We start from the raw sequence: 144179 nt of genomic DNA, 5'->3' as shown, positions 1-144179 counted from the left end.
TCTATATATCTATTGTAAATTATTATCTACATTTTCTTAACCGCATTTAAACAATCTTTAGGATCTGTAGACGTTTGTCTACGAACGCACGAACAATATTTTTTGTTTAACTGGCACAGCTGAAAACCATACAACGAACAATTCAACTGTATTACAAACTGTCATTAAATTTCAAATCAAGTCAAATCAAATCAAAAACAATATTCAAATAGGCCCCATGAGCACTTTCGAATCGTCAAATCTAAAAATGAATAAATTTTACTATTGCAAAGGCATATCGAAGTACTAAATTTCAATTTGTATTAGTATCTCTAATTGCATAACAGCATAACATAATGTGAATATATTGCCGTAGCAATAACGCAATAAAGTTTTACGAAATAATTCATTGAAATAGCCTCTATTGATCCAGCTATTCTTTTTTATTATTACTAGTGGTCACCCAGTGGTCGAAATTCGACCATAATTAATTTAAACAATAAGTTTGAATAATATTAAGGTTATGTTGTCAAAGACATACTTGTGTGATAATAAACAAAAGAGGTATAACGTTTTTTTTTAATTGATTTAATGTAATTTTATGCATAATTAAAAAAATAATATTAGCATTCTGCACTCCTTCTCTATATAAACTATAAGTGTGTCATCTGCCACTAAATTTAAATAAAACTAATAAGTTTTCGGCGGGTAGACACGAAAGTATAAAGACGTATTTTTTGGTGCTCCTATTTATTTTTAATTATATTTTACTATATAGATATATGTGCAAAAGTTAAGTTACTACAGTGTAAGTTGACTCTCTCCACACTCTTTCACACTAATTTGAAAACAAAGTGCCACAATGAACTCCTCAATCGAACATCTTCAGAAGAATATGGAGGAACTGTCTTCAATGGTTACCTGCAGGATGGAAGATTTTGAAAAGAATCTTTCACTATCCACTACAGCAACCCCAACTGTTAAATCACTGGCGGCAGACTACAATACCTTCAAAACCCTGGTATGGAAAACTCTGTCCTTGCTTAAGTCCCAAATTGAACTGTTGGCTCAAGGCATGGATCGAATTGAGACACAATCCCGCAAGAAACTTCTTCTCTTTCATGGTATAAAAGAAGACAAGGATGAAGATGTGCAGAAAAGAGTCCTCGCAGTGTTATCTAACCAAATGAAGATACCTGACATAAAAGTAGAACATCTTAGTTCTTGCCACAGACTTGGCACTAAAAAGGACTCTGCACGGCCCATACTTGTTCGTTTTTCAAACATGCAGCTTCGCTCTAAAGCGTGGAAAGCTAAAACCAGTTTAAAAGGTACTAAGGTCACAATTACCGAGTTTTTAACTAAGACCCGTCAAGACATATTTGTGGCAGCTCGCAATTATTTTGGCATGAAAAAATGCTGGACGGCTGATGGAGCTATTGTGATTTTATTCCCAGACAAGTCCCGAAAGAAAGTTACTACGATGTCGGAGCTGCAACAAATAAAATCGCAACATCAAAAAAATGAGCAGTCTTCTGACAATTAGTGATTACCTTGTTTGTGTATTTCATTCAGTTCATTACTAACAGTTCAACCTTTATTAATTTGAATGCTGGGTAATCATAACTTTTGTTTTTTCTGATTATCTTTCTTTGTTGTTTTATTATGTTTCATTATTATTTAGATTCACCGTATACATTTGGCAAACTTTATATTGTTTACTGTCGTGTCGTGTGTCATCTGTCAGTTGTCACTACAGATTAGTTAACGTCTTTCAAATTGCGTTTTGTTACTACTTAAACTTAAGTTATTTTTGTTCATTTATTTATTTCTTTTTAAGTTTTTCGTTTAGTGTGAAAATTGGACATATTTTATATTTAAGTGGTTAGTCAGCTTATGCATGAGAAAAAGTGCTTTTTAGTTGTTATTATTATTTTATATTTTTTGTTTTTAATTTTTTTTTTTTGACACTTTTTTTATTATTATTATTTAATTTACAATACTTTATTTTTTATTTTTTTATTTTGTGCATTAGTTTTTTTATTTGTATATAGTATATTTATACATATTTAATTTAGTGTTTATGTTTAATATATATTATGTTTTGTGATGATGATGATTACATTACCTGCTCCTCAGACGATTACGCAAGCGCCGAAAACAGTTTTGATTCTTCTAGTTCTGTTTCGGACTTACTAGAAGAGAAATTATCAAAAGCATTTCCTGATAACCTTAACTCCCTCTACTTTGTGCATATCAACGCGCAGAGCATTATGTCTCATTACTCAGACCTTCTCACATCCTTTAGCACTGGCAAAATCGACGGTATCCTCGTATCTGAAACCTGGCTTAAGCCCTCAATCCCATCCACTTTCTGCTCTCTACCCGGCTTCCAGTTGTATCGGAATGATCGCGCTGATCGGGGTGGTGGAGGTGTTGGCATTTACCTACGCAGCCACATTCCCGCCAGTGTTGTTTGCCACTCTAGCCCTCAGAGTCCTCTTGAATATCTGTTCTTGCAACTGGTAGTCCGTCACAAAAAAATATTGCTTGGTGTCCTATACTGCCCAAATGACAAAATAAATTATTTTGACGAGCTCGAAGATGTTTTAGAGAGACTTGTACCCACTTTCGACCACGTGGTTTGCATGGGTGATCTTAACACATGCCTACTTAAACATGATTCGAGGGCTCATACTTTAGATTCCATCTTATCATCATTCAACCTGCATACCCTTCCTTTCTCCGCACCAACGCACTACTTTCCCAACTGTAGACCTTCACTTATTGACCTAATATTTGTCTCTAACCCTAACCTTGCTGTATCTCATGGGCAAATGACAGCTCCATTTTCGCATCATGACCTTATTTTTCTTGCCTACAAAGTTCGACCACCTAGAGTTAGGGCTAAAGTTCTCTTTCAGCGTGACTTTAAGCATATGGACGTGGAACGCTTGAGAGAGGATATTAGGAACACAGACTGGTCAAGTGTTCTCGCGGCAGACAACGTCGATGATATGGTCGTCTCATTTACTGCTGAATTGATTAAAATTTATGATATACACGCGCCTGTAAAACCTGTGCGAATCAAACATGCCCCTGCTCCCTGGCTAACACCCCTAATCAAAAGAACGATGGCAAAACGCGACGCAGCTAAAACGAAAAACAAACTAAACCCAACTCAAGAACACTTGAACAGATATAAAAAGCTACGTAACATCTGCAACAGAATGTGTAGGGACGCTAAGCGCCATTACATTCACTCATCAATTCAGGGTCTCTGCCAATCCCAAGTTTGGAGATTCCTTAGGTCGTTAGGGGTGGGCAAATCCACGGTAACCTGTCAAAGTTCCGTAGATCTAAATTATTTAAACACACATTTCATTACTCCACCTGTAGCTGTGGATTTCAATACTAAGGCTGCAACGCTTTCATTTTTATCTACTCATGTCTCACCAGACCTACCCAGCTTTTCATTTGAAACAGTCTCGCAGGAGGATATTAAGAGGCATGTCCGGTCTATATCAACTAAAGCAATTGGTAGTGACAACCTCAGCCTCGACATGATTCTTCCGGTGCTGGAGGACATTGCACCTGTAATAACTCACATAATTAATTTCTCACTTACATGCAATGTCTTTCCATCACTATGGAAGAAAGCCCTTGTCATACCCTTACCTAAAACCTCTAATCCTACAATCCCTTCTCAATTTCGGCCTATATCCATTCTTCCCTTACTGTCCAAAGTTCTAGAATCCGTTGTTCATAGTCAAATTTACACTCATCTCTCTTCTTACAACCTTTTATGTCCTTATCAATCCGGTTTCCGTCCTTCTCACAGCACAGTTGGAGCGCTGCTGAATGTGACGGAGGATGTGCGGTGTGCAATGGATCAAACCAAGCTCACTGCCATGATCTTGCTTGATTTTAGCAGCGCTTTTAACTCAGTTGATTACGACATTCTTCTTAGTACCCTGCGCGCGGTTAACATTTCAACCGCTGTCCTTGACTGGTTTCACTCCTATCTTTCTGGACGTCAGCAGTGCGTTACTTTCAACGGCACCACATCAGATTGGATGGAACTTACTGCTGGTGTTCCACAAGGTGGCGTCTTATCTCCTTTGCTATTTTCTGTATTCATCAATAATGTTTCTCGTGTTATCACTTCTCCCTTCCATTTGTATGCAGATGACTTACAAATATACAGACACTTCAAGTTGACTGAGCTGCATGAGGCTGTTGAAACTTTAAATAGCGACCTAGCTGCAGTTCAGGTCTGGGCTAAATCTTTTGGGTTGTTGGTCAATCCTGCTAAATCACAAGCTATTATTATTGGAAGTAGTCGATTGAGAAGCGGGCTTGACTGGGGATTGGTTCCTAAAATCTCATACTCTGGGGTTCCGATTCCTTACTGTGATAAAGTTAGGAATTTAGGGCTCATTATGGACTGCAATTTATCTTGGGCAGCTCATGTCAGCGAAGTCAGCAGAAGAATACACTTCACATTCCACTCTCTCAAGCGTCTCCAATATTTTCTTCCATTTCACACCAAAATTATGCTTGCACAAACCCTTCTACTACCTATCCTTGATTATGCTGATGTATGCTATCTGGATGTGACTGAGGAGCTACTTAGAAAGTTAGAGCGTCTCCAAAATCTTGCCATAAGATTCATTTTTGGCCTGCGAAAATTTGATCGCATCTCTCACTTTCGTGCTCAGTTAAAATGGCTCCCCATTCGTCTTCGGCGTGATATGCACATCCTGTCCACCCTCTTCAATATCCTTCATGATCCTAATGCTCCCTTGTATCTTCAATCCCGATTTCACCTCCTGCCCTCTCCTACTCGTTCCAGGCGCCCTGGCAGAGAGGCTATGTTAGATATACCGAAATGTAACACAAAATTTAAGTTAAATTCATTTACGGTACGCGCCTCCGTACTATGGAACAATCTCCCAAGTGACATCAGAACTAGTCCTTCCCTTGTTTCCTTTAAATATAAATTAAAGAAACACTTGCTTTCACTAGCAAATGTGTAATCATCTATAGAATATGTATGTATTTACGTATGTATTGTAGTGAGTTTGTATATGTTTATGTATGTGAGTGTGTATTTTTGTATTTTGGTATGTATCTATACATGTATTTGTTAGTATGTAGTATATTATATATATATATATGTGTGTATATGTTTATATGTATGTATGTATGTATGTGTATATGTATGTGTATGTGTGTACGTATATGTATATATATATATTTGATTATATATGTATAGATTTTTAAAATTTATTATCTTTTCTTTTTTTTTACGTTTTTTTTTTTTTTTTTCTTGTTCTTAGTAAATCTTCTTGCACTGTTTGCCTCGCTATATTAAACACTTACTCATGACCATGGGTTGACTGGAAGAAATCTCTTTCAGAGATAAGTCCACCTTTGCCATAAATATTATTCCTATGTTGTTTTTACATGTATTTTTTGAGTGCAATAAAGTATATAATAATAATAATAAATTTTACACGGTCGTAACAGACATCATGGACAGAGACCGGTGGAGGCAAATCATCCGCTTCAGATGCAACCCTGATACTGACCACAATCCTCAAACATGAGGGACCGACAAGAGAGCGAATTCCTACCAGTATAGTAACTGCTGGTATACTATCACACCTATATCTTAATACAGCTAAACGCACTGCGTCACTACTGTTTCGTTTTTTAAATCGAATTCACTCCCCACAAATTTTACACACCGCCCTCATAAAGAGTAAGTAAACTTAATAAACTATATAACTTTAATGCAAGGCTTTAGAATTTAAATACTATGCAGAGACTTATAAGATCAGAGCAGGAACCTTAACGCAACAGAAGCCGTCCTTACTTATTCATATATATTAATCCGTTGAATTCGGAGATTGAAGGGTCGTCTGCGGTTGTTAGCTAACGAAACAAAGGCATTCAAATATATCGCGCCAGACATAGAATGCCAATTAAATAGTATTTTAAATTCAGATCGAATCTTATTTTTAATTTCATATTCGACTAGGTTTTGGCTGCGGTTTCGTAAGCAAACTTCTAATATTTTTAAAACCAATGTTTGCAATAGTCTTAAAAACGATATTCTCTTTTTGAAAATAAGATATATTCATATTATTTTATCGATAATGGAATAAAAAATACATGCATAGTTATTTGTACTAGTAATTCTAAGTAAATGAAAACAAGCGATAACACTTAGAAATCTCGAGACGGTCAATGAAGCTAAGTGTCAAATTAAGTTAAAGACTTGATTACACGCTTCAGACTGTACCAACTACATGGAAAAAGGCCTCTTTCCCCATGTAGGAGAAGGATAAGAGCTTAATCCACCACGCTGCTCCAATGCGGGTTGGCGGATATATTCCTTACTGTGAGTAACGATCGCTATCAGGTGTACATGATAACAACCGGGACCGACGACTTAACATGCTCTCCGAGCCACGGTGTGGAGACCCACAAGAACTGCACAAACACCCAGACCACGGCAAACACCTGTATGGCCAATACAAATGTTTGTCATGTGCGGGGATCGAAATGTTATAGCTAGCACATGCACCCCTTTGCGCTGTGGTGCAAGCCTTAGATGCTGCATCAGCATTTTGTCTCCAAAGAAGCAGTAGGGACGGGACCTCGCAGTCAGTCTGCTCGGATCCCTCATATCGGTCACACATCTTTTTCCATACCAGTTCTCGTGTAATTTATTTTATTATTTTAAAAGAAATATTATTCAAACCAAATAAATAAATTCTGTAATTTCTAAAGATCTTTTTTTTTAAAAACTGTTTATTCGGAACCCGTGTAACAGAACGCGCAACCTGATTCAAAGACCTGGTTTCAATTTATAATTTTTCGAGATAGATAAAAAGATGACTTATAAATCTATACAAAGAAAGAAAATTGGAGTGTCTGTTTGTAATATTAAAATAACCGCTTTTAACTTAATTCATATGGTACATATACCAAAATATCATTTTTGCAAAAAGCAATTTTTGTCTGTTTGTTTGTCTGTCTGTTTGTTCCGGCTAATCTTTGAAACGGCTGGACCGATTTTGACACTTTTACTGGCAGCTGATATAGTAAGGAGTAGTTTAGGCTACTTTTATTTTTAAAATGAATTTATTTTATAACTCTGCTGACTGAACAATATCTTTTTTGTTTAATTCCACGCGGTCAAAGTCGCGGGTATAACTAGTTAAAAAATAAAACTCTATGTTTTTCTAAATACTAGGCTATGTGTCTAATTGACATCTATAAGTATATAGATATATATACGTAAATACTATCTATCTATATCTAATTAGTAACATTTTATTTTATTTTTCTTTCCTGTATAGGAATCGTCCTAGCAGCTACTGCTGTAATTATCGTGTTCTATGTCCATAGGCTTTTGTACACATTCCATCGGAAACTTCTGTATTTGTTTATATTTAATATATTTGGGTTTTCTATTAATAAGCAATTAAACTAAATTTTACTATTTATTTATTTCTTGGTTAATTTACTTAATAGTGACATTTAGTTATCGACCTAATCCTATGTGTATATATATCCTATGTGTGTATATATTCGTATGTATAAAACGAGTTGAATCTGTTGAAGCAAATTTTGCTTTAGCCAGAAGCGATTTAGTTATTTGAATCTGTCCCGTGTTGACAGATTGTTCATTTGAACGCAGAATCACAAACGGTAAGCAATAACATATAGCAATGTTCCGAATACGAAATAGTACACGAAAAATAAGTGTAATGTGTGTAAAAAAAAAGTATGTGAAAAAAATATATATTATATATCATTGTAATAAGCTTTAGTTATTTATTTCACGATTGAAATAAATCAAAAGATTCTTTTGCTTTACATGAGCTGGGAACCTACTAATCTTTTTGAAAAAACATAAACAATAGTGTCAAATTTACATAATATACCTATATTAATCAGACGTAATGTCGACAAGTTCTAAATTAGGACATATTTGTGAGTCTCATTGGCCTTAGTCCGTCTATTGCAGATGATTTAGACAGTGTCAGAAAGACACTGTGTCGCCTAGGTCACTCTTCAGAAAAACGCAGAGTTACCTAAGCTCTGCGCCACCCTCTCGACCTCAGTAGCTAGGCCCACAGGAACAACGACTCGATAGGTGTGGAGCCAGTTCGGCTGCAGGAGTATTTCGCATTTTAGAGCTAAGCCACGAATGCTTGACGGAGACCCCATTCCGGGTTTCAAATGAAGTTTTCCTTCTCCAGGACCCTGATGATTTTGGGCCAGGTTTATCCTTCGGTCGCCTTTTACGACCCCCATCGGGAAGAAAGGGGATGGTGCTATTCTACTCGGCCGACACCACACGGCATACACCACACGGGCTTGTGAGTAGGATCTCGGTAATTGGTAAAATTTTCTTCTGTGTTCGAATTGTTTAGGTTACATCTACAATTTAATCTTGGTTAATGGATACACACGGGTAGCTAAATATATTATAATTCCACTTTAGTAGTGTAATGACTGAAGCAAAGTTGAAGTTCTTACTTGATCACTGTGAATAGTTCTCAGAAAGTTTCATTATGTGATTCCTGTACCTCAAGTTTTAAGAATTTACATAAAGTACCTAACAGTTAGTCCCCTGTAAGCTTTAATGAAACAGAATATAGAACAATAGAACAACTACACATAGACAACAATAAAAAATTTCTTTGTGAATAATTATGTTACGATACATTGCTCCTGGACTGGGGATTGGGTCGGCAACGCGCTTTCGATGCTTTTGGTATTGTAGGCGTCTATAAGCTACGGTAATCGCTTACCATCAGGTGAGTCGTACGCTTGTTTGCCGACCTAGTGATATAAAAAAAAACATTATAATTTTTTGTATCATAATATTTATTTTAATCTAACTCGGAAAACTTTGTACTGCCATGTTTTTGTGAATATTATTTAAATAATAAAGAATGAGAGAATGAGAAGAATGAGAGAAAAATAGGAGAATGAGAGAAATTTTTATGCTGAAGTATATTTATTTTTCATAAAAGTAATAATAAGTCAAACATTAACGTAACATTAACGAACTTTATTAATAAAGGCTTCAACACAATTCTGACAACTCATATACTTACATATAAGTATTGTAACTTTATAGTTATGACAAACTAATCTTAGGTGTTTCGTTCGCATAAAATTAACAATTCTATTTCAAATTTTAATTCCAAAGTCAAGCTGAAGTCTATAAAGCCATGCCTCGGTTAAGAACACAAAATTGAGATGATAATTCCCTTGATATTAGTCCTTTGTTTTGTTTTAAAATTAACATTGAATGATAAACATTGTATTATATTAAAAGTTACACATTAAAATTAGCTTTTATTTCGATTTTAATAAATATTTGCTTGTAAGGTTACCATCCCAAGGCACTTAGTCAATATGTCCTTAAATAGCTAGTTTCAAAGTAAACAACCAGAGCTCCCTGCCCTCAAAATCACGCCCGCGGCTAGACATGACGACCCTTCAACTAATATTATGTACTATTGTTTTGCTCTCCCGATACCTTCCAACTATTATCCCTAACTTGATCCCTTTGTCCCTTTAAGGAGATATTTAAAACGTGTAAATAAAATATCAGATTGCTTATTTATGCGAATACCATATCAGTTCTTTTATGACGATATTGTTAATTTAGTGTACAATAGATTAAATTATTAAATTCAAAAGTAAAATAGCCAAAAAATCGAGTCAGTTTTATAAACAAATAGATAATTAGTCCTGTTAACCACTATCTAATTTGACATATATTTTGAGGTACAGTATATTTAAGGTTAATTTGGATAACTTAATAGTTTTTGTTGTTTTTTCGTCGCTAATGCGTTAGCAGCATTATCTTCAGAGTAATTAATCCATTAAGGTACCAATATCGAAGTTCGTCTCTAAACTCTATCAGCATTTATTATATCGGAGTAGAATTTGAGAAAATGATTAGTACACTAGCGTGCCAATACTAAAATTCAAGCACTGAACTCTTTTCGCAGTCTAAACAGAGAAAGAAGAGAAACTCCTAATAGACCATTCTAATCGTTATGATCATCCGTGATGTACAAGTACAGATGGATGGCGAGGTCGTCTTCATCGAGACAAAGACTGAGAGGCTTTGACAACACCTGTGTTTCTGTTTGTGTAAGAATATAAAATGAAGAGAAATGACGCAATAAACCTATCTATTACATTGTCTTTCTTACTCTGGGGCAGTGGCGTAGCGTGGTTGTCGGCCGCCTGGGGCGGAAGAAAATTTTGCCGCCCTCTTATTTAGGTATTTCAATTTAATGTATAATATACATTATATACATTAATAAAGAGAACTTTTTGGTCATATAGTCATCATGAGTGTCTGTTTGTAATATTCAAATAACCGCTTTTCACTAAATGCATATGCATGGATACAATACACGGTACATATACCAAAAAACATCTGTCTGTTTGTTCCGGCTAATATCGGAACCGGCTGGACCGATTTTGACAGACTTTCACTGGCAGATAGCTGTAATAAGGAGTAACTTAAGCTACTTTTATTTTAAACATTTATTTGATATTGTAACTGCGAAATGTACACAAACTTTTTTGTTCAATTCCACGCGGATGAAATCGCGGGCACAGCTAGTTTTAAATAAAAAAAATCTACTCGGACGCATAGACCAATCGACTGGAAGAGAAATAGATGCGGCGCAAGCGTACAATGAGCGTAACGCTAAACTGAGTCATCCTTTTTCGTGTGTACTGCCGGCGTTCATCGATTTATTAGACGTTGTCACGTCAAAAAATATTTTAAGTGATATACCGGCTTTTCAGACGGCGCGCCTACGCCGTAACGACCTCGCGGAGCACTATTTTTAAAATAAAAAAATATATATAAATAATAGAAATAGAGTTTCGAGAGCGAAATTTTCTTATTGAAAATTTCCTCCTATTTCATGATCTTTTTAAAATTCCTTAAACATCATTATTTTAGAAATTATTAACGAAAAATTAAACACTTTTTTTGTCTTATTTTGTTAATAACAACCACAATTTTTTATGTGCTAGTAAACCCTTAAAAATATTTTTCTAGACGTCATTCCGAATCGAATGAGCTATGACACATATTTTTAGGAGCTTTATTTCTATGTAAAAGGTTTTTGAACTTGTTGACTAGACTATTTGTACGAAACCGTGAGTATGCGAGTGTAAAACTCGCATATCGGCGGTATTTTTTTTAATAAATTAAACTTTGAACAACACATCAGACAGGCCAATATACAATTACATAAATATAATATTTAAAACTCACACAGTTGAAAAATTCCATTTTTCACAAAGTTGTTAAATTATTTCACATCCAATACACGTACCTACTTATTTGCACAAAAATCACAGTTTGGAAACCGTAACATAATTAAGATACGAGACGATGTGAAATGAACAACTGACGATCAATCAATAAAATTTTCTTTGAATTGTCAAACTTTTTCAAAGAATCGCGTACTTCCCTGTACGTGAAATAAACTATATTCAACTTAATATGTATACAGGGTGTAAGCGATTCCCAAACTTCGCCACAAAATATGTAATTAAAAATTCCGTGCTGCTTTCAATCGGTCCGAATTTGTAGTTGCGATAAAAATAATATAACATGGGTCAAAGATTTACAAAATATTTTTATTATTTAAGTATTTTAAAATTTTGCCGCCCCCCTAAAAAAGTGCCGCCCGGGGCGGGCCGCCCCTGCCGCCCCAACTACGCTACGCCACTGCTCTGGGGCCTAAGTAAAATAGAAGATAGCTAAACATGTTTGAACAGATACGACAAACACTACATATCAAATGAATATAGATAGTAAATGTGGTCTTTGTGATTAGTATAATTTTGTAAAGGTTAAAAAATTTCTACTTGATATCGATAAATGCCTCTTCTTATCACCTATTTTTAACCGATTTCAAAAAAAGGTGGAGGTTACTCAATTCGACCATATATATATATATATATATTTTTTTTATGTATGTTCGGGGATAACTCCATCGTTTATGAACTGATTTTGATAATACTTTTTTTGTTGGAAAGGAGATGTCCCTAGTTTGGTACCATGATAAGGAAACCAGGATCTGATGATGGGATCCCAAAGAAATCGAGAGAAACTCTCGAAAATCTGCATTACTTTTTACTGGGTGTACCGATTTTAAAGATTTTTAATTTAATCGAAAGCCGGTGTTTATTATATGGTCACATTTAAATTTCATCGAGACCTGATTACAACTTTTGGAGTAATCTTTGATAACGCGTATTTACTTGACTATTTTTTCGTCTACCTACGTTGTATTACTTGTCGATATAATTGAAATCGGTTTTTCTTCGTTTGTCTGCAAACACAATTATAGTTAATACGACTCATTCCTAAATGGCCTTCAACTTGAAACACACGTTTTTTTCTACAAATTTATTTTTAAGCAAGTAAGATTGACGTTATCAGACTAGAACATACAATATCTCCGGTTTCATTATATTATATGACATTTACGTGGGGTGGAAACAAGAAAGAGACATTAAATTAAACCACATAAACCATTTCTGGTGTAATGGTGCGTGTAGCGTGTCGGCGGTGCCTAAACACCAGATTCCCGCTTGGAGTGGATATTTGTGTATACAAAAATATTTATTTCCGGTCTGGTTGTCTGTCCTTGTGGGTACCGTGCCTCGAACGAGCACGTTAAGCTGTCGACCCGGTTGTTATCATGTACACCTGACAGCGTTTGTTATTCATAGTAGGGAATATATCTGCCGACCTGCCGTGGAACAGCGCGGTTGATTAAGCTCTGATCCTTCTCCTTCGTGAAGAAAGACGCTTATGCCCAGCAGTAGAATTTTAACCGTGAATACAATTTGTAAACTGTATCCAAATCAAATAAATTTATATAAATAACTACCCAGTACTTATTCGATAAGACAATCTCTAAAATAAACGGCGGACCCACTTAAGTTGAACGTAAAAAATGAAGAGTACATAGATTATTCCCATTACTAACAAACTGGGGTGAGTGAGCCTTTGTTAATACTAAATAAGATCTGATATTCCGCTCCACGTTTACGAAATCACGCTTATTCAAAACAAACTAGGGACGACCTCGAAAACTTTGAGTCGATTATTAACAATTCATCATTTTCCTTTATTTATAATACGAAGGATTTATCTTGAACCATCTATATATGCTATTTTTGATGCCAAATACGAAATCTAAGATTTAAATCAACTATTTTGTATATTTTTTCTAGACAATATTTTACATAAATCATTGCATTTTTTTTAATTTAACTTTTAGTATTTTCCTAGCGAAGATTTTCATTACAATAAATGTTCTGTATAAAAGGAAAAAAGTCTATGCTAGAGCATTCTTAGTAAAATTTACACTTAATAATTGAATTAATTTAAATACAAAATCTGGGAATGTTACTTTAATGCTACTATACAGTTATTACAGACCACTCTTTATATGAAATAAAAAAAGACACAATTACAATTATTTGTTATGATTTATTTCTTTGCCTTTTTATAAAGCCAATAGAATAACAATATATTGTAAGCTGAAAAACAATTAATTACATTGATTTTATTTTGTTTAAAGCAAGTCATGATAATGCTGTCTTACGTTGTCCTGCTAAACGTTAAAATCTAAATAAGACATATTAGTTCCCAAAGGTTTACAGTAGGTTCTCAAAGCTACTTCCAAATCTCTGCTGAGAGCAACAATCAGTTTAAGTAGTTAAATCCTTGTGATGGCCCACGCCTTATTTAAAGATTTAAATGTGCCCAGGCCTCTTTTCCAAAGAGGCGATCTTTAGAAGATTTCCCTTGCATAAACAAAAAAGGCTAATCCTAATTTGTTATTCCACTTTATTCTGTAATTACAATCTCTCATTGACTTTCGTACTGGAATACCAAATATGGCCCTGAACAAAAAAATAAATATAACATTAGTTTGGTATAAAAGTAATTAAATTAAGAATGCTAATTAATTAATGATCATACGAAGAAGACGAAAGTTTTTAGGAGAACAAATAGGTATGAATGACGTTAGAAGATAAGATTGAAACCATCAAAATAAAGTGAATATCTTTTTATTCTTTCTAAACACTTGAGTCGAAACTTTTTAAATTTCCGTTTGGAATTAATTCTCAATCTATATTTTAAAATAGAGTTCATAAAGTAATTAATCTAAAAACTGGCAAGCTACAAAGTGGTGACATGGATTCGACAACGCCAGAGGCAAATAAAAAAAATATCTAACAAAATTATGTAAGTTTGCTCACAGTTAACAATTTTACATCTTGTGTCAGGTAGACCATAAGCCACTACGTTTCAGCCTATAATATCAGACTGCTCAGCATAGGCCTCTTTCCCCATGTAGGAGAAGAGTCAGAGCTTATTCAACCACGCTGCTCCAATGCAGGTTGGCAAGCTACTAATATTCAATATAATACAGTAACAAGTGTCTAATATAAAATCATAGTACACAAGTATACTACACAGTTTGGATGTATCTCAAGAAGCTAAAATAAAAATAAAAATTCGTGACTCGACGCTGCGAGACAAGTAGTCTATTGAGCTGAATATAATATACCAAATACAGTGCTCTGTTTCTGAATACGTTTCTTATTTTAAAGTCACTTTTAAATTTGCATTATTTTTTAGCTATGATTTCTAACATTGTATATAAAGAATGAACTTTTTAAAACTCTAAATAGGATAAGAGGGAGGAATTAAATACTTCTGAAAAATATCTCACGTAGGTTTTCCTTCGCGTATATAATCTATACGAATTTTACAAAGCTGAAGAGTCTTTTTGAAAATTTATTTTTGCATTGGATAGTCCATTCATAGGCTATGCAATAGGTTATTATTGTATACACTTTTTAAGAATAAAATCGTAGTAAAATCGCAGGGCACAGCTAGTCTTCTATATAGATAAAAATGAATCTCTGAATGTGTTGTTAAGCGCTAAACTCGAGAAAGGTTGGACTAATTCTAACCGATGTAGCAAAGTTCCACGCTGTTAACTGTGGGCTGGTACTGAAATTATCAATATTTCGTATACATATATATTGGACTGCACTATGCTGAACTGACTGACTGACTGTGTTGAAGATTGAAATTATTTCAAAGATGCTGTAATTAAATTTAGTATCAATTTTACTCAAAACTTCAAAAATACCGCAATAAACGCTTGCATATTCATATAAACGTAACACAAAGTTAACTCGCTTTAAACTGTAAAATTTATGTAAAAACTTACGTTACATTAACTTGTACAGTGCTATCTATATTAAGCAGAATAACTTTGGTTTCACAGATTATGTCATAATTATGTAGTGTGTGGCGATGTGTGGGTATGCCTATATGTGTGGGTGTGTATGGTATGAATGTATACTAGAATTGAATAAGCTTGAGTCATATCCCTTATGTCCAACAAGCCTGAAAGCTGGATTTACAGTACAAGTACAAAAGACAGTAATTTAATATTTATTTTAATTTTGTTCTTGTTATTGCTACATCGATATCATGTGTACAATTAATTTTATCGAGGCATAATAATTATATGCCCAAAATTTTGTTATTTGGATAGTTACGCCCTTTGGGATTTAAGGTATCGATGTACGTTTGAACTTCTAAGTATTACTGTCAACTTTAATCAATTTCTCAAGCAAACTCGCTTAGGACTATTATTCGACAGGACCTGGGTGACCGAGCTTAGCTCGGTATTCTTAGTAAATCGTGTTTTTTGAAAATCATATTTAAATACGAATTACATATTGATAAAATATGAATAATATTTTTCGATTTTATTTTTTTTAGAAAAAAAAAGAAAAAAAACGATAATCGATCTGGAATACGTGAGGATTCGAACCATGATCTTTTCGGCCGAGCGCGATCGGCCGATTTCCCCTGAGCTATTACAACTTTATTGACAGATGCGAAATTTACCTTCTTATTCTAACGATATTGTAGCCATTTTTTCATTGCCTAAAAACAGGGATAAAAAGACATTTTCTAAAAATGAATCCTAGCTAGATTTATTTATCTCCCCCGTAATCCCCTGTATACTAAATTTCATGAAAATCGTTGGAGCCGTTTCCGAGATTCAGATTATATATATATATACAAGAATATTGTGAACCTTTTTGGTAACTTCTATGTATTACCGTCAATTTTGATCATTTTCTCAAGCAAATCGCATAAGAAATATTATTTGACACAATGTGAACCTTTTTGTGAAATTCAAAGAGTAATTCGATACCTGTATCACTTTCACCTTAATAGGGGAGGATGCCTTTAGGGTTATGTTTGTTGGCTGTTACTTTTACGAAAATAACATTTTAGTAACACATATAACAACTTGCGCTTCGCAGGCTTTACAATCAGTGGGATGAGAATTCTGTGTTAGGACTCCTTAAACATACAAACAAGCACAAAGGTTCAGTTACTTAACCATGGTGATAACGCGGTAAAATAAATTGTTTTATACATATCAAATTACATTACATGCCAATTAACATTATAAATTAGGCTAAGGCAAAGCAAACTCTCTCTAAGGAGTTCCATATTAGTTAGTTCACTGTATTTAGTACTGCCTGAGAAATGAAGATAGGGAACAGCCTCAGTTCCTGTTGGTGAATAAGGAGACCAGAGCTGCTGGGGAAAATCGGAGGTAGGATCGGCAGCACGCTTGCAATGATTCTGGTGTTGCAGGCGTCTATACGCTACGATAATCGCTTACTTAATCACTAGAAGAATTAAGAAATCAAGAACGCTTAAAAGTATTTGCATCTTCTTACAAACTAAATAAAAGAAATTTAATAAATTTATAAACTGTAATAAGTTATTTCAAATTTAAATCTACTTTATATTTTAGCATTCTTTAGTCGCTGTTTGATCAAAGTGCTCAATTTAAGTGACACATTATCTGTGAGCGGTCTGAAACTGTCTCTAAAACTTTATTGTCTAGAAGCTAGACTGAATAAAAGTCAATGGTTGATAAGACTATATAAGTTACATTGGGTTTATAGCACCCAATCCACTTTATATCATTCTTAATATCCTCCCTTTGAGGTTCTTATCATAATGAATCCCGTATTCATGCGCCAGTGAGGTCAGCATTCTGATTTAACGACGAGATTTTATAATGATAGACTGGCGCACAAATATTTAAATTTTTTTATGTGTCGTTTACATAGATAAAATTTGTAAGTACGGCTCAAAAAACGCTATGATTATTACTTCAGAAATAATTGTTTAATTTTCTCAGAAATTATAATTTAATCATTAAAAATAATTTAATAATGAAAAACAAAGACGTTTGAACATTGAATGTTTCATTTAAGCTTTTTAATCTTCTCGAGGAACAATACAACTGGCGGGAGCGGTCTCATTACTCTACAGCGATGCCTTTTAGCTATACATAAGTAAATTAGACGAACTTATTAAAAAAAAAAACATATGTATTGACTTAAAAAGCATATAAATTTAATAAAATTTTACACAGATATGTAACTTTGTCCAACTTTAATATTGGTTTTATTTTATTTTGATATAATTAATACATTCACGAAAAAAACTATGGCGGTATGAAGTTCGCAAGGTCAGTTAGTGTAATTATAAAATGTTTCTAATCTTGACACGCTCTGGGCATAATGTTTGTTGACTAAGATTACATTGTGCTCTCTCGTGTGATGCTCTGGTCCACAGATGGCTAACCATTATTTTGATATCGTCCATCCATCTCATTTTCTGTGTGTTCTTGCTCTTACTACGGTTAAATTTTGATCGAGTTTTGACAAATACTTATTGAACTTGACTGTTTTACCGACTACCTACGTCGTTATACTTGTCGATGTAATTGATATCGATTATTTTTTTTCGTTTGCTAGCAATTATCGATGATGAACCTTTAATGATAATGAAGTGTAACCTTACGAAGTAGAAGCTCGTCCCTAATTATTACTAGTTCTAATTTGAGTGATTCAGGCTACAGTTTACCATGCCTAACGTTCGCCAAGAAACGTACAAATAATTAGTGCCGTCGAAAGAGCATTTAGCGTTTATTTCATCCAAGCAGTTTCCTCGACAGAGAAATTATGTCAACAATTACAGAGCTCCATAAAAAAAAGTAATTTACTTTTTCTGCTTGGAGTGACTGAAAGTAGCTTTTATTTATGGACATTATTCCGGTCGTGACTAAATTTGTGATAAGGATTTTCTTTTGATAGACATCGTGCTTCTGTTTCTGTAAAATACAATATAAACAGAAAATTCATTAAAAGTTCAATTTCGAATTGAATAGAAAGTTTTAATTCTCTTTACGTTTGACGTCGTGCAAACATTAAAACTTGTAATTGGCAGTCAAAGATTAAATCGTTACAAAGCGAATGAAAATCGAATAACCTTATTGAACACTGTTGTTTGCCAGAGCAATCCTATAAATATAGTCTTTGATTTACGAGGTACGTAAATTAGATAAGATTTTGTATAAATCCGATCTAAAGTAAATGAATATTATATTGAAGTTTTGAACTCTATTATTAAATTATTTGATTTCTGGCTTCGAAAAGTGCCAAGACATATGTAAGTGACTTTGCTAAATGTCACGTAAAAACACTATGGGCGCGTTCCACCTAAGGCTGAATTTTATAAGTGGAACGCATATTTTGACGTTGTCAGATGTCAGTTGTGTGTTCGCAATATGGCTGCATGGTGAAAACATGCAGCTGTGGGGGTTATAAGTGAATATTTCGCGAGGATTGTAGTAAAACTTAACTCAAAATGGATTCCCGGGAATTAACCGTTGCGTTTTTGCAGAATCGAATGAGAGATAACATTCACAATTTGACATTGACAGTTGTTTTTTTAAATTCCCGCCACATTTTGATGAAATCCTACTTTGACCCATCTATCAGACAGCCCGAGCAGCAGAGCAGCCCGACTGGGGTAGTACCTCGACCTTACAGAAGATCACACCAAAATAATACTGTTTTCAAGCATTATTGTGTTCCTGTTGGTGAGTAAGGTGACCAGAGCTCCGGGGGGATTGGGGATTGGGTCGGCAACGCGCTTGCGATGCTTCAGGTGTTGCAGGCGTCTATAAGCTATGGTAATCTCTTACCATCAGTGATATAAAAAAAAAATAAAAAAAAATCAGCCTGTAACATCCAACTACTAGATATAGGCATCTTTCTCCATGTAGTAGAAGTATTGCAGCTAATTCCACCACGTTGCTCCAATACGGGTTGGCGGATATATTCCCCTACTACGAGTGAAAATCGCTATCAGGTGTATATGATAACGACCTTGACCTCAGTTGACAGTTTAACGTGCTCTCCGAGGTACGGTGGAGAGACCCACAAAGATAGACATCCAAGCCGGTGATACATATTCGTACATTTGTACGAATATGATGGATATCTGAGCGGGAATCACACCCACAAACCGTCACACGCACCACTACACCAGACCGGTTGTTATAAGCGGCGGTATAATCAAGTTGAAATATATGCAAGCTCTCATGTTAACACGATAAGTTAAACTGATTTCCTTTTGATAAAGATGGGCTTTTGAACCCCACAAACCAAGTATTTCCGCTTCTAACGATATTAGTATGAGTAATAATGTCGGAAAATCGAAGCAGGTAAAATATGTATTCGGTTAAATAGCACAGAATATAACCAAAAAATAGTATGATTAAATGTTGAGTAAAAATTTTATAAAGAACACTATGTTTAATTAACCTTCCTATACTCGCGCATTGGTCTGTGAGACCGACGAAACACATATTCGTAATTATTTTTATGCACAAATGTCCTAAGAAGTCGAGTTCCTTGCTAGCTGCCGGATTTGTTCCTAGCTTTATTTTAGTGCACGCCACGCGTTCGTGCAAAGTTCACATGTTGTAGCATTTGGCGCCAATTGGTCCGAGAGACCGACGCGAGTATAGGTGCAATTTTTTGTGTAAGTATTAATGTAATATATTTAGTGCATTTATATATTTTTTTACAAACTTTGAATATTTCATGACGTATATATACTAAAATATATGTATGTTTTTTGCTCTGTATTATAATTTGACCATTTTTTATTCTTTTTAGATTATAATTTATATCAAAATGGACGTTGATCGAATCAGATTGCTGCTGGATGAATTGAGTTCTGATTAAAACCAAACTTCACAAGAGAGAGGCTGTACCAATAGAGACAACATTGAAATGGAAGCTTTTTTAGACATTTTAGTTACTGTTTGCTGGAGTAAAAAAAAAACGGTCGTCTAAATGGTAGTCTTTTTTAAAACAGATGTGTCGTATAGATGGCCAATGGTGGTATTTTTTAGTTTAATGAATGTAGCGGGTATAATTACGTTTACAACATACCTAAATAACAACCCTACCAAGAAAATTAGCCGTAGGATCTTTCTTGACGGCTTAGCATACAATCTGATCAATCCGAAACTTAGACGTCGAGCTCTCACTACATCCTTGCCGAGAACCATAAGGTCCAGGCTCGCCGTAATATGTAAATTAGGTGGACCTGAGTCTTCAGCAACATCTAACAATAATAAAATTGGTAGTTGTGGATACTGCTCATCCAAAACAAAACGCAAGACACGATACAACTACGCCTCTTGCAAAAAATACTTTTGTTTGGAACATGCTCTAACCGTATGCCAAGACTGTTATGGTGAGGGTCAAAACTAAGTCAAACAAAGATAAACATGTCCTCTGATATGTTGTTTACTACTATTTAGATGTTTATTTTGTTTTTAAAAAGAAGTACAGATTTTATTTTTGTTTTCCTAGTACTTAAGAAAAATATCTCAAATTCGAAGACTGATTTATGATAGACTGAAAGTCAGTAAAATAATGAATAAATTAAGTATTATTTATACTATTTTGTTTCATTATATCCTTAACTTTGAAATATTAATAGTCCTTTATTTAGCTCCATAATAAAAAAAATATGTTGTAGGCGTAGAACTATCGGTCTGTGACACCGTGCGCGAGTATAGGTATTACAAAAATTGGCGCGAGTATAGGAAGGTTAATACAAGAATTATTAGTCTCAATTTTTTAAATCAAAGAAAAGTATTTAAATAGTAAGGCAGAGCGAAATTTAATACTTAATAGCATATATAAGCTTAATTGGCGGAATTCCAGTGGGTGTGTTTTGTAACACTTTACTTAACTACGACCAAATGTGACTTTACTAGGAGCTCGTTAGTCATACCCTAATGTGTTTCTCCAACAATAAGTTAAGATGTGGGATGGGTTGATTAGATTGGATTTAATTAAATAATCTATACATCCGCTTCTAATGAAAAATTATTTTGTTTTATATATTTTGTACATTTACATTACAATTTTTTTATCACGATTCACCCCACTGCTGGGAATATTATGGGCCCCTTCATCCATCAGAAGGATTGGAAATTTTAATTCTCCACGCTGCTCGACATCGGGTTGGCAAAACTTTTACAGTTAAATGATTTTTCAATAATTATGATATAAATCGTGTATGATGAAATTTTTTATTTTTCTTATTAATTTTGAAAATTTTAGTTACAGAAAAATTTCCATTCAGTTAACATTTAAAAATTGCGAACGAAAGTTAAAAGAGCGAGAAAGAAGTAAATGTTTGTTTATTGCTGAAACGTAACATGTTTTAATTTTGTATTTATTTATTTATTTATTTGATATTTGGGAAACAAACAGATATACATAATGAAATATATTAACACAAATTAATTTTACAAAATCCAGCAAAGTTTCCACCAATTACTATTTCATAAAAGCACTCTACAGCATATAAACTAAAGTATAGTAACCGTATAAATGTTTATATGATTAAAAGTTACAATTACAAACAAGCCTTTTACATCTACATAATATTGAGGCCTATTTTATTTTAATATCAATGTAAAAAAATATTAAATTAATTAAACATATAAATTTTTCATTTACAGCTAAAATTATAAAAATATTACAATATTATAGTAAGATTTAATATTTCGGTTTTTATAATTTAGGTATGCAAACAAAAACAATACCTAATTTCCATATGATAGAGAGGATATCTAAAGAGAATATCGACATATTCAAATTTCCTGTATAAAGGTCGATATTGTTTTTACAGAGGGTATATGTGAATATCAATATTTATTTTGACGGAGGCCGTCGACGCGTGGAGGCTACGCATGATTGATCTGTACTAGTGCGTACAGTTCAGTACATGCGAGATTTTATTTTGGCATCATGCAAATATAACTACACTGGGGTGATTGATGATTGAGTTGTACACAGTTTGTAGATTGAAAATGTATTTTTTCATATTTTTTGTTTTGTTGTTACTATGTAAAAAATGTAAACCAGAACAAGCATAAGTACATACAAATAGATATATTAGTTAGGACAAGTATAAGTATATACAAATAGATATATTAGTTTCTAATTAAAAACTTATGTATCAATACTTATTGTTAGCATTTAAATTTGTAATTCTAACAATTATTAAAATATTGCATTTTGAATTTATATTAGTCTTATTGTTTATTCGTTTAATACCGGAACAGTACAAAGATGGTGACGCCATCTATCGAATGGTTTATACTTATTAATTTAAATGTGAGCTGCTAATAATTTTATAAGACTAGCAACCCGCCCCGGCTTCGCACGGTTGCAAAAGCTACCAGTATTCCTCTACTATATTATGCATGTATTATACATATAAGCCTTCTTCTTCAATCACACTATCTAGTAAAAAAAAAACGCATCAAAATCCGTTGCGTGGTTTTAAAGATTTAAGCATACATAAGGACAGAGAAAGCGACTTAGTTTTACACTATGTAGTGATTGCACCGTTCTTATTCTGATTATTATTTGTTGAAGTACCGGAAGAGCATAAAGACGGAGACACCATCTTCCGAATAGTTAATACAAATTTTTTGATTGGTCAGTTGCCATCTATATCATGTATTGACGGGATTGTTGTCTTATACTCGTAAATATGATAATTCGTAAGTTGTAAAGAAGCAGTTATTGTTTAATTACTGTGTGAGTAGCGTTGCTGCTCGATAAGTGGCGTACAAGTGATTAGTGGGATAGCGTATTCAATGTAGTTGAAAGTGTGTATTGTGAATAAATATCTATAGACTAGCGGATCCGGCAAACGTTGTCCTGCCCGGAAAACAGCTACCAAATGGTAATATATGGGTATACCAATATCGGTATGTAAGCTATCAAGCTTACATACCGATAGCAGCGCCACCTAACGGGTCCAATTAAGATAAAAACTACCCTATCTCCCAAGTTGGACCAAATTACAAATGCTTAAAAAATTTGATAAAAATTGGTTTAGTAGTTTCGGAGTTACATACATTTAAATTTTTCATTGTTAACGCCCGGCCCCGTAATCCTTATTGGGCATGAGGTATCCTAAAATCCGCTCATCGATCATTTCTACATCACATATAGGAGATTCGTACCAAATTTGGAGTCGATAGTTTAAAAACGGAAATTTTACATTGTTAACGCCCCCGCAATAATATTATAGGTAATGTGAAATAGCTAGTTAATATCATTTTTACTGTATGTAAATTAAATTAAAATGCGGTCTACGAATAAGATCAATTTAATCATTAATAACTTACGTAAAATGCGCCCTATTTAACATGAACTTTGTTGAATAGCAATAAAGTTCAAAATGACTCTACATTTTTATTTAGAAAACGTTTCTATGGGAAAAAAGGGCTGTTTTAAGGTTTTCCCGGCAATTATTCGAATTTTCCTCACTTTTTAAACCTTCCCTAGACCTCCACGAATATTTCAAGACCAAGATAAGATAAATCCGTTCAGCCATTCTCGAGTTTTAGCAAAACTAACGAACAGCAATTGATTTTTATAAGTATATATAGATTTGAAATGAAAAATAATTGTTTACTTCAGTGTTTTCAGTGTGTCTTACTTTATGTATTAGCTAAGATTATTATATTTATTTTTATTATTATATTATTTTAATAACGAACTTAGAAAATAAATAATAATGAAACACAATTTGGTAATTTAGCTGTTGTATTAAAATTTCCAAATTGTCCACTTTTGATGGTGATTTTAATATTGAAATAACATTTGATTATTTATAAATTTTTTAGTTAAATATTTGTCCGATTATTAAAAAAAAACTTAATATACACACACTCAATATAATCACTGTCAAAACAAGATTTTACAAAGTCAGGATTTACGCTGCCATGTAGATTAGTTAAAATATAAACCTCAAAGTTTCCTGAACTTCTCTTACAACAACTTCATCTTGACGTTATGTAGGTACATTAAATAAATTAGGGCCGAAAAATGACGATTCGAAATACAAACTTTCCCAGTGAGAACATTTATTAAGAAAATTACATAACACATCATAAACACGTTTCTCTCACTACCTACACTCATTTTATATACAACAAGATCGGCAAACAAGCGTACGGATCACCCGGTGGTGCTTACCATCGGGGGATCTCTACGCTCGAACGATACGATCGAAAATGTATTTTTGAATAGAACTTTCGACACAACCATACAACAATAACCATCGGACGTTGTAAATTAAAGTCATGCAAAAAATCCTAATCTTTCACAATTCGTAACTGTGTGTACCTACAACCTGCGTTCCAAAGGTTTCAGTAAATAAACTGTATTATGTTGACAGCTTGGGTTCCGCTAATGTTTGACTTTTATGACCTTTGAGATTTTAACCGTAAATTTTAGTCAATTCATCTTTTTTTACTTAAATATACAGCTTAAACTGTAATAATTCAAATACCAACCAGATCTTTATTAAACAACTAGATACCTACTTGTACTTATATTTCATCACTCATCATCATCATCACTTCAGCCTGATACAGTCCACAGCTGGACATAGACCTCCACATGTTCGCGTCAAAAATGGCGTGAACTCATGTGTTTTGCCCATAGTCACCACGCTGGGCAGGTGGGTTGGTGACCGCAGGGCTGGCTTTGTCGCACCAAAGACGACTTATATTTAGAAATAAAAGTAATGAGATCCACAACTAACGTAATAAAGAGGTTTTCAAAGCTAAATTATGTGACAACACGTCAGATTGAAATAATCGTTACTTTTTAACCGACTTCAAAAAAAGAGGAAGTTCTCGATTTGAGTGTAATTTTTTATGTGTGTTATCAGCAAGTAAAAAACATGAGACAACAAAACGTAGGTAGAAAAAAAAGATAAAAAATACAGACGAATTAGAAACTTCTCCTATTTTGTAGTAGGTTAAAAAAATTTGCCCAAATTTTCCAGCTTTTCTTGATCTAAACGCAAGCAATACATTTGGTGATATATTTTTTTTAAAGATCCCAACGGTCCCCAAATTTACCGGGTGAGAGTAGGTCAGTTAAAAAAAAAGAAAAGAACCTTTGTTCTACATTTTTCCGTTTTCTAGATAAGATTTATTTCATCCTAATTTTTTATTTTATTTATTTATTTTTTGCTTATATTTTTTACTTTTAAATATTTTGATCTACTTTAGCACGAGCTCTTGTGAATTTTACGAATACGATATACGTAAATTTTTTTTTTGTCAAAATACACAAACTATAAAAATGCATAAAAATATAAACGTCGAATTTTACATTTGTTATAGATGGCTTCAGAAGGCCGTTCACGAGTTCAACAGAACGATCTGCTCTTACACGAAGCAGTGATCAAGAACGAACCAGAAGCAGTTCGAGAGGCTTTAAGAAGACCAACAGATGTCAATTGCAGGAATAATGTAAAGTACCTAAAATAAACAAGATTGTCCAATGGCTAAAACGCGTGAATCGTACCCTAGTTATTGTTCAATCGTATGACGGCTGGCGCTACATATTATTCACACGCAAAATTTAATAATAAAACATCTCACAAATAATGTTACTCCGTAAAATTTACCACTGTGTCGCATTTCCAGAAATACATAGGTACAGCACAAACACGAATGAATAGGCAACGACAAGTACAGCACAGTACCTACTACATGTTGCATACAGGGTTCGAACCCACGACAGCTAGTGCAACAGCCGGTTACTGTGCATAAGTTACACAGTGCACTGTTAAACTATTACACAGTGCACTGTTAAACTATTTATTGTTTTTGCTGCACTGTTTATCACATAAATTGTATCTTTTTTTCTTCTGTAAATAAATAAATAAATAAATAATAAACTTAACCCTACTTTAAAAGAAAATTCAACTTCTCAAGATTCAAGATTCTTTAGTGCCTTAAGAACACCAAAATGTTTTCTACATAGAGTACTACATATTAGGTCTATTTTTATTATATAATATTAAATTGTATTATACCTGTCATGATTTTTTAATCAGAAAGCATCGAATGAACTTAAGAAATATTAAAATAAAAGTTATTGTTTCATAAAGTAATGTTTTATTCACAGTACGGCCGAGCTCCGATCCATTGGGCGGCGAGTCGAGGAAACGTCGAAATAATTAATTTACTGATAGAAGCAAAATGCGACATTGAGGCGGTAGACAAGGTAACACTTAAACAAGCTCACACAACAAAGTGTGCCTGCCCAGTGATTATAGGAACAATAACTACACGTTTTATCTTATATCACGAATCTAAAAAAGAAAAAAGTTTAATAGCGCTGAAATGACATTGACTGGACTCCGACACAAAAATAATGTACATCAAGCCGTAAATAGAAACTTTACGCTTATTTTATGAGTATTTTGTGTACTCAATCTACTTTTAAAATGTCAATAACAATTTTACTATAAATAGTAATAGTGTTGTAGCACATAACCTTCGATGAGTTAATATTGTCACTTATAAACGAGATAACAATGTAATATTTCTTATTTATTAATTTAACAATTTATTATACGTACAAAACTATACACATAATATATTTGTCATTGAGACTAACGAATATTGGATAATATAATGTATTTTAACTTTATCATATCTTTTTTTATTAAATAAAGAAACTTACATTTTGTTTACAAAAATTCGTCTATATTCGATGTTCTAATAAAATTTTATAACATCAGAATCGCGTCGCCCTAAGTGGCACTAAAAAATTTTCTACGGGATCAAATCTTAAGTAAACTGCGGCCAAATGTCGCTGAGAACAGTTTTCATGAACATGGAACAAAATTGTATATAAAAGATTTTTGAAGAGGGCAGTTAATGAACTCTATCAAAAACAACATATAATATTTAATAACTTAAAATTCATCTCTCGTCATGTCTCGTCATGTCATGTATTAATTCTAGATCTCCAGCTATCTACGTATCAATTAAAACCGGGTCCCGTGGTGAGTATGGGCAACACATATGAGTTCCCGCCATTATTGGCGCGACCTTGTGTAGGCCTATGACCAACAGTGGACTGCGATAGGCTGAAATGATGATGATGATAATAAAAAAATAGTGAAATGAAAGTTTGAGAAACGTTGAGTTCTTTCAATCAATAATATTTTTTTATATTCATTTGAGCTTGAGATAAAATGTATATAATATGAATAGATTATAGAACTACCAGACTACTCAGAGAGCTTGCTCTCGACCACTCTATAATTTTCATTGTTAACGCTCACCCCCGCAATCCTTATTAGGGATGAGTTATCATAAAATCCGCTCATTGATCATTTCTACATCACATAGGAGATTCCTACCAAATTTGGAGTCGATAGGAGCTATAAAGTCGGAAAATTTCCATCGTTAACGCCCCCGCAACCTTATTCTTGTGGGTGGAATTTCTTAAAATCCGTTCTTAGGTGACCTCTACTCGGCAAAAGGAATATTACTACCAAATTTCAAGTCTCTACGCCATGTATATAGCTGGAAATATATATATATATACAACATACATACACACATACATATATATATATATACATGTTAATATATATATATATAATATATATATATATAGATTAGGACGAACTGCTTCATTACCGCTATGGAAATGTCCAGTAATGAATCAGAGTTTGTCATTAAAAGTTTTAACAGTACACAGAAAGTCCTGTATTGACAGTTCTTTATAAGATTTATTATTTATTAGTTTAATATGTAATTAACATTATCGGAACCTTTAAAATAAGTATGTAGGTAGGTATATAATGTATATGTTTATAGCAACCAGTAAAAAAGATTATTGTATGTATTATGCATGTATTTTCTTTAATTTTTTTTAAAGTTCCTATTTCATATGGCTAAAATATATTTGCAGTTTGGAATGAGGCCCTTGCTGATGGCAGCGTGGCACGGACATCTCAACGCTGTACAAGCTCTCGTCAAAGCGGGCGCTTGTCTTGCAGCTACTAACAAAGTATGTTGTCCTAGTACTTTACACCAACGAAATTCTTTAATTTTTTTACTAGAAATCAAAAAAAACTAACCACAAATTAAAATATTTAGTAATTTATAAAGAATTAATCGTTGGCAATAAGTGGATTTCAAAGTTGTTTTTTTTTTGTATTTACAATTAAATGTCCATTATAAATACAAATTTTACCCGAGTTAAAAATAAAATAAAAGACAAATTTTAAAACGTCAATTACAACTAGAAAATTTGAAATTTCGTAATATTTTGGACATTTACATTTATTCAAAATTCGAAATTTGTTACGTTATCGAGGTACAATTAAGTTTTTTTTTTATATAAGCTAACATAAAATAAATAAATTACGATGTTCTGATGTAAAATAAAACTTCGGATTAATTAAAAATAAATATCATGTGTAAATGAATTGTTACTTTTTTAAACGACCTACAAAAAAGAGCTATTATATGAATCCTAAAGTATTCATGAAGTAGTTCAAATCTTATTACATAAATCTATTACTTATATTAAGATTATTTTTACCATCCTAATTATTTTAATGTTTGGTACAAAATTGTATAAAAAACAAACGTGTAATTAAACGTGTAAGTGAGTTTGTTAATGTTATTTTTTCTTGCTCTTTTTAATTGCTTCCATTTTGGATATATTATTAACTAGCTGTGCTCGCGTATTGAATACATATACCTATATTTAAAAAAATACTAACGGTCCCAGTTCTAGGCACTGCAGATATTTAAAGAAAATTAAGGCCGGATTTATATTTCTTGACGACGCATTGGCGCAAATGTCACAGAACTGGTTTGTGGCTATTGCGCTCGCGGTTGTGGGTTCAATCCCCGCACATGACAAACATTTGTAATGGCCATACAGGTGTTTGCCATGGTCTGGGTGTTTGTGCAGTCCTTGTGGGTCTCCCCAGCATCTCCTGCCTGTTACTCATAGTAGGGAATATATCCACCAACCCGCATTGGAGCAGCGTGGTGGATTAAACTCCGATCCTTCTCCTACATGGAGAAAGAAGCCTATGCCCAGCAGTGGGATATTGCAGGCTGAAGCTTTTAAGGGCGGATTTATAAGATTGATACTGAATCCATTTTTTTTCTATTTTATGTGTTTTTGTTGTTTGCGTCAGTCAGAATGAATTTAGATGTAACTAAATGAGCATAATTGAGTTCATAAGTACGAACCAGAAGATTGGATACTTTTTATCCCGATACTCAACACCACAACCTTGAGTACAAAAGACCACGTGTGTACTTATTTCTTTATATAACACTTTATTGCACCTTTGGAATTGCCTAAAGAAAATAACAATATTCTAACTTAAAAAAATGTGAGTGCGTACAAAGTGCTCATGTTAGAAGTGAAACTTCTTTATGATATATTTATACAAATCTAAAGCTTTAGATTTTCGTTCCAGCGCCATCGACAAAAACGTTCCCGTTTCATCAAAACGTTGCCGTTTCATCAAAACGTTGCCGTTTCATCCGTATAAATTTCACCCTCATGCGCCTAAAGATGTTAATCTCTCACAAACAACCTCCAACAAATAGAGAAAATAGAATGTTGATAAAATAAGCAATAAATTATGAAAATGATTTATATAAACTACATATTATCTACAGTACTCGTAAATGAAATAGGTGAATTAAATTCAAATAACTCAAAATACGTACAAAAAGATATATACATACAGCTTTCATATAAAAATAAATAATTATACAACAAAGCAATACATAAAACATAATAATTAAATTTACGCAGATAAATATTGTATTTTGACTCGACGCTTAAAATTTCAATTTGAAAAAGTGTGCGCTTGACGTATATCCTGCGGAATGGCATTCCATAGTAACAATAATAAATATTATTTATTGTACACTAAAGAAAAATACTATATATGTAGATTCACAACATAGTCTTAGCTTTGTATAACAGGCGGCCTTATCGCTAAAAAGCGATCTCTACCAGGCAACCGTGTTGCGCAGGTCTAGGTCTCGAGATCGAAGATTTGGTATTTTCAAAACGTCTTGAACTTAGTTGTAATTCTTTAAGGCTTAATCTCATTCTGTTAGTGAGCCATCCCTTTTATCTACGAGTATATACGGGTGTAACTTGAAACCTGAAATGTAACAGAACTTTTACAGATGAGCTGAACGTACGTTTATTATTTATTTTCAGTTTTTCGTATTAGCTTTATTGTAAAAATTCTTTATATACAATACAAACTATCACCGCGACTTCATCCGTGTGGAATTTAACAAAAAAGTTATTGTTCAGTTCGGAGTTATAAAATAAATAAATTTCTGAAATAAAAGTAGCCTAAGTTACTCCTTATTATATCGGCTATCGGCCAGTAAAAGCCAGCTCAAAATCGTTCCAGCCGTTTCAGAGATTAGACGGAACAAAGAGACAGACAGACGGACAAAAATTGTAAAAAATGTTATTTTGGTATATGTAACGTGTATCCATCCACAGGCATTTAGTAAAAAGCGGTTATTTTAATATTACAAACAGACACTCCAATTTTATATATTTTTACAAATTCGGTGTACGATTTTCTTGAGCTAAAACAACAACACTACAACAACATTCCTCGCACGTGAACACGCAACGTATGTTACCCATGGGTAAAGCAACCTTTAGTTAAATCTATACCAACTTTACTTAACGTTTGCGCTTGTTATACGTAAATAACGTGAACGTAAGTTCAGCTTATCTGAAACTGGAGTATCTTATAGGCAAGGGAAGGCATGATACGTGGATGAACGGCTTCAGCTAGTATAATATACCAATTTATATATATATATTTAGTAAAAAGTTTCAGAAGATATACGTTAAAGTCCATTATTTTTTAAATAGTCCTTTGCTATTAGCAATTGTAGTTTTTATTTTAAAATAAAGAACGTTATAATTTTGATCATCGTTTTGGACTCGTACTATGTGCAATCCTACAAATTACTTTAAACTATTTATTCGCATTTTTAATAACGCTTGTACATCAATTAAAATAAATTCAATAATAGATTTTTGTAATTTAAGTGGCTCCGCTTTAATTGCACACAAAAAGTTTCCTTGAGGAGTTAATATAAAACTTAAAGACATTATAGAAAGACTCGGCAAACGTTGTCTTGCCGCTAAACGCTATTTAAAAATAGGGGTTGGTGGTAGAAGGGTGAAAATTAAGGGTTCTATGTATTTTTCAACGTCAAATCACAATAAAAAAACTACCCTCAGACTTAAGACTACCCTTAACATTTAGGGGGATGAAAAATGAATGTTGTTCGATTCTCAGACCTACCCAATATGCACACAAAATTTCATGAGAATCGGTCAAGCAGTTTCGGAGGAGTTTAACTACAAACACCGCGACACGAGAATTTTATATATTAGATATGATAGGTATAACATTATACAATAAATGTGACGCTACATTATGACTGAAGCTCCCCGTTTTGTATAATTTTATTAAGGTTATGAATACGTTATGCCTCATCAAATTTTACGGCTTTTGAGCGGATGTGTCATAATCTATTAGGGTCTCTGTCACTTATTGTTGATAAACTTTGTCTAAAACATAACTTACTGATACACTACTATAATTTATTATTGAAGTAGGTTACAGCAGGAAATATCCTGCTCAGGAGGCAGAGCAGCCTGACTGGGGAAGTTCCTTAACCTTATAGAAAATTACAGCTAAATAACACTACTCTCAACTAGTGCTGTGTTCTTGTAGTGAGTAAGTGGCCAGAGCAGAGCGGAGAAAATATCCAGCAACTAAAGTTTTATGGTGGAAAAGAAAAATGTTTCAAAAACTTTCATCTATACAATATAGTTATACGTCTAATAGCTTCATCAGCAACCAGTAAAATACTATTGATATTATGAAGCTAATATATTTGTTAATATGTTTCTCTGGATCAACACATCTGAGAAATCGTTTAGATATTCAGTACGCCTTGTTTGCTCCTCGTTTACATAGAGATGTTTTGTTGTAAAAAACGAGAAAAAAATAAAACCTAATAATAAAATGTCATCTAGTAAAACATAGTGTATTGTTGTATCACTCACTTCAGCCTATCGCAGTTCACTGCTGGACATAGGCCTCCACAAGTTCGCGCCAAAAATGGCGCGAACTCATGTGTGTTGCCCATAGTCACCACGCTGGGCAAGCGCGGGTTGGTGACCGCAGGGCTGTCTTTGTCGCACCGAAGATGTTACTGCCCGTCTTCGGCCTGTGTATTTCAAGGCCAGCAGTTGGATGGTTATCCCACCATCGGTCGGCTTTTTTTGTATTGTTTTTGTGTATTGTTGTATATTTATTTTAAATACTAAATAAAACTTTTGCGATAAAGTACTAAATACGTAACTGTATAATTAATTATTATAATTGAGTTCATAGCCGTAACAAGCTTACATAAATTATGTACACATTTCAGATTGAAATAATTAATGCGAACATTATACAATTTTTCATCAGACGATCTGCTCCGTGTTTGTGACTTTCCTCATCAATCACGCTTTATAACACTAATAAAAATATTTTAGTAAAACTTGATATTAAAGCTTCCAGATAAATAAACATTTTTTTTCATACATAAACCTAAAAGGTAAAATTTAAAATATATCTTGGTCATTTTTTGATATATTTTTAAGATTTTTAAGATTACTTTAATGAAAAATTGGACTGAGTTACAAGTGCGCCGGTTTTTCGTTTCTCCCTAGTGAATCACGCCAAATTTTGGGATAAAAGGAGTATGGACTCGCAGTATGGACTATCATCATACCGAGTTTCAGGCAAATCCAAGTAGTGGTTTCAGCATGATTTGTTGCCATGCAGAGAGATAGATATAAAAAAATAAAAAAAAATACATTTTTGACTTCAGTATCGATCACAGTCTCCAAAGAAAATTTTCAAAATATCTTCAATGTACGTAATTTTACATGTTACTGCTTTAAATAAGTAATTGAATTTACTGAAGAAAATTATTTTATTAGAAAAACAATGACATTCTACAATGCGCGTGCGCTCGAGGTTCCAAGGAAGTGGCGGCCTACGGGATATCCCTCGGCGCTAGAGTGCAAGGGTGTGACGCGGCGGGGGACGCACCGCTTGCCCTCGCCGCTCGGGCCGGGTACACTGCGGTCGTTGAACTGCTGCTAGATAAGGGAGCCTACATAGACGCTGTGAATAAGGTGAGATAATTATATATGATTTTTATACATAATAAAATTATGTGGTGTCATGGGACACCAGGTAGGAATGAAGGTCCTTCAGATAGTATAGAAGCAACACAATTAAAAAAAATGTTGAATTTTATATCTATTATCTAGTTCTTGCTTTTTTTTTTTATTGTTGATTGGTTTTCAATAAAGTACATAAAAGTATTTAGGAAATTTAGTATTTTAGATAATAACAAATACCGTAAAATAAAATAAATCAAACAAAATAATAATAATAATTCAAACTAATAAGTGAAATAAAAAAACCTGTGTCTTTATTTATTTTACATAAATAATTTTAAAAAAGTTTACTAGTAATATTTTAGTTTTACAAACGTCATATTATACAGTCGTGTGACTGATATTACGTCACTTCCGTTATATATTTTTCTTACGGTTTTAGTATCACATTTTTTCAGTTCGGTCGCCCAGCCAAATGTCAAGCCTGCCGTAAGGAACCTCGTTCCAATAGAAATACTTACATTAATTTGTTGGACGTTGCCTCGCCAAACACAGACTTCACAGAACGATTTGAACTCGCGTATACGAAAAGATCGATATGAATTATTTAAATTAACATTAAGACGCTTAAGAGGTATAAGTAACCTAGATATGGTTGCTTTTGGCACTTAAAATTTCATGAGAAGTGTTATCATCATTTAGTACAAACACTGGTCTCTTTTAGCCAACCCATTCGTGATTTGCTTTTTAATATACTAAAGAATAAAATAATTTATGGGTTAAGATCGTCTCTAGTCCGAATCTCCCACTACACATTTTTTATTCGCTCGAATGAAAATACTTAATACTATGCTAAATTAATTCATTTCTCAGTATTTACTAATTTTATTAATTAGATAAACTAAAAAATAAGAGATATGTTCTCCCGTAACCATGGTTGCTGTAAAGTATCCGAAACGTCGGGCATCTAAAAACATAATAAGTCGCGATAAAATCCGAAAAAGTTGTTTCATTATAGTGAATGAAATTCGTGTAAACATTAGAAAGCAATATGTAAACAATAACAGTAAAATAGTTATTCATTTCATACATATAATTATATAATAATTATTCATTTTAAATAAATTATATTTATTTTATCTTTGAAGCTAATTTATTAACTCAATCTTAATTGAATTTACCATCCACATCAAAATTGTTATGTTTAAGTTTTGCTTTAAAAAGTAATTAATTTATTGAATATACAGTTTATGACTACGAGAAAAAAAAAACGATGGGTGATGCTACTAAATTATAAATCGAATACCTACATAGGCTTGATTGTTGAGAACAACAAACGAAAATCATTAGAGGTTAATTTTTTGGTGTTAAGACAAACTTTAAATAAGGTAATATAAATAAAAAATACTACAAGCAAAATTTTACCGTTATAGAAATATTATATTACTAATTGTATGATTTTAAATACTTTACAGTAAGTAAATATGTACGACGTGAAATAAATATTAACATAATTTCAAGAAAATTAATATCAAATAAAATAAGTTTATTATACTCAGTATTTTTATCGCTAAAACGACGCAAAACCAGTCCTTGACATAAAAACTAACAAACACGATTGTTAGCCGAGATAAATAACGTAATATTGTCAGACAGTCAGATCAATCATAATGACGGTTACGATCCACCTCACAATACAAATGTTCACACAAATTTTTTGTAAAGTAGAAATTTTTTTCAGTCTGAGAAAAAAACTAAGATTGTAGAAAAAAAATTGAAAATAGGTTTCGAAATAATGTAGAATTTTGCCGCGAGTCAAATACGAAATTACTCATCCAGTACAACAAAGAAAGTTGTAATAATATTTTTATTAAAGAAATTAATTAAATCTTATAGTAACGATGATGAATTTAATAAACACAATATAATAATATGTATAATTTAATTTTGCTAACGAAAATATTAGAATTATGGGGCATATAAAGTATTACTATAAAATTATGCAATAAGTATAGTACCTACTAGTATGATACAGCGTAGCTAACTCTAGGATGCGTTTAGCACTACAATACTCTCATCACTCCTCTTCTACAAACCTCTACGAACTACACTCTGACAATCCGTTCCATAGAGATGAAATAGTCAGATTATAATCAATACTTTTGTCCAAAAATAAACATTATGTGGGAATAACTTTTTTAGAGAAAACTTAGATATTTATTAAGATATTACAAATGTTATAATATATTGAATATTCTGCAAAAAAAGAATCTGGGATAAAATATTAAACTCAAATGTCTGTAACGCCTGATACTAATAATTCATCAAAAAAATTGTTTAAGAATTTATGTTCGAATTTTATAACTTTAGTAATTTTCCAACGCTACAAAAAACAGCGTATTTTCCTCAAAAGTTCGTCATTATTCATTAAGAAAAGTTGTTAACGCAATTTATTAATATAAAAAATTTCTTTATCTAATTTTAAATTGTTGATTCTTTACTAACAAAATACCTTGAAGTCCAAATCGTTTGTTCTTCCGTAAAAATATTGCCCTTAAGTCTTAATTTATATTTTTATAGCTTACTAGCTGCTGCCCGCGACGTCGTCTGCGTGAACGCTATACAGCACCAAAAATACCTACGATTATACCTTTTAAAATAACATTCATTTACCCGTTTCTTCTTTACATTTCATATCTACAGAAAAATCTCACAGATGGCGCTGTTTTAAAATTGTCTTGTTTACTTATATTCATTTAATTATGTTTATCGGCTTAGTTACTTATATTGCGTAATTTTTATAGTGTGAACATAATAACAATAACATTCAAATATGCGTTGTTAGATTACACGTTGTTACAGAATGCGTTGAAGAAATCAAAGTTCACTGCTCGTTCCCCGTAGGTGATAGCGTGATAATATGTAGCCTATGTGTTAACCCGACTTCTTAATATTATTCGTGCCAAATTTGAATTAAATCCATGCAGTACTTTTTGAGTTTATCCCGGACATACATACAGACAAACAGACAAAAATTCTAAAAACTATATTTTTGGCTTCGTTATCGATTGTAGATCACACCCCAAGTATTCTTTTAAAAAAATATTCAATGTACAGTTTTGACTTTCCTATCATATTATTATATGTATATATATGTATATTGTATAGGACACATTTAAAACAGGTCTAAGACTCTGTATTACCTTATGCGTAATAAATACAGCGTATTGAAAAATAAAATTAAAAAACACATCTTCTATCTGATGGTTATGGTTATAAGTTAGATAATTATATAAACCAGACCTTACCAAGTGTTTAAATAATACAATTTTTTTTATTTAGTATGTTTTTATTAAATGAACAAAATAGTTATCGGGTTCCAACATTAAATCAAGTTTGAATATTCATCTCTTTAGTAAACATTTTGTTTCGCGATACCTTAAGAAATTGAGAAAACAATGATCAAGCATATCCCGGGCGACTCGCTAATAAGACATCGAATACATTACAAAATACTCTCGTCATATTATTTTGTATAACAAAGCCTTGCCTAGTGTTAAGTTAAACTTCGATTTTACAAGTTCCACGGTAACATCATTTCTCACCACCATGGGTAGACTAGTAGAGATCTCTTATAGAGATATAAAGATACGTGTATCAGCCGGTTACTGCTTAAAACACATACCTACATTAACTTGCCTACCTAGAGACAGCCGACCGTGTGTATGCTAAATATATTTATTTATATGCATTTATGTTAGTCTTAAAGTTTTCATAGTGTTCATTATTTTATGCTTGATGTTTATGTATGATGAATTTTCATTTATTACGTAATAACCTTAAATTTTAGGCATTTTTTTATCAACCTCTCTGTAGTAATTATGCGGTAGGCACCTAAGTACACACAAAATATCACATTAATATGATAAAAAGTAAGCGATGAGAAGAAAAGTAAACAAATATTAACATGCGATCACACGTCACACAACACCATCATCGCGTAACTAAATCACGGATAATTTATTTTATACGTTGATTCAACCGAGAGTGTTCGTGATACCGATATATCGTCATCGATTACCCGACGCCGGGGCATCGTGGCGTACAAGTAAACAGCGTGAAAAAAGATTACTTTATAGATATGTAAAGACCGATTTATGTTCAATCAGGCGCCAAAGCATCGATAACTTTATATGTTATGTTATATTATTATGTTATTTATGATTGAATATATTTTTTAAAGTCTTCAAAATTTATTTATTTTTAAACAGGGTTTGTTAACACTGTTGGCAGCATAGCTTACATTGTACATTCCTAGAAATAATATTTCAAAGTAACAAAATAATACAAAAGTTTACTTAGAAAAAAAACGTTGATACACAAAAACATAGGTTTTTTTTTTTGGCTAATTACATTTATTATCTATTTTTAGGTTTTAGTAACTGCATCTTGATAAAAATTATTTTTGTTTCTTTTATAGTTTTAAGTTAGATCATTTCACCTAGAAACCGTAAACTATTTCTACCAGGTAAACATAAAACAGTGTAAGTATATTTTGTCGTGTAGCTTGCTATAGCAGTTTTCCAATAATCAAGTCGACAGGTCCGTCCTCTCATCTGCCGTGTACAGAATACCTCTTGACCGTGAAATAATTACGATTTAAAGCTCTCGCCTATTCAGTTGACATTTACTGCAAATTGAATTTTTATTGAATGTTTATGTATATACTTATTTAAAAAAAAAGGTTTTATTAAATTTTACAGCTTTCTTTACTAATTTTTGTCATCAAATGTGTTACTAGTAAAACTACTTAGTACATTTTTTATTGATTGATGATTCGACGACTGACACAGAGAGAATTTTGTATGGGTAATAAAAGTTTATAAAATATAAAAGTCACAGGTAAAATTACTGTCACACATATCATCACAATCACATTGTTTTGAAACGCACAGGTTGGCCGGACAGCCTTACACGTCGCTTGCGAAGGTGGACACTGCAGCACTGCTACTCTCCTGGTAACAAAAGGTGCATCGCGAGAAGCCCGAGACAACTCCGGGCGAACTCCATTACACCAAGCTGCTGTACACCGACACACGGAGCTAGTGAGAGTGCTGCTTGAAATAGGATGCAACGTTAATGCGACAGATAATGTAAGCTTATGCTAACCTGGTATAAGTTTAAGAAATTACAATATATTTTCGTCATTATGATCTACAAAAAAAACAAATGAAAATTTCACCATCCACAGTAATTTTGATAAATTAATAAAAAACAAAACAAGAAAAGGCTTCTGAAAATTGCCTTAAGTTCAAAATGTCGAAGATGTGTTTTTTATTTATTTATTAAAATATACCTACAACCTATAGAATGGGGTGACCGCACTACAAATGGCATGCGCCCAAGGTTGCCGCGGCATCGTCGAGCATCTGCTGGCCTTTGGGGCTGACGTGCACTTACAAAACAGTGTAAGTAAAAATTAATGTCTTTTACCTGACATTCACATCGTTGTATGCCATTATTTTCACTTCTAACCAACTTCCAAAAAAGAAGAGTTTCTCAATTCGATTGTATTTTTTACCCGACTGCCAAGGAAGGGTTATGTTTTTCGCGCGTATCTTGTATGTATGTATGTAATATTCTTTACTACCTCATATTTCCAGAACCACTGAACGGATTTACATAATTGAGGTATCGTTAGGTTCGTCTTAGCTGCCCAAGTGTTCTTAGATAGGTGACATTAAAAAAAATCAAACATGGCGGCTGCGCGAAGCCATTGTAGTTAATGAAAAAAAAAATTTTTTTTCTTGAATTCTACAATATGGGTATCAAATTGAAGGGCACAATACAAGGATTTTAAAAAAGTATATCATGATTATTAATTCCGTAATATTAATAAAGAAATACAATATTAAAGTTTAAAAAATGTGGACTTTGCTCTTTCCCACGCCTATGCCATGCCAAACTCGCCTCCTAGGCGACGATCAACTTCGGAGCCTTTCTAATAAAATACAATGGTTAAAAAAAACACAATTAAAATTACAAATAAAAATTAATAAATGTCACACCAATTTACAATTACATTAATAAAATCAATAATAAATACATAATACCAAATACAAACAAATAATTTTAATAATAATTTCATTATATTAAAACTAATAGTTGTTGACTTAAGCAGTCACCTATTTGCTAAAGGTCAGGCTTACGTTGCTTTGAGCAGAGTGAGATCTTTCTCCGGGCTTGCTATCAGTTCTCTTGACCCTAAAAAATTACTTAATCAACCACATGATGTAAACTGTTTTAATGAATTGAACCGATTACGTAATTTGTCTGACTAAAAAGACATAAATAAACACAATATGTTATGAGTCCGAAAGAAGGTTAAGGGTGGTGGGTCCGTTTGGCCTTCATTTTTTATTATATCTTTGAATTGAATTAGACTCTCGAAATTTTCACAGAATACGTATTTTCACAGATTATTTTATTTTCACAGAATACCTCTGTGACGATAAATGATAAAAGGAATAAACGAAACTTTTTTAAAGTCATAACACTAAAAGTATATAGGAAAAAAGTATTAAATTAATAATAATAATAATAATAATACACTTTATTGTACACCAAAAAAAAAATACATATCAAAGAAAGAAAGAAAAATATTGACAATATATTCATTAGGTACAAAGGGCGAAATTCTAGATCACGATGACAGAATATAGCTACACTATATAAATAATGTGATGTTTATGATACAAAAACAAAACAACTAATTTCAATTTTCATCGACAAGTAATAAAATAAAAACATCAGTCGTCAATTAAATACGCATTATCAGGAACCACTGAAAACAACCATCACGAGTACCTGCTTTTGATTATAAAAAGAATCATCAAAATTGATACACCCATTAAAAATTATGAGGTAATAATATCCAAAAAGAAAAAAAAAAAACAGTCAAATTGAGAACCTTCTCCTTTTTTAAAGTCGGTTAAAAGTACGAAACTCACGTTTTATTTTTGTTTCAACGAATACATGTATTAATCCGGTTAAATTGAACAAGAAAGCTACATAAAATGTAAATTTATGTAGCTTCACTCTTATTTTATTTTCTTATTCTTATTTGATTACAACTTTTACAAATTTTCGAATCGTTATATCTCAGAAACGGTGGCTCGTAGCAAAAAAGTATTTTTATATTTTTTAAAGATAATTTTATGATCTACAATTTTGCTTTGAGGTATTTTTATTACAAAACTTACCGTTTTGCTGAAATTTGCGAAAAACTCATTTTTTTACCTTTGACCTTGAATAAAAAAATTCCATACAGGGAAAATATAATTTCAATTCTTTTTTTATAATTATATTTTGAACGATTTCACCAATTTTCTGCTTGTTGTAAATTTATTTAGCTTCGAATATCTAAATTGAGCGGACTATACCTACATAGTATATTTAATATCTACTTATTTCAAAAATATAGCCAACTCCATACCATTCCATTACCTTCCAAACCATTTCCTTCGTCTAAAAACATAAATACATGCAATTTTTTTCAAAATAAAAATATTAATCTAAACCTCCTAAGCAGTATTCAATATGCAACTCCTTATATTACTCTCAATCTACCAGGGCATTTGCAACTCTTGCGATATAATATTTAAGGTTTATATTCTATTGTTACTTGTTTAAAAAATACAGATCTATAGATAAACATTAATTGCCGCATGACAGATCATTACCTAAAAACGGGTCAAGCGATTCGACTTATTTTTTGTGTTGTTTGCAATTGTCAGGACATTTGTACGTAAATAATTTTTTTGACATAGAAATATCGAAAGTTATTGTTATATTTTCTTTAGTATAGAATAAAATCAATTTGTTGTTTGCTTTTCGTCTTTGAGAAAAATTAAGTAACGAATTTTTGTCACAAAACATGTCTATTTTGTACTCTTCCAGCTTTGCGTGAATTCCATCTGCAAAATTTCAGAAAATGAGTTGTCGCTTAGCAAAAGAACAAAGTAACACATTAACTTTTCTTGTCTAGAAATGAAAATATGCGAAAGCAAAATAGAATTTTCTAACTGAAAGTCACAATTTTGTACTGAAATAACATTATTTTTTCCAACTTTTCCAAAATTAAAGTAAAAATTTACCAATATAATATTTACAAAAATTTCTTTTTAAAGCAATTCCTTTTTGTCTTGTGCAATAAATAACTTTTAATTACTCGACATCAAAGGGTTAACTTCTTTGAGGCATATTCTAGTGAAATATTTTAACTTTTTTATATATAAGATAGAAATTTATAATAATATTGGACATTGTAGTTCCGCTAATATTAAACTATAATTACCTCTCAATTGTGATTAATGTAGCTAACTAAACCTACTCTCTAACCTAATATTTCTATACTCTATAACAACTTTCTTCTCTGTTTTGAGCGACCTTTGTGTATACTATTTAATATGCTGAACTTATGACGAAGTGTTAGAGCAGCGTTCACAGCACTGGCTGTTGCACTGGCGGTTGCGGGTTCGATCCCTGCTCACGACTGACATTTTTATTGGCCAAATATAGATGTTAGTCGTGATCTGGGGGTTTGTGCTTGTGTACTGTGTGTGTTTCTGGACCCCCGACACAGGAGAAAATCCTACTGGGGGCCGTTGAGTGTATAGCGTTTATTTATTTATTTATTTACTTAATACATATTAATATATTTATTTCTAATCGAACTTTAAGGTGAATATATTTATACTTTTAGGTAGTACAAGCTTAAACTTTTATCTCCTCTTTCACTCCTATATAAATTTCTACAAATCCTTCTTTGAGTTTATAAACGTTATCCTTGAGTATACAGTATATACGTAAAGCTTCAATAGTTTAGGTCAAAGATGACGAATCAATGAAACAGAATATACGGTTCAATTATTTGTTTCTTTGTTCCGATAAGTGATTCCCACATTTTTACTCGCTATAATTATGATAATGGATGCTTCGCGTCGCTCAATGCTGCGCTGTTTGTTTAATTTTTTATTCTGATTTTGTAATGAAAAGACATTTCAATAATAATAATAATATGTAATAACTAAGTAGCCAGGATTATCTACCGACAACTTGGTCATTCGATACAGACTCGTTGAAAATGAGTTGCCTTATTATAGGTATAACCCAACGCCATTTCTTGAAAATGGTCATGCATTGCTCTACCGGGATCGGTCTATTGTCACTGACAAGGTTTATTGCAGCCAATAAACCTGATATAGTGCTAGTAGCTGCTGTGTGGTTACGGCAGTAAGAATATAGCCACCCCCCTCTCTTCCCGTGGGTGTCGTAAGAGGTGACTAAGGGATAACACAGTTCCATTACCACCTTGGAACTTAAAAAGCCGACCGCCGGCGGGATAAACGTCAAACTGCTGGCTTTGAAATACACAGGCCGAAGACGGCCAGCAGCGTCTTTGGTGCGATAAAGCCAGCCCTGCGGTCACCAACCCGCCCGCACAGCGTGGTGACTATGGGCAAAACACATGAGTTCACGCCTTGTTTGACGCGAACTTGGTGAGGCCTATGTCCAGCAGTGGACTGCGATAGGCTGAAGTATTGGTGGAGATACAAGCTATTGCCCCCTGTTTGCGAAAACTTACGTATATCTTTAGACAATTAAGATCAAGTGCTAGTTTCCAAATTATGAAGATGGTTTATTACGCCTTTGTGCAATCATTACTTACTTACTACATACCAGTATGGGATGGTGCAACCATAACAATCTTGCTTCAACTAGAAAGAGTGAAAAGATGTATCCTAAAGATTATAATATCGAGATATATTCGTTTTCCAACAACTGAACTGTACGAGATTTGTCAGGTATTATTAACAGTTTGACAGTTATTTGTCCTTTGCTCCGTTCTCCGTAAACACAGATTCATTCCATTTGATAAACGGTTTTTCTCCGAAACGGTTGAATGCAGCAGCGGAATTTAGAAGATGGTACAATATTATTTACAGGTGTTCGTAAATTACTTACAAAAATAAAAACGAATGAATTTATGAGAAAAAGAGAAACTGTCTCAAACGCTTAAGATAGGTTCAAGAATATACCAAGTCTTCCTTTTCCCATCAATATTTTTAATCGCATTGTCCACCAAAGTCGTAAGTGCATCCTCAGTAGATCGGCCAGCTTTAAATCCACAAATGTACGTTTTAACCTTAAAAACAAAAGTAAAAAGTTGGGCAAATAGAAAAGTCAAAATTTCGAAATCGTTGTAACAATCATTCGAGACCAAAAGTAGTCTGTCCTAGTTTGGAAAGTCGTTTTTTATGTCATTTTTGCATTTGCATTGACTGAAATATATATTATCATGCAATCATCGCAGTACCGGATCGTCACAAGTGCTACAACATCTGCAAAGCGTCTCGTATATTTACTGAAACGTAACTAATATTACTCAGTAAATATATTTTTGACGCTTATAATTTAAACCAAAGCATCAAATTGTATATTTTAACAATGTGTTTGTTTCTTTTTTGTTTATTAACATGAAATAGCTATTCAACACATCAACGTCAAAATAATAATGTTATTAAAATATCTGATTCTGAAGTTCCGAGATACCACAAAAAAATAAATGTTAATTATTTCCCATTCTGAATATTTTATGCAACAAAAATATTATATTTAACGAAGGAGTTTATTTTTTTATTTTTACTTATTTATACGGTACATATGCGAATAACGAGGTCAATAAATAAAGAAAAAAGGAGGCAGGTATTCATAAATATCTCTTTTGATAAACGTTATTATTGGCATAATTTATATTTTATTATTGCCATTATTATTTAGTATAGCGAGAGATGCAATCTAATCAGAGATGACAGAAGAGAGAATTCATTAGAGACCATCAATTTTACTTTTCGTTGAAATCAGAATAACTCATGTGACATAATTAAAGATGGAAAGTTAGAACATCCTGCAAAAATGGTGATCTTAATTTTGTTATAACGAAAACCAAATGACTAATATTGGAGACACACTTTCTTGTTAAAAACAAACTTTCTTCTTTATAATATTGATAAAGATAATACAATTTTATATAAATATAAATTATTTAACAGGTGGGTTCATCCGCATTACACGCGGCGTGTGCGGCTGACGCTACTGACATAGTAGAGCTCCTGCTGGCTCACGGAGCAGACCCAGCACTCACGGACCAAGTAAGAATCTAAAATTAATAATAACCGTAATAGACATAAAATAACTTTTGACTAGCCCGTTGGCGCAATTTGTAGTGACCCTGCTTTCTGTTCCGCGGGTTGTGAGTTCGATTACCGCCTAAGTCTGGGTGTAATATTTGTATTTATTTATCGAAAAAATAGTTCTAACAGTCGGCTGTTACCTGTAACAGAAGCATTAAGTTACTTACCATAGGAGCAGACGACCGTGTGTGTGAATGTTATAATATATTTATGTATTATTTATTTATTTATTTAATATATACTACATAAACAAATACTGCCTAATGTTAGAAAAATTAAATGTAAACAGTGCTCTTGCAAGATTGTTGTTTGAATCTGAATATTGCTTGCATTATAGGACAAAATAATTGTTTGAAAAAAGTATTAATAACATGAACAAATTAAAGAAGTGTGTGTGTCAGCTACGACGCATGACTGGAGTTTACTCCTTCAAATTGATTGTCTAAATAGTCACAAAAAAGGCTTACTAGTCTATAAAAAAGATTAATACCATATCTAATGGTAAATAAACGAGAAACGTAACAAACGTTCAGTATATTTTTTTACTCCTCATATTTTCTTTTTGGGCCTTAAATAAAAATCGATTCTTAAGGAATAAACTCCAAAGAAAAATGTGGGGCTAATTTTAAATGTCTGCTATTCAAATGTAACGATAGAAGGATAATACATGTAATTTGATGTAGGGTGTGCAAGGCAAACTCGGAACGTATTGCACCAAAATCTGATTGACACATTTACGCCGAGTTGTACAAAACAAAATTAAAATTTAAGTAGAGATTAAATTAATTTAATCTCAAGAATTTCATACAATTCTTGCGATTAAATTAGTTTAATCACTAATTAAATTTTTTCGTGCAACTCGGCATTAGTTACTTATATAATTGTCACATCTATACAAATAAATAAAATTGGAGTGTCTGTTTGTAATATTAAAATAACCGCTTTTTACTAAATGCACATGGATATACAGAGCACATATACCCAAATAACATTTTTTTATGATTTTTGTCTGGCTGTCTGTCTGTCTGTTTGTTCCGGCTAATTTCTAAAACGGCTGGGCCGATTTTGACGGGACTTTTGTTTGACGGGCTGATGTTTCAGATTGTGAGCAACACATTTCCTGCTATTTCCTACCTCAATGAAAGTGACTAGTACTGAAACCATTTATGTTAACTTCAAAATTTGTGAATGTAGCGTACTAATGTTTTTCTTCTTCTATATTAAGATTATGTAATTTATAAGACACAATTATTCTCATATGTGTCAAATTGAGATAGGACGTGCGTTGATCGGACGAGTACCTACTGTCACACAAAGTGACGTGATTAAACCTTCCAACTTGAAGAACCTCCCTCAGGAAATTAACATTTAGTCAGTAGTGGTCCAATCCTTCTCCTATGTGGAGAAAGAGGCCTATGCCCAGCAGTAGGATGATACAGGCTGAATGCAGTACTCTGTAGGGGTAAATTTACAGAATCTAACGGAGCAGTTAAAATTATAAGTACAGTAAATATCGGAATGTACGTAAATTTAGCAGATAAGAACTGTTAAGAAGTCAACATGTATCTACGCTTCTAAAAATAGTCCAATCTACTCTATTATTTTAATAATCAGAATTAAAAACCATTATCATTAATCCAACAAATTTTTGCTATTTTTGTAAGATTAAGCCCGCCTTTTGAAAATACGTTTGATAAGGTACATTAAAGAATTTAAAACAAAGCTTATACTAAATATTATATTAATCAGTTAATAATGATCTGATCAAAATGTAACGAGTACAACCTATCCAGATTACAAAGTTATCAAAGGCCTATGTTTCAAAGTAGAAGGCCACTGAAAAGGCAATCCGAATCCAATCAAAACTTTTTAATTCGACGGCTACAGTCATGTTAGTCAGATATTCGAGTGTGTATAAATCGTAAATCTTACTAGGAGTACACAATGCATACTACAATGTATTTTTTATATATTTGAGAATTTTTAAAAGATAAGGAAAATTTTCCAAATTATGTTATATTTGTACCTATGAAGAAACATATTAAGCACTTAGTATGCAGTATATATTTTTATATTTGCAGCGTTAATATATTTCATATATTCAATAGGACGTCAAAATTTTTAATGATCAAATATTATATTGACGATTGACACAAAAAAAACTTTTTACGTATCTAAGGAGTACAAAAGCTTAAAAGTACTAAAGCTTAAGACTTATTTCAGATAAACTAATTAATTTCTATCAATATTGTTTGGAATCGTTGGATACTTAATAATTAAAACGCAAAAAAAAACCGACTTCAATTACATCGACCATAATAAGTATACACTTAAAGTAAAACAACGTAGGCAGACAAAAACATAGTCAAGTAAATACGCATTATCAAAGATTATTAAAAAAGTATTCATCAGATCTAGATTAAATTTAAATAGGACCACAAAACAAGCATCCGCTTTCAATTAACATAGGAATCATCAAAATCTGTACACCCAGTAAAAAAGTTATGAAGTATAATACAACGTAGCTTGACTGCAAAATACTCAAGTAAATACGCATAATTAGATATAACTCGAAATGTACCTACTTGTCATGACCCGCACTACCTTTCGATTAAAAAATATCATTGAAATCGGTCTACACAGTCAAAAGTTCTCTGGTAACATACAGAATAAAAAACACAAGCGAATTGAGAACCTTGTCCTTTTTAACCGACTTCCAAAAAAGGAGGAGGTTCTCAATTCGACTGTATTTTTTTTTTCTTTTTTTTTATGTATGTTACATCAGAACTTTTGACCGGGTGGACCGATTTCGACAAATTATGTTTTAATCGAAAGGTGGTGTGTGCCAATTGGTCCCATTTAAATTTATTTGAGATCTAACAACTACTTTTCGAGTTATATCTAATAATGCGTTTTTACTTGACGCTTTTTTCGTCGACCTACGTTGTATTATACCGCATAACTTTCTACTAGATGTACCGATTTTGATAATTATTTTTTTGTTGGAAAGAGGATATCCCTAGTTTAGTACCATGATAAGGAAACCAGGATCTGATGATGGGATCCCAGAGATATCAAGGGAAACTCTCGAAAATCCGCAATAACTTTTTACTGGGTATACCGATTTTGATAATTTTTAATTTAATTGAAAGCTGATGTTTATCATGTGGTCACATATAAATTTTATCGAGATCTGATAACTACTTTTTGAGTAATCTTTGATAACGCGTAGTTACTTGACTATTTTTTCGTCGATCTACGTTGTATTACTCGTCGATGTAATTGAAGTCGGTTTTTTTTTCGTTTGCGAGCAAACACAATTATATATTATAAATATTAATTTTTAAAAAAAAGAACCTAAAATTTGTAAGTCATAAACTGTAATAAAGTCGGATGACGGATGTCATTATCCAACACGTAACAGTTTATCTTATATATAAAATTCTCGTGTCACAATGTTAGTTACCATACCCCCCCCCCCCCCATTTTGTGTGCATATCGGGTAGGTCTGAGAATCGGCTAACATCTATTTTTCATATCCCTAAGTTACAAGGAGGGAGAATCAAGGGGGTTAATAATATATATGGCAAAACAAGGTTTGCTGGGTCAGCTAGTTATAAACATATTATTCTTTTCACCGTCGAATTTCACTATATTTATGACATACATATCTCTATTCGCAATTGTTAATTTAAAAGTTGTAATTTATCGATTGAGCCGAAACTGCAGATCCTAAAGGTCTATTCTACCTAGTCTATTCCGCGTAACGTATGTGGAGGATAAACTAAAGTATTTTTACGTTTATTCTCGTTAAATTTATTTTCACTAAGCTATCTAACGTTTATACGTTATCTAACATGTCGGTATATAACAGATTTTAAGTTAAGAATTTTTTTTTACTTAATTAAAATTACTTTTGAATGGATAGTTTTCCTCAGTAGCCTTGATGGTTTGTTTACCTTCTGCTCGTCGAACTTTCAATAACTTTGCCTGATAAACTTTATCAGAAAGCGGTGAAACATGAAATGATGACCTAAAAAAAACGATTACGCAATACAATAATTGCATTAAATAAAAAATGGGCCAGTTTTGCGTCAGTTAATGCTAATATTTATCCACAAGGACAAACATCCAGATTACAGACACAGTCATCTGACCACCGAACCCGCGACTGCTAGCGTTAATGAAACTACAGACACAATCATCTGACCACCGAACCCGCGACTACTAGCGTTAATGAAACTACAGACACAATCATCTGACCACCGAACCCACGACTGCTAGCGTTAATGAAACTACAGACACAATCATCTGACCACTGAACCCGCGACTGCTAGCGTTAATGAAACTACAGACACAATCATCTGACCACCGAACCCGCGACTGCTAGCGTTAATGAAACTACAGACACAATCATCTGACCACCGAACCCACGACTGTTAGCGTTAATGAAACTCGCTCCGCTGCGTACAATGTACGTTCAAGAACACAACGTGCACATTCGTTATTGATTCCATTGTCGAGTCGCGTACGTTCTCGTTTTTTTCATGTTTGATGAAATCGCTTCTATTGTTATCTAAAAGCACCTCCATTACTAACGTTCTTTTACTTCGCAATTTATATCCAACATAAGAACTAAATTACATTCACGAATTTTCTAACGATATTCAATCTAGAAAATAAATAAATAAAACTTTTATGGCCAAGTGAATATACCTGTAATTAGACTATTAGATGTCAGTCTGTAATATACACATATTACAAACAATAAATTGATAAACTTTTACAATATCTTACATCGGTTACATCGGTATTTCGAAACACTCAATATGCTCGCTCGGCTTGCGTTTCAAACAAGTTAACCCGGTGGTCTAGAAATTTCGAAAAATAAAGTGTGTGTGCCAGCTCCGACGCACGACTGGAGTTTACTCCTTCAGATCGACTCTCTCAATAGGTACAAAAAAGACTTACTAGTCTAAGAAAAAGATTAATACTATATCAAATGGTAAATAAACGAATCCAATAACGCCAATATCGGAACCAAATGGTCCAACCAAAAACGTCGTTTCGCCTTTAGACTTTACGCGATAGATGGCATTACGAGAAACGTAACGAGGTCATCGTTCAGTACATTTTACTCCTCATATTTTTTTCATTCCGTGGCCCTTATATGAAAATTGATTCTTAAGGAGTTAAGTCCAAAAAGAACAAATTTTAAACATTAAAAAGCAAACGTTGAGAATTGCTCAAGTGCAAAATACTTCTACTAATACTAATCGATTCTTAAAGAGTAAACACCAAAAAAAACATATTTTTTTTGCATATTTGGAAAGTATAGTATTTAAAAAATATACCTACAGTTAAAATTTGGTGACGATATTTTCAGCATTTCATTCGGTCCGGTGAGTAGCTCTATTGTTCGGCGGAACGCATCTGCTTTACTTTTTTACCTGAGTTATAGTAAAGGGAAATATTTTAGTTTCGAGAGCTGAAAATACTGAAGAAATTGAAGAGTTTGAAAAGGGTATACTATAGGGTGCTGGAATAGATTAATCGTAAGTATACGTCCAAATCTAATTTTCTTGAGAATTTCCTTTACTATTTTAAGCGCGTTTATCTCAAAATAACTTTTTCTGTCTGATGTGCGAAAAAAAAATCTACTCGGTCGATTCGTTTCAAACTTTTATATTTTATTTAATACACTAAAAGCTATCGTAGGACAAAACATAATTTTTTTGCGTTGAACCCTTTTATTTTTTATAAGCAAAACGTGATTAAAACATATAAAAATTTTCGGACTACAAATTTCAACTACGCGCCATTTCTTTGAATTTTTTTTTTCATTTAACGTCCTGCGTTAGACATGTTTATAATGATTAAAACTCCGTTTTGTTTCAATATTTCAGACCCATTTCTACATCATCGTGCGCCGCCCAGGCTCTTTTTTTTTAAGGAGACTGACTTCAACGCCATCTTTAAAAAAGTTAAAATATTTTTTTTTTTGTAAATATGATTTTTGTATACTTAAATAGTAACAAAATAGTTCTTTAAAAGTTTCAAAGGTTTTGGTTATTTATATATAAAAAACAAAAAAAATATTGCAAAAACTCCTGTAATTCTGAGCATCTTGACCCGGTGGTAGGTGGTAGTCCTTTAAATAAAAGTTCTAACAATAACCTTAACGATGTGTGATTACTTGTCAATAGCCCACTGTTAAAGCTTATACTGCATGCAACAGCTGCATTTGAAACTAACGATATAACCTGCACTTTAAGTGGCATATTTGTATTATTATTTTTTTTGTATATTTAAAAAAAGTAAGAATGGTATGTCATATATATTTTCACTAAGTACTGTTTTAAAATGGAGGGTGAATCATTTAGAATTTCATATGGATTACAAAAACCAATGTTACACGCCTCTAAGGAAGCTGTGCAGAATCCTTAAAAATTAAAAGTACGGGAAGTGCATACTCTTAGAACTCTATATTTTTATAACAATGCACTAAAATGCTATAGAATACATACTTTTATATAGAATACAGATCAAGCTATAAACTTAATATCATTTGGAGTATTTTTTGAATACTATTAGTAAAAAGAATCGATTAAAAAATATTATCTTGGACTTCAACTTTTTTGATGCACGGATACGAAATAGCAAAATAACGCGAGAAATACTAGAAAAAATAAGCTGTTTTTTTCTTTATTATGTCAGGAAACTATTATTATTATTAAGAAGCCTATTGAATACGATGGCTAAAAAATTCTTAGATTTTTTAAAATCAATAACTTTACTTTTCTATCATAATAATATAGAATCAGGGCCATCTGTGATTATCTGCAAGAACTAAATCAACTAATCCGCAAAACCCGTATTGCTTGGAGTAAACTCTAATACTCCTCCTACATGAAGAAAGAGGCCTATGCCCAGCAGTGGGATATTACAGGTTGAAGCGAACCGAAGCGAAATCAACTAATCTTTATTGTCATTGTATTGTCGATTATTAGGTCCTAAACAAACTACTAGAGGGAACTGCTAGATATAAGCTGCAGACAATAGTTTCAAAGGTGTGTACGTGGAGGCGTGCAGTTTTGGATTTTCATTTTTTTTTCATTGTAAATCGTCAAAAATAAACCTGTATAGAAATCGGTGTTCTATTTTTGTTTTCTCTCACCGACGTTAAATAAGCACTTGACATTCACGAAAATGCTTTTTGTGCCCGTAATCCAATCACGATGATAAATTGGTGAGTTTATTTTAAACGAAATTAAATTTCCCCCTTAGACGTGTATTGAATCAGTAATGAATATACGAATAATAATTGTGTTTGCTCGCAAACGAAAAAAAAAACCGACTTTAATTACATCGACGAGTAATACAACGTAGATCGATGAAAAAATAGTCAAGTAACTGTGCGTTATCAAAGATTACTCAAAAAGTAGTTATTGGATCTCAATAAAATTTATATGTGACCACATTACAAACATCAGCTTTCGATTAAATTAAAAATTATTAAAATCGGTACACCCAGTAAAAAGTTAATGCGGATTTTCAAGAAGTTCCCTCGATTTCTCTTGGATCCCATCATCAGATCCTGGTTTACTTATCATGGTACTAAACTTGGGATATCTACTTTCCAACAAAAAAAGAATTATTAAAATCGGTACATCCAGTAGAAAGTTATGCGGTATAATACAACGTAGGTCGGCGAAAAAAGCGTCAAGTAAAAACGCATTATTAGATATAACTTGAAAAGTAGTTTTTAGATCTCAAATAAATTTAAATGGGACCAATTGCCACACACCACCTTTCGATTAAAAAAAAATTGTCGATATCGGTCCACACGGTCCAAAGTTCTGATGTAACATACATTTAAAAAAAATACAGTCAAATTGAGAACCTTTCCTTTTTTGGAAGTCGGTTAAAAATTGTAACAGTCCATCCCTGAAAATATTAGGGGAATATAATTTTTAAGACCTTTAAAAATACTGCCTTAACTTCAATGAAACTTGGAAAAAATTGAGTCCATACTATGACCTGATGACACTTTTTAACCGACTTCCAAAAAAGGAGGAGGTTCTCAATTCGACTGTATTTTTTTTTATGTATGTTACATCAGAACTTTGGACCGTGTGGACCGATTTCGACAATTTTTTTTTAATCGAAAGGTGGTGTGTGGCAATTGGTCCCATTTAAATTTATTTGAGATCTAACTACTACTTTTCGAGTTATATCTAATAATGCGTTTTTACTTGACGCTTTTTTCGTCGACCTACGTTGTATTATACCGCATAACTTTCTACTGGATGTACCGATTTTGATAATTCTTTTTTTGTTGGAAAGGGGATATCTCTAGTTTGGTACCATGATAAGGAAACCAGGATCTGATGATGGAATCCTAGAGAAATCGAGGGAAACTCTCGAAAATCCGTAATAACTTTTTACTGGGTGTACCGATTTTGATAATTTTTAATTTAATCGAAAGCTGATGTGATCATGTGGTCACATATAAATTTTTTCGAGATCTGATAACTACTTTTTGAGTAATCTTTGATAACGCATAGTTGCTTGACTATTTTTTCGTCGATCTACGTTGTATTACTTGTCGATGTAATTGAAGTCGGTTTTTTTTTCGTTTGCGAGCAAACACAATTATAAATTTATTGTTTGAAATTTGGTAAAGTTGACTTACGAGAGGTGATGAAAGTTAAAATCTGTAGTTACAAACGAAGTGGATACAGCTACTTTTGAGTAAATTTTCAATTTAAATTTAAAAAAAAAACGTATGCATTTACTTAACAAACTTCTAACATTGTATTACACAGTGCGGCATGTCTCGAGAAGCGGCCTGCATTTTTTTGGCATGACAGACCGTGATGTCCTTAGCTTGTCGACATCACGGTCAACTCATTTACATTAAATATGCACTGGACCGTAAAATATATTGGTAAAGTGAAGTTATTTTAAAGTTCGTCTGTTTACTCTTTGTACTCGTACTTGTAGTCAAGGAAGTGGATGTGTACTTTACATTTGCATATACATTATTTTATAAAGTTCCAAATGTTTATTATAATCTTGTTTTTAACCGACTTCCAAAAAAGGAGGAGGTTCTCAATTCGACTGTATTTTTTTTTTATGTATGTTACATTAGAACTTTGGACCGTGTGGACCGATTTCGACAATTTTTTTTTTTAATCGAAAGGTGGTGTGTGGCAATTGGTTCCATTTAAATTTATTTGAGATCTAACAACCACTTTTCGAGTTATATCTAATAATGCGTTTTTACTTGACGCTTTTTTCGCCGACCTACGTTGTATTATACCGCATAACTTTCTACTGGATGTACCCATTTTAATAATTCTTTTTTTGTTGGAAAGTAGATATCCCAAGTTTAGTACCATGATAAGGAAACCAGGATCTGATGATGAGATCCTAGAGAAATCGAGGGAAACTCTTGAAAATCCACAATAACTTTTTACTGGGTGTACCGATTTTAATAATTTTTAATTTAATCGAAAGCTGATGTTTGTAATGTGGTCACATATAAATTTTATTGAGATCTGATAACTACTTTTTGAGTAATCTTTGATAACGCGTAGTTACTTGACTATTTTTTCATCGATCTACGTTGTATTACTCGTCGATGTAATTGAAGTCGGTTTTTTTCGTTTGCGAGCAAACACGATTATTGTTCAAGTAGCCTCAATTTGTAATGTACCTAAAGTTATCCAGCAACTTTACCTTAGTTCTAATACTTAATTAACACTAAATCCTAGTGTCTCGATTGACTTACTTGACTTATCTTTTGCGCCTTTTGTACTTATCTCCTGTTTTTATTTTTGTAATTTTGCTCATTCTTGGTGTACAAAAGAAGAGGTTTTATTATTATTATTATTTTTACGTTGTATAATCTCGGCTAGTAACCACTAAGCCGGGTAGTCGATGACATGGGCCTAAGCCAAATGTACATCAACGGGTTATCAAATAAAAGATTATTAAATTTATATACATTATATTTTATAAGCGTTGGCGTGACAGTTTATATGAATGTTAGTCGTTAATCAGGTTGGTTGGGCTCACTTTGGAGAAATTTTCTTACCAATCTGCATGTGTTTAGAATTGCTGCTTTTTGTAATAATTGGTAAGCGCTCGCTGGTAATTTTAGTGTTTGTAGAGAGAGAGAGCATGCAGTTGAATAGGTATAACTCCTGTTGTGGAAAGTACTATTGGGACTATTGTAACTTTTTGTAAATGCCAAATTCGGGTTATTTAATTTTTTAATTCAGTATATTTAGATAGTTTTTTAGCGATTCTTGATTGTAGGTTATGTGTGTTGGGTACTGCTATGTCAGTAAGAAAACCAGTCTTGCTTATTTTGTCAATTAGTGTTATATCAGGTCTATTAAAGTGGATTGTGCGGTCTGTAAGGATGCCTCGGTCAAAGTACAGTAGTGGAGTTTTCTAACGTGGGCTCTCGGGTGTATTTGTAATATGGTAATAATTTGTCAGTTAATTTACATTCATAAGCAAGTTTTTGGTGTATGATACTGGCTATTTGATCGTGTCTGTGTTTATAGTCCGTTTGGACTAATGATTTGCACGCGCCGGTTATGTTGGATAGTTTCTGGATTACTTTTACATTTTCTACAAGAATCAGTGGTGGCTAAATATTTAATTATATATTTTCTATAGTTTTTTGTTTCAATGATCTGATCCTGTCATGAATCATGAATCCTTCAGTCTCCGGGAAGAGTGCACCTCGATGAAGCCACTCGTTCGACGCTTCTTTGTCGACGTTTGAAAGGCATAGATCCTGGGGGTGTCTTCCGTGTAGAGATTTCTGGGCCCATTCTGTGATTTTAGTTCTGTCGTCAATTAATCATTCATTTTTCTGAGCACTCCTAATTTTAAGGTTAAGAGGCGTAAAAGCTTGATCCATTTTTGGAACGAAGTTCCTTACGGCAGGCTTGACATTTTGGCTGGGCGACCGAACTGAAAAAAATGTGATACTAAAACCGTAAGAAAAATATATAACGGAAGTGACGTAATATCAGTCACACGACTGTATAATATGACGTTTGTAAAACTAAAATATTACTAGTAAACTTTTTTTTAAATTATTTATGTAATTTTGTACTGTCGACAAAAATAAATAAAAGACACATGTTTTTTATTTCACTTAATAGTTTGTATTATTATTATTGTTAATATTTTTTTTTTGGGTTTATTTTATTTTACGGTATTTGTTATTTTCTAAAATACTAAATTTCCTAAATACTAAAATAAAAAAAGCAAGAACTAGGAAATATATATAAAATTCAATTTTTTTTCAAATTGTATTGCTTCTATACTATCCGAAGGAACTTCGTTCCTACCTGATTTCCTATGACACCACATAATTTTTTGTTATTATTTTATGAAGTCTGGAAGATTCTATTTTAGCAAAAAAGTATTTTTTGAGAGTAGAAATCTGTTTATTGTGTAAATTTAAAATATCTATGAGGCCTCAGCCTCCTTTTTTTCTAGGTAGTGTTAGTCTTTGTAAGAATGATCTGGGGTGGTGTTTGTGGGATTTAGTTATGGGGATGTTAATTTTTCATTGTAGGCTCTTGAATTCCGATTTTGTTCATTTTATAATACCAAAAGAATGTGTAAGTATAGGTATTGCAAAGGTGTTGATTACTAGGTAGTGTTACGTGAATATAGCAGTGTTTTTAGTATTGTGTTTAGTCAGTGTTGAAATTGTTGTGTCAGTCTAGTCTTAGCTTCCTTGTGATGTATTTGTAAAGATTGGTCGTACCCTAAGTATTTGTAGGTATCTTCTTCATTTAATGGTTCTATTTTTCTCCTGTTATTAGCTTATAATGATGTTGATAATTTTTCCCTGCCTTAATTGAGTTGATTCTACATTTATCAATTCCAAATTCCATTTGTATGTCCTTTGTAAACTATTCTGTTATTTTAGTTATTTCGATTAGTTAATCTTCAGTGCTAGAGTATAATTTAATATCATAACATATACATGAGATGGTTAAAAATGTAATCTTCACTGCCTATGTCCGTCTGTTTGTCAGTTTGTCGAACAGATAAGGAAATTCCTAATGAAGTGGAGTTTAGTATATTCGAGAGAGGGCTAAGGGCAATACAGAACCACAAAGGACTCAAAGCATCTCCTTGAAATATGCCTCGTTGTATTTTGATTTTATCGGTCTCTACTAGTGATGTGGCTTGCGTTGTGAGTTGGAGTACGGTTGTCCAGTTTGATATCGTAACCTTTAAAAAGTTAATTATAGTTGGATGTATTTTGCAAATTTTTAAGACTTTCATAAGCCACGGGTGAGGAACTGAATCAAAAGAAAAATAGACTACAAAAATGATTTTTTGTAGTCTATCTACATACTGAATAAATCGGATTTGGTTTTTTGGGCTTTTTTAAGGACTATGGAATCTAATATTAATTGTTCTTTGCACCCTTGGCTATACTTTCGGCAACCTTTTTGTTGTTCAGCTAAAATATTGTTAAAGTCGGAATGCGCGTATATTAACTCGGATATGCAAGATGTTAATATTTTATACAAATTTTTGTTAACTTAAATAATAAAAAATGCTTAAATGCTGGCTTCTTATTTACAATCAGTTTATTTCTTGACGACACAGTATTACATTAGTATACATTACTGGAGCATTCATTACTTGACTAAAGACAAGAAGTCTATATCGGAAACGGATATGTACTATTGATAATTCAGAGTTGCCACACACTAAGTTTATATTAAACAACAATTTTGTAGCCATGTGATAGGTCTGTACTTTGCTGGGTTAGAGAGGTCGTTTTTGTCTTTTGGGTATCATAAATGTTATGCCTGCTGTTAAGTACAATTGAATGATTTCTGGTTTTTGTATAAAGTTATTTAATTGATGGTAAAGATATTTATGGATATTTGTGAGTTTTTTGTACCAGTAACTATGGATATAATCTAATCCTGGTGATTTCCAATTATGTAAATTTCGTAGAACTTTTTCAAATGTTAGCAGGGGGATATGTTCAAATGTCATTGGTCGTATTGTTCCATCGTTGTTTGATGTTTCGGTTTGTATCCAATTAGCCTGATCATTGTGTTGAACAGGATCTTCCCACATCTTTGCCCAATATTGTCTCAATAAATCCGGATCAGGTGTTTTTGTTATAATTTCGTTTGACAAGTTACCCTGTGTGTTGGTTGTATATAGTTTGTGTATTTTTTTAACATATTCGCAACCCATAGTGGAGCAGCGTGGTGGATTAAGCTGCAATCTTTCTCCTACATGAAGAAAGAGTCGTATGCCCAGCAGTAGGATGTTCCAGGCTGAATACAAACGTTCGCTGAGAACGTATTTTGTGACACAATTGGATTAAGGTGATCTAAGGACTCGAACAAGTTTGTATAAAGATATTTCATATTTTGTGCTACAAATATTACAAACTTATTGCAAATAAACGTTTAATAAGAACTGATTTTGACAAATTATATATCTAAGGGCGTCAAATAGGTGTTGAAACGTCTTTCATTTTTTTTTTTATTAGAAGCATGAAACTTAATTTTCGTACTATTGAAAATGAATCAATATGCAATATTCTATCCATATATACATCCATATCAGCATTAGTGGACAATCTATCCTTAAAAGGGTGAAATAATTAAAAAATGATAAAATTTAAAATAGAAATTCGTCATTTTTGAAACTGAAAACACCAAACTGGGCTACTAATTAAAAATGAGTGAACACATGTTTCAGTTTTTAGGTGAAATAGGGTATGAAATTTGTATGTAATTTTGATGTCTCAAAATATCTCAAACGTTTTTCTGTCATATAGGAAGCAGAAATTTTAGAAGGATAAAATTTCATTTTGAGGGTTTTGATTGTTTAAAACATTAGTACCTAAGTATTCAATAGATAATTAATTATTGAATTTATCACTCATAAAAATACAATTAATAGCTTAGTTTTCGTATAGTAAATAATTAAGTTACTTGCTCATATAATTAAAAAAAAATTAAGTAATTTTTCAGCCTTCGTATTCAATATGTCTCGCGTTATTTTGCTATCATCCGTACATTCAAAAAGTTGACGTCCAACATAATATTTTTTTGAATCGATGCTGTTTACTGTAATGGTGTTAAAAAAACTTCAAATGATATTAAGTTAGAGCTTGAAGTGTATTCTGTATGTGTGTATTTAAGATACATAAAAAAGAAGAGAAAGTTTAAAGAAAAACATAGTAATCCGTGAAATAATAATGCGGCGCGAAATTCCAAGTCTCACCGCTCATCGACTCCGCGATGAATTATTTAAGACTCCCGCGCTGCGCTGCTCGCCTGGTAACTCGACATCTGTTGCATAATACAAATAGCAGTAAAACTTTGTTGGTGCGGCGATTTTGTGCAAAACTTTGAGAGCATATTTTATTCTTTAGCCGATATAATTATGGCGTATTTGATTCCTTTATTTTCCACTTAATATGGTACACAAACATTTATATATGGTACATAAACATTTTTCTTAGATTAGTAAGTTTTTCTTGTGCTTATTTAGACAGTCAATCTGAAGGAGTAAACTCTAGTTGTGCGTCGGAGCTGACACACATTTTTTTTTTAGTTTTTTATTCGTAGTACTGTGTTCAAAATAATGATAATTTTAAAATAATATTTGAAAGTACTATTATGACTATTATTCACTACCTTTACAAAAATATGGTGACTATAGCAATGCTAAATATAGCATTCAAAACACACCAACTTCACGTTGCTGGCGAATGTAATCATAACTTGTCTCGTGTGCATTGGTTTTTTAGCAAAATATTTGATCTCCTTAATTTGTGCACACCTCTAACCGCTGCTACTGTATCGTGTCCAGTACCCAAAGGTTATCTGGAAGAAATCGCTATTTAGCGATAAGATCGCCTTTGTACATCTTGTATTGTATGTTTCTTTATATGTGTCTGTATTTCGGTGTACATTAAGAATAAATAAATAAATCTTGCTTATTTTCGTATATTATGAAAATAGTTACGCCCTGCGGTTTACCAGTTATTTGCTAATATTTATTGTTTAATTGTTGTGGGTTATATTTAAATTAACAAATACCCACTCATTTAGCTATTCACTGGATATGATAAGTGTGTGACTTGAAAGCGTTCGTTATTGCTTAAAGATATATATATATATATCTTTAAGCAATAACGAACGCTATATATATATATATATATATATATATATATGTTTAGCCGTTTGCAGTGCTTTCTGCTCTGGGGGGCTCTTCCTATATCGAAAAAAAAAATGTAAATATATTTGTCAACTGTCACGTGTATATAACATAAGCACTAAGTTGCTTAGCTTACGAACAGACAAACGACCATGAGTGTATGTCATAGATATTTATTATTTATAGATAATATCTCTATCATATCAGTGAACCCTTTTTCCGTTAATTCAGTTAAATTCAGTATGCATATAAATGTTGAAAAAAATTAAGATTCAAATACTTTACAAATTTACTTTGTTGCTTTGTCAGTGGTCTCAGTCGCCACTGAGCGTGGCGGGAGGAGCAGCTGAATCGCCACCGGAGGGGTTCAGAAGAGCTGCGCGAGGGTCTTTCTCCGCCATACTGGATCTGCTAACTGCAACCACCAACCTTGATCATCATCAAGTAAGAATCAACGATTCTTTTCATTCGCTTAAATGTTTTTTTTTTTTTTTAATTACTAAATAGATTAAAGTTAAAAAGGATGTTGCAATTTTCGCTTGGCCGTTTTTGTTTGATTATATAGAACCGTAGAATATTGTATATTTGTTGATATTATACTACGTATCTCTCGTTATTATAATGTCAATGGAACTGCGTTATTTGCGTCTTTGACTGTGAAGGTGTTCAAATTAAAGAGAGCTCTTTTATTCCATAAAGGCAGTAAGCACATAGGTTCTACGGATTCCTCGTTTATTGCAAATTTGAGACTTTCTTACTTTTTTAGGACTTGGTTGGCGTAGCATTAAAGTTCCCCATAATAGCTTTGCACCTGATAGATATTCGAGGCGTGTTTCACCTTTAATCTATTCTGCTCTATGAATAACCATTACTTCCTGATAAGTCACTGTCGAAACACTTGCGACTGATAAACCGGAAAACACCTCGAATCTGTTGATAGCTCTTCCTATCACTGATTAATTTGCCGGATATTATCAACTCCCCAAACCGTGTCTTTAAACTTATTATAATTGTACGATATCCCAGAATAATTCTCTCATTTGATAATATTTTACCTGACTATGAAGGTATGATCAAAGCTAAAATAACAATATAGAAGGCTTGTTTGAAGATCCAAGAAGACAACAACAAACGTTAACCTAACAAATAAGGTTTTAATACATAATTAATAAGTGTATTATAGTGTAAACATAAAATGACGAGTTAATAGTGTTTGTAAACGAGATTGAGTTCATGTCTCCTCTCGTGTACCGGATCAATACCTACTAAGTACATATTGCTGTTGTTTGTAATACTCAAAACCGTACTGACAATGTCCCGTGTATTAATGATGCGATTAGGAGATTACATTTTAATAAACTAGTGTTACTTTTTAAGTCCATATTTATATTGATTTCTTTCCTACACAAAATATAGTATAATATTTTAAAAATATACTATTTTTATTATTGGAACGAAGTTCCTTATGGGACGTTGAGGAGGACTACCCTAGCCAGTAAAAAACGTCCGTAACGTTAGATAAAAGCGTAAGATTCTTTATGTATCGTCACATATGTCGGCTATACAGTGTCTAATGTATAGTCTAGTGATGACTGTTATTATTATTGCAATTAACATTTTATAATAAGGAACTTCGATCCTATCTACAACACCACAGATTTTTTTTATTAAGTTAAGTCAAGGACGACGAGAAAAGACTAATTATTTAATTAATTTTTTTACATTTCTACTTGACTTGTAGGTGATCAAATTATTTTTATGCGTTCACGAAAAATCTTCGTTTAAAGAAGTTTATAAAAAAAATAGTTATTTATAATTTGAATCACTTAAAATATATTATGGAACTCCTGGTTATTATATAGTTATACATTCATCTACTTATATCGTCTTCATAAATAAAAACGAGATCCTAGAAATGTACCTATACTATACCTATGTAAGCGCATAACTTCTGAACGACTGCACAAAATTAAATAACATGGGACACCAGGTAGGAACGAAGTTCCTTCGGATAATATAGAAGCAACACAATTTTAAAATGTTGAATTTTATTTATATTTTCTAGTTGATTTTTTTTTTTTAATTTTGTTGATTGGTTTTTAATTAAGTAGATACATAAAAGTATTTAGGAAATTTAGTATTTTAGAAAATATCAAACACCGTAAAATAAAATAAATCAAACAAAATAATAATAATTCAAACTATTAAGTGAAATAAAAAACATATGGCTTTATTTATTTTTATCGACAGTAGGTATAAAATTACATAAATAATTTAAAAAAAGTTTACTAGTAATATTTTAGTTTTACAAACGTCATATTATACAGTCGTATGACTGATATTACGTCACTTCCGTTATATATTTTTCTTACCGTTTTAGTATCACATTTTTTTCAGTTCGGTCGCCCAGCCAAATGTCAAGCCTGCCGTAAGGAACTTCGTTCCAATTATTTTTGTGTTCTTTACTTTTAAAACAAGCTTTGTATGAGAGAAAATGAAAACAGATCAATATACGTATTCGCAAAAAATATCTAGTAGGAGGTTCTCCGGGGCAGCTAGTTACTAATTCAAACTTCCCTATTGTACATACACTGACGTTGCGAGCCTAACTCACGCCCGGGTACAATACCTTTTTAAAACCCCAAATTTAAAAATCATATAATAATGTCCAGCAATTTTTCGTTTTGTGGACAATTTGGTGCCCCTTTGTGAGTAGCGCCGGGGCCTTTCCCCCTCTCGCTACGCCACTGTGTACATAACTACCTAGATATATATTTACCTACAATTCAACACAAAAATAAAATAGTCGAAGAGATGGAAAATAATTTTATTGTTAAATTCTGATATGTAAGTCCACTCTCGATTTCGTTATAGGTAAATACGACTATGGATGGAGTTTATATTAAACTAGCGACCCGCCCCGGCTTCGCACGATTGCAATGATGATACTAAATATACCTACTACCGAATGTCTTAATTTAAAGTGTGAAGCTAGCTTATAGCATGAACAACATTCAAATATGCGTCGTTAGATTACACGTTGTTACAGAATGCGTTGAAGAAATAAAGGTTCACTGCTCGTTCCCCCTAGGTGATAATATGTTGACCCGACTTCTTAATAATATTCGTGCCAAATTTGAAGTAAATCCACGCAGTACTTTTTAAGTTTATCCCGGACATACATACAGACAAACAGACAAAAATTCTAAAAACTATATTATTGGCTTCGGTACCGATTGTAGATCACACTCCAAGTATTATTTTTAAAAAATATTCAATGTATGTACAGTTTTGACTTTCCTACCATTTTATTATTTATATTAAAATATTAAATTAAATTAATATTAAATTGTAAAATGTCGCAATACTTATTCGACCCTAAGCCACTGGAAAATTCGAAGCTACCTATTGTTATTCTAGCATCGAAAACTAATAAATTTAAAGAAGAAATTATAATCGTTATTCAATTTCTTTTTGACAAGTATTCGTTTTTCATTTGGATTGATCAAAGGCCAAAATAGCATAGATGATTTCGTCAACGTCATGAAGAATGTCGAGAATACGAAATTTTTAAGATCGTAGACGTAATAAGTCGGTGTTATGTGTTTTTTTAAATAAAAACACCCTTTTTATTATTAAAAGGATTCGTATATCATACAATCTTTACTACCTCTTTTCACTACCTGAGATATTCGAAAACTCAATATCAAAAGTTTGTTTTCTATATTTTTTTGTCCAACTATTTTGATTCCGACAGATCCATTAACTATCTACAAACAACTTGTATAAACACTTAAGTTATCATAGTATGAAAATATAACCAACTACAGCATCAATGTATCAATACTTTCGTTACAATACATTACCCTTATACCGAGCTGCGATGTTTCTGCCACGTCAATTTTCTCTCATCAGTATCAATTTCCCGTTTCCGTTAAAACTTGACGTTATTGCATTTGTTACTTCGTTAGATGATCGACGACACAACCCATCAGAGAATAAATTCGATGAATAACTTAAGTTTGTTAGCAATGCTCCTAAATTACTGTTGACCTATTTTCTGCTTAAGGGTAAATTAATTGGTTTCGTATGAACTACGACAATAATTTAATAAAAGACTTCATAAAATCTTATACTTATTATATAGGTACTTAATCTATTCTATATTATATATTTTTCTTTAGCTAGTTATTTTGGATAGAATTAAAAAAAAAAGTTATGTGCATTTTCTTAACCATAATGTGATATTTTCAATAGTAATTATTATAGAGTTGTTTTATTTGTTTTAGTAAATTTACTATAAAGATTAAATAAAATAAATCTATTAACTAACTTTTCAAATAATCTTTTAGTATCAGAATCTAACAAGTATGTAAAAAATATACACATTAACTAACGTATTCATATCGAACATAACGTATAAAATATTCATGTTTCGTCCATGTGACTTACCGGTATAAGAAGTTATCATCAGTTGGTAATTTTATTTTACCTGTTTTTATGCAAGGCAATATTGTACAGTTTTTCGAAAGCAAAACAAACATCGTGATCTACGAGTACTTAAGTATGTGTTAACATTTCAGTCTCCGTATTAACATAATCTTGTTTCTAAATGGCGCGGGGAAAAATTGTTTCAGGAGCAGTCTGACGGGTCAACGTCCCCTCGCAACGAGGATAAGTCCGGCGGCCATTCTCCTGCCGCTAATGAAGGTAATATTTATTTGATAAGCTATTATAAATACAATACTAGCTTCTGCGCGCAACTTCGTCCGCGTGGAACAGAGGCGCGCGCAATACTTGATCAGTATTTTGCTGCGATGTTATTTTAAAATTGCGATATCTCCTGAGAAACTCATTAAAATCGAATTATGTAAAAGGCTATTTTGTTTTAAATTAAATACTTGTGATGAATAACGTATTTATTTAGATAAGGATTAATATCATGTTTATAAAAACATCTTCGCAAATAATGCATTATTTTAAAACAAACTTGGTTAGCATAAAAAAGGTTATAGTGAGCCAACCTTAAAAGATAAATATATGCTGTCGCGAACTTTTTTTTTTTTGAACTGTTAAAGAGGATCAATTCTTTCATACATGATTTTTGCGAAACTTTAACTGTTTTCATAACGCACGCAGCGGAAGCTCTCAAAAGGAAAAATGAACCCCCGATTTCGAAACATTCTTCATTGGTGTTCCGCTCCTTTTGGTCTTACCGTGTAGTAAGATTACCGTATAGCCTATAACCTTCCTAGATAAATGGACTATATAACACTAAAAGAATTTTTCAAATCGGACCAGTAGTTTCTGAGATTAGCGCGTACAAACAAACAAACAAACAAACTCTTCAGCTTTATAATATTAGTATAGATTATAAACCGTTTTCATCAATATTTTAATTAAAGCTACTTTTAATTTCTATTATTAAACTTTAAAGCTTGAAAAATACAAGAGATAAAAATTACAAAAAAAAACCATTACCTACCCTAATTCATCGGCAAAAGCTGAACAAAATTTGACAACTGTATAAAAATGAACCTTAGAAAAATTGTTACTTTTATTTGAAAAATCGGTCGGGATATTTTTATAAAAACATCTCGATTTTTTTACGATTACTCTGAAGAAGATAATCGGCAGCATTATTAAATAATTATTATTCTGATTACCTGAAAATAGTACCTACCCACTGAACAAAATAAACTTTGTCACTTCACTTAAACATAGCCCATGCAAGGAAAATATAATAAATTAAGCCACATACGTATGTAGATATATTACATATTAAATTATTAAGATATAGAGATACGTAAATAATCAGTCAAATGAAAGTTGTAGCTGAGGCACATGATTAGTTTTTAATTTATTTCGTAAATAAAACACCAGATAGACATTTAAATGTACCATGCCCCTCTTCCTTGTATTTATTCTATACCTACATAATGTTGGAACGAAGTTCCTTACGGTAAGGCTTGATATTTGGCTGGGCAACCGAACTGAAAAAAATGTGATACTAACGGTAAGAAAAATATATAAAGGAAGTGACGTAATATCAGTCACGCGACTTTATAATATGACGTTTGTAAAACTAAAATATTACTAGTAAACTTTTTTTAAATTATTTATGTAATTTTATACTGTCGACAAAAATAAAGACATGTTTTTTATTTCACTTAATAGTTTGAATTATTATTATTATGATTATTATTTTCTTTGATTAATTTTATTTTACTGTATTTGTTATTTTCTAAAATACTAAATTTCCTAAATACTTTTATGTACTTAATTAAAAACCAATAAAAAAAAATCAGGAACTAGAAAATATATATAAAATTCAACATTTTTTTTTTTCAAATTGTGTTGCTTCTATACTATCCGAAGGAACTTCGTTCCTACCTGGTGTCCCATGACACCACATAATTTTTTTAATAATTATATTAGTATATGACACAAGTAAAATATTATTTTACTTACAAAATTATTGGAATTAAGTCTACAATAAAGTTTGATAATATATAAAATAACAATTTGTACACAGAAGGGAACAGTGAAAGATGATGGTCAGCGACCACTCTTCTAGACAGACTTGCACAACGAGGCTTTGCGGCAGACACGCGTCTTGCGTTACCACCTACAGGTTTCAACTTAATTCATTGGCAATGCCTTTTATCAACAAATAAGTGTTATTATTTCTTATAATTTTGATACGTAGACAAATTATTTTTGATGTTATTTCTAGTAATAAAGAAGCAATTACATATTGACACGCGTTGGCGCAACGGTTACAGCCATGGATTGTACCTGTTGCGCTGGCGGTTGGCGGGTTCGATCCCCGCACATGACTAACATTTGTATTGGCCATACAGGTGTTCGCCGTGGTTTGAGTGTTTGTGCAATCCTTGTGGGTCTCCCCACCGTGCCTCGGAGAGCACGTTAAGCCGTCGGTCCCGGTTGTTATCATGTACACCTGATAGCGATCGTTACTCATAGTAGAGAATGAAAATTGTAATATAAAAAAAAACTACCAAGTCTACTTTAAAGTAGGCTGTTAACTATTAACATAATTACTACAATAATTGATGCCTGTTTTTTAGTCCTATTAAGCTTGCAGGTTTTGTTTTTCTTAATTAACCTAGTTCTTGTGTGGTCGATGCGTCAGGTTGCGCGCGGTACCGGGAGCTTTGCTACCGCGCGTCACAGGCCCACGCGCCGACTGACCGCGTCACTCACCCATGCGACTGCGCTAATTGCAAGAGACGACGCTCAGTGGACACCTGACCCGCAGACCTTGATGCAAAGCGGCCTGTGCCTACCGCCGCTATCGCGCGAAGATCGTACAATTTTTAAGAACGTATTTTATAAAATTAAATTCGCTTTACTTTATAATAAATAATCTCAGTGAATCTGTCAAATGAGTTATTAACCCTTAGGGTGCCTGGTGGGTCTGACAGACCCGCCACTTAAAATAATTGACAACATTTCTTCGAATTCGTATCCTAGCCGGATGCGCTCCTGAGTAGCTTCGCGATATAGACTAGCGGCCATTTTGCCACCACTTCCGCAGTCCGCAACGCGCATCCGTAGCAGTAACACGCATGTTTTGTACGCACGGGTCCGTGAGACCCGACCAGGCACACGACGTAACTTTTAATTGGTAAGTAATTATTTTCATTTTTTATGTTGTAATGTGTTTTTATTGTAAATTATTCATGTAAATAATATTATTGCAGATAAAAATGGCCAGACAAATCACTGATACTGAAATAAGACAACTTTTAGAATTAGATTTGAATGAAAATGAAAATGAGGATGTAGTTTTTGATGAAAGTGGTGCCGAGTCGGACCACGTGAGTATCCAACATGATTCAGATGATACCGAGAAAGAAGAGGATGAACACCCTATTGAACCAAATAATAGTGACAGCGATAACAGTGATGTTGAGATGTCTCAGCCATTGAGTAATTTTGCTCGCAGATCAATTTACAAAGGTAAAGATAACACAGTATGGTACCGTAATCCTCCGAGTTCTCGCGTCCGCACAAGAGCAGAAAATATTATAACGGGAATACCTGGAGTAAAACCTCATGCAAAAAATGCCCAACAAGAACTCGATTGCTTCCATCTGTTTGTCACCGAAAGTATGCTAAGTGAAATTCTAGAACATACTAACAGTAAGATTCGCAATGTGAGGAAGGGTATTAACAACACTTCGAATGAATATGCCTATTCAGACACCACATTAAGTGAACTAAAAGCAGTTATTGGATTACTCTTCTTGGCTGGATTATTCAAATCTGGAAGACAAAACCTAAAAGATTTGTGGGCAAATGACGGAACAGGCATCGACATATTTCGAATAACGATGAGTTTGAGACGGTTTATGTTCATTGTTAATTGTATGAGATTCGATAACTTGGACACGCGTGAAGAAAGATCAGCAATTGATAAGTTGGCACCTATCAGATATTTGTTTGAAGAGTTTGTGAGAATTTGCCAAGACGTCTATGTTCCATACGAAAATTTAACAATTGATGAAGAGCTGGTAGCTTTTCGTGGTAGATGTGGGTTTCGCCAGTACATACCCAGCAAGCCAGCCAAGTATGGAATCAAAATTATAGCCCTTGTTGATGCCCAAACGTACTATTCTCTGAAAATGGAGATATATGCAGGAGAACAGCCAGATGGTCCATATAAGGTAAGCAATAAGCCCCATGATATAGTTGATCGTATAGTACAGCCAATCTCTCAAACAGGAAGAAACGTAACGATGGACAACTGGTTTACGAGCCATCCCACGTTTGAATACCTACTGAAAAATCATAAATTGACGGCTGTGGGAACAATGAAGAGAAACAAAGCTTGTATTCCACCAAAGTTTCAAGAAAAACGTGACGTGAACACCACACTTTTTGGGTTTCAAAAGGATATGACAATTCTATCGTATATTCCAAAACGAAATAAGAATGTTTTCATGCTGTCGTCATACCACCACGATTGCGAGATAGATCTTGAAACAGGTGATCAACAAAAACCTGCAATTATAACCTTCTACAACCAAACAAAAAGTGGCGTAGATAACGTGGACAAACTGATACGTACATACGATGTATCTCGAAACTCGAAAAGATGGCCACTGACAATTTTTTTCTGGATTCTCAACACCGCTGGAATAAACGCGAAAATTGTTCACATGTTGAACAATCCTGGTGCAATTGCAAGTAGAAGACAATTTATAAAAAAATTAGGCATTGCATTGACGGCTCCACATCAGGCTGAACGACTTAATAATATGCGTCTGTCAACTACCCTACGTAAGAGAATTGGCTCTCATATAGGTGAACCCTCCGAGCCAACACCCAAAAGACCTGATTCATACATAAAAAAGCGTTGCTATTTATGTCCGAGCAAAAAAGATCGCAAGTCTAAGTACACTTGTGCCTCTTGCACAAGTCACATTTGCCTGGAACACGCGAATTTTATATGCGAAAATTGTCGCACAAATACTGAGTAGTTAGGAGCAATATTCTTTTTTGTATCCAAAGATAAATAGTCTGTAAGTTGATTAATCTGTGTTAAACTATTTTAATATATTAACCTTTTCAATATTGACCAAAAAAATTTGATATTGTTGATTTAAACTTAAAGAGTTGATTTTTGTTACATAAAATTAGAGGTTTATTCTTTTAGTTAATAAAATTTTGTAAAACAAATTCTGTTTTATTTTTTTTATTTTATCATATAAAGCAATATTCAGAATTAACAAATACTGGTTATTTCACTTTTTCAAATTTTGAATAACATAAAAAACAAAGATATTGTTTACGGGTATGATAGACCCACCAGGCACGCCATGTGATTTTTGCCCACCAGGCACCCCAAGGGTTAAATACTTTTAAGATTTTGCTAATTGTGCATAAAGCGAATACTTGATTTTGAATAAACTATCTAGCTTTTTATAGTTGAAAAATAGCCTTAATATATTCAATTGTTAAAAAAAAAATTGATTTATTTATTATCTGTGTCCGCAATTTCGTCCGCGTGGAAATTGATAAAAAAGTTATTGTGCAGTTCGTAGTTATAAAATGAATAAATTTCTAAAATAAAAGTAGCCCATGTTACTCCTTACTATATCAGCTATCTGAAAGTGAAAGTCCCGTCAAAATCGGTCCAACCGTTTCCGAGATTAGCCGGAACAGACAGACAGACAGACGGACCGACAGACAAAAATTGTACAAAATGTTATTTAGTTATATATACCTACCGTGTATACATCTATATTGCAATTAGTAAAAAGCGTTTATTTTAATATTACAAACACACCAATTTTATTATTTTTATAAGTATATTAAGATTGTTTTTGTTCGTTTTGTTTCCCATGAAAATTACGAACTTCATCTGTACCACCGATAAGGAACAGTAGTCGCACGAATGTGCATAAAACCGCTTGCGTGTTTTCTTCATTTTCTCTAAAAAACCTTTTTCCTTGTTTAGATATGTAATAAAATAATCACAAAAGTTCGCTATACTTGATTTTTATATCCTTAAAAACTAGGGCTTCTAAAGTAGAATTCCTCCATAACACTTTTGTATCCTTGTACCATAGTAACTGATCAAAGCAAAAAAAATATTTTGCTTATCTGTCCTTGTGCCTTAAACCTGAACAATTAGGTTCTTTCTGTAGATTCTAGACCAAATTTTGTAATGAGCACCAAATACGTTTTTGCTATTTTATAATATAATAAAAACAATCTCTCGCATCATATTATCATAAAGAAATCATATTTTACGTAGGTAGGTATCATAATTCAATATTGATGTCTTAAATATTATATCTCATATTGTCAAATTAAATGTATCTGTCCATTGGTAACTATAGAAATAAATTTATATACAGAAGTCTTAAGCATAAAGAAATAATTTTAAAATTTAACTTTACACAATTTATTATGATAATGTCTACATAGTGATTTCCCGTTAATTCTATAAATATCCAAAAACATTAGAATAAAAATCTTATACATAGGAGGAATAACTATTTAATAATTTAGGATGCTCAAAGTAATGTCTATAGTCCAAGTATGTATGTATGTAACAATATTTTGCCAGTGTTATTTTAAGGACGTCTTAATTTTAAGAATCTAATATTAAAATAAGGTATAATCTAGAATAATTTCTAACTCTTGACCTATTTATTTATGTCTAGACGTTTAAAATTGTAGCCGATTTTAATATTATATTAAAATATACAAACTATTCTATTATACATCTCTATAGATAAAATAAAATTTATTACATTGATCTCCGATCTACTTTTTGATTGTACTTACTTACCCGCTGTCCATTATTTTAGTTCATTATATTATATTCACAAGATATATTCAGTATAAAAACGACTCAAAAATTAAATACATATACTATTATAAAAACGTTTACAACGCGACATGTTTATGTATAGCATAGGTTAGAAATTATTACTAAATTCGAAATAGGTATATCTTACCAGGAAATTTTAAAGCCAGTCTTTCGTGTCAATTTAAATAAAAACTTAAAATTAGAAGTATTTTTATTAGTACAAAACAAAAATACAGATGTCATACGAAAATGTAAAAAAAGTTTTGTTTTGGTATGAAATAATGAAAATCAACGCAATATAAAACAAATTAAATGATTAGGGCTTTCAACACGTTCGGACAATTTAGTCAAATGAATAATAATTACTTTTAAACGTTGCATTATAGGAACGAAAACTTCAAGACGCACCTTGCTTAAATAGAAAAATGAAAATTATACAGAACGGTTGTAAAATGTTAATTTTTTTTTAAATTTTAACTAATCTAATACAAAACATGCATCTGCAAAAACACTACTTAATCAAATATATTTGAATAGCTCATATTATATTGTATGTAATGCTTTTAGAATTTCCAAATTTTATTTCAGTAAACGTTTGCAGACATGATTTTTAATGCATTCTTAAAATCTACACCTGAAAATACATATATTACTATAACTTTAACCATCGGAATGGTTGAGATAAACAGCATATCGCACAAATAGTCAATTTTTAGTTAATGGAAACTAAGTAAAAGTATATTTGATTGAATAATTCGGAACTTAATAATTATGTTATATGAAACATACCGGTCTAAAAAATATTACATTCAGTCATGTTTATCAATGCTATTTTGCTGCAAGTTCAATAAATATGTGTGCAAAACTTATAATTAAAGAGTTAATTACAATTTCTCAATTTCCACACTTAAAGTGCTAAATAATATCAAATAGAAAAAAAGTAATTAAACGAATAATTTGAATCAAATTAGTGTTCAAAATTAAACTGTGAATATTTCTAAAATAATAGAATCCACTAAAATCATATACAAACACGCTGATTGCATTTATAATAACGGTACAATGATATATTTTACAAATATAAAAAATAATTCTAATTTTATAACGGCATGAAAATATCGGTCCTATCGTCTGCTTAGAGTAATAGTTAAGAAATAGAACTTGTAATTGTATCGTATTTACATATTTTCTATTTTAATTTGTTTATAATTATGTATTATTTAATATTAATTTAGTGTCTTAACCTTAATTATAATTACTTCCAAAAATCTATTTTAATTTGTTACGTGTTTATAAAGTCAGAATAAAGTCAAAAACCTAGTTTTCCTATTTCTATAGAGACATTCAGAGAAGGGAGGTGAATGAAGACTGCAGGGTTCGGCCAGTAGCGATAGTGAAGTCATACGTCAACGTCTGTAGGGATGGTAAGATGGAGCAGATGCGGTTCCGCTAGTTGATGTTCCATGGTGGGTGCGTTTCGAGGATTTCTGGTATCCGTCCCCGGAGGCCCCCGTGTATTCATAGTCATCACCTAGATATAAATCTAGGTTAATATTCCGAGTATTATACTGTACTGTTATATACTGTTATTACTGTTTCACCGTTTATGGATAATGTTGATATGATAAATAATATTCTTTTACGTTCGAATTTCATTTCATTTGAATTATTTTATTTCATGATTCTATTCGAAAACATGAATCTCAAAGTTGTATCATAATGAGGAAAAACGGGTTCTTATTGACTTATTCTACCTCCTTCTGTTAGTCTATTTGTTACTTATTTGCAGGATAAACTTGATCCACAGCCGATGAAACAGGCCCTTAATCAAAACAAGATCAGCAACATTTTTTAAGCATTGTAAAATTTTAACTACATTGAAATAAATGAAATTAAAAAAACACTTACCGCACCACGCACCTTTTCTCCATACACCATTTATTTTAGACTGATGGTGGCAAATTATAACTACTAGTTAAGTCTTGTCTATCTAAATGGTTATTAAAAAAAACTGTTGACCTACTTTCGTTTCTTAACTTTAATATTAACTAAATCTTAGAGACCTATATGAAAAGTATAAATTACCAATGGTCAAGACTGTACCCAAAATATATATAATATGTTACTAAAAAAATCTAAAATACTTACTATTGTATTCAAGTAATTTGCTAGCTCTATTTCGACTTTAGATATATGAATTTTTTAACAAATAATATAACTAATGCTGATATGACCTGACGCCGTGGCGGACATGTCCGATATGTTACAAAAAGAAGGCTGCGGCGAAACCATACCGGGGCAGAACATCACCGGGACCTAAATTTTACGATTATTTATACCGCTTTCTTTAACGAGAAACTACTCTATTATAATATATATTTATTACTAAATGGCATTTTGTAACTTGTGAGAACTTCTCGGTTTAAAAATAATCTACCAAGTACAATAAGATCGAAGTTGGAAGCAACATTATTAGATTCCTACAGGTGAACACGAATTTTGTGTTCTATTTGAAAAAGGTACTTCTGTAACACGAATGGATGTATTTTTTAAACCTGTGGCGGCGTATCGACCGCATTGTTCAACGCGGACATGTTGGTAAACTTGGGACTGCCGGCTGTCACTCCATCGCTCTCTGCCGGTTTTAGTTAAGCTACTTTTTAAAAGGTAATGGAGAACAATGGTCATAAAGACTGGATATTCAGACTTCTATTTTATTATATTGTATAAGTAATAAGTAATTTTGATTCTTAACATAGCTTTTATGACTGTTACGATAGATTTTAAAAACTCTTAAAGATAGTTGGATGTTGTCTATTATCTTTGATAAAATTAACATGAATATTGTTGCAAACGAAATACTTTAAAAAGTTGAAAGGGTAAGGAAGGAAATGTTAGTAATATTGCAAATACTTTACCGAGTGAGTTGTATTAAGCACATTATTGGAATAGATGTGTATCTATCTGTAATATATAGTATGTGAATGTGAAGTATTCAATATAATTAATTGAAAGGACCGGTTATCGTTTCAGTGGAATCGGTTCTGTTATAAATATTAGTAGTGTAAGACTATTATGGAACCCACGGCTCCAGTTAAATATGAAATCCATATAAAAACAAAAATTATGATAACTTAGATGCCTAGCCGAGTGTAACTAATCTGTGGGGGAGGTGGGGCAAACATTAAAAATGCCAGATATATTTTGAAATTTTTGATTTCTTTTAATTATCTACGTATTATAATGTCCTTAAAGTAGATATATATTTCATCATAAGATATCTCAAATATTTGCAGTGGTAATATTAATATTTTTTTTTTATTATTCAACCAGTAGTATTACTTAAACCATTAAGATAGAAGAAGCTTAATAATAGGAAACTACGACAAATTGTTTATTTTTTCATTACATTACAAACTACATACTTATATTACCAGTTAAAACTAACTAATATATACCCAAAATACCTAATATGAATAATGCATAATTTCTACTTCGAAAAACCTTAAGTGTTATTTTAGTGATAGCACTTCGAATCGTCCGTCGATTTTGACATCGCGTACAAGCTTCTCGTCTTAATATTTTAGTGCTTCAATTAAAATTAATCATTAAAACCGTAATTAACTAATTATCATTAGGTAATCGTTAAAAAGAAACAACAAGGACGCACGTGCAAGTCTATCATAATTTTCCTTTTTATATAACCTCGCAGCGGGCGCGCGCTGCGGCCTCGGGGCGAGCGCGGCGGGCGGCCGGTGCGGTTACATTACGTTACACGAGTTACAACAAATCTAGATAATAGTCTTACAATCGTAACATGCTTAATATGTGGCTCGGTCGCGGTCACCGCTTCCAATTAATTACATTTTATACGAAATTAATACAGTATAAATACAGAGCCCCGTAGTGGGGCCGCGTAAAGTAAAACTTATATATTGCCGTAAGTAAACATTACTTTAAATATTGTACATCAGTCGATAGTTCACTTAATAATTTTGTAATCTAATCGATCGAGCATTATGTACTTTATCTACTATAATGAAAAAAAAAAAAATATTTTAAAAAATAATCAACATCAAATTTTTAATTAAAACAGAAATAAATAACAACTTGCCCTAAGTTTTATAATAATTAATGTTATAATTAACTGTAAAACCTGTGCAATTTATTTTACGATAATGTGTCAATAATTACATTTATATTATATAAATCTAGTATAAATACGAGGATTTTATTATATTAATAATACCTGCATTGTTTTAAAAATAACTTTAGAACCGACTATAGTAAAGATCGACTGTTAGCTGCCGATACTTTTGGACTAAATGCTATTCTTTTAGAAGAGTAGAAAATAAACTAAAGAGTTCTGCTAATCTAACGTTAACACTAGGGGTCTCATATAATATAATTAGTCAATTACGATCAAAAGTTTATTTATGCAAGCACCCGCGCGGCACTACACAGAGAAAACCGCGCGCGCGCGAGGTATAATTATTATTATATTATTATTATTATTATACCAAAATACACTTTTACACAAACATGTTACTACTTGAATAAACATACACATATAAAAAACCGCGTACACTATATTATATAAAGTAATACAAACAAGAGTCGAAATGTTAACTACACAACAGTACTACAGTTAAGCCATGATTAAAATATTATTCCATAAATATTATTAAGATACAGTGTATATCTTATGTCGATATTACTCAGTGTAATATTAAAATGCAACTGCTGTAAGCGCCGAGGGCGCCGCGCCGCTCACACATTTGACAGACTAGCCTCTAACGAGTCTTACCGTATTGTATTTTGCTAACTATTTTTAATTAATAAATTCATCCAATATTTTATGCTCTTCTCCTATATAATAATAATTAAAAACCCATATAAATAGTATCAATTGATTTTTCTCACAATAATTTGCACTAAGTTTAATGTTGAGTAAATCTAAAATTTCTAATACATATTATACTTTATTTAAATAAATTATACTCTTTATGTTACATAGAAGATTGCCACGATGGTTAATTACAAACTAACTTCTTACAAATTGTTCCGAAGGTTTGCGTGTCCGGGTACCGAGCCCGTATCTAAAGAGACACCTTAGTGCTAATTTATTATCATTGAAATTAACATAATATAAATCATCTCTATATTCACTTAACTTTTTGTAAGGCATCGTTTCCTAACATTAAACAGACGTGAACAATGTTATCACTTCATCGGTGGTTGTACATTAAACCTACGGTAAGTAAATTAGAACCGAAATGCGGAAACGATAAGTCGCGCGAGCCGCGTCCGTCCGCAGGCTTTCGGCGCGCGCCAGGCCGGACCGGGCCGGAGTCGGCCGGACCGGGCCGGAGTCGGCCGGACCGGGCCGGGGGAGGCGGCCAGTGCGGACGCACGCCGCACGCGCGCGTGATTGGTCAGCGGGTTACTGGTTAGTCGATCGATAAATACAAATGCCAAGTAAAAGCGACTCGAACGTGCCGTCTAAGCGAAATTATAAAACAGGATTTACAGCGATAGTATATTAGGACGCGTAAAGTTACCGAGGAATGAATCGAGACAAATTAAACCTAACTTACATAGGAACGATCAGGTAAAGAGTAAAGGAGTGGTAAGAAACGGGCACAACTACACGTAACCTAGTAGTGGGCAAATAGGCACCGACGTCATTTAGTAATTAGGTATTTAATAATATTTCAATATAATCGTTTTAAGGTACAAGTTTCAACTTCCTACTTAATGATGTGTTTCAGTCGTGTGTAATATAATAGAGCTATAAGAAATGTACCAATATGCGCGTTAACTATGAACATCACAATGTAAGGCGTTTTTTTCTCTATTTTTAGCATTAAATTTGGGACTCCGCACCATTCGCCGGACCGCGTCACTTATAAACGCTTACGTCTCACATTACTTCTCATAGTCATAGATAAATTATACTTTACTTACGGTGCGATCTTAAATAACCCTATACTATACGATCAAATTATGCATTCAATGTAATTATCAACAATTTTCCTATTAAAACATTTATAACAAGAGGCCGTGGCCGCGTATCTACCATTAACTTAAAGGAAAGGGCCGGGCCGCGCGTCGCCGCACCGCTCGCGATTACATTACTTAGCTTATCACTAAAATTTTAATCAGTCGATCGGTCAAATGATTGAGCGATATAGTACAGTAAAGGACTAACATTAAATTTAATCTAAAAATGTTACTTTAAATTATAACTCACTTTGTGAGGGAGCGGACGAGCGCGCGGGGCCGCCCCGCAGTATAAACCCTATATAGCTTTTAAATATATTTGGCGATCACATAAATTAAATCTTTAAAACTATGTGACGAGAGAATCGATTAAAATTATGCTTTACACACAAGTAAGTATATATACGTATGTACAAGAGTCCGCGAAGGGTGCGGAGACGCCGGCGAGGCCGACTGCTCTATATCCTAAATGCTTGAGCTTCATCACTTAACAAATACGTTATCGTTTGCTCGTTTTAATAATTTGGCAGGTAAAAATTCATTAAAGTATAAATTCCATAAAAACTTAAGATTGCAATAAAAAACTAAAATTCATATAAGAAAATAATTATAATTACGAATAATAATTATTTATACAGAATTGCTCCCTTTTTTTAACAATGGGAAATTAAAAATATTAAAATCACGTTCAGTCATACTTTGTTTTGTTAAATATTAACACATAATTATTTCAATACATCCCTACCATTTTCCTAAGTCTAGTGGGTGGTAAATAACCAAAATTCTAACATTAAACATACATATATCGATATATATATATATATACCAAATATTTATACAAGTCATTAGCTTAAGTTAAGTTGTTTAGGTAATTTTCCCTAAATTGGCCTTGTTTTATAACATTGTCTGTCAAATGTGCGGACGCGTCCACGGCGCCAGTCTCTACACTTCGTAACATCACCACTACACGAAATAGCAAGATCTCATTGATTCATTAGGTGGTGTTATTAAAAGAAATCATTTTATAAACGCGAAAACATTATCTTTGAAGTAATCAAAGTGCGAAGTAAAATAAAACGTTAAAAGGAGCCCACATCCAAAAAAGAATAATAAAAAGATATAGAAAACTTTCGTGTACTAAGTACACTCAACACATCGGCGTGCTTCGGACACGGAGCCGCGAGACTCGGGGAGAGGAAACGAAACGAAAATTGTCCGCTAACATACGCTCGTAAACATCTGAACGATCATTGCGATTATCTAAGTTTAATTTAATTACAATTAATTCGTTTACGACTAAAAGTAAAGTTCGCGTGTGGGTTTGTGTTAATGCAGTCAGTAAGTTAATTACTATATAAAGATCTAACAAGTCTTTAACGCGACTAAGATCGATCGTCATAATTTTAACACGATAATATTGCATCGTCATAAAACTACCTATATATTTCAATCAAAACGTGTGATGACAAACGGGCGAAACGAATTTTCACTTTAAAACGAAAACATGAAAAATTCACGGTTAAAAAGCGGTCGAGGAATATCAACAAAACGAACATCGCGAAAAAAATGTAGTCACGTATTAGTCGGTAAGTGGGGTGGGGTGGGGCGGTGGCGGCGGGCTCTAGGCGGCGGGCCACTCCTTGTTAAACTCGTTGGCGAAGTGTTTGGGCGCGTGGTGCGGGTGCGCGTGCACACCTGGCTGCGCGGCGCCCGAGTGGTACTCGCCGCTGTAGCGCGAGCCGCCGTACGACGAGCCCTGGGCCACAGCACGCGTTAGCCGCCGCCGACCGCACACTCCGTCTAGTATCGCGGCGGGCGGGCGGGCGAGGGGCGAGTCCGGGTCGGTCCGGACCGTACTTATTAAGGATGTCGTTGTATGGGTCGGTACGACATATACGACATACGGCAAAAATTATTTCAAATAAATTTTCTCGAATTTTAATTAACTCTGATCAAATTAAAAGCCGAACACGCATTCAAATAGACGAACTATGTCCGACATTATCCGGACGCCCGGCAACGATACACGATGATAGAGCGACAGAACGAGTACTATATATAGGTCAGTCGTTTCGTGAAACACTCGAAGACCCGTATGACGTTTGTGATTACTGTTGCGCTATGAACGGTATATGTCTTATCCCTATTATATTGACTGGGTAATGGACTTCTGACACATTTTTTTTTTATAATTTAAAATATCTTAGATTTAAACAACCAAACAAACCAGTCTTGATTTATTTTATACAAAATTACGATTGATAATTCTGGCAAAGTACCGAACCGATTGAGGTCGACGGTCCTCTAATCTCCCCACTCGCATGACGCTACCCGCTTCGAACGTACGCGATACCCTTATATTTTACGTATCTACGTATTTCTCTGCCGAGATACTAGACGAAGTATACAAGGCAGGTCTGTCGAACTTGACGTCCGTTTGTCGTAGATTAAATTATACATTGGACCGTTAGCGCAAAGGGGCCTATTCAAAGTACGCTAAGTGGCCTCCAATCTATTACGAATTATAAAGCATTTACTACAAATAATTGTATTAAACAGAAACAATAATATTATAGCTTATAATTGATTACATTATATTGAATTAGGCCACTTGCGTTGACAATCTATAATAAATACAGATATCAGATGATTCGTCGTCAAATTACCGCTTTTAAATTGTCAAATTAATAAAGATTTATAAATAGAAATAATTTACCAATGATTTAATACCGCCAACACAAATTGTGAGCTAATAATGAGACGAGAAATCATGTATGTGGTGCGCTTGACGTGTCGAGCCGACGCCTACAAGAGTTAACGTCAACATTGTCTTTAACTTTTAAGAGTTAAATGTAATGAGTATAAAAATAGAAATTTATCAAACACAATCTAAACTATGGCTATAGCGTCGACATGTCATGAGCCAACATGGAGGCGCCGAATGTGGATTTAAATTTAAATATCTGTTACTAATGGGAACAACTAATGAGTTTAGAGCGCATCGAGAACCACATTGGGCACCGGACATGGTGATGTTTGCACAGTTTTGCGTATATGCTCTCTGGTTACAATTAACAGAAGTTTGAATTTCATCTCCTGAACACTTAAAGTACACCTCTTAATATTATTTATCGTTTTAATTATCTATTAATGAACCTGTAACAATATGAAAAAATCCAAATTTTACTAATTTGTACTTTAAATGCCAATTTTACAAGTGTTGAGATGAAACAAAGCGATTTAATCATCTCGCACGTCTACAAAAATGCAATATGAACAATAAATGGAACTAAAGGTAAGCTTAAAATCTAGTGCGGTGCGATGCCTTTAAGGTGAGCCCGCGTAATCGTCGCATGACCGAACCGTCCATAGTGAGAAATCCCCAGAGTTTCGCGACATAACCTCATCCGAACCCACCCTTATTTCTAATTGTCTTTGTGGAGGAGCCACTCTTGTGGGCCCTGATCGACCAACTGGAAAAGAAGAGAATTACAGACATGAAGTCCCACTCGCCACAATGTTCCAACCTGGATCTTTAGCGGATTATGTAAGTAGCAGAGCGTGAAGATGGACCGGGCAAAAGCGTGTGAATTATCCCCGAGGGCGATGAAGTGGAGGCGGGAGGGGGGGGAGCGGGCGCGGGAGGGCGGGTCGTGGTGATGAGAGACCTTCAGCGAAACTTTAATAGGACATGAATCTTCTTGATTTTTCACTATGGATAGCGGCGCGACCGAGGCGACCGGCCTCGGGAAATCAAAAAGACATCGCACATTTCGTCTGCCATTGAAAGCATGCAGTAGTGGGCGCCGATGTCTCGGACATGCGATAGCGCCGGGTCCTACCGGCGCGCGGATGCGGGTGCGAACTACGGGGCTCTATATATTTTATTCATGCTGCATTTCTGCCTCAGTCTCATGTTTGTTTGCATTCAAAGACGAACAATGTTTTCGCTGAATTTCACTCGTTCACCGTTGCGACTCATTTCCATCGCGCATCCATTCATGAATCGCAAACAAACCGGCAAGTACAACCAAATTGAACTTTGCTAGTGTATCGGTAGTGTAGTCGTTCCATTCGTCTGACCGTACGTTCGTTCGGTAGAATGAACTAATATCGGGAGCGAATCGAGTAATCCAGTCATGCAATCACCGGTACATACCGAAAACCACTTCAAAACAAATTCGGAAATGGATGCAGGATAAAATAAAGATAAAGCGGGATGATATGGGATAGAGGGTAGGATGCAAGCCCTGAGTATGAGCAAATCAAAATGTACATTATCTATGATATCAACTTGGCTGTACTTTGATTCATAATTTTGAGAGATCAACAAATGCGTTAGCATTTGCTATATCGAAAATACATGATTACTGCAATCTATTATCAAAAATGTAACACAACATATAACTCAGTAAAAAATTGTTCATGATTTAAACATCAAAAAGAAACGTTATTTAAATTTGTAACTTAGAAAATAGAAAAGAATTTTTTTTAATAACTTTCAGTTCAGTATCATGTACTATCATACAAAACAAAAGGGTGTAAAAATTACAAGCAAATACGCCTTATTGTATGTATAGAGATCACCGTGACCCACTTATCAGAATCGTGTTCGAACAAGTTATAATTTATCTTAGCAATCATATATGTATTTGATTACGTACATTTTGTTTAAACACGATACTATCGAATAACTTCCATGATGGACAAAACAATTTCCAACTGTACTTATAAAACCACGTAAACGTGATTTAGAATTTTTTTTTTTTATCATACTTTTGTTATTCACAACACAACGCAAACGTGACTTGTTGTACGGTTGGAAATGCACTAGATTATGAAAAGCATGATAGCGGTTATGAAAAAGCTCAAAATACATTTTGTTATTACATTATCATATTATACTATGTCATTAGTAGATATAATAAGTAATGCATAACAAAAAATGTATTTTATTCTAAAATAAAAAACCATTACCCAAATGCTTCATCCTAATAAAGACAACCTTGGCAAAAACCATTTAAGGTTAATGGTTCATGCCAGGCTAACTAAAATAATTTTGCAACATCATTTGTTACTTGTAAATTAAAATGAATATCAGTAAAATGATCTTACAAAATAATTTAAATTTTTGTGTATTTTTAAGGATCAATTAATATCTATTTATATCAAATATTAATTTACCTAAGTGGTTATAAACTTACTTATTTAGTACTTTAATATAAAATATAATTGATCTTTAAAATGATTTCATTTGCGATATAATTAAAAATTGTTTAGAAAAGACTTGCTGTTGTTCTTGTCAAAATTCCGAAAAAAAAAATAATTCTGTCTTTTACTCAGTATCGCAAAAGAAATACGGCTTTGTGTAATACTTTCAGGTAATACCCGTTCTGTTTAACACAATTAAAGGTTCAAACTACAAAAGCATATCAATAAACGTGGTATTACCAAAATAGAATAATTGATGTCGTAAACAGAAAATATGATTGCTTTCTTTATTTATAAATAAAATTAAAACTAAAATCTATAAAATATTAGAACTTATATCAACTGCTTACGTCACCAAAACGAACTACGTGTAAACATCTGGTTACATAAAACTACACTTGTATTTGAATTATGTTAACCGGACATTAATCGAATCTGTAATTTTAAAAATTCGATTCTCTTATGGAAAGTTGTAATAATTTATTTTTTAAATTATTTCAAAAGCTAATTAATTATTTATTTGTTCTCGAGATGGTCAATACAATCGTTAATTTCATGTTATTATTGATGATATAATTTTTAGTAAAATTTATGTATTTTTTTTTTTATAGAACTAGGTCAGCAAACAAGCGTATGGCTCACCTGATCGTAAGCAATTACCGTAGCCTATAGACGCCTGCGACAACAGAAGTATTACAAACGCTTTGCTGACCCCACCTCTGACCCTCCCCAGAAGCTCTGGCCACTCTTAACCACAGAAACATTACACTGCTTGAGAGCAGTATTATTTAGCTGTGATCTTTTGTAGGGTATTTACTCGCTGGTAGGGTCTAAGTACTTACTACTGGGGTGGCTCCAAATTTTCAGCTGGATATTTTTTTTGTGTCCAACCCAATAAAAAAATCAACTGATTCAGCTCGTAACATCCCACATCCGGGAATAAAGCCTCTCACTACATGTAGGAGGAAAAGGATCGAAGCTCAATCCACCACAGCTGCGGATTTGCGGATTAAGCTCGACTCGACTCGAGGAAAACTGAGATTAATAGTAATATCAAATTAACGACAACCAACCGCTTTGGTGTAATAGTGCATGTGCCGTATCGGTGGCGCATAAACACCGCGACGGTCGCAGATTCCTCCTCGCAGTCGCAGCATCGGTCGCAGATCCTTGCTCGGAGTGGATATTTGTGTTTATACAAATATTTAATTCCGGTCCGATCGTTAGTCCTCGTATCTCCCCATGGTGCCTCGAAGAGCACGTTTAGCCGCCGGTCCTAGCGGCGCGGCGGATTAAGCTCCGATCCTTCTCCTATGCCCAGCGATGGGACGTTACAAGCTGAAGCGTAAGCGTATCGAATTAACCGTCTCGAGCTCGGCGAAAGTTTCCAAATTCGAATCGATATATTTAATAGGACAGATCCGAGTGCGCGCTCGCTCGCGCCAGTACCTGGTCCTGCTGGTAGGCGGGCGGGTACTGCTGGTAGGTGGAGTAGTCGGCGGACGACGACTTGCTGAGCGCGGCCGACGACAGCGCGCCCGCCAGCGCCGGCGCCGCGCCGCCCGCCGCGCCGCCGCCGCCGCGCCCGTACATCTCGCCGCCCTCCGACAGCGGCACGTACGAGCCTGCAGCGCGCCGCCGCGTTCATAATAATTATATAATAATATATTCTTTATTGTACACCAAAATATGAACAAACAGTAGTCATTACAAAAAAAAAAGATATCAAAGGCGATCTTATCGCTGAAGGGCGATTTCTTCCAGATAACCTTTGGGCACAGGACATGATATAGTAGTGACGGATAGGAAGTGTACAATATTCTTAAGGATGAATAAAAATAGTGTATGATAGATTCAAGTCGTTAGTGTCGACAACGCGACAAGCTATTGACGGATCGTCGCTACGTGCGATTCGATCGGAACTTGACTATTACGGATACTATTAATAAACTCTTTCGTTTCTTGTCTAACACTATTTTACCGGAATGAGATCGAACCGTAGTGTGTATCAGGTCTTAGTGTTCTTTATAAAAAAAGAAACGTAATAAAATGAGCTTCTTGTACGACTTACGCGTATTATGTTATTTTTGAAGTAAAACTTCTTTATGCACGCTTGATTTGGAAAGTAAGCTGGTGAATGCGTGAGCGTTACAGAAAATGTAATCGGGTAAGGCGAACGGAACAAGAGAGGTGCAAGCACACATTTTCTTTCTCTCATAGTCAGTTACGTTTCGTATCTATATCTTAAATACAGTGCAGGACTATTGCTAAAGAAGATTTACTTCAGTCGTGTAGTCTAAAGCACACTCGTTTTTTTTTTTTTATTATTTAAATCGGGCTCATTGGTCTGCGAGATACAAAAATACGTAATTTAGGGATATCGGTCGATTCGCGTTTCTATGTATGAGCTTATTCGCGTAGAAGCGAGACGTCACGTGGATCGTCACAGTAAATTTAGTAAACTTACACTAATTAAGAACAAGTTTGATAATTTTTGTGAAGCTACGCGGTCATACGATGAGTCTCATCGAAGAGAGTGGCAAGCGTTTCGTTTACTCACCGGAACCGGTAGAGTTGGAGTTCTGAGGCATGCTCCAGTTGGTCCAGCTGCCTCCAGCAGAAGCGCCCGCGGGAGCCGAGCTGTAGTTTGCTGTTAAACAAACGATCATTTATTTTTTTTTCTCTTTTACTCGTTTCATATAGATCAGTGGTTCTTAATCTTAAACCTTTTGCTGATGGGAGAGCATTTGTTAAAATATATATTTTGCCAAGGCCCACCAACTGTTCTTAGGGTAAAATCTGTTCCTAGTTAGTAGTAGTTGTCGTTCTTAGTTATAGCCTAGTGAAACTCACTCACTTTGCACTTTGGCTTCGTGGACCACTTCAGGTGCTTCCACGGACCTATGGTTAAGAACCACTGATATAGATCATAACGAGTTCGCGATTACGTTTCTGATATCACTACATCAAAAACGTGTCGTCTACAAATAACGTGGAATATACTCACTTTTACAAACTTGACCATTGACGGCTGACGATTATTAAGGCTTATCTTCGCCTAATAGTCGGACTTTAATACGCTATTACAACACTCAGTACAGCGCCTCTCAGAAGAACCGCTGGTGCTTCACTCGTAATTATCAAACTTGTTCTTTTCGTGTAAACTATATTTCGTACCATAGCTGCCACTTCCCTGGACGACTCTGATCAATAATTGCTCGAGTCGAATGCGCATTACCCGTGTGAATTATCAAACTTGTCTTTATCGCATTATAGTACAAAAAACGACCTGTGCGGTTAACCTCTTACCTTTACGCTTCTGCGTATCGAAGTGATCACGACGACGTTGTGAAAACTTTTTCTTCAGGGTTTCGTAATGCAAAAACAATTCTATAGAATCAGCATGACCGCTCTTTAGATTGGCTCGTTTGGACGAACTCGTACGCCACTAGGGGGTCGTCCATTAATCATGTGGGCAGATCGGAAACATTTACTAAATATCACGAGGGGGAGATTTTTCGTTGAAAGCACAATTTACAAATAATAAAAAAAAAAAAAAAAAACAACCAACAATCTCCCTACAACTAGGAAATTTGTAACATGATGCTTAATTTTCCAAAATATCAAATTAAACTTGTAGTTAATACTTTTATTCTGAAAATTTCGATATACTTTGCACAAAAAACAAGTGATATGTGTGGATAGTATAAACCCTCATCACATATTACCAAGAATTTTTTCACACCTAACCCTGATACATCAGCTTGAGAAATAGAGAAGGAGACGTTAACTACAGTATTCTTTCATTCTAGTTCTCCCCACCAACACGTGATTAATGGACGACGCCTTAGTGTCCGCACCGAGACAGAGAGTGAGAGAGACAGAGTGTGCGTGTGAGAGAGACATACCGTAGCTGCCGTAGCCCTGCGCGGGCGGCTGCGCGTGCTGCGTGTAGTTGTTGGTGGCGGGCCAGGCGGGCGCGTGCGGCGGCGCCTGCGGGGCGGGCGGCGCGCCCCAGCCCTGGTAGTTGCCCGGACCTCCCGCGCCGCCCGCCGCACCGTAGCCCGCGTACGACGTCTGCCCGGCGGACGTGCCCCAGCCCTGGTAGCTGTGGGTGAGTGACACGCTAAGAGATTGATTGGAAACATAGCATCGACTTGTTCCTTTGAAGAAGAAAAAAAAACACTAAAATTTAAAAAAATAAAATCCATCAATTTGATGACTCTCAGTTCATCAGAAATCTAAAAATTTTGAAATTATAATAGCAAACACTGAGCACATTATAAGAATATTATAGGAAGTGTCTCACCGGTTGAAAATAACGCTATTATTTTAACGGATGACGGTATCCAACAGATAAAATTTTTAAGAATTCTTAATAATAAGTCTATCCACCACCACCAAAATCGATTCTTAGGCACATTTCTGCAAAAGAATTAAGTAATTGACATAAGTACTAGATAATTTACTCTTACCCTTGCATGATGTTAGGTCCAGCCATGGGCATGTTGATGGGGGGGCCGCCCATTTGGCCGTTGTGCCCTTGAATGATGTTCATTGGCGCGGCCTGAGGCGGACCCCACTGGCCAGCAGCGGGCGCGTCCCCGGGTGCCCCGCCCATACCACCACCACCCATGCCACCACCTCCTGAGCCCAACTTGCCGGAACCGTCACGTGGCTCAGCACGCTTTATCTCCACCTAGTGATAATAATGTTTCAAGTACAAGGATACACCTTACATCTTAGCCTGGAAAAGAATCCTAATTCTCTTTATTTTTTTTTTGTGTGAAATAAAGTTTTAAGACACATAAATCTTCGTATGCTTTCAGAAGTTGGTGCGATCGTCAGTGACTGGCGAATTATTGGAAAATGTTTTTTAAAAGGCTTGCAGCTACTGGGGTCTACCAAAGTATAATAATAATAAATCCTAAAGTAAGCAATATATAACTTTTTTAACTGTCAATTAATATTCTTTTTGTAAGAAAGTCACTTTGCAATTCAGAGATCTACAAGTGTTAAGTTTTATGTAAGTTTAATTATACATCTCTAAATCAAATTTTTTGCAGCTAGTACATTTTTTTTCATAAACAGTAATAAAGAACACTTAAATTAATTTATATGCTGTGTGGTTACGGCATCAAAGAATATAGCCAACCCCTCTTCCCGTGGTAGTCGTAAGAGGCGACTAAGGGTTAACACAGTTCCACTACTACCTTGGAACTTAAAAAGCCAACCGATGGCGGGATAACCATCCAACTGCTGGCTTTGAAATACACAGGCCAAAGACGGGCAGCAGCGTTTTTGGTGCGACAAAGCCAGCCCTGCGGTCACCAATCCGCCCGCCCAGCGTGGTGACTATGGGCGAAACACATGAGTTCACGCCATTTTTGGCGTGAACTTGTGGAAGCCTATGTCCAGTAGCGGACTGCGTAAGGCTGCTGTGAAATTAATTTAACATGTCTCAATCTATGAAGCTAGTTTATATCCAATGTACCAAATTTTGTAGACACACGAGCTTAACCCTATACTTGGCAGAGAATTTTAACTTAAAAAAAATAAACTTTTGCTACTTTTCTGCTTTAATTGGATTAAAAGAATGTAAGGAAAAATAAAATAAAAAATCCCTGAATTTCAGTTTTCAGGATATATTATGTGTCTTTATGTGCACACTGCCATGTAATCACTAAACTAAAAAAGAAACAAAACATAAAAAAATAACACGAATTTCTTAAAATACTTGAAATAAAAGTCTCTAAATTATAACATATCAATAAGTTTTGATAGTTTTTAGGAACTAAATCAATGAGTATGGTATGTGGCGACATAATTATCACATATAGTTCTACTTTAAAAAAAAAAAACAATACTAAACTTTATATTAATTTTTATCGCAAAATGCAGTCATAATGCTCTGAGATCAAAGTTTACTTAATTATCTATCTACCGTGTAAAAATATAAAAAACTTAATCACTATTGCTAGTATGAAAATCCATAAAGCAATTTCGCCCTTCAACTATACATAGTCATGCGTTACACTTTGGACAAAAACATTTGGTTTGATGTTTGGTACAGTTTCTACACCTGTCTTTTGTCGTAAAAGTAGGAAGATGTCCCGTCAGGTCGTAACGACTAGCGTCATCAGGCCTCTCCGCAACTGGCGTTTTTACTTTTCTCACAAATTTGGAAAATGCAACAGGTTGTAGATTTGAAGAACTCCTCTCAAATAAACGCAGTTGCCTAAATAATGCGACTCGAAACTTTTTGAGTAGCAATAGTTTTTGTTTACCACTGTTTTCATGACGATACAGCAGCCAGAAATTATTGATGCAGATGTCCAGAATCTGTAAAAATTATACTAAATACCAACGATGACCTTTCAACTCAGTACGGTATAAAGCGACTATCATGTCGGCTAGATCAACTCCACCCATATTCCCGTTATAGTGCTTTATTAAATTTGGGCATGTGACTGGATCTTTCTTCTTTTCTTTTTTCTTGTACCGCATTACATTCTGTACAGGGTGGGCTTTAACATAAGTACTTGCAGCTAAAACAAACTTATTGTCAAACCACTTTACAACAGCGATATTATGTTCGTGAGACACGACTTGAGCAAAAGCCTCCGTGCCCCTTTTCTTAAAATCCTTATCACTTGGTTATTTTTTCTCTACCCCTCGAAGTCGATTTGCCCTAATAATGCCTAAAAAGAATATACCGTACTCATTCTTCAAATGATGCATCAGTTTGAAGAAGAATAGAAGGTGAGTTTGTAGTAGAATCGACAGTTTTTTGTCTGAATCCTCGGCTCTTCATGGACAGAAGCAATGGCGTATATTTCTCGATACTCACAGTCATCACTATCGGAGATGTTTACATTCTCGGAAGAAGACGCTACTGATCGGACAGAGGAACTGTCTTCTGAGATGTCTTGATAAGGCCTACATATCTATCTATGAGTTGTCTGGAAGAAATGGCTAATTAGCCATAAGTCCGCCCATTGTACTTCACTGTCTGTAACTATTTTTATGCTTTGTTTGTATATATATTTGTGGTGTACAATAAAGTATAAAATAAATAATAAATAATATCTGGGATTCATCTTCCGAAGATTCGCTGGATTCCACATCAGACTTAACTCCGCATTTAGACACCAAAGCTAGGATTTTTCTACTCCTAGTCATCTGAAAGAAAAGTATTGCAAGCTAAGGAATAGGGATTTGGTGAAACGGGTAATATAAATTGTTGTCATGCATTGTGAAAAAAAAAACTCGGTTTGAACAAAGGCTTGAAGTATATAGTAGCACAGTAGGCAATGTGCACTTTAAGACACAACATTCACAAACAGTTGTAGTCTGTGACGTTGGCAGTGTGCATTTAAATATACACAAGAAATATTGAGTCATTCACGGTGAACCAGGCAGTGCGTATTTTAATGCACACATAACAAAAATTGTGAATTACTATATATACAAAACAAATAGCTCAAAAATAATATCACCGAATAATTTCATAAAGCTTTCAGAAAGTAAAATTATAACAATTTTATACATTTAACCTAATCATATTTAGATAAAATAAGATACTTACAGCGCGTTGCGCAGGCGTTGACCGACGGCTCGCAATTTTGTTCACCACTGACAGTATGTGTGCGAGAGGGATATAATTTTCTTTTTCTTATGTAAAGAAACATCTACGAAGTCACTTTGAATTTTTACTACAGCGATTCGATGTTAATATTCCATTTAAAAAAAAGACTTAAATAAATGTGCATTTAAGTTCACAATGTCAAGTATAGGGTTAAAGAAGCAAGGAGTATATGCTTATTCGCGCTTTTATCTCCCACAAACATCTGAACGTACCAATCAAAAGAATATTTGAAGGCACTGCCTGGATGTGGAACTAACAGTTCACAATCATCATTTAACTTTAATTTATGTATATGACTTTACAATTTTATATCAAGGTTACCTGTTTCCCATTGAGATTGATGAAGTGTTCTTGGGTCACCCGCTCTACTGATATCTCATCTTCAAAGGACAGGAATCCGAAGCCTGAAAAGTTTATCTATTGAAACTTCTATTAAGATCACCACACACATTACTTCAAAATATACGATTTGCGTTCAAAAATTAATGAGAATGACATATTTATGGGTATTTAAACAAAATAATTACTGCTTCGTATAGGTTAGGTCTGGGTCAAAATACCCACAAATATATATATTTTTTTTTACTTTACTAGTACAGTTGTGATAATTTGTTTGTGACTTGTACATGCATTTCGCTAAAAATGGATAAAATGAAAATTCATGCGGTGGTAAAATATTTTTGCTTGAGAAGTTCCCAGCATTTTACAAGATCACTAGGGATTGGAAGAATGGTAACGGACGCACAAAAGCTAACGCGACTAAAGGTCTCATAGAACTAATTAAAATTATTTGAATAAGGTCCTGATCATTTTTGGTTCGATTCAGAACAATAAATGAAACATGGCTTCACCATTATGACCCAGAGATAAAACAGCAATCCGTGGCATAAAAAAGAACATCATCTCCAACTTTGAATAAATTCAAAACAAATTCGTTTGCCGGCAAGATTTTTTGAGACAGCCAGGGAGTTATAATGATTGAATACCTTGATCATGGCGCCAGTATAACAGGAAAATGTGTATGCAGAACAAATGGAAAAATACCGTATATAAAATAAATAAATGTGATTCTCGAGCATCCATCATATCCACCGGACTTGGCTCTCAGTGACTTTTACTTATTTCCCGCGAGTAAAAAATTTGAGGTACAAAATTTGAAGACGAAGAAGACGAAAATGCCGCCGTAAACCATTTTTATGCGCCTAAGATGAAGATTTTTTCCAAAGGGAATTTTGGCTCTAGAATAAAAATATGTAACCTAAAGAGTGACTATGTATAAAATAAAATTATATTAATAACTTTCTACTCTAGCTATTCTCATTACTTGTTGAACGCCCCTCGTGTTATTATATTTGTTGCAAACTTTGTAGACTCACTTGCCCACTTTGGGCAACAAGTATATGCTGATTTGCATTTAATTTCCCACAAACATCTGAACGTACCTACAACAACATTAGGTTAGAAGGTACTGCCTGGATGTGGTAAAAACTCTTTTTTTTTTTGTTACATTTACCTGCTTCGATGATTTTTACTCAGAACTCATTAATGAAAGAGTACTTTGAAGTTCTTTAAATAATTAAGTTTGTCTAACCAAAGTAAAAAAAAATCTTATGGTCTGACGGAAACAAGGAGAACAAAGTACTTAAATAAATATATAAAGTGTCAAATTTTAACTAATTTAGGTAATTGGTCGTTAAAACGTGATATGTTAATAATATTTAAAACTTACCACGGGACTTCTTTTTCTCCTGGTCGTACATGATGACGACTTCCATGACCTTGCCATAACGGCCGAAGAATACACGCAAGTCGGTCTCGGTAATATTGGAGGGAAGACCGCCTAAGAAAACCTTAGGGTACCCACCACCCCGTTTCGGTTTCTGCAGAGTTCGGGGATTGCACGGCTTGGGGTCGATCGTTCTAAAACAAGTTAAGGCGTTTTAGGATTGTTATGCTTTAAATTTTCATAGAAATCGGGATTTTTATTGCCGAATTGATAACTCGTTAAAAATGTCACACTTTACAATGTTCCAAACCTATTATGTTACCAGTTAGTAGTTATCAGGTTTTTTTTTTTAATCACGACTACGTTTTAAAGTCAAATTGTTATAGGTATAGTTTCTAAACAGTAGTCTTATCGTAATGTACAAAATTGTTAAAAAAAACTTTGAGTGTAGTGATTATAAATATATATTGTACAAGCGTATAAAGTAAATAGGCACGATTATGGCTTTTGTTTAACACGTTCATTGCCAATCACGCAAAAGGTTTTATATTGGGTAACATAATGCAGAAATGTTTAAGTTTTTTTACATTTTTATTTCTATAAAACACAAATGTCTATTTTGTTACACTTTTATTAAACTTTGGTAGATATGTCATTGAAAGATAAAATAATAAATTTTAATGTGTTTTTTAAGTAAAACTTCAACGTTCAATTATACTCGTTTTAATTATTTATTACACTATTTTACAAAAATATTTTATAGTATTGATTTTCAATTTGGGTCTCTTAGACCCTACCAGATTATTAGTAATGCACTTTTATACCTCACTAGCGCCGGGTTAAATATTTAAATTTTTAGATGAAAACCTAATTTCGAAGAAAAATTATAGTTACCTTAGTATATTAGCTCTATGTGTACCTACTACAAATAGAGATAACGTAGTATTTATTTTAGATTTCGATATATTATTTAGCCATTACAAGATTATTTTCAATTCATAAAATATTAACTTCACTGTTGCTAAAACCTTAACATATACATTCTAGGGTCTAAAGAAGAGAGACAACTTTCTTATACAGGTAATACTTTCACTGATCTAATCTTATACTAACTGATTTCTTTAAGATAAGGCTTGGAATGCAAGTAACATTTACAATTTATCTAACAGATGTAATACCAGTATTATATGTAAATTTAACGTTTACTTCAGAAATCTTAACGTGAAAGTTTTTTTATGAAGACATATCATACAGCAAATTTATGCTGCAAAATTATGCTGTGAAAGATTTTCACTATAGACAATGCAGACTTAATAATTATTTATATTTATGTGGCAAACTTTGTTTGTATTGCTTGGGACAGCAACAAGTATACGTTTAGTTTGCATTTAATTTCCCACAAACATCTGAACATGCCTGCAACTTGCAATGTCAAATTCAAACACAGCAAGAATTTCCTGCTCAAAATATGGAGCAGCCCGACTGGGGTAGTACCACAACCTTACAGAAGATCACAGCTAAATAATACTGTTTTCAAGCAGTATTGTGTTCCTGTTGGTGAGTAAGGTGACCAGAGCTCCTTTGGATTGGGGATTGGGTCGACAACGCGCTTGCGATGCTTCTGGTGTTGCAGGCGTCTATAAGCTACTGTAATCTCTTACCATCAGGTGAGCCGTACGCTTGTTTGTCGACCTAGTGATATAAAAAAAATGGTAGACTCATAGTTTCATCTTCCAGTAAAATTTTTCGATTTTATTTTCGCCGCCGTATATTACACGATTTTGGCCGTTCTTTTTTCTCTCGTTAAAACATAGATTATATGTCACTCAAGGATAACTTAGCAGTTTCTCGGTGAAAGAATAGTTAAAGTCGATCCCATAATTTTGGAGTTAATACAATACCAACACTCAAAAAATACTAATCTTTACTCTTGATATAATAAGCATACCTTATGGTTATTTAGTATAATATTAACCAATTTATATGACGATACCATAGTAGGCTATTTTTATTTAAAGACATTTATAATACAATAATTAATAAGTAGCACGTACACACGTTTTTAGGTTATGTAAACAATTTCACGAATCGACACAATAATAAAATTACTTAATCAGTAACTATCACAAAATACGTAGCGTTCACGTTGTTTGATGATAAGGCACTGATAGCAGCTAACTAGACGGATTCTGTTAGTTGTGTCGAGGTCTGAGGTCCGAGTAGATCCTTAAAACAATTAAATCAGAGACTGTACCTATATGTATTATTCTAAAATCCATTTATAATAATAAGCTCCAACAAATAATAATATTAATACAAAATTATATAACTAGATACAATATATATAAAAAAGAGTATTTGAGATTATTATAATGTTTGAATAGTTATAGATAATAATGATTGGATAAATGTTTGCACATGTTTAGTATTATAGAGCTATACTATACGGTACGATTTGCGTGTAAGCGTGGATATTTGTTAAGAACAGGGTCACTCACACGCACGACAAGGTTTCTGGCTCGTTTCTAAGTACCAGCTATTGTTAGAGATTAAAGTGCATTAATGTAATCTATATTTAATGCAATGCTAAACTAGACGAGTTAAGGAAATTTTAACGATATAATATTGTGTAATTTGTCTGCATATAACCTCGAAAGGCTGTTTGTTTTATAGTTTTCTATTAAGAATTTTCTTATAATTAGAAAGCTATAGTATTAGCAGATTAATCAGATTTATGGTATCGCGCAGCTTTACATCTCTCGTGGACAATAAGGTTTCCTTTAATACGGGTTAATATTTATTGTGCCTCAAATTATTGTTTACTGATTCCTCCGAACAGCTACTTGGTTTTGTGACACTACTGGTGTAATGGTACTAGCGTACAACTAATCCATATTACTTAACAAATGATAACGATAAAAATTAATATTTGAATATTGTTATTCACTTAAAAACCAATAAATATTACATTTTAAAAAAGTATGTATGAAAAACTAAATATTTATAAATACCCGTACTTAATACGGAAATCATAATATTTAAACGATAACAAGACTAAATACAAATTATAATAAGATACAATTGTTCACACGAAGAACTATTTATACCAATTAGTGGTCGCCCAGTTGTGGAAATTCGATCATAATTAAAAAATTTAGTTAAAAAAAATTATGAAAATAAAGAACCTTTTTTAAACTTTTTCAATTGACTACAGACTGACAATCAACAAAAGTATAATATTATAATATGCGTGCGTGTGTCAAATACGTGGTGGTGTGTGAAATTTTTATTTTTTATGGATTTAATCTATTTTTTACCATATTAAAAAAAATATATATTAGCATTCTGCACTCCTTCTCTATATAAACTATAAGTCTACGAAATTTCACACTCCTACTAATTTTTTGCTCGACGTATAAAACATATATATAGATTGATGGGACATATTTTTTTTAATACGCCCACGTATCTCTGAAAAATAAAACCAGTAAAAAAAAAACAATTGTTTGTGATAATGAAGATTGAAGACCCATTAGCATTAAATCGGGCGCAGAATGGACGAAATTACGTCGTAATATTTTAAGTACATAAAACAATTTGGTCGTCGATGAAAGGAGGACACTACCCTCGTTAAATCCTTCAGTTAAACTCTTAACTTTTCCAAAATCATCCTAGCATGTTAACGATTCCTATACACAATGTCCGTTTATCGTATAACGAAATCAGAGCGGATTAAAACGTGCTTGTAATTTGTAATTAAGTTACTTTGACTTTATTTAATTGTAGCGAAAATTGTAATTAAATATTTAATTCACACGTAAGTACGTTTAAAACAAATGTATGTTGTTTCTAATTAGGTTTTAAAAATATATATATTTATATATATATTTAATTTTGTGTCAATAAAAAACTTTAAAATTAAAGTCACTTTGTCTAGTGTAAAATTACATTATAATAACCTTCAAAGAATAATACGCCAACTTGATTTATTTCTATGTTACTATTTATTGATTTGTAGCTTTATTAAAAAACAGTTCATGCCTAAAACAGCAAGAGTAGTATTCCTTGAAAGTGTCGATTTATAAAAACCAGGGGTCCATATGCATATTTAGGACCACAAATTTTTTTTTTTTTTTTAGATTAGGTCAGCAAACAAGCCTTCAACCCACGTGATGGTAAACAGCGAAGCCTATAGATGCTCGCAAAACACCAGCAGTTCTGGCTACCTTAGTGACCACAGGAACACAAAACTACTCGAGAGCAGTATAATTTATTAATGATCTTCTGTAATTCTTCTCCCCAAGCGAGGTGCTCCAGATTTAGAGCGGGATATCCTGCTGTGCCCTACTACCTCAATTAACATTAAAATAAAATACAAACCTGCCATCCAACTGGTGAGGACCGTTCTGTAGAACAACGTTGACCAACGAAGGCTCGGCGAAGGTTACGAAACCGAAGCCCCTCGAGCGACCAGACTCGCTGTTCTTCATCACGACGCAGTCGATTACGTCACCATAGCGAGAGAAATACCGTTGCAGATTTTCCTGCGACGTTTCCCATGATAGGCCACCAACGAACAGTTTTCTATAGATAAATAATTATAAATATTAGTTTAACTTGACGAGACAGTTTATTTCTACGCTTTTCTTAAAAAAAAAAAAGAAGTTTTAAGGGTGAATGTTATATTGATGAAATGATGTGATATAATTTGTTACCAAATTAGGGCCCCTATTGCACTGTTCAATGACAAAGTTTATCAGACACATAAGTTAATGATAAGCTATCAGACACTATCTATAGGAGGTAAAACTGACCTCTAGATACTTTTGAATAATAATAAATAATAAATTTCTAAACAATACACACACGGTCGTCGGTTCCTAAAATAAGCAACTTAATGCTTGTGTATATGAATTACTTTTTCAGTAAAACTATCTGACAGGTATTGGTGTAACCGGCTTACAAAATAGTAAAAAAATTATTTCCAATGGACAAAATGAACAGAAGTATTGACCATTTCCATTTTAATTACTGCACTTGTTGAATAAGTTGTGATATTATGTCTTTAAGATTCCTGTGGTCGCCCAGTGGTCGAAATTTTCAACCTTAATTAATATAAATTATAAGTTTGAACAATAAGGTTTTGTTGTCAAAGACTATACTTCTATAATAATAAAAAAGAGTATATATGTACTCGTATGCGCGTGGGTGTGTCAAACACAAAGTAGTGTCTTTTTTTTTTATTGATTTAATGTATTTTTTAGTATAATAAAAAAAAATTATCATTCTGCACTCCTTCTCGATATAAACAATAAGTGTGCGAAATTTCATAATCCTCCATCCGCACAATTTTCTTAAAAAGGGGTATAAAGTTTTTGCTTGACATATTAATATATAGATAATAAAAATTACCAAAAAGAATGTCACATTAAATAAGTATCGCTTCAGCCTGTAATATCCCACTACTGGGCATAGGCCTCTTTCTCCATGTAGGAGAAGGATCAGAGCTTAATCCACCACACTGCTCCAATGCAGGTTGGTGGATAAAAATAAATATATGTATACACAGTTGTGTATCTTTAGAACACTCAATATATTTTTTGATAGATTTTAATTGAATATGTAATACAGCCTTAATCATATTTAAATATTCTTTTATAAAACCATTTTCAGAATCAGAATGGTAGCAAGTTACTTTTCTTTAATAGTAGTAATAAAAGCTATCTTATAAATAGTGTTTTATTTTTAAACGACTTCAAAACATGTGGAGGTTATAATTTGAGTATTTTCATTTTGTGTGTTACCTCTTTTTTAATTTATTATGATTTTTGATTTTACTTTTACTTTATTTAATTTTATTTTTACTTATTGATTTTTTAATACAATTTTGTTTTGTTTTTTATTCTAAATGTTGTTTTGTTGTACTAACCCAATATGGACTTAAAATCTAGTCTGAAATAAAGTATTATTATTATTATTATATTATTATTAATCATAAGGTGGTACTGATCTGAAAAGTACTTTTAGAGTTCTCTCTAATAACGCATTACTTGCATTTACTTGACTATGTTTTCATATACCTACGTTGTATTACTGGTCCATGTCATTGAAGTCTGTTTTTTTTTTTGTTTGTAAGCTCATACAATTGTATTTAGCATATAGCATATACAATTCAAATAATTTCATACTGAAATTTGATTTAAAATATCACCTTAAAAGGCAAATTAAAATTAATTAAGTGATAAAGCACATAGCATAAGGGCAAAACACACAAGTTCACGCCATTTTTGGAGGCCTATATCCAGTAGTGGACTGCGAAAGGCTGATGTGATGATGTGAAGTGATAAAGCTATTGTAAAATTCTTCAGTACTGTATTTATGTAGTAAAGCTGAGATGAATATATGTATAAAACTAGCTGCCTGGATAGACTTCATTCTGTCAAAAGTTTTTTTTTTTTTTCTTTTTTAGTATAAAACCTGCCATGGGTCTTAATGAACATACAAGAAAATAAATTTAGTGAATTTGTCGAGGCATTCTCGAGTTATACACTTAGCAACATTCATTTTTATTTATATAGAAAAAGATACATGAAATCAGACCATTTAAAGCCTAAATTCAGGCTAGCCTAGGGAGTATTTAATGGATCAATGGCCTATTCTTAAAAGTTATAAAATAAACTGAAGATTAAAGAATGAAATTGACCAGAAACCAATCAACAACAGTGGAACTGTATGGTTTACTTTGGTTCTCTTTTGTTAGAGAAAGGACCTTGCAGTAAATATTTACAAAACTGTATAAAACTATTTGTTACTTTCTAAATATATATATATATAGGTATATATATATTTAAATTATTTTATTAGTTTTAGTACTTTTGTCCAACTATAAATAATATGACTAAAAAAATATCTATAAGGTCTAACCTAAATCATTAAATTGCCTACCTATGCACATATATGTATGTACATATGACTATGGCCGAGTTACACTATGCGTCCGCAACGCCCAGAAAGCCTATTCTATCATTCCACCTAAGGCCGGTGGTCGTAGCGAGCGATCGCCCGACGTCATTGTTCGCGACCACATCGTCCACAAAATATAGATTGGTCAAAGATGACTGTAATCAAAACGTGGCGGGAATTAAAAAAAAAAAACAACTGTCAATGTCAAATTATGAATGTTATTTCTCATTCGATTCTGCAAAAACGCAACGATTAAGTCCCGGGAATCCATGTTGAATTAAGTTTTACTCCATCTTCGCTAAATATTCACTCATAACCCCCAGAGCTGTGTTTTCACCATTCTGCCATATTGCGACCACTCAGCTGACACCTGACTGCACCCAAATATGCGTTCCACGTATAAAATTCGCCTAGAAGTACAACGCCCGCGGCGTTTTTTACCTTAGTGGAACAGCATTTTCAGCAGTCGTGATCGATGGCGTTGTGGGCCTTAAGTGGAACGCTCTCTATTTGAGTATGTTAAATTATATTTATGACAAAAATTAATTGAACAAACAGGTGCATCTTATGGACATTTTATAAAGCAGTTTCATTCATACTTTCATTATTTTAGGGCTTGTATCAGTGTTTGCCGTTTTTACTATCTGATGTATTCAAACGATAAAAGTTTATTATGTACTTTTCTTTTCCACTGTCAAATTTCAATTAATGTATAGGATATCGCACCTTTAGAATTGAAGTGGCTTAACTAAAAAATTTAAGAAAATGACTTTTATACATTAAACGACTTATAAATATGTATTCTATCAGTTTATTAAATAAACACAGAGTGTTTTAGCCCAGAAAAGGACAAACGAACTATTTCCGTCTCTTTTAAATCACGCGCCTACAGCGCGTCCCTCGCTATTAAAGGATCATATTCAGTGTTGCATAGATAGTGCTAAACGTTGGGTGCCGCGCGGTTGCTCCGTAAGCGACCTAAACTGTAATCCGCCGTTTCAATACTAAATTTAAGGTAAGTTATTCATTCGACATTTATTTTTATAATGACTCTTTATAGTTTTGGGCATTTCAATACTAAATGATAATAACATTGTGGTGTCGTATTTGTACTGCCGTCATTTTATTAGTAAATATTGATTGTTGGATAGAGCCCTATTTTATATTATGGCTTTACTTTACTAACTGATTTAGTAACTACGGAGGCATATACGTAAAGATGTTTATTCTTTACTGAATTCTGTGTGACTTAGAGAGCTTTATTGTAATTGGGTCTTTTTATTTTTATTTCAGTTAAAGTTTAAAAGCAATAATGAAAAGAAGAGTAGATCTTATTTTGCAACTATTAAACCAGAATGAAAATAAAATTGAAGAACAGTGTGTAGAGATGAGAACAGCAAGTTCCAAAGGTTATACTAGTGTTCAAAATAAATCCAAAGAGTGCGATAAGGAAAACTTTTCAAAACAATCTTTGGATAAGGTGAATGATGGAAGTCCTAGTATGAATCCTAATACTATACCGCAAGTGGGAACTGAACAATGGATTCTAAAAGATGTTAACAATACGGCAGAAATCAGTGGTGGGAATAACATTGGTTCAACTGTTAAAGAACAAACATCACAAAATATAAGAGATCGGTCCAATAGTACATCATCATCCAGTTCTTCTACGTCATCATCTTCAAGTTCCACCATGTCGTCGTCATCATCAAAGTCTTCTTCATCAGCGGATAAAAACGGAGGTAAAATGAACATTAACAGCTCACCTTCAACCATACCAGGCACTCCAGCAGACTGTCCGAATATAATTTATGCCAAGCCTTTAATTAGCAAAAGACGTTCAAATAAAAACATAAACTACCGTCAATCACCTATACATTCTGAGGAATCAGACGTTGATTTGAGTGACGCTGATCCAACTTATAACGATTCATCACTACGACGCTCTTTAAGTTCATCAACCACCACGTCTGACAGGGAAGATTATGTTAACGATGCAATTGTTACCTCTGAATTACTTCCACAGAATAAAAAATCTAGGAAGCGCCTGCGCAATCCATCTCAATGGAAACAAAATGTCGTTAAATCGCTTCGGAATTCCGGAAAAGCTTACCAATCACTTTCAAAATCGAATAAGGAGGTACCTGCAAAAAAAGTAAGAGAAAGTTGTGCTTGTAGACTTCGTTGTTCTGATAATATAACCCCTGAGAAGAGATGCGAAATATTCGACTCTTATTGGCAGTTAAGTAATTTGAACTTGAAACGATCGTTTATCAAGGCATGCATGATGGAGTTGAAACCAAAATATAAGTACACAAATGCTGCTAATCCTCGTCAACCAAACACAGCCTTTTATTTTACTGTCGATAGCCAAAGAATTCGCGTATGTAAAACCTTTTTTATTAATACATTAGATATAACAGACAGACAAATAAGAACTGTGAAAATGAAAACAAATTCCAATGGTTTCGTAGAAGAAGATCTTAGAGGGCGTTCTATAAGCCGAGCGCCGATTGACCCAAGTCTTGTACAAGATATTAAAAACCATATTAATAGTATACCGCGCATAGAGTCCCATTATCTAAGATCTTCTACTACAAGAGAATATATTGATGGTAGCAAGAGTATAAAAGAACTATGTAGGGACTTTAATAATAATCAAACCAAAGAAAACAAACCTCACGCCCCATACTGGGTTTTTTACTTCATATTTACAACTGAATTTAATATTAGCTTTTTTAAGCCCAAAAAGGATTTGTGTGACCAATGTACAAGATATGAATCAGCATCAGTAGATGAAAAGCTAAGTATTCAAAAAACTTATGAGAATCATATTAAAGAAAAAAATCTTTGCCGAGAGGAAAAGAGAAGTGATCGCTGTAATATTAACGAAACTAATATTTGTGCTGTGTATGATTTAGAAGCTGCAATGACTTGTCCTAAAGGAGATGTTTCATCTTTTTATTATAGATCAAGACTCAATTGTTATAATTTCACCATAGTTGAATTAGCTCCTAGATCAAAAGATACCTATAAAAAGAAAAATAATAGTGAATTAGGTGCATATAAAGACGTATATTGCTACTTTTGGAACGAAACACAGGGTAATAAAGGGGCGATTGAAATATGTTCCTGTGTTTTTGATTATTTAAGGTCCATTAGTGAAAAAAATGCAGGCAAAACAGTAAATGTTATATTTTATTCGGATAATTGTAATGGTCAAAACAAAAACAAATATATTGCCTGTTTATACTCTTATGCAGTGGCCTATTTTGAAAACATACAATCAATAACACATAAATATTTGATTAAGGGACATACACAGAACGAGGGGGACAATGCACATAGTTTAATAGAAAAAGAAATAAAGAGAAACCTAAAATCTGGTCCTATTTACATACCTCAACAATATGTGCCTTTACTAAGAAGTGCTAGAAAAATGGGCACTCCATTCAGAGTAAAAGAGTTAGATTACAATTTTTTTATAGACTTCAAAGTGTTGCAGAAGGAATGGGGGTACAACTTTAATCAGGATGTTGATAAAAATGCTGTGGTTTGGAGGGACTCAGATAGCGAGATAAAAGTATTAAAATTTGTTAAAAACGAGTTATTTTTTTTTTACTATAAAAATTCATACACTGAAAAAGATTTTAAGAAAGTAAATATGCGCAATAAAAGAAATAAAATGAAAGAAGTGGGTGAAATTACACTATCAAAGGCTTATAGTAACAAAATAGAGCTTGCAGAAAATAAAAAGAAAGATCTGAGTTATCTTATAAGAACTAAAGCAATCCCTAGTACATACGAATGGTTTTATGACTCGGTTTTGTAATTCATTACTAGGTTAGTCATAATTTTGATCTCATTTTAGTTTTGAAGCAATTTATGTTTTTTACCATTGTTTTGATTTCATAAATTTGTTTTTATTTTATTTATTTTTTCTTTGTTATGTTTATAAACATTTTATAGCTAGTTATTCAAATATGACTAAATAACTTTTGGTTTATTAGTGTTAACTAAGTGTTTTAATCGTGTTATTTTCTTTTATAAAAAGTTTACTATTTACAGACTATTTAAAACTATTGATTGTTTTATAAATTGAAACTAATGTATAACAAATATTGCGTTACACTATTTCTTGGGAAATGATACTCAGTTGGGTATATTCCACATGTGATTTGACTGATCTCAATATTAAATAATATAAACATCTATTAAGGCATTTTCATGTCTGATTTTCTTATAAGTATTTATAAAACCAGAATATATTTTGCTAAGTGACATGATAATGTGATGGTGGTAGAAGTACCTAAGCGTTGATTAGTGTTTAAGGATGATTAGTGAGGGAAAATTTCAAAATACACAATTATGAAAGCAGACTCTGTGTTTCATTTTCCTTTAATTTAGCGAGTCATTTATAATTAAACTAGCATATTCCAAAATTAGTCACCATGCAAATATATAACATCAGAAATTAATCGCCTCTTTTTTAAATAGTTACAATTATTTTTTGTATTTTAAAGTAAAAGAAAGACACAAAGACAAATAAGTCAATAATATTAAATTGTTTTCGGAAAATAACTAACTTATTTTTTTCAATGATTAATTAATTAAGGTTCTAATTAGTTATACCTATAGATTTAGTATTCAATCATTAAAATAATTCCTAGTCTAACGTTAATGACTAAAATTGTGACAAAAACCAATTAACTTAAAGTATTATAATAGAAAAACTAAAAAATAGCCAATTCGTCAGTTACATTTTTGGCGTTTACCAAAAAACAAGAATTTTGGATTAAGCCACTTCAATTCTAATGGTGCGATATTTCTTTTTGCAGTTGTGAATCTAAAAGTTGTAGTTTATTAATTGAGGTGAAATAGCTTAATTTTAGTTCCTGCTGCCCTGAGTGTATCATAAAATATTATAAATTTAATTCAAGGCTTGTGAACTTAATATTGTGACAAACTCTCAATTTGTGAATTGAGTTCTCGTGGTAAAGATAATAAGTAGTAAGATAACATATTGTGATCTATTTATAAAATTTTTATTAATGGACTCATCTTATGCAAGGTTTATTTTCACTCAGTGTACACAGTTTTCTACGCTTTCGTTATATATTGTAGAAATAATAAGCTTATGTATGAAATTATGGTCTTAAAAAAGTAAACTTAGTTTAGTATACTGATCTTCCTTAACAAATTAAAATTATACTTAATAAGGAAAACAGTGTGTCATTACTGTATTATTATTTTATGTAATTAAAGTTAAAAATTTAATATATTTATAAATCATTATTATTAACCTCAAAATGTGTTGTGTGAAATTTTTTTGTAAGTATCGCTAATATACTTATTTATATCAACAAAAATATATAAAATCACATTTTTGTAATAAATTGACCTAATAGGTCACAGATGAATACGTTTTCAATAAACATTACACTAGGCATGGCTGAGATAAGAATTGCAACTTAGGACAAACTGTCAATTAAAATGGAACTAAAGTTAAATAATTTACCTGATTGAAAATATCAAGGTGTAATTTCATCTTTACATATAAGTGTACTGGTGAAAGTACCATTCACTTCAATAATAATGTGGTGTGGAAAAGCCTCGTTATTTATTTTTGGCCCATTATGTTCCATATGAATAAGTTTCATGATGAAAAGTTATGATACTTAATTTTAGAGGTTATATTTAAGGTGAGTTTTCTACATCACGTTTAAAAATTAATTCGATAACAAAGTAGATGTCGAAAAGCTGAATGCCACGATTGCGTCAATTGAGTTCATATATTATAGGACGCCGACGCGTCAATGACTGCCGATAAAGCATCTCGCAAATACAAGAATGTGACTTGATGTAAACATGTGAGGAAGACGTTGGCATATGCGAAATTAGAAAGAATCGTATCGGCAAAAGTAACCGTATGCAAATGAATCAGCATGTTTTAGTGCATTCGCTCAAATTGAGCTACGCGGCATTTTTAACACCGCTCCATTAACCTCATTACGATTCCAAAAAAAATCACAACTAGTGTATAGTATCACAATAATTGGTACTGATACGATTTTAAAACTCAACTGTACGCCATCAACTTAACATATTAATGAATTACTGATAAGAGAAAGCCACAATTAATCACATAAAGGTTAATATTACATATTGCGACGTTTCCGCATACCTGGATATTTAATAATTATGTAAAAAAAAATATGCAAAAATTAGTAAAATATCTGTACAAGTTGCTAAAATATGGCATTAGGTACATAAGGAAAGTAAAGCTGCCATGATCGGTACACGCAAGTTGCACGACAAGGCTTGGGGTCGGTGGCCGCTCGCCGGTAAAAGGCTAATTAAACGTATTGAAATTTTTCCGTCACTTGTACCTAATTTTAAGAACCAATTTCATAGATTTTATTAAAACATATGTCATACAATATGGAAAAGACACAAAATACTTCAAAAAAAGTCTCACTGGCTAGTCGTGAAATGCGACACACCAAGCGAACATGCAGTTTGACCTATTATAGATAGCACACTTGTGGCAAATCTGATGTTTACCAAATTATTTAAGATGTACATACCCCTTCTCGTCATCGTCCATGTCTGGATTCATACGCATAACTTATTACTAATTAAAAATAATGGTTGGCACCGGTAAAGACACCTAAACCACACAAGCACAGACCCACACGAATGATTATGGCGGACCAACCACATCCGCTTACTCAAATAAGTCATGGAAGGAGGAACTAGTCAACTGACAATCTTATATTAAATTTTAAAAATAACATTAAGTTATAGCTGATTCAGTTAAAAAATTAGAAAACAAAATGATAATTATACAATTTTCATAATACGAAGACTTTTAAATTTCAGTATTTTCTAATAATGTACAAAAAATGGAATTACATTGACTTTATAATTTTTTAATACCCACCGGCAAGAAATTAATGTTACCAGTTAGAAATATAAAAACCTTAAAGCTTGAACTATAATATAGGTAATTATTTTGTTGTTATTTAAATTATAAGGCATTTAAAAAACTAACTATTTACGCTATAATAAAATTAAATTTTATTTTTATGCTAGGAAATATAAAAAATAGTTTAATATAGTTTATGCAAATATTTTTTTTATATAATTTCCATACACGTTAATTTAAACTAATCTTATCATTATTGAATACTATCTTTTCATTTTGTTGATAACAATATCAGTCTAACCATTTTCAATATGTTACAAATAATACAGGCGCTACATTAGCTTCTAATTTTATGTAATATGGTTTGGGAAACATGTAAAATAGTGCTACACAATCCACCTGACGGATTATTTCATACTAATAGTATTGTAACAGGTTCTGTTGTTTTAGAAGTAAAACCAGATAGTAAAGTTGGACGTAAGTCTTTAGTTTATTAATGTTTTTTTTTTTAGTTTAAATTTGAAAATTTCATATCATATATAAATTTATTATGAATTGTATATCAGCAATTTAAAAAAAATATATTTATATCTGAATATACTAAATAAATAAGTAAAACATGCTTAATATTATTACATAAATTGAAGACTTGTTTACATAATAGTTATGCTAAATTGAAATTTATTTTAAATTTTTATATCCATTGAAAATAAAATTTTATTTTTGTCGTATCAAAATTAACTGAGTGCTCTATTCTATAGCAAATAAATATTAATCAGAATGTAAATGCTATATCAAAGTTTTATTGTTAAGTTATCAAATACAGCATGAAATAATTCATTTAATTAAAAAAATCAGTTTGAAATTAACCTATATAAAAACATGGGTGTGTTTACTCTAGGGCCAAAAGGACCATGACCCGAGGCGGCATTCTGCAGAGGCGACACAAGCCGAGTACAAGGGGCGTCGCAAGCCGGGCATAAGTACTGGGGATGTGAAAACTTATCGATTTTTAGGTCAGCCGAAAAATATCCATAATAAATCGACAATTTATTATTCGGTCGGTCGATATTTTGTTAATCTCTTTTTTCCGAAATGTCACATCCCTAATACTTTTATTTGTCACAGACATATAAGAGGAATTTTTCTCTTAAATGTCTGCGTTTTTTGTATATATTGCTATTTTTTGCCATTTACCTTCAATTTATGGGGTGGCAAATTTTATTTGCTGTGTGGCTATGGCAGTCTAGAATTTAGCCACCCCCTCTTTTCCCGCGGGTGTCGTACGAGGCAACTAAGGGATAACAAAGCTCCACTTACCACCTTGGAATTATTGTAACCGACCGATGGAGAGATGACCATCCCGCAGCTGGCTTTTTAAATACACAGATCGAAGACGGGGAGCTGTCTTCGGTGCGATAAAGCCAGACCTGCGGTCACCTAACCGACTGACGTCCTAACCCAGAGTGGTGGCTGTGGCCAAAAGTTTTCGCGGCAGAGGTTTCAGCCCTTAGTTCGGTAGCCCCATTATTCTCACTCATGACGGCGGTAATGGTAACGGTGGGGCGGAGGGTGTTAGGAATCACCGGGTTACGGGAGGCTACCACCCAACACTACACCTGGCAACGTTCAATGGACGCACTCTATGGCTGGACCATAACCTCACTGAACTTGAAGTAGAATAGTGTCACATTAAGTGGAGCATCTAGTATGCTTGTCTGAAGTCCGAAAAGAGGGCGAGTACACGATGATCCTGCCGGCCTAGCATGCATACAACGAGATATCTCTTGACGAGAGAGAGAGATAATGTCTACATCGAGTATTTTCTCGATTACCCTAACATGCGCACTACGAGAGACAAAATTCTCTTCCGAAGACTTCGCCTTGTCGAGTAGAGAAACATTATCAACCATAATCACAACTGAATATCATTCTTATTTCTTATGTCGTAAAGTTGAATTTACAAGGTTATTGACCAATCGTGCCAAACCGGGATGAGCCAAAGTTTGTATAATTTCAAACGAGTGACACATGTTTTATTTAACAATGTTCTCGGCCTTTTGGCTTTTTTTTAATTTTTAAAATTTTTTGAATTTTTGAATTTTTTTTTTTTTTTATTATTGATTTTACTTTTATTCTATTTAATTTTATTTTTAGTTATTGATTTTTTAAATATAATTTTGTTTTGTTTTTTATTCTGAATGTTGTCTTGTCTTGTTGTACTAACCCAATATGGACTTATACTTTGGTCTGAAATAAAGTATTATTATTATTATTATTTAGAATAAGAAGCAACAGGGCGCAAATACGTTTTTTGTGTCATTATATGGCACACTTCACTCGACTTTTCGCATTTCCCGCTCTTCGTATACCGAAATTATATAATTATAATAGGGAAACGCCATGGTATACAAAAAATAGGCACCCGGTTTTATTTATTTTTTATTTATCGTCTTTCTCGTCGATAATATTGAAGACGAGAAGTTTCTCTTCCTAAAACGACAAAATTCGACAAAATTACGATGTCATGTTAGCTTCCGTAGAGATAAATATCACAGATCACTAAAATTTAATGATTATCTCTTCTTGACGTAACGAGAAGAGTATCGCGTGCACGCATGTTAGCTACTGTAGACATAGAGAGATAATACGAGAAAAGGGGTAGACAAAATTTTGTCGTGGCGCGCATGCTAGGCCTGCTGGACTCTAGTTACTTATTTTACTTCCGTAAAGGTGACGGACTTCCACAATGTGGCGTCGGTTTTCTGGTCCAAAAGTCCTCACTAGCAAAGTTGTGGAAGTTAAAAGTGTGTTGACCCGTATAACGTACCTTGTACTTAAACTCACTGAAAGGTACTCCTTGAAGTGATACAGGTATATGCGCTGCCCTCGGCACACTCTGATGATGAAGTCGAATCCTTGTATGAAGATATTATAAGAGCCATACATGGCACTACTTCGGTCTTCTACAACGTTGTTATGGGAGGAGGACTTCGATGCTAAAGTGTGAGTACGAGACCGCGACGAATCGGACCACACAGATTGGGACGCAAAAATCACAGGAAGCAGATGCTCGTCATCTTCCTAGAAGCGAAGTGACTCTTCTTGATAAATTCTTTTTTCGGGAAGAAGCTCCAAAGGCGGCGGACATGGCAAAGTCCTGATACTGTGATGAAGAACAAAATAGATTTCATCATAGCAGATAAAAGGCATATATTCAGAGATATCTCAGTGGTCAATAGTGAAGGTGAAGCTGCTTGACTAATGAGATGCTCGCTAGTCAAGCAGCTTCACCAGAACAGAAGGCTCTTTCAAAGCTAGCGAACGAGACCCATTTTCCTTCGTCACGGGGTAAGACAGGGCGATATGATGTCGCCGGGGGGGGGGGGGGCAAGGCGTCAACGTCAACGGCGAATACATCTCTCACCTTCGTTTCGACAATATCGTCATATTTGCGGAGACGATGGATAAGCTAGGCCAAATGCTGGCCGGCCTAAATGAGTCCTCCTGGCGGATCGGTCTCGGTATGAACTTAGACAAAACGAAAGTTATGTTTAACATCAAAGTCACACCGAGACCCGTATCGGTTGACCCTTCTCGACACTAAGGAAGGGACTGATCCACAAGCTTAAAGTCACTCAACGGAACTAGATATTCTTGGGGTTTCTCTGAAAGATAGGATTAGAAATGAGCTTATCTGCGAGAGAACGAAAGTAACTGAAGCAGCTTAAATTACAGAACCAAATAACATACTTTAAAGAACAAATTTTATAGCTCTTAAATAAATAATATGTTGCTCCAACGCCATCTATCAATAATCGAGAAAGCGTCGTCGATAGACTAAAATAAGACTAAATTAATAACGTTGAAAGACTAATAAATTGTTTTCTAATAGCGATAGATGGCGCTAGTTTATTTACCATTTTGATATTTTATTTTAATCTTTTTCTTATTTAGTGAATTTTTTGTTCAATTACAATAAAACATAGCCTATAGCACTCCTGAATAGTGTAGCTTTCTGTTAGTGAAAGAATTTTCATGATCGGATCAGTATTTGCGAGAATTACCCCCTACATACAAACAAAGTTATAAACTTTACCTCTTTTTTATTATATGTATAGATATAGCTAATAGCTAATTTAAAGAATATAATTATTTTTTACAATTTTTGTTTTAGAAATTGATTTAAAAGTGAAAGGCACTTGCAAAGCGAGATGGTCGAGACCTTCACCAACAATGCCATATATAAAAATTTATGCAGAAAAGAAAGAAGTTTTCTGCGTGATTATTGACGTTTTTCGTGAGTTAAAAGGTGATATAAATTAATTGAAATTACATAGTTACAATTAAATTTTGAAAATTGCCTTTAAATTAATGACAAAATTTTTACAAAAACTGTTGTTATGCGTTAATTTATATTTTTGTATATTCTATTTTATAATCGTGTAACTATAATATGGATTTTCACAAAAGTATTAACATATATGATTTTGTTATTTTTTATGTTATTTAATATTTTAGGGGAAACAGTTAAATCAGGGACAATTAGTCGTCAGTTTCATTTCTTCCTACCACCTGATTTACCTCCAAGTTACTATGATAAAATTGCAAAAGTACAGTATCGTGTTAAAATCCAAAGTAAAAATGCATATGGATTATTGAAAAAAGTTGTTTGTCCATTTACTATTGTTAATTCTCTTAACTTGAATCATCTTGACGAATACAAGGTGAGTAGTAATAGTTAAGTGATATAGCGTATAGCGATAGTGAGATGGCGTTTATTTTAAAATGTGTATAGTACATATTTTGTTGCTTCGTAGTATATTATTCTACTAGTTGCTGCCCGCGACGTCGTCTGCATGAACGCTATACCGCACCAAAAATATCTACGATTATACCTTTTAAAATAGCATTCATTTACCCGTTTCTTCTTTACATTTCATATCTACAGAATGTGCAGTAACAGTGGGAGACTGTCTTTTGTAAAATTTATTTTTTTCACTTGTATCAACACTATCATACCTCTTCGTTTTTTTAAGCGTTCAAAATACACCCGGTATATACTATCAATATTTAAGGAGGATACTCGGTACATGATTCTCATTCGAATTATGTAAAAAAATAGGCACTTAATTTTTGCCAAATTCCCATACATTTCAATTTGAATAAATGAAATGTAGACACATTAATTTCCAGCCATAAGGGCGGCGCGTGTGGCCTTGGCCTTGTACTGACAACTACTAACCTCGCCAACATGATCAATTTTAAATTATATCTAAAAAGAGATTGATGATGATGTTTTTGAAATCTCATAGATGGCGCTGCTTTAAAATTGTCTTAATACTACTTATGTTTATCGGCCTAAGTTGTGCGTATATTGTTGTGTGTATATTGCGTGATTTTTTTATAGTGCGAAGCTAGCTTATAGCATGGTTATTAACATAATAACAACATTCAAATATGCGTCGTTAGATTACACGTTGTTACAAAATGTGTTGAAGAAATAAAGGTTCACTGCAGATGATAGATGATAGTGTATGTAGCATATATGTTGACCCGACTTCTCAATAATATTCGTGCCAAATTTGAAGTAAATCCATGCAGTACTTTTTCAGTTTATTCCGGACATACATACAGACAAAAAGACAAACAGACGAAAATTCTAAAAACTATATTTTTGGCTTCGGTATTGATTGTAGATCACACGTACTTTCCTACCATTTTATTATAATTATTATGTAATATAGATAAATTTATTGTTATAAATTGTTTAAGATACCACTGCTATACGAGATGACAAATAAAGTGGGTATATTTGGTAGCTTCTGTTTACTTTTTAAGACGTACAAGGGATTCACATCTAAGCAATTAATACCATTTGAAGCTATAATAACAAATAAACATAAATATAAAATAAAAAGAATAGAGGTTTGTTTGATTAAGGTAAGTTTTTTAGTGAAAAAATGTTTAATTATGACTAATAACTAGAATAACCTAATATTTAATTTCAGAAAATAGAATATAGCATAACAGAAGGTTATTATAACGCTGAAGAATCATTATGTAAATCTGTTTATAGTGACATATTACATACTGTTCATCAAAGCTGTTACTTTAATATGGAAATACCTGAAGTAATGCCTTCAACAATGCACCTTGATAATTCGATGGTTAATATTTCATATTCGTTGAGAGTAAGTTATACTTATGATGAGTAGATTTTTTTTTTCACATAGCCTGATAACTAAATATATTTTTCGTTTTACAGGTAAAAGTTTGTTTCGTATATCACTTTCCTTTGGAGATTGACATACCTGTAACGATTGCAACTGTGCCTATTGTATATAAAAGTTAGTACTGATCTGAAACTGTTGTTACCTAAAAGGACTAAGATTTTTTTTTATAATAACTGAATGCTAAATAAAAAAGAAAATAAATTTTATAGTTTTTATTTTCCACTTATCCCTCGTTATTGTCTTTCAAAGATGCTATTTCAGGAATATTTTTTTAATATTTAGACACGCATAAGAATGAGTTATGGATTTTTTACATGACGTTATGAAAATTACACAATGCAAAATTTTGTGAGCATAGTCAAACAGAGGATGAGCTAGGACAAATGCTGGCGGGCCTAAACGAGTCCTCCCGATGGGTCGGTCTCGGTATAAACTTGGATAAAACGAAAGTTACGTTAGCAACAAAGTCATACCGAGACCAGTATCGGTCGATGGTACCAGTTTCGAAGTTGTTAAGGATTTTATTTACCTTGGCCATACCATCCAACTAGGCTGTAACAACTTCGAGAAGGAGGAATAGGAGGATTTGGTTGGACTGAGCGGCGTTTGGCAGGCTTCATCGAGTCTTCACTTCGAAGATTCCACAATGCTTAAAGAAAAAAATTCTTCGAGCAATGCATCCTGCCTGTGTTAATATATGGAGGCGAGACGTAGACACTGACTGAATTTTCCTACTTGGGGAAAGAGGCCTATGCCCAGTAGTGGGATATTACAGGCTGAAGCGATTTAAGAAATAATATTTAAAAAAAATGTTAAACTTTTAAACTTTTTTATATGTTGGATACCACTATCCATCAGAATTCAGATAGTGTTATCCACAACCAGTGAAACAGGTCCTGTCTAGCTGACCATACCTAATAATATGTAAAACTAAAAATGTACAAAAAATTTAGAATACCAAATAAAATTGTAAAACTTTTAAACATTGACAAGGATATTATACCAGGAAGTAATTTAAATTTTTATTATTTTATATTATATAGTATATATTGTATTAGGTATAAAGTATTTTCAAATTTGCTTTACAAATAAATGTTTAAATTTGTTAGAATGAACTTTACTGATTTAAGATAAAAAAAATGGAGTTAATATTGAAGAGTAGCACTATTTAAGATTTTTAACCGACTTCAAAAAAAGGAGGAGGTTACTCAATTTGACCGTATATATGTTTTTTTTATGTATGTTCGGGGATAACTCCGTCGTTTATGGGCCGATTTCGATAATTCTTTTTATGTTGAAAAGGAGATATCCCTAGTTTGGTACCATGATAAGGAAACCAGGATCTGATGATGGGATCCCAGAGAAATCGAGGGAAACTCTCGAAAATTCACATAACTTTTTACTGGGTGTACCGATTTTGATGATTTTTAATTTAATCGAAAGCCGATGTTTATCATGTGGACATATTTAAATTTCATCGAGATCTGATCTGATGAGAACTTTTGGAGTAATCTTTGATAATGCGTATTTACTTGACATTTTTTTCTCTACCTACATTGTATTACTTGTCAATATAATTAAAGTCGGTTTTTCTTCGTTTGCCTGCAAACATAATTATTGTAGGTTCCATTTTTATGTATCAAATCTTGGATACGTCTATACATACATACAAATAAATAAAATTGGAGTGCCTGTTAGTAATAATAGAATAACCGCTTTTTACTAAATTCCTATGTATGTAGGTATATATACGGTATACATACCAAAATAACCTTTTTTATGATTTTGTCTGTCTGCCTGTTTGTTCTGGCTAATCTCTGAAACGGCTGGGCCGATTTTGACGGGACTTTCCCTGGCAAATCAGCATGATGATGAGATGGCGGAGCAACTGATGTAATAGGGAGTAACATAGGCTACTTTTATATTAGATTTTTTAAATATGTAATTCTGCGAACTAAACAATAACTATTTTGTTTAATTCCATGTGGACAAAGTCGTGGGCACAGCTAGTTTACCCATGCTGCTGCTTCAATCATAGACAATTTTTTGTTTCAGAGCGTCAAATTGCAATTGCAGTTTGCACTTGACCACTTGTCACTGTCATAAAATAGTAAAAATTATTTGAATATCTGGTGTTTTTGCTGAACATTGATTAATATAGATGTAATTTATTTTCATTTGGCAATTTCATAAATTTACAAACAGTCACAATTTATTTTCTTAGTTTATTAAAAACAATGCCATTTGAATGGTATTGAACTGCAATGGCTTATTTCTGCAAATAACTTTAGGTTATGTTAATTCCGATGTCTTTCCCGTCATAGGTGAGTATTTGTAAGTTAACTTTATATATTTATCAATAAAATTTACGTATGAAACCGTAATTGTATGTTTCAAACACATTTTGTTCAAATGGATAGTATTGTGTCGACAAGCTGAAAGCCGGTGGCTGTAAACATTTTAGTACTGCCGTCCATATCCAATATCGTTAGCAGAAATTAAGTTTTGCACATTATAATGTTATTTAAATTTGCTTTATACGCTATAAATCGCCATAGTCTGTACCTAAAAATATATACAGTGGCCATGTGCACCTCTTTCTTTATCATTTTAATGACTGTTTAATATTTATTGTTATTTTTTTTTATCACTAATAAATTAAACACAAAACTGTAAAAGACGCATGTTATGTAATTACAACTTACAAAAAAATCATGACAATAGGTAGCAGTAGCTGTTAAGATAGTTGACTTCTTTCTGAAAAAAACTGAGAAACATGAAAATGTAGTTTGGTTGTTTTGGAAATGTAAAAGTGTGTTCATTTTATTTAGTTCTAAACAGAGGTATTTACATTTAATTAAATAAGTAAAACTTAATAAATAAGTTGCGTTTCACTAACTTAAATAAGTTTCTATATCCTAAAGTCTGCTAGATTTTCAAAATAAGCTAGTAAATATCTAAAGAATTATAAAATTATTAAGAGAAAATTAATAAATGATAAAAATGTAAACAAAGGGAAAAGTTAAGAATTTATTTGATATGTATGTAATCTTTTGCTGTGTATTATATAACATGTTTCGAAAAAAGTAACTAAACAAAACACACGATGATTAATTTTTTGTGTTTGTTATGTTATTGTTATATTTTTAACTTATTTTAAATAACTTAAAATTGTTCTTTTTGTTTTTTTTTATGAAAACTTATTATTTTTGTGCAATCTTTTTACATAAGTAAATAAGATTAGGTATATGTAATTTTTTTTTTTTATTACTATTGTAAGGAAACTCTGTAGCTGTCGCTTTTATCATCAGTCATTTTGTTATTTTTTGTTAAATGTCACATTTGATAAAACTTTTGTCAATTATTGTAGTTACAATAATGCCACAGAAGTTCATACATACTTTGTTCATTATTGTATTTGTACTACTACTAAGCAATTTGGTTTTTATTACATTGTCATGTTAATTACATATGTGATAAAAATGAGCTTGAATCACTGTATTTATAATATAACTTTTAATATTGTATATATATACTTTAAATGTAGTGTGTTTTTAAGTAAAATTCTTACCCAAGTAAGCTTTGAATATAATAATCAATAATAAAAGGCGTATAAACTATCTTATTTATTTACACTTTTATATTAGTGTGTATTGTGCACATGTCACATACATCAGGTGCTCTTGCACTTAACATTCCTAATATACGTTACATATAGAAATTATTTATATACATTTTTTTTACCTAATTTAATGTGCTGTGTGGTTACGGCATCGAAGAATATAGGCACCCCCTCTCTTCCCGCGGGTGTCGTAAGAGGCGACTAAGGGATAACACAGTTCCACTACTACCTTGGAACTTATAAAGCCAACCCATGGCGGGATACCCATTCAACTGCTGGCTTTGAAATACACAGGCCGAAGACGGGCAGCAGCGTCTTCGGTGCGATAAAGCCAGTACTGCGGTCACCAACCCGCCTGCCCAGCGTGGTGACTATGGGCAAAACACATGAGTTCACGTTATTTTTGGCGTAAACTTGTGGAGGCCTATGTCCAGTAGTGGATTGCGAAAGGCTGATGTGATGATGATGCTCCTGTTATCACAGTTGAGAAAACTTTTTATACCTTATATTAAAGTAGAAGTAGATATATGCATATGCTACATGCTAATAGTACTGTACAATTTTTACGATCCTGTTTGTTTGTGTTCTTGAAGAGTAGGTAAATTATTCCCAGTTGTTACTGTAACACTAGTTAACAATTATTACTTTTGGTAGAAAAATTATATGTAAATTCTAGTTGATCAGCAGAGTTGATAAAAGTCTTTTTCCATATGGAAAATGAGCCTTTGCTTGCTCTGGAAGTAAGCTTAGATATTTCACTTTTATATTGATGTCAGTAAGCATTATGAAACACATAGAACTATCTTTAATTTTGCTTATCATTGTGATGTAATTATAATTTCCTTCACACATTACTTGAATAAGTCTGTTAATGTTTTACTATTGGACAAATACTTCATATAAAAAATGGTTGGAGGTTTATGCAGCATCCTCAGTGGGTGGTGAATAATTTCCCTTGCATGAGTAATGATGTGATAGTGTTAGATGGGGTGGATGGCTTTACCTGTTCTCTGAAATTTTGTGGAAAGACTCCCAAGGACATTAACCCAGACATAAAGCAAATATTTATATAGACAGTATTAAGATGATTACTTGCGCCACTTTACTATACTCTTAGATCCAATACTTATATTTTATTTGATAATTTTTCAACCAAAACAATACATTTAAGTCGGTTTTTAGAAACTATAATAATGTAACTAATTGTGTTTGCTGGCGAACGAAAAAAACCGACTTCAATTACATCGACAAGTAATACAACGTAGGTAGACGAAAAAATGGTCAAGTAAATACGCATTATCAAAGGTTTCTCCAAAAGTTGTAATCAGATCTCAATGAAATTTAAATGTAACCACATGATAAACATCGGCTTTCGATTAAATTAAAAATCACCAAAATCGGTACTCCCAGTAAAAAGTTATGTGGATTTTCAAGGGTTTCCCTCGATTACTCTGGGACCCTATCATCAGATCCTGGTTTCCTTATCATGGTACCACACCTGGGATATCTCCTTTCCAACAAAAAAAGAATTATCAAAATCGGTTCATAAACGATGAAGTTATCCTCGAACATACATTATATATATATACAGTCGAATTGAGTAACCTCCTCCTTTTTTGAAGTCGGTTAAAAACTACGCTAATTCATAATTCTGATGTTTAAATTGCGATTGGATTTCAATTTAATATAGTTACCTAAAGTATTAAAAATATTAGCTTCAAATTGAAGATGTACTGCCTTTTCTAGGTAATATAAACCATGGACCCTAACATCTATGCATTGGTGCTTGATACGCTCAACCGAGCCACTAGCCAGGACACTGAAGTTTTGAAACCTGCTGAGAAAAAACTTCAAGAATGGGAGATTGAGCCAGGATTTTATTCCGTTTTATTGGTAAAGTTACACCTCGTTTTTTTCTAATTTTTCAAAGACGTGCGTTATTTCCAACTACTTCCTTGTTTTTCGAAAATAGTAAATAATAAACATTTATTTAAATACTCTAAAAATATTCTTCTCAATAAGAATGTATACTTTTTCATCATTATATTTTCATACCCAATTGAGCATGGTTCAACAATTTTATTTGAATTTTTTTTTCTCTAGAACGTTCTGTCGAATCATTCAATCGACGTGAATGTGAGATGGCTGGCTGTGATGTGTTTCAAGAATGGAGTCGATCGTTACTGGCGTCGAAACGCTCCAAATGCAATACAGGAAGAGGAAAAACAAAAACTCCGGCAAGGACTTCTGACTACCCCAATATTGAGTGAACCAATTGCTCAAATTGCAACACAACAAGCTGTTTTGATTTCCAAAATTGCTAGGTAACTGAGGATATACATCACGACCTATGGCTTCTCTCGCCCATATAAGTTCAGTATGATTAATTTGATGGTAGCCTATAAAAATATACTTTCAATGCAATTATTAAAGTAGGGTACATCCAGTAGGATATATCCTTCTCAATACCTAGAGCAGCCTGACAAGGAAAGAAGCTCAGCTTTACAGAAGAATACGCTTAAATAATATTGTTTTTGTTATCAATGTTGTGTTCCTGTCGTGAGTAAAGTAGGTAGATATTTGGGCGAGGATAAGGGGTAGGTTAAGTAATGAGCTAGCCATGCTCTTGATATTGTAGTCATCCATATATACTTACCATCAGGTGGCCTGTAAATTTATTTGTGTCCTTAGTAGTATAAAAAAATGCAATAAATCAGACATACCAACTTTTTAATGTAGCTACTATGATATAAATGCTATGTTGCAGCTATACCTTACCTAAAGACAAGTTCCTGTATTTAAAAAAAAAATTTAATTTGTCCACAAATCATTCAGAAGTAGGCATTAATGTATTTTAAATTTTTAGATTTGATTGTCCTGCTCATTGGCCTACTTTATTACCGGATTTGATTGGAGCGATGAAAGCGCCGCAGCCATTGATGCAGCAGAGGTCTTTGCTGATCTTTCATCACGTCGTGAAGGCTCTTGCCTCCAAGAGACTCCTTGAAGACAAACGGACATTCCAGGTAATTGTTTATATGTCACTTTTTCTCTTCAATTTCTTGATCTCTTCTGAAATGTTTGTTGCATGCTTGAGAGTGTCCCTTGAGAATTTTATGATTGATTGGACTTACAATGTTTTGCTGAAGTTTGCTTAAAAAAAGTTTGTAAATTTGCCCAAAAAGTTTTGCCACTGCAAATTATGGATATAAATATATTCATTAGTATGAATTGTATTTTGTATGAAAATTGTGACACTTACTAAAAACATTTATGCATGTTTCCCAACGAAAACGAAATGACAAACAATGCAAAACATAAGCTACTACAAACAGAAATTATAAAAATAAATATATTTCGTACTTTTGTTGTGCATACGTTTTATTTTCTTAAACAGAAAAATCTATGTGAATCCGGGAAGGGCTACTAAAAGGTTTAGTAATTTATTAGATTTGTAGCGACATCTATCTAGCGGCATACAAACTAGAGAAAACTGACGTATCCTACATCGCGCTATCAAAGTTATCAAAGTGATTGAGTATATATACAAGATCCCGACAACAACCGTCGGGGCGTTAGCTCACCAGACACAACACCCGTCTGGTCGGAGGATCCTCCCTTTTCGATGGGGGATGAGGGACTCAATACCATGTTCCTCCGCACCTCCAAAGATTAAAAATCAAATCTTTTTATGTTACGTTTTTAATTATTATTTTTATTAACACTGGATGGTGGTGATACACATGTGCTTAAAATTTTTATAACACGTTATACATATGTAACTATAATTTTATAATATTTCCTTATTTTTTAAATTTCATATTAATTTTAGGAGTTAACCATCTCAGTGTATCCATTCATATTAAATCTCTGGCACGAAAACACGGAATTATTTCTTCGACACATCCAAGAAGGAGCGGCGACTGAATTAATAACTGAGCATTTGGAGAAAGCATTACTTTGCTTAAGAATATTGAGAAAATTAACAGTTTTTGGTTTTAAGAAACCACATGAAAGTCAGGACGCCATCGCCTTTCTCAATGTTGTGTTTGACAGGGCTAAGACGAGTTTGGAATGCAGTAAGTTTTATCATAAAATATTTTACTTTTCTACTTTATGCTTTATTTACATTAAAAACATTGTTATAAAATTTGCAATAAATTAACTTGTAGCAATAGTATAAAAGAAGTATGTTAAAGTATTCTGATATACAGAAATCAGAAGACACATGTTTTTATTTAATTGGAATTTATTTTCACTAAATTTCGCATTAGGTATTGCTTCAGCCTGTAATATCCCACTACTGGTCATAGGCCTCTTTCCCCATGTAGAGAAAGGATCAGGAGGATAGGGTTGGCGGATCTTTGCATTATATGATAGAAGTTCTAAGTCATAGTTAATTTTTTTCTTTACAGGAAAACTACTGAAAGGCCGTGGCATATATCCTCTGGAACTATGCGAGAAATTTATAATACACCTAACAAAGGTTGCTTTAGGAGTCCTATTTTTCCATCCCTTTTCCTACGTTCCTCTCATCCGACCTTCCTTAGAATTCGCCTTGTATTACTGTTTCACTGAACAAGGCATGTCTCTAACGTACGAAAGATTTACCATACAGTGCCTTAACATCGTCAAAGGGATTTTACAATGTGTGGAGTACAAGCTTCCTAAAGGATCTGAACCTGTTAAGGAACCTTGTGAGTATTTTTTACACTTTAGAGTTATTTTAGTAAGTAAACATCAAACAAATAAATGTAATGTGTGTGTAGCATTGCTAGGTGTCTGGGTAAAGCGAGACAGTTATATGTATAGTTATATTTATATAGGGCATTTATAATGTGTGCCCGGCCAAATTAAATGGTGTCTTTAGCTTGTTCGGCTTTTGTTACGCTTTTTAATTTTGATGAATCGCCTTCTACTCCCAAAGCGCAATTTGTGAACTAGTTGGCATGGGGATGTGGCATGGCTAGTCAGTCCGACTGCTAAGTTTGACCTGGTAACACTAATAGGTTACCCTGTGTGCGAGCGTGCGTGCGTGTGTGCGTGTGTGCGTGCGTGCGTGCGTGCGTGCGTGCGTGCGTGCGTGCGTGCGTGCGTGCGTGCGTGAAACGTATCGTGTGTATACGCCAAAGCCCCCTGACGAGACCGTGTGCCGCAGTGACGCTGCAGGGGCACCAGCAGAAGGGCGCCGTGCTGGCCGAGGGCGCGGTGTGCCACGTGTGCCGCACGCTGGTGGCGCGCTACTTCCCGCTCAGCGCCGACGACCTGGCGCTGTGGGACGCGGAGCCCGAGAGCTTCGCCACCGACGAGGCGGGCGAGTCGTGGAAGTACAGCCTGAGGGTACGCTCCCGATAAACTATTCTCCATTAATATGTTAATCCTCTTTATATAATTATAAAAACGCTCCTTTGTGGTATTTTTGTGATTTTGTCACGATCTCTCTTTAATTTTTCTAGATGGTGTAATAATAATAATAATAACACTATTGTAAACCATTAAAAGATACAAAAACAACAGTAGTTCAATAATAATTAGAGGAAGATGTTCTAAGGCAGTCTTTGGGTATAGGACAAGGTGCAAAAGAAGCGTATCTAGGTGTACCAAGATGAATTCTACAATCAGTATCTATTATAAGTTAGATCATTCAATAACATTCTATTTGAGGGTTTTGATTTGTGCCAGGTTAAAAAGTATGTTAAGTAAAAACAGGATTTGTATACATAATGTACGTACAGTGAACAGTGACGAACCATTCACAGTTAATAAATACAATTTTAGTGCTAGTTTGTATACCAGTAAAAATTGTGTAAAACTTATATCTTCTAAAAAACTTTGACATTACAAATTACAAAGATTAATAACGCTTACGCCTACGCTTCAGCCTGTAATATCTGTAATATCCCACTAGGCATAGGCCTCTTTCCCCACGTAGGAAAAGGATCAGAGCTTATTCCACCACGCTACGCCAATGCGGGTTGGCGGATATATTCCCTACTATGAGTAACGATCGCTATCAGGTGTACATGATAACAACCGGGACCGACGGCTTAACGTGCTCTCCGAGGTTCGGTGGGGAGACCCACAAGGACTGCACAAACACCTAGACCACGGCAAACACCTGTATGACCAATACAAATTTTTGTCATGTGCGGGGATTGAACCCGCAACTGCCAGCGCAACAGGTACAATCCATGGCTAACCGTTGCGACAACGTGGCGTCAAAGATTAATAAACTAATTAAAAATTATTAAATTACTAAGTTAACAAAAACAATAGCAATAATAATTAATATAAATAAGTTTGCTACATGTATGTATTATATTTATTGCAGCCATGCACAGAAGCAGTCTTCATGGAATTATTCCACGAATATCGCACCATTCTTGCTCCGGAGCTCGTCCGCTTGCTCGCTTCGCTGCAAGAGAGCCAAGTGTCGCCCGATGACCTGCCTGCCATTTTGAAAAAGGACGCCATTTACAACGCCGTCGGGCTGGCTGCATTCGACTTGTATGATGACGTATGTGTGATGAATTATTTATCTATTTTATATTACACTAGCTGACAGATGTTATTCAGCTTAACTGTCAAACACAAGAACTGTCATCAAACGCCATTAAATAGTCGTTAATTTACGTTGTAATTTTCTCAATAATATAGGCAATTTTCTTAAATTATCATTTCGTAAGAAACTTGTACAAAGTATTAGAAAACTTCTTTAAATAAGGTGAAAGAAACCAGTAAAATCGTTCTCAAGTATGGCGTGGCCAAGGGAAATAGAGAGTCATTATTATATATATAGATGGCATTGTATAGGTATCGGCGCGGATACTGAGTAAAAGGTTTTCAGCGTTCGTTCATGTAGCAAAGGAAAGGAACGAGTCACGACAGTCACAAGTAGTAGTTATATGCCAAATATTACTTACCAGCTGTGGTAGGACATTCTGATTACCTTGATCCTGTGCCATATACCTTTATCACCAAAGAGACCCAAAATTCTGCAAAGGTTGAAGGAACATTCAATATCCGTGCCGATAACTATAGTAATTTTAACTATCATTTGTTTGAATATAATTGTGTATGCAGGCAAACGAAGAGAAACCGACTTCAATTATATCAACAAGTAATACAACGTAGGTAGACGAAAAAATAGTCAAGTAAATACGCATTATCAAAGATTACTCAAGTTGTAATCAGATCTCGATGAAATTTAAATGTGACCACATGATAAACATCAGCTTTCGATTAAATAAAAAATCATTAAAATCGGTACACCCAGTAAAAAGTTATGCGGATTTTCGAGAGTTTCCCTCCTTATTTCTCTGGGATTCCATCATCAGATCCTGGTTTCCTTATCATGGTACCAAACGAGGGATATCTCCTTTCCAACAAAAAAGGAATTATTAAAATCGGTTCATAAACGATGGAGTTATCCCCGAGCATATATATATATATATACGGTCGAATTGAGTAACCTCCTCCTTTTTTTGAAGTCGCTTAAAAAATAGTAATGATTTAATTTAGTTTAGTTCGGGTTTTAATTATTTAGCTTACTCTAATTTACCTTACTAGAGGTAGTCATATGTATTGAAACCAATGATTGTAAAACAAGATTATCTAAAATGTCTTTTTATATTAAAATTCATAAAATTTCATTATAAATAAAGTAACTATGGCAGATGAAACCTGTAATGTTTATTATATTTTATTCTTTCTAGGTTGACTTTGACGAATGGTTCACGAATGTTTTAAGCCAAGAAATTAAAATAAAGGATAATAATTATAGAATAATCAGGAGAAGAGTGTGTCAGTTAATTGGTAAGTGATGTCCATTTTTATGGCAAAATATTTAATATTTGTTCTCAAACAAAAAAAGGGGAAATCCTAAAACTACTCTTTTGATCGCCTTCAAATTGAAACGTGACCACAAGACAAGCACCAACATTCGAATAAAAAAATAATCATAATCAAAAATTGCTTCATTCAAGTAGACTCGTCATTTCAGAAATCAATATTATATTAGTTACGATTAATTAATTATAGTTAAAAGCGAAGCTACCACCGGAAAGAAGTCGGAAGAGAAGAATTGAAAAGAAACTCCGCAGTTAATTTTAAAAATAGTTAAACCCAGAAAAACGTTACGTGGGTAGGTCCCATTGTTGAAATAAATTTAAAATTGCAGCCTTCACCCATAGTGTAAAAATTGTTGATTAACATGTTATTTAAATATATATTTTTAGTCTGTGCTCTTTATACTCTTTGTTCTGCTTCAAGAACAATTATCTATACTTGTCAAGTTGTCACAGTGTTCCTAACTTCTTATAATTAATAAAACTTAAAAACTAAATAATCTGTTTTAATCACAACACCCATGAAACAGAAACATGGTTAGGATGAGATATATGTAATGACAGTAGTCCACCCCGTGCAGGCCAGTGGTGCGGCGTGCGCGCGTCGCAGGCGCTGCGGCCGGCGATGTACGCGGCGCTGCTGGAGCCGCTGGCGCGCGCGGGCGAGGACGCGGCGGTGAAGCTGGCGGCCGCGGAGGCGCTGCGCAGCACCATCGACGACTTCAACTTCGACGTCGAGCAGTTCGCGCCCTACGCGCCGCACGCGCTCTCCGCGCTCTACGACCTGCTGGTGAGCGCCGCTCCGAATGTTTGTGAAAATGAGTAGAGGGCGCTGTGCTGGAGGTTTATTCACATACTCGAAACATGGCGTTCGATAGAGAATATTAAAAAAAATTTTAATCTATTTAGATTACATATTTTCAAATTTCTTAAAATATTAGGTGATACAGAATTTAGGCTTTTCCATTTTGGGATGAAGAACCTAAAAGAAGATCATTATATGACTGACTGCGTTACGTGTCGGCAGGTGGAGTGCGAGGAGTGCGAGACGAAGATGCACGTGCTGCACGTGGTGTCGTTCGTGACGGAGCGCTGCGGCTGGGTGGTGGCGCGCGGCGGTGGCGCGAGCGCGCTGTTCGCCGCGCTGCCGGCGCTGTGCACGCACGCGCAGCACCACCACATGCTGCGCGCCGCCGCGCTCGCCGCGCTCGTGCACCTCGTCAAGGTACCGCCCTCTCCCGTCCTCCGCCGTCCTCTACCGGGCGCGCTGTTCGCCGCGCTGCCGGCGCTGTGCACGCACGCGCAGCACCACCACATGCTGCGCGCCGCCGCGCTCGCCGCGCTCGTGCACCTCGTCAAGGTACCGCCCTCTCCCGTCCTCCGCCGTCCTCTACCGGGCGCGCTGTTCGCCGCGCTGCCGGCGCTGTGCACGCACGCGCAGCACCACCACATGCTGCGCGCCGCCGCGCTCGCCGCGCTCGTGCACCTCGTCAAGGTACCGCCCTCTCCCGTCCTCCGCCGTCCTCTACCGGGCGCGCTGTTCGCCGCGCTGCCGGCGCTGTGCACGCACGCGCAGCACCACCACATGCTGCGCGCCGCCGCGCTCGCCGCGCTCGTGCACCTCGTCAAGGTACCGCCCTCTCCCGTCCTCCGCCGTCCTCTACCGGGCGCGCTGTTCGCCGCGCTGCCGGCGCTGTGCACGCACGCGCAGCACCACCACATGCTGCGCGCCGCCGCGCTCGCCGCGCTCGTGCACCTCGTCAAGGTACCGCCCTCTCCCGTCCTCCGCCGTCCTCTACCGGGCGCGCTGTTCGCCGCGCTGCCGGCGCTGTGCACGCACGCGCAGCACCACCACATGCTGCGCGCCGCCGCGCTCGCCGCGCTCGTGCACCTCGTCAAGGTACCGCCCTCTCCCGTCCTCTGCGGTCCTCTACTGCCCTCTGCCGGCCTCTGCTTTTCCTCTCCTTCTTCTCATTTTCGTTTCATTTTTCATCATTCATTCGTTTTTCTTCACACACACACAAAATCGTTTCAAATCACAGTGATTCTAAAGAAGTTTAATTTCAATTAGTAATTTATCTGTTCTAGTTAGTTTGATTAGTATTTGTATTTATGGGTTTGGGGCATCCATAAATTACGTCACATGATTATTGCACTCCTCACCAGTTTTTGTCACATTTATCAAAACTTCTGTGCCGTGCGCACATACCTATTTAAGTAACGTTCTAATTTATGTTCAAATTTGGTAACAGTATTTTGTAATAAGATAAGTGTTTATATTGTAAGATCTCTGTACCTTCAGTCATTCTGTAGAACGCATAATAAAAAGACGTGAAATTGGATTAGTGGTTTGTTCTGGCACCTTACTTAATATTAAATAAATAAGTAATACCTCAAAGCAAAGGTATATTTGGTGACCCCGACACAAGAACCTTCAATTATGACTAGCTCCAACAGTTCAGGATCAGGAGCAGCAATGCAAAATGACTCCTCCGGTTTAGCGTCGATAACAGTTTCGTCGAGGATTCCGGAGTTCTGGTGCGATAAACCCAGATTGTGGTTTGTACAAACTGATGCAATCCTTGGACCTCAGAAGCTGAGCGATGAATCGAAATACAACTTGGTTGTCGCCAAATTAGGCAAGGAGGTGATTCAACAAGTAAGTGATATCTTATTAAAGCCGCCCGAGACTAAAAAATTTGAAGCGCTAAAATCACGCTTATTACAAGTTTACGAAGAGTCTGAAATTCGCCAATTTCAAAAATTACTAAGCGAAATGGAATTGGGAGATCAAAAACCGTCTCAATTACTGCGTAAAATGAAGGATTTAGCAAGAGATAAAATTCCCGATGAAACCCTGTCCATTATGTGGCAAGGACACCTCCCTGCTTCAGTACGAGCTGTTTTAGCGGTTACAGATGTAAAGAATTTAGAAAATTTGGCCGCGATCGCTGACAAGGTAATGGAGACGTCAAGGTCACAACAAATTTCGGAAATAAGGGCCAACACTTCGAGTTCTAATGATACAGCTTTAATTTTGGCCGAAATAGCTAAATTAAATCTGCGAATTAATGATTTGGAATCAAAAAAATCTACATTTAGAAATCACATTCGTCGCGCACGCTCTCGGTCTACATCGCGACAGCGTAATACGAGACGGCGTGCGCCCGATAGTGCTGATTGGCTTTGTTCGTATCATTATCGCTATCGGAATAGAGCAAAGAAATGTATAGAGCCGTGTGCTTGGAATAAGAATAATCAGGGAAACTAAGTATGGTGCAATCGGAGGCGGAGATTAGCACCATTACGACTTCTAAACGCCTATGTGTTATGGACAAAAACAGTGGTTTTAATTTTTTAGTGGACACTGGTGCGAATATTTCAGTTATTCCAGCGACTAAGAAACCTTATTGTAGTTACAAGTGTAGTGAGTACAGACTTTATGCAGCTAACGGGACAGAAATAAAAACCTATGGTGTAAAAACTCTTATTTTAGATTTAAATTTACGGCGACCTTACCGTTGGTCTTTTATTATAGCAGATGTGAATCAACCAATTTTAGGTGCAGACTTTTTAAGCCACCATAAATTAGTAGTAGACGTATATCGGAAGAAACTAATAGACGAAGTGACGAATTTATCTGTTATAACGTCGGTGAAATTAGATGGTCAAGGAACAATAACAACAATAAACTCAAACCATCCGTACAGTGACCTATTAGCGTTATATCCCGATATCACTAAGCCAATGTGTTTTAAGGATACTCCACGCCACTCTGTAGTCCATTATATAGAAACAAACGGGCCGCCTGTTAGCGCGCGCCCGCGTCCTTTACCACCGGATAAATTTGAAAAAGTAAAGGCTGAATTCCAAAGGATGCAAGATATGGGAATATGTAGACCAAGCAAGAGCAGCTGGTCTTCTCCACTTCATGTAGTAGTCAAGAAAAATGGAGAATTGAGACCGTGCGGAGACTATCGGCGTTTAAACTATATCACTAAGCCGGATAGATATCCGATACCTCATATACAGCATTGTTCATACTTATTAGCTAATAAAAAAATATACACTAGATTAGACTTGCAAAGAGCTTATCACAATATCGGTATAGCGGAGCAGGATATAGAAAAAACTGCGATAACAACGCCATTTGGTTTATATGAGTTTCCAAGAATGACGTTTGGCCTTAGAAATGCAGCTCAGACCTTTCAAAGATTTTTAAACAATGAAGTTTTTCAAAATCTCAATTTTTTATTCTCGTACATCGATGACGTCATCATAGCGTCATCTTCAGAAATCGAACATCAAGAACATTTAAAAATTGTATTTGAGAGATTAAATAAATTCGGCTTAACTATCAATTTAGCGAAATGCGAGTTTGGGAAAACTGAATTAGACTTCTTAGGGTTTCACATTTCTGAAAAAGGACTAGGCCCCCTAGAAGATCGCGTTAAAGTATTGAGTGAGTTCCCAAGGCCACAAACAATTGATGAGTTAAGACGTTTTTTAGGAATGATAAATTTTTATAGACGTCTTCTCCCAGGTGCTGCAGGTGATCAAGCGAAATTAAACATATATTTGAGAAATACTAAAAAAAGAGACAAAAGCCTTATTCAATGGACTCCAGAGACAAAAGAAGCCTTTGAACAGTGTAAGCAGAGTTTAAAAAATGCAGTTACATTATCATTTCCTATCGCTGGTGCTCCTATCTCTATCATGACGGACTGTTCTAACACGTGTGCTGGAGCTGTACTTCAACAAAAGGAAGGTACTTCATGGAAACCTCTAGGTTTTTTTTCCAATAAGCTTAGTGAGGCTCAACAGCGCTATAGTACATTTGATCGAGAATTATTAGCTATATATATGGCAATAAAGTATTTCCGATACTTAATTGAAGGACGACCTGTTATTATTTACACTGATCATAAACCGTTAGTGCAAGCATTTAAGAAAAATTCTTTTGGTAATAACGATACCCCTAGGAGATTGAGACATTTAGACTATGTGATGCAATTTTGTACAAAAATTGAGCACATTAAGGGTTCAGAAAATACAGTAGCAGATGCCTTATCTCGAATAGCTACCATCGATTTCTCGTCCACAATCAATTATGAAGACCTAGCTAAGTCACAGAGTAATGACACAGAGCTATTAGATCTATTAAAGTCTAAAACGCTAAATATTAAAAAAGTGAAAATCCCGAACTGTAATGCATATATCTATTGTGAAACATCGCATGGAAAGGTACGTCCATATTTGCCGTTGGAATTCCGCGCATCGGCTTACAACGCCATACACGGAGTTAGTCATCCCGGCATTCGAACCACGAGAAACATGATGCGAGAAAGATACTTTTGGAAGTCAATGAACAAACATATTGCATCATGGACCAGATCATGTTTGGAATGTCAAAGGTCCAAAGTTCAAAGACACAATGTTTCGCCGTTTAAGTCCTTTGAAAAAAGTGATCGATTTGAACATATTCACATAGACATCGTGGGTCCTCTTAAATACTGCAATGGATATCGGTACTTATTAACAATGTTAGATAGAAGCACTGGTTGGCCCGAAGCTTATCCTTTAAAAGATATAACAGCAGAAAGTGTAGCTGAAACCGTATATTATGGCTGGATTGCTAGATTTGGTTGTCCATTGAGAATAACGACAGATCAAGGACGTCAATTTGAGTCTAATTTATTTAACCAACTAGCGAGAAGAATGGGAATAACCAGAATTAGAACAACAGCATACCATCCACAGGCAAATGGTGCAGTTGAAAGGTGGCATCGTTCACTCAAAACTTCTCTTATGTGTAGAGGTAATACAGAGAATTGGGTCAAAGAGTTACCTAGCGTATTACTGGGGTTAAGAGCAAGTTACAGAGATGACACCCAGATAAGCGCAGCCGAGTTGGTGTACGGTGAAACTATAAGACTTCCTGGTGATTTCTTTGAGTTAAAAAAACCAGAAATCTCAAGTGAAGAATCATTCTTACAAGCACTTAGACAGAAAATAAGAGATATATCATCAGTACCTAGACGCCAATTACGTCAAAAAGAAATTTTCGTTCACCCGGAGCTTGAAAAATGTTCTCATGTGTTTGTTCGTTGCGACCGAATATCAAGTTCACTGACTCCACCGTATTCTGGCCCATATAAAATTTTGAGTCGAACAGATAAATATTTTAAAATTCAAGAGGGAGATACGCAGAAAAATATTAGTATAGACAGACTCAAACCTGCATTCATGTTATATTTCGATGACAATGCAAGATCGCCCAATATGGAACGGTGTAATATAAACAAATCGCCTATAGTGACAAGATCAGGGCGCATCAGTAAGCCTACGGTAAGATTCACTCTGTAGACGCCTGTCATCAAATTTATTATATTGGCCGCATCTTTACATTTTAATACATTTATTTTTGAAATAATAATATCAAAATGGGTAAATCGGAAAGCAAACAAGAAAAAGAAGAAATCATTATTGCACAGACAGGTGCAGGAAACAGTGCAATGGCCTCAGAAACGGCCACGCACTATAGCACTAGGGTAGAGTTGTATTCTCTCGCAACTCTGACCGTGGTACTCTGTGTTATTGCCTTCATTTTATGGAAACGCTGTAAAACTCAGTTTGCAAGCTTTACGAGAAGGACACTACTGGACAATTCTATTGTTGTCATGAGACAATCAGAGCAACGACAGAACCAAGGATGCCAGCAAGTGATTGTTTAGTGAAAGTGCAATAAAATAGTAATGTGTTATCATGTCATATAGATATTTAATATAGCAGTTATGTGTACCCAATTGTAAGCGTAGTCTATATGTAATTATAATATTATTTGAAGTAATGAAATGTGCGTATCGTAATAATTATTTTTGTAATGGTTAAAATGATAGAGGTTAAAGTGTGTTATGATTTTTATATTATATCATATATGATTTGCATTATGTATTTAAACTATAAAAAAAAAAAAAAAAAAAAAAGAATATTTTGCAACAAATCCTGTTTTTACGACACCTTTTCATTTTTATGTTTTCTTTTAATGTGTAATGTAATAGTAACCTTTTTTTCTTTTTTTGAAGGGGGGTATACTGTGCCGTGCGCACATACCTATTTAAGTAACGTTCTAATTTATGTTCAAATTTGGTAACAGTATTTTGTAATAAGATAAGTGTTTATATTGTAAGATCTCTGTACCTTCAGTCATTCTGTAGAACGCATAATAAAAAGACGTGAAATTGGATTAGTGGTTTGTTCTGGCACCTTACTTAATATTAAATAAATAAGTAATACCTCAAAGCAAAGGTATACTTCCTTACTACTTAGTGTGACGATACATATTTTGCAATTTTAATTCTATAAAATATTATTTATTTAATTAAAACACCAGTTCCGACATTACTGTTAGTTCAATTTAACTAACAATTAAATATGTTATATTTTGAAAAGTGATGTCACAAAATTTTGGACCCCCCACTTTTGTCACACAATGTCACACTTTTTCGACCCTCTACCCCCTCTTAACGTGACCGTAATTTACGGATGATCCCCATTTAACAAAGCACATAAAGAAACTATCCAATGTAGGCGCTGGGCGAGTGCGCGCCGAACGTGCGCCCGTGGGTGTTGAACGTGGTGAACGAGTCGACGAAGTTGAGCGAGCCGGCGCACGTGTACCTGCTGGAGGACGCGCTGGAGCTGTGGCTGGCCATCCTGGAGACCAGCGCCACCGCCGACCCCGCTCTCTTGCAGCTGGCTCACAACCTCTACCCCATCCTGGGTGAGCAGGCCGCTATTGCTCCTAGTGTATCTGACGTTGACACGACTACTCTTGTTCTTTGTAGAATCTGTGGGTTTTATTACTATTTGACCTCGATGGTATCAACCCGTGTCATTGTTACACATATTTGGCAATTATGTACGTAACGTAATATGTTTCATAATCGTTGCCTAACATTTGGATTTCTTAAATATCTGAAAGATGTAGTATGCTCCTAAATTTTTTAGGTGTTTTCTAAAAGATGGCTTTTTGATCTATAAACTGCACAATTACAAATTAAAATACCACTCACATACGTATTATTTGTATGTTATACATGTAGTTTAAATTGGTATTCAGTAAAATGAACATAGTACTATAAAAATAAAACAAGATATAAGTAGTTAGGATGCTTATATTATACGCGATGGTTTCGAACTACACTTGAGGATGGATTGATTAAAATTGTCACCAACATTAATAGTTTTATCGGTTTGAAAGACTGTGTGACTGTGTATCGGTTTGAAAGTATGTGGTGTGATCTCACAAATTTTTTTTTTACTGTTTGTATTCAGAGCAATCGACGGAGCATCTGCGCATCGTGGTATATATAATGCAGGCGTACGCACTCTTGTGCCCGGAGGAGTTTTTCCTAGACGCGGGTGGCAAGTGTATGGCGTTGTTGGATGATATGTTAAGCGATATGCGTACGGAGGGCGTCATCACCGTGCTCAAGATGGCGGAGATATGTGTCAGCGTCGCTTTTCCAGAGCAGAACGCTTTGCTGGGTGTACAGGTCGTATGGCCTACACTGCTGAGGGTTGTTCAGTGAGTATTATATGCTACGTCACACTAAACTTAATTTAATAATACTTAGAGGAAATCTTCTTTACAATCGATGAATACGTAAGAGATTTTTTCGGTTTTAGTTTTTTTTTAAAGTGACAACATCCACGGGTTCTAAGTTGTTTGTGCTTTTTTGTACATCATGAAATTTATTTCTTATCAGCGTGCGTGTTTATGATAGTGGCACTTTAAACGAGCAGTCCTAAGACTGCCTAGAAAAGGTAGAACACGGTCCGACATTGGTTTGCCCGAGATGGGCGGCGCTGCGTCGCGATCTGACGACAGTCCTCAGAGGGGACTTGTCACTGCCGAGCGTCACCACCGCCATGCTCGGCAACGACGAGTCCTGGAAGGCGATGGCCTCCTTCTGCGAGACAGTAATGTCCCAGAAGGAGAACGACGAGCGGATAAGAGAGGAGGCCGTCGACGAGGCCTCCGTCCGCAGGCGACGAACGGGGGTAGGAGGCGCTACTTAATGCGCCTCCAGTAACGCCCCTGTGCCCATGTCGGGCCGGGATGGGAGCCCGGTCCTGCTAGACATGGCGTCGTCGGGATTGTTCAGAGGTGAGCCGGACAGTCTCCATGGAGAAGTCTGGCCTTTTCGTCGAGGCCAGCCTGTCGCTGGAGGGATCCTGTTACCTGCAAATCCGGGACCCTCCTATTAAAGCGGCTGAAGGCTCCCGCAGGGGTTTTGGTCGGGCCGACATTGGTTGTTTCTGTTGCATATTATTTTATTTATTCGGTTTTTACTGTAGGGACGGATATTGAGCGTCGTTTAACCGGTGCTGAAACGAATTTTGGGTATATTTTATGGTATGGAATTATGGATAGGGGCGAGGTGATCATATTTCCATTATTCGCATAGTGATCCCCTCTTTGTTGCCAAGATACGTGCTGGTACATGTACAGAGATGAAACATTTAAAACATTTTTTAAATAATCACTGTAATATTAAATTAAATTAAGAAAAGGTAGGTGAAAATCACACAACAGCAAAGTAAAATTTAAAACAAGTTTTTTTTTTATTTCAGCTGTCTCTTGGATGGCGATGACTTACCAATGGTGCTGTCAGTGAAGCTCTGTCTTCTGTCTCGAGTGATACTCTTGTCCACAGACCTGTTTTATAAGGCGATACAGGAAGCGTCCGTGGGTCTTGTGGAATACGATTCGGATCCAGTTAAAGTTTTGAGTAGACTCCTACAAGTATGGACCGAGAAAATGAATCTTGTGACGCAAGTTGAAAGGTGGAAAGTTGTTGGTGAGTCCTTTTCTGTATTATGTTATTATCATAAACTAGCTATTGACCGCCGTTTTGACGTGATAGCCTTTCCGAAGTAAATGGACTATCCAACACAAAAATTAGTATTCAAATTTAACCAGCAGTTTCTGAGATTTGCGTGTAAAAAAACAACAAACTTTTCTGGCTTTATAATATTAGTATTTTACTCACGCGCTGGACTTCGAATATAAAAGTCGAATATGACAAAATATTTTTTATTTTCTACGTTATTTAATATTGTTTTATTGTTACATTTATGATTAGGCTTGGGCCTTGCTGCGTTGCTGACAACTCAGAATGCGACAGTACTAGAGGCCTTCCCCGCCATTTTATTAAATTTAACAGAAGTTCTAAATGATGTCATGAAAATGGAGGAATCTGGAAACTATGTTGAGTGAGTATACTTTTAATATTGTTTTCATTCACTCTCTCACTCACTCAGTCACTCACTCACTTCAGTCTATCGCAGTCCCCTGCTAGACACTGGCCTCCCTCAGTTCGCGCCAAACATCACAGTTTTCTGCAGTCTTCATTCAGCCGCCATCGGCAATCTTACTTACTTCTTTGATCGTCGGTCGAGTGGGCCGGAAGTCTCGGTATGACTTGGTTGTTAAACATAACTTTCCTTTTGTCCAAATTCATACCGAGACCGATTCTTCGAACATTGTTTGTCTTAAGTAAATAGAACGAAAGTCGAGTTTTAGTTAACTTTTGATACCCGTTTGTCTATTGCTCCAAAATGCAGCTCCCCATTTTCCATAAGTTTAACATAAGACAAGTTGTATCAATACTCAATCACTATTAATAAATAAATGCTATATTATCTGTAATAGATTTAGAAAGAGTATTCAAAATTAGTTAGGCTGTGTGGCTACGGCATTAAAGAATATAGCCACCCTCTCTCTTCCCGTGGTTGTCGTAAGAGGCGATTAAGGGATAACAAAGTTCACAATATCACCTCGAAACTTTTAAAGCCGACCGATAGCGGGATAACCATCCAACTGCTGGCTTTGAAATACACAGACCGAAGACAGGCACCAACGTCTTAGGTGCGACAAAGCCAACCCTGCGGTCACCAACCTACCCAGTGTGGTGACTATGGGCAACACACATGAGTTCGCGCCATTTTTAGCGCGAATTTGTTGAGACCTATGTCCAGTAGTGGACTGCAAAAGGTTGAAATGATGATGAATGATGATTCAAAACTAGAGGACCCAGATGTTCTATTGCCCAGAATAGCAGTTACAAAAATTGATTGTTGAACTCATTGAAATGTACACACGAAATTTAAGTCAAGTCGGCTCAGCCGCTTAGGGATAGTTCCAAATCAAATATTAATAATATATTCGATTAATTTCGAAAAGTTTCGAGTAATTCGAAAGATTCGCGAATTATCAAAATATAACTAGATTTCTATTGTTTTCAATTTGAAGTCCATTACACCGTGCATCAAAATATTCTACATACGAATAATTTATTCGACGCGATTCGATTTGAACGATACTAGCACTCCCCTAATGGAAACGTCTTTGAAAATGTGTCATAAAAATGATTGTTGGGTGTATTTGACATATACAATTTGACATATTATTATGTAATGTGTTCTGTCATTTTTTGTATAGTTAATATATTTTTAATATGTGTATGCATGTGTATGTATGTGTGTGTATGAATGTGTGTGTATGTATGTGTGTATATTTGGTTTTCTTCCTGTTCTCTTCATTTTAATTCTGTACACCCTTTCCGCTTTTTTCACATTATCTCCTCCAAGCTGGTTGTCTGGAAGAGATCGCTGTTAAGCGATAAGACCGCCTGTTTGACATTTCTTTTTGTGAATCGTTTTGTAAACTGTAAACTTTTTTATGTGTACAATAAAGAGTAAATTAAATTAAATTGAGTGTAACGTATGGGGTCCGCGCAGCGCGCTGGTGTCGCCGCCGGGCTCGCGGCCGGCGTCCCCGTTGGAGGGGCGCGGCGCGGCGGCGCGCTGGGGGCCGGCGGGCGGCGCGGGCGGCGCGGCGGACGGCGACGCGGCGCGCTCGGCGCACGAGGAGCGGCGCCGCCGGTTCGCGGCCGCGCACCCCGCGCGCTCGCTCGATCTGCGCGCCGCTACGCATCACCAGGTGGCCGCACGCACGCACACATTCGCGTACAAGCACGTTACCTCGCACGCCGAGATTTATTAAATTATTAACTCGCATACGCACATAAATAGAGTCGCACATACACATACACGCACACAAAAATAAACGCACGCAAACGCATACACGCCGCACTTACACAAAAACATATACACAAGAGTTGTAATAAATTCCAAAATAAATAAATATTTTCTAATGTACACGTATGAATACTCAATACAACGAATTATTGGTCTAAAATTGTATGTAACTGTTTGTTTCTAAATAATAAAAAAGTACGTATACTCGTATGTACGTATGCTCGTATGTACGTATACACACGCATACATACATACGCCTGATATGATAAAATTCCAAACCACTCTGTTACGACATACGTATTATTCTACAACAGAATTGCACCCATTCACTAATGATGCTCACTCTGTTATTATCTGTTAACTCATATTATTTTTACTAATATTGATAATATAAATATTCCAGCTAGAAACACTAAAGAGTCAAGTCGGTCCAGAAACATTCGAACGATTGCTGCAGTCGACTGGCAAGGAGACACTTAAGCAATTAAGAGAATACATACCGCTTTAGATATATTATAATTTTTCTTTTTTATATTTATAGTTTCACAGTTCTATTCATGATTTTCAAATATACCAATGTTTTGTCACTGTGGCAAAAAAAATCTTAGGGGTTTAGCCTGTCTTATCAAAACTTCAAGTTACCAACCTTTCGGTAACAAATAAATACTTATGGTATTATTTATTTTATGGTATCTATTTATAATTTAAAAAATATATAAATATATATGTGATATACTTACGATTTCCTATATAGCTTTAAACGTAAGGCGTACATGGCATTGTATATTTTTTTCAAGTTCGTCTATAAATATTGTTCTTAATATTTGTTTAAAAGTTTAAATATGTAGAATTATTAAAAGTTATAAATACATATTATTGTCTAATATTATATAAAATCTTAAATATTATAAATAATTTTTTATTTATAACTTTTATGAAAATATACGTCAGTTGAAATAAAAATAATGCCATTTGCAATCTAGACCTAGGAAGTTAATATGCACAATAAAATTATACATAGATAAAAATATTGTCAAAAATCTAGTTTTCTTGTTTTTGAATCTTCATTAACGTTTAATCGTAACTTTAAAATGCTATAATTATCGTAAAAATGGGACATGATTTGAACTGTGTAATCTGTTGAAAATCATTTGTGTAAAGAGTATTGGTATCTGTAAAAATATTATAGACATTTGTTTACGGATTTGTTTATTTTTATGCGATTTGAATATTTTATATTTTAAGTTTTGGTAATTAAAATTTTATTTAGTATATTTACCGTTAATTAAAATTTAAATAATTTTTTCTAATAATAAATAAATTAAATTTTTGTATTTTATGTGATAATTTTTGTTATTTTCAATTAATTATTTCTTTGATTATTTGATGACATGTCGAATATTTTGTCCTAATTACAAAGTAATTCATTAATTCTTCGTATTTTCATATGGACTGATCAGATTTTTTGTTCTTAAATACTAAGACTGGATGATAGATGTTTAGGGAAATAGTATTTTACAAGCATTTAAATATAAAATATTTATAACGTTTTGTACGTGGTTATATGAAAAATATATTTACAGATAACAGCACTTTGAATACATTAAATGGATATAAAAGAGAAAGGTATATATAAGTGTTATTTGATAAGTCTCGACTGCGTGTCATTAAAGTGAATACAAAATAATGATTTCTGCACATAAGATTTATATGATATGTATTTATCCATATTTTACGACATAAAACAAGGCTGTCTGTTAGTTTAATATAATACCGAATAAAATATAAAACAACGCAACTTTTCCTACAATAAAATAAATATATAAGCATCTATTAAACGTCAAATTATGTATTATAAGATATCCCAATGTATAAGTTCCTTCACAACTGATAAATATAAAAATAATGCCTTGAATGTAAAATTGTATGATAATGTGTGTTTACCTTTATTCTATCGCTTAATAATTAATTTTAAGCTCTTATGATTTGTGTACATAAATGTACTATAAATATATTTACAATTTATTCGTGTATTTGTTTTTTTTTTTTTAAATATGAAATTGATTAACGAAATGTCAAACGAAACAACGGCAAATTGTTTTTATATAAAATATAGTGTACAGTTTTGTTTAATTTTCAACAATAATGTGATAAGTATAATGTATACTTTGATAATTAATTATAATAATTATTATAGGAAATATTTTGACGTAGTATTTAAGTTGACCGTTTTATTACTACTCTGCGGACATAGTTTTTCAGTCGGGCGATAGTTGAGTCGAGTTCAGAAATAGTATTAAACGAATCTGTCTTGCATAATAATGTCTTTCTACAAAAATGTGAAATTATTATTAAAATTATCAATTATACGTTTTTCTCTAGAAGCTTGTAGTTTTAAATTATCACGCCATCTATTATATAGCATTTAAAGTAAGTTTTATTTTGAGTTTCTGAGATATTAAAATGTAAAATTGGTGATTTTAACTTTGTATTAATTTTTTTTTTGTGAGTTGGGTCACTTTTCCATTGAGCGCATAATTTAGATTATAAGTCTGTTTTAGTCAAGAACAGTCAGTTGACTAGACTATCGCTCTACTACACACTACAACTAAAGTTCTTAGTATACTCTCTTAACTTTTATTGACTGTAAGACTCTTGGCCAATTTGTATAATTTTATTTGTTCACTTGTTGTTTTATTTGTTTATCTGTAACATGTAATACTTAAAATGTATTTAAGTATTGATATGTGATTATTTATGTTTATATATCTGGAAATAGATATAAATATTTCAAAAAATAATATTTTCAACAGTAATTCTAAATAATCTAGGTTACCAAGGCTAGGAATTAATTTTTTTTGTTAGATCTTACGGACAAATTATAGAATGAATAAAAACGGACATTTTACAATGCGTATTATTGTTTTATTTTAAACTAATAAATTACCCTGTCTAGATATATTTTCTACTAGATGACACGTATGGTATTACCCCGTTTTGACTTAGTCTGTTCAACGAGAAGATACCAAATGTAAACAAAGCCCATCATTTTTTCGTAGCGACGACGGAACAAACAAAATATAGTCTATCTCTTTCTATCTTGTTGTTTACTATCTGCTGCACGTCTCTGCAAGGTCGAACGATATTTTAACTGTCCTTGACAACAATCGGACGGGGACGGCCCTTTGATTTTGTTTTATTTATTTTTATTTCACTCCGTGTCCTGAAGCGCTCGGGGTGATTTTTATATTTCGATCATTATTATTTAAGAAGTATCAAATCTTATATACATAATTATATTTAATTAAATATATTTAGTTCAGTTATTATCAAAATATAAATATATTTTACATTTTAAAAATTTGTGTAATTAAAAAAAGGTTACAAAACCCTGCATAGTTGAATGACCTCGCATTTGGTTTGTTTACATTTGGTATCTCGGCTCGATGAACGCACTATAGTCACGTTCTTCACTTCTTGCATCTATGTGGTAGACCATAATGTATACGATCCGAAAAACAATAATTATTTTATGATTTTAAATTTATTCATAGTAGACCACGGAATTTTTTAAAAGTATTTTGAACCGACCTCAACAAAAGGAGGAGGTTACTCAATTCGTCCGTATATATACTAGCTGACCTGGCGAACTTCGTATCACCTTATTTTTTTCTGAAATATAATAATAACATAATATATCAAAATAAAATATAGCCTATCTTTTGAGTTGGATCAAACTGCACACGGTGTGCAAATTTGACTAAAATCGGTTAAGTAGTTTAGGAGTCCATTGAGGACAAACATTGTGACACGAGATTTATATATATTAAGATATATATATATATTTTAATGTATGTTCGTGGTTTATGAACCGATTTTGATAATTATTTTTTTGTTGGAAAGGATATATCCCTAGTTTGGTACCACGATAAGGAAACTAGGATCTGATGATAGGATCCCAGAGAAATCGAGGGAAACTCGAAAATCCGCAGAACTTTTTACTGGGTGTACCGATTTTAATGATTTTTAATTTAGTCGAAAGCCGATGTTTATCATGTAGTCGCATTTAAATTTCATCGAGATCTGATTATACCTTTTTGAGTAATCTTTGATAATGCGTATTTACTTGAGCATTATTTCGTCTACCTACGTTGTATTACTTGTCGATATAATTGAAGTCGGTTTTTCTTCGTTTGCCTGCAAACACAAAATTATTGCGTGTTTTGTTTGTGGTTACAATTATTGCAATACTATTTAAAATTTTAAAGGGTAACAATGCTCTTCTATGATATATTAAAATAAAATCTATACAAGACAGACATCCATGTTCATAAACTGAATGTAATTTCAAGATTATATACGGACTGATACACAAAATTTCTAAAAAAAAAACTATTATTTTGTTCTAGATTCCGCCACTTAAATTAGTTTTTTTTTCGAATATTTTTTATGTACTGACCCTCACAATTTTATTAAATGTATAGATTTGTCATTAAATTAAAATAGCTTGTATTGCATGGGAAAAATGTTTTTTTTACACTTAAGTTTTTAGTTTCTATTAAAAATACTGAGCTGAACAAAAGAATATCCCACGTAACGGCTCTCACTAGCCGGATATCTTTTTGATATCCTCTTCACCAAAAAAAGGCAAATGCCAAGTTACAATATACACGTACATGGGTACAGTTTATTATGGACGATATTTAAGTATGATATTGATAGAAACTTCCCCACGACCCATCCCCTCTACTCGTCGTGCGACGGAGCGTGGAGGGCGGGGCAATAAAGCCGCGTGCGCCGCGTCGCATCATGCGATTGCATCGGATTCTCGATATATCGATATTTTTAAATATATCAATATCGGAGTTTGATATATCGAAAAAAATATATCGATATTTCGATATATCGATATTTTTTCTATGTGATTTCATCGGCTTTGTTTAAAAAAAAACAATAATGCGTACCAGTATTCAGTGAGAGTTTTAAAAAAAACTCGTTGTTTTATATGTTCAATTGTTTGACTGTTACGATTATTAGGCACTAAAAGATATGATTATAGAAGCACTTCGTTCAGATGCTATAGATATAGGAGAAGAAATCAATTATTTTGATAGCACAAGAGTGAAATATTTACTTGATCTAAATCCTGCTTTAATTCAGTAGGCATTGTAACAAAACTTATGACAAAAAATTAATTGGCATTACACAAATTTTTCAAGAGCATATCTTCATGTCTGTCCCATAATGATAAAATTGTTTCGTTCTGCGTGGAGAAGTACCTACGAAAATTACATTTCGTTTTAGGATAATTACTACTAATATTTTAAATGTGAATGTGTTTGTTACACTTTCACGTAAAAACTACTCAACTGATCATCATAAAACTTTGTACATATATTCTTGAAGGTATTAGAAGTAACATAGGATACTTTTTATTTAAAAAATATATATTTGACGAAAGATAAAATCTCTTTATTTTTTTTCACGTCTTCAGTGCGAGCGAAGCCACGGGTAAAAGCTAGTATGTAAATAAATAAACTAAAAGAGAAAAAAATAATGTAGTGTAAATAAAGTTCAGTTGATTAAGTTTATGATGTTCTAGTTCAAATAATTGATGAGAAAAAATAAAAAAATAAAGTTTATTTATTTATTTATTTATTTTATAGGTACATCCACATAATACACACAAAACATTATATATGAATCATTATTACATTATTATCTAATATGTATCCCATTACGGAGTACACAACATTCCACCATATATTAATGTCATGAAGCAAGTATAATTAAGATAACATCACATCAAATTTTTGAAAGTAAAAAGTAAATATCCTACTCATTAACATTAAAATTCATTTTAAAAGATCATTAATCAAATTTATATAAAAAAAGTCAAAGGTAAGTCAAGAGAATATTAATAATCAAAAAGTCAAAGGTAAGTCAAGAGAATATTATCAATCAAAGTTACTTAAAAAACAAGTAAGCTTTACACTACACGACTGAAGCATTACGAAACATAAGTCTCTCTCTCTTTCTACTTTCACTAACTTATCTGCCAACTTCTGTTCGCCTCGCCCAATCACACTTTTTGTAACACTCTCGTCACGTATTCACCAGCTTACTCCCCAAGACAAGCGCGCGTAAAGAAGCAAAGAGTACGTTTTACTTCAAAATATCGAGTGTCGATATTTAAATTTCAATATCGAACTATCGATATATCGTCTCAAAAAGTATTAGTAACAAATATCGATATTTCTAAATAATAATATCGATATTTCGATATGTCGATATTTTATCAACAGTCCTACATCGCTCTCGACGGACGTATTCTCTAGTACTAATAGGACGCGTATTTGTACTTGTGTTGATTAACCAATAAATCTTGTAAAGTTACTCCGTCTCTTATTAATTTAAAAAAAATCTCTTTCACTTCTGATTTCTAAGAATATATAATAAGTATAACAACATATATGCTTTCTGTTCCGGTGGTTGCGGATTCGATTCCCGTCTCGAATCTGGGTGTGATATTATACATGTATTTGTTATCTCTTTGTAATATTAAAATAACCGCTTTTTACTAAATGCATGTGGATGTACACACGGTACATATACCAAAATAACATTTTTTACAATTTTTGTCTGTCTGTCTGTTTGTTCTGGCTAATCTCTGAAATAGCTGGACTGATTTTGACGGGACTTTCACTGGCAGATAGTCGATGTAGTAAGGAGTAACATGGGATACTTTTATTTTAGAAATATATAGTAAGTACATGTACCGTGTATACTTCCATGTGCATTTAGTAAAAAGCGGTTATTTTAGTATTACAAACAGACAGTCCAATTTTATTTATTAGTATAGATACATTCTACTAACGTAATAATAATACGTCTACGTAATAAAAATAGTCTAAAAGCACACTTCATCCTATATTTGGCTAATTTAGTTCTTTAGTATACGGTTCGCTACACGCGACAGTGTCGTCAAGAGCAGGTTGCGCTACTGCAAACTGCAGTCAATTTTGGCTTTCTAAGACTCTCGAGTGGCCGAGAGCCTAATGGGACTGCATTTTAAAGTCCGCATATCCAAGCGTTTTGTTGGGGAAATGCCAAAATACAACAGAAATCAAGAGGATTATCTCTTTGATATACTTGGATCGGACGTCTTTACTGTAATGTTTGATAAATAGCTGCATTTGTGGTAATATAAATGTTTAGTGAACGTGTAAACATTTTAGCTTTGAGAATGTGAATGTTATTATTTTAAAATATCAATAGTAGATGCTCTTTACTCGAGACTATTAATAAATACACCTACAATACGGATAAATGCAGACATTGCAATTAGATTCGTCTAAATAGATCCGAACGAGTCGGAAGAAATAATGTACTAGGTATTTACATAATTAATAGTTTGTATCAGTGATAAAGGTTTATTCATTTCTAGAACTTGAGAAAATGTCTCTTTTTCAATTTAGAGTCTTATAAATTAAAACGCTTCAGCCTGTAATATCCCACTGCTGGACGTAGGCTTCTTTCCTCATGTAGGAAGAGGAGATCAGAGCCCACGTTCCACCACGCTGTTTCAATGCGGGTTGGGGTAAATTAAAACGATTAATTGTATATTGTATTTCATCTTTGTACACTTCTGATGATATTTAAGTACTTGTTAGCGTCACTGAACACTGCTCGCGACCACAAAATATGTCCACTTTAAATAATACCAATATATTTATCAGCGCTGCGTATTTATCAGGGAACGATATTTATTTCAAGCGTTCGTTAAGATGGCTAATTGCCGCGTCTTCGTCTTAGCTTCCAACTATAAATTATATTACATACTAAGTGGTAGACTTGTAGCGTTTTTATAAGCTTTAGATATTCACCATTAAAATATACATATAAATATTGAGGAATAGATAATACCTACTAGTTAAGACATTTTTACACTTTTCTAATCTAGACGTAAATGTCTGTACCTTCGCTTCAGCCTGTAATATCCCACTGCTGGGCATAGGCCTCTTTCCCCATGTAGGAGAAAGATCAGAGCTAAATCTACCACGCTGCTCCAATGCGGGTTGGCGGATATTCCCTACTGTGAGTAACGATCGCTATCAGTTGTACATGATAACATCCGGGACCGACGGCTTAACGTGCTTTCCGAGGCACGGTGGAGACTCACAAGGAATGCACAAACACTCAGACCACGGCAAACATCTGTACGCTCAATACAAATGTTTGTCATGTGCTGGGATCGAACCCGCAAACGCTGGCGCAACAGCCACACACCTGTTCTGTGACCGCTGCGCCAAATGTCTGCACCTATATGTCAACTATTTTTCTGTAAAATAATTTTTGTCAAGTACGTAGGTAGATACGTAACGCAATCATTTGAACTTATAATTTTTGTTCAAGAATCTAACA

At 33.8% G+C, this 144179-nt stretch overlaps 5 protein-coding genes and 2 long non-coding RNA genes across 7 annotated transcripts in view; 4 read left to right on the top strand and 3 right to left on the bottom strand.

Moving 5' to 3' along the window:
- The window catches only part of LOC123659029, a 7428-nt gene extending 4040 nt beyond the window's left edge, over nt 1–3388 (bottom strand). The window contains exon 1 of the long non-coding RNA XR_006743961.1: nt 2844–3388. This is a non-coding gene — a long non-coding RNA (uncharacterized LOC123659029). The remainder of the gene's footprint in view (nt 1–2843) is intronic.
- Nucleotides 678–1908, bottom strand: LOC123659028. Its single transcript, XR_006743960.1, has 2 exons — nt 988–1908; nt 678–900 (listed from the first exon to the last, which is right to left on the bottom strand). It is a non-coding gene; the product is annotated as an uncharacterized LOC123659028 (long non-coding RNA).
- A 22333-nt stretch (nt 3389–25721) lies between the features above and the next one.
- On the top strand, nt 25722–66723 carry LOC123659152 (26S proteasome non-ATPase regulatory subunit 10-like). Its single transcript, XM_045594406.1, has 10 exons — nt 25722–25850; nt 26512–26610; nt 28315–28413; nt 33427–33624; nt 38568–38765; nt 38982–39080; nt 44727–44825; nt 60423–60557; nt 64751–64823; nt 66649–66723. The coding sequence occupies exons 1-10, from the start codon at nt 25722–25724 to the stop codon at nt 66666–66668; spliced, it is 1149 nt and encodes a 382-aa protein (XP_045450362.1). The 3' UTR covers nt 66669–66723.
- Nucleotides 66724–67846: 1123 nt separating this feature from the next.
- LOC123659251 (piggyBac transposable element-derived protein 4-like) lies at nt 67847–69622 on the top strand. The gene has a single exon (XM_045594500.1). It carries the CDS (start codon nt 67847–67849, stop codon nt 69620–69622), a length of 1776 nt encoding a protein of 591 aa, XP_045450456.1.
- Nucleotides 69623–72793: 3171 nt separating this feature from the next.
- On the bottom strand, nt 72794–105744 carry LOC123659187 (heterogeneous nuclear ribonucleoprotein 27C). The gene is made up of 12 exons (XM_045594442.1): nt 105602–105744; nt 96432–96635; nt 92055–92245; nt 90647–90729; nt 87153–87376; nt 86586–86785; nt 85238–85327; nt 84127–84302; nt 79162–79222; nt 74019–74098; nt 73698–73779; nt 72794–72994 (listed from the first exon to the last, which is right to left on the bottom strand). The coding sequence occupies exons 1-12, from the start codon at nt 105637–105639 to the stop codon at nt 72870–72872; spliced, it is 1554 nt and encodes a 517-aa protein (XP_045450398.1). The 5' UTR covers nt 105640–105744; the 3' UTR covers nt 72794–72869.
- A 557-nt stretch (nt 105745–106301) lies between these two features.
- LOC123659250 lies at nt 106302–112377 on the top strand. Its single transcript, XM_045594499.1, has 6 exons — nt 106302–106419; nt 110120–110242; nt 110464–110669; nt 111703–111885; nt 111954–112136; nt 112211–112377. Exons 1-6 carry the CDS (start codon nt 106302–106304, stop codon nt 112295–112297), a joined length of 900 nt encoding a protein of 299 aa, XP_045450455.1. The 3' UTR covers nt 112298–112377.
- A 1903-nt stretch (nt 112378–114280) lies between these two features.
- LOC123658822 (importin-11) lies at nt 114281–136263 on the top strand. Its single transcript, XM_045594121.1, has 17 exons — nt 114281–114502; nt 117547–117693; nt 117904–118124; nt 118667–118826; nt 119633–119879; nt 120216–120497; nt 120959–121140; nt 122132–122317; nt 123516–123615; nt 124229–124437; nt 124675–124872; nt 131238–131430; nt 131985–132237; nt 133287–133513; nt 133799–133928; nt 135456–135657; nt 136159–136263. The coding sequence occupies exons 2-17, from the start codon at nt 117559–117561 to the stop codon at nt 136261–136263; spliced, it is 3030 nt and encodes a 1009-aa protein (XP_045450077.1). The 5' UTR covers nt 114281–114502; nt 117547–117558.
- Nucleotides 136264–144179: the final 7916 nt, after the last annotated feature.

Source organism: Melitaea cinxia, chromosome 13, assembly GCF_905220565.1.
Source record: "Melitaea cinxia chromosome 13, ilMelCinx1.1, whole genome shotgun sequence".
NCBI classification, from domain to species: Eukaryota; Metazoa; Arthropoda; class Insecta; order Lepidoptera; family Nymphalidae; genus Melitaea; species Melitaea cinxia.
Note: the sequence above shows the minus strand (reverse complement) of the source record. Positions and strands in the feature narration are given on the sequence as shown.

Excerpts from the sequence above, each read along its gene's own strand:
- LOC123659152 (XM_045594406.1), top strand. The coding sequence starts at position 25,722 with ATGGCTTCAGAAGGCCGTTCACGAGTTCAACAGAACGATCTGCTCTTA. Across the intron at positions 38,766-38,981 it reads ACGTTAATGCGACAGATAAT|AATGGGGTGACCGCACTACA; the intron begins GTAAGCTTATGC and ends TACAACCTATAG. Across the intron at positions 64,824-66,648 it reads TTCTCCTGCCGCTAATGAAG|AAGGGAACAGTGAAAGATGA; the intron begins GTAATATTTATT and ends ATTTGTACACAG.
- LOC123659251 (XM_045594500.1), top strand. The coding sequence starts at position 67,847 with ATGGCCAGACAAATCACTGATACTGAAATAAGACAACTTTTAGAATTA.
- LOC123659187 (XM_045594442.1), bottom strand. The coding sequence starts at position 105,639 with ATGCGTATGAATCCAGACATGGACGATGACGAGAAGGG. Across the intron at positions 96,636-105,601 it reads ATGGACGATGACGAGAAGGG|AAAACTGTTCGTTGGTGGCC; the intron begins GTATGTACATCT and ends ATTTATCTATAG. Across the intron at positions 85,328-86,585 it reads GCAGGGCTACGGCAGCTACG|CAAACTACAGCTCGGCTCCC; the intron begins GTATGTCTCTCT and ends TTTGTTTAACAG.
- LOC123659250 (XM_045594499.1), top strand. The coding sequence starts at position 106,302 with ATGGTTTGGGAAACATGTAAAATAGTGCTACACAATCCACCTGACGGA. Across the intron at positions 106,420-110,119 it reads ACCAGATAGTAAAGTTGGAC|AAATTGATTTAAAAGTGAAA; the intron begins GTAAGTCTTTAG and ends TTTTTGTTTTAG. Across the intron at positions 110,243-110,463 it reads CGTGATTATTGACGTTTTTC|GGGAAACAGTTAAATCAGGG; the intron begins GTGAGTTAAAAG and ends TTAATATTTTAG.
- LOC123658822 (XM_045594121.1), top strand. The coding sequence starts at position 117,559 with ATGGACCCTAACATCTATGCATTGGTGCTTGATACGCTCAACCGAGCC. Across the intron at positions 122,318-123,515 it reads CATTCGACTTGTATGATGAC|GTTGACTTTGACGAATGGTT; the intron begins GTATGTGTGATG and ends TATTCTTTCTAG. Across the intron at positions 133,929-135,455 it reads GAATCTGGAAACTATGTTGA|CGCGCTGGTGTCGCCGCCGG; the intron begins GTGAGTATACTT and ends GGGTCCGCGCAG.